Below are 144,179 nucleotides of genomic sequence, written 5' to 3'. Positions count from 1 at the left end.
GGAAGAGAAAGATGGTGGAGTGGAGTTTGAGAACGTGATTGAGGAGGAGCATTATGTACTTGATCATTGGTGTTTAGTGGGGCAATTCTGAAACACAAGGGCTATTAATTTTAGTGCTATGAAACACACTATGGCGGGTTTGTAAAAACCCGTGAAAGGTCTTTATGTGAAAGAACTGGGATCTAATCTTTATTTGTTCCAATTCTACCATGAGTTTGATATTAACTGGGGCATTGATGGCAGTCTTTGGACATTCAATAGACTTCCTCTTATATTGGGACACGTTCCATCGGGTGGAGATCTGAAGGCTGTGATGTTGAATAAATTGGATCTTTTGGTTCAACCTTTTGGCCTTTGATTAGGCTTTATGTTTGATTCTGTTCTCAATAGTATTTTGAATTATATAGGAAAGTTTGTGGAGATTGATTCAAAAAACAAGTCTGGGATATGGTGGAAGTATTTGCGTTTTTGGGTGACGATAAACATTGATGAACTTTTGAAAAGAAGAATGAGGATGAGGCAAACAAGCGGGGAGTGGTTTTGAGCAGACTTTAAATACAAATTTGTTCCTACCTTCTGTTTTGTATGTTGTGTTATTAGACATTCTGAGAATTTTTGTCACAAGGTGTTTGACACGCCACCTGAAGATATTGTCAAACCTTATGGGAGAGGGATGCAGGCTCAACTGATAAGGAGGAATTATTTGTTACACTCTCAATATTTATGGGGGGAAGAAGATTAATAATTCCATGGTGGTCCGACTATGTCAGGTGGCTATGGGGGTCGAGATTTTGCTGGTGACAGTTCAATAATTAAAGGTTAATTGCCATGTGTAGTTGATTGTGGAATCACCAAGAATCATGCAAGCACTAATAGTGATATTGATGTGAATAATAGTCATTGTATCCCTCATTCTTTGGGAACATTTAATTCTAAAAATGTATCTATTATGTCACACGACACAGTTGGCAATGAAGTGATAACTAAGGTTAGTTCTGAAGGCTTGGGTCATGTGGGGCTAATGGACACTAAGCTAGGTAGGCCCAACAAAAGTGATAGTGGGTTGGAAAATGGTATCATGGAGATTGATTTGGATGTGTCTTTTGTTAATGATGTGGCTTCAAGTGTTAATGGGCTCTCAAAAAATGGGCTCGAGATGGGTTCTGGTCTCTAGGCCCACCGGGGATTATGAGTGTCCTGAGTTAGAATTGCTATGGGCTTAGGAACCCGCGGGCCATCCAATACTTACAGGGTCTTGTGATCCAAAAGAAGTCTGACTTTATGTTCTTGTGTGAGACACTTTGTTGTAAGGATGTCGTTGAAAGAATTCACATTTCTTTGGGGTTCGATGGTGTTTTGGCAGTAGATTCATGTGGTTGTAGTGGAGGAGTAGCATTGCTTTGGCAAAATAAAGATGATGTTAATTTGTTATGTCTCTCATCTAATTTTGTGGATATTGAAGTTGTGGCTGATGTATCTAATCCTTGGTGTTTAACAAGTTTTTATATAGGAAAGTTTGTGGAGATTGATTCAAAAAACAAGTCTGGGATATGGTGGAAGTATTTGCGTTTTTGGGTGACGATAAACATTGATGAACTTTTGAAAAGAAGAATGAGGATGAGGCAAACAAGCGGGGAGTGGTTTTGAGCAGACTTTAAATACAAATTTGTTCCTACCTTCTGTTTTGTATGTTGTGTTATTAGACATTCTGAGAATTTTTGTCACAAGGTGTTTGACACGCCACCTGAAGATATTGTCAAACCTTATGGGAGAGGGATGCAGGCTCAACTGATAAGGAGGAATTATTTGTTACACTCTCAATATTTATGGGGGGAAGAAGATTAATAATTCCATGGTGGTCCGACTATGTCAGGTGGCTATGGGGGTCGAGATTTTGCTGGTGACAGTTCAATAATTAAAGGTTAATTGCCATGTGTAGTTGATTGTGGAATCACCAAGAATCATGCAAGCACTAAAAGTGATATTGATGTGAATAATAGTCATTGTATCCCTCATTCTTTGGGAACATTTAATTCTAAAAATGTATCTATTATGTCACACGACACAGTTGGCAATGAAGTGATAACTAAGGTTAGTTCTGAAGGCTTGGGTCATGTGGGGCTAATGGACACTAAGCTAGGTAGGCCCAACAAAAGTGATAGTGGGTTGGAAAATGGTATCATGGAGATTGATTTGGATGTGTCTTTTGTTAATGATGTGGCTTCAAGTGTTAATGGGCTCTCAAAAAATGGGCTCGAGATGGGTTCTGGTCTCTAGGCCCACCGGGGATTATGAGTGTCCTGAGTTAGAATTGCTATGGGCTTAGGAACCCGTGGGCCATCCAATACTTACAGGGTCTTGTGATCCAAAAGAAGTCTGACTTTATGTTCTTGTGTGAGACACTTTGTTGTAAGGATGTCGTTGAAAGAATTCGCATTTCTTTGGGGTTCGATGGTGTTTTGGCAGTAGATTCATGTGGTTGTAGTGGAGGAGTAGCATTGCTTTGGCAAAATAAAGATGATGTTAATTTGTTATGTCTCTCATCTAATTTTGTGGATATTGAAGTTGTGGCTGATGTATCTAATCCTTGGTGTTTAACAAGTTTTTATATAGGAAAGTTTGTGGAGATTGATTCAAAAAACAAGTCTGGGATATGGTGGAAGTATTTGCGTTTTTGGGTGACGATAAACATTAATGAACTTTTGAAAAGAAGAATGAGGATGAGGCAAACAAGCGGGGAGTGGTTTTGAGCAGACTTTAAATACAAATTTGTTCCTACCTTCTGTTTTGTATGTTGTGTTATTAGACATTCTGAGAATTTTTGTCACAAGGTGTTTGACACGCCACCTGAAGATATTGTCAAACCTTATGGGAGAGGGATGCAGGCTCAACTGATAAGGAGGAATTATTTGTTACACTCTTAATATTTATGGGGGGAAGAAGATTAATAATTCCATGGTGGTCCGACTATGTCAGGTGGCTATGGGGGTCGAGATTTTGCTGGTGACAGTTCAATAATTAAAGGTTAATTGCCATGTGTAGTTGATTGTGGAATCACCAAGAATCATGCAAGCACTAATAGTGATATTGATGTGAATAATAGTCATTGTATCCCTCATTCTTTGGGAACATTTAATTCTAAAAATGTATCTATTATGTCACACGACACAGTTGGCAATGAAGTGATAACTAAGGTTAGTTCTGAAGGCTTGGGTCATGTGGGGCTAATGGACACTAAGCTAGGTAGGCCCAACAAAAGTGATAGTGGGTTGGAAAATGGTATCATGGAGATTGATTTGGATGTGTCTTTTGTTAATGATGTGGCTTCAAGTGTTAATGGGCTCTCAAAAAATGGGCTCGAGATGGGTTCTGGTCTCTAGGCCCACCGGGGATTATGAGTGTCCTGAGTTAGAATTGCTATGGGCTTAGGAACCCGCGGGCCATCCAATACTTACAGGGTCTTGTGATCCAAAAGAAGTCTGACTTTATGTTCTTGTGTGAGACACTTTGTTGTAAGGATGTCGTTGAAAGAATTCGCATTTCTTTGGGGTTCGATGGTGTTTTGGCAGTAGATTCATGTGGTTGTAGTGGAGGAGTAGCATTGCTTTGGCAAAATAAAGATGATGTTAATTTGTTATGTCTCTCATCTAATTTTGTGGATATTGAAGTTGTGGCTGATGTATCTAATCCTTGGTGTTTAACAAGTTTTTATGGTGAGGCCAAACAGACTCTTCGTGCTAAGTCTTGGGATCAATTTGTGAGCTAGCTTTGATTAGTTCTCTTCCATGGTATTTGATTGGAGATCTCAATAATGTTCTTTTGTAGAATAATAAAAAAAGGTGGCCATCCTTATCCAAATTGGCTTATTAATGGTTTTCAAAATACCCTCCATGCTTGTGACTTATTTGATGTTGATCTTTTTGGCCATGAGTTTACATGGGAGAAGAGTCGTGGTACAACTAATTGGATTGAAGTTTGTTCAGGTTGTGCTCTTGTTAATAGTGCTTGGCTTCAATGGTTTCCTACTACCAAGCTCCTAAACCTTGAAGTTTCCTCTTCTGATCATTGCCCTCTATTATTTGATCCATTCTTCAAGCCTTTGGTGACCAAGAAGCGTCATTTTTTTTTCAAAAATTGTTGGCTTCGTGAACCTCTTTGTTATCAATTGGTTAAAGATTGATGGGAGAGCAATGGTCCAGTCAAAATTCAAGAAAAAATTCAAAAAAGTGACTCCTCTCTTCTCGAATGGGGTAAAGATAGTTCGGGTAATTTTGCTTCTCATATTAAGTATTGGCAGAATGAGGTTAAGAGATTTAAAAGGGGTCATGACCCAGATTCTATTCGCAAGTATAAGGAGGCTGAGATGGAATTGTTTGAGGTGATGACTCAAAAAAAAAGTGTTTTGGCGGCAATGCTCGAAACAATTATGGCTTCAAAAAGGTTATTTTCATGCAAAAGAATCCTCTAGGCTTCGCTCTAATAGTATTTAGAAGCCTTAACGTCCCAATAGGAGTTGGGCTGACTAGAATATGGGGTTGTCAGATGTTATGTTGAGCTATTTTAAGGATTTATTTGTTCCTTCTAATACATTGATCGAATCCCAAGTTCAATTACTGGTGCCCAGAATGAAGCTTTGCTTCGGCCTGTTACGGTTGAAGAGGTAAAATTCACTTTATTTCAAATGCATCCTGATAAGTCTCCAGGTCCTGATGGGATGACTCCGGGTTTTTAACAAAAGTGTTGGCATATTGTGGGAGCCGATGTAGTAAGGAAAGTTCGTTCTTTTTTCCTTTTTGGAACTCTTCCTTCTGGTTTGAATCACACTAACATTGTTCTTATTCCAAAGAAGAAGACTTGCTACTATGGGTGTTTTGAGGTCTATTGCTCAAAGTAATGTCCTTTATAAAGTATGTTTTAAAGTCTTGGCTAGCTGTTTGAAGGAAGTTCTTTCTCTTGTTATTTCTGAAAATCAAAGTGCCTTTTCCAGGCGCTTGATCTCAGATAATATTATGATTTTCTTAGAGGTTATGCATTACTTAAAAAGGAAGCATGTTGGTAAGGAAGGCTATATTGCTCTGAAACTTGATATGAGTAAAGCTTATGACTGAGTTGATTGGAAGTATTTACGAGCTATTTTAATTAACATGGGGTTCCATATTCAGATAGTGGAATTGATGTTGCATTTTATTTTTACGGTTAGTTTCATGATCATTCACGGGGGTCGTGAATTGGGCCCTTTTGTCCCTGGGCGTAGTATTCGTCAAGGTCATTCCCTCTCACCCTATTTATCTCATATATGTGGTGAAGGTTTTTCTCTCTTATTAAGAAATTTATTTTAAGGGGTGATCTGCATGGCTGCCGAGTTTATAATGGTACTTCTGTTATTGCTAATATACTTTTTGCAGATTATAATGTGATTCGGTTGTTGCAGACATATGAGTCTGCTTCGAGACAGTGTATTAATATTTCTAAATCTACCATTTTCTTTAGAATGAATACTTCTCAGTCCACTAAAGATTTAATGTGTGGGATTTTAGGCATGGTGGAAGCTCGTGCTAATAGTCTTTACCTTGGCCTTCCTTGCACAATGGGCTACAATAAAAATGTTATTCTTTGCTTTCTTAAGGATAAGATGCAGACAAGAATACAAAGCTAGGAAGGCAAATTTTTGTTTAAGGCATGTAAGGAGGTTTTATTGAAAACTGCTGCTCAGGCTCTTCCTACGTATGCTATGTCGGTATTTTGTTGCCAGTTGATACTTGTAAGAAATTGGAAGGTATGATGAGTAAATTTTGGTGGGGTTAAATTTTTACTCAAAATTGTGGGATAAGTTGGTTTAGTTGGCAACATTTGTGTAATATTCTAGAAATTAATATAGTATTTAATTGGACATGTTTTATTAAATATGTAATTATTTTGGTAATGGAGTAAGATTATGATCTTACTTAGGATAATTAGTAAGGATTTATTAAATGATTATATAAAGCGTAATATATTAATTACGGAGATTATCTTGGGATAAGTGGGTATCGAAGATACCATTTTTGAAATAAAAATATTTTCAGGCCCGACAACTGTGGAAATTTAATGATGTGGTCAGAAATGTCACAAAATTAATGGATGGATTATTTTGGAAAATATTCTAGACTAGTTTAGAATTTTAGAATGTCGGTTTGACGGATTAGCTAGAATGACTAAAATGCCCCTATAATTTTTTAATAGTTTAAAGCTTTAGGAAAAGGGTATTATGGTCTTTTAAGGGTTTAGTTTATTTGTCTTGTAGTGACTATTAGGCTGAAGGTTAATTGAATAAATTGATTAAATATTAGTTTATTTTCTTTTAAGGATATATACCAAAAACTTATGAAATAAGGCACCAAAAACCCTATTTTCTTCTTCCCTTCGTAGAAGCTTGAACCAGCGAGCATAAGGATAAATCTTTCACCATTCTTTCTTTTGTTGGAGCAGATAATTGAAGCTAAGCCCAACCTAGAAGCAACTAAGGTAAATTAAATGCTTTGTTCTAAGTTTTAAGATGATTTTAGGTTAAGGTTTTTGTGATTTTGGGGCTGTAGGTTTAAATTGAATTCTGAGCATGATTTCTATGTTTGATTCAAGGTTGTTTAAGTTTGAATTTGATGATTCTAGGGCTGTTAGGTTTGAATCTGAAAGAATTGAGTTTATGAACTCAAGGTTCACTCAAGCATGGTGAATTGTCTAATTGGATGAATTAATATGAATGAATGCTTTGAACATGTTGTATTTGTAATATTAAACTGTTCTAGAAAGTTTGAACAGGTTTGGAAGAGATTTGGTTGGGTTTTGGAGCAACAAACAAGAGTTTTCCCGTTTCTGCAGTAGGGAAAATTGGTTAACCGGTTTCACAGGCATAGTGAAACCAGTCAACCGGTTTTGGCAGCAGGGGAAACCCTAGTTTCAGGCTTCGAAACTGGTTTTGTTCGAGGTATTTCCTAAAGCTTAGAATAGGATATTTTAATGATGTTTGAGTTATTCCGAATCAGTAGAGAGTTAGATATGTCCGGTTATGAAGTTAGGGTTATTCCAAGGTTAGGAATAAGTTGTTTATTGAGCTTTGTTGTCGTGACACAGGACCCGGGACCATCAAGCTTTGTTTTTCAACTTAGGCCGACATGCACGCTTAATCTCTGGACTTAGGTAAGAAAAGTATTAAGCACTATATATGGTTAACGATATGATTGTTATGATCTCGATTATGATCGATATCCCGGTATGTGTTGGTTGTGACTCGATCTTAATTGAGATTAATATATAATATGAATTTGTTGTGACTCGATGGTAATCGAGGTAATGATATTATTGTCGTTTGTGAATTCTTTATGATTGAGGGAAGAACACGGTTATCACCGATGTTGTGAATGAATTAAGAAACGATCATTACCGTTATGAGTAATTACTCGTTGAAACTGCGGTTAGGTTTCTTACTTATCGTTCGCTTTATCGGGCAACGATAGTACATACGCAGCTCGTGGATAACGAGTGGTGAGGATTGGTAACGATCATTACCGTTATGAGTAATTATTCTTAAAACCGTAGATAGGTTTCTTACTTATCGTTAGCTGTATTGGGCAACGATATTGACATATGTAGCTCGTGGTTAATGAGTGGTAAGGGTACTTTATAAAGTACCAGGATTGTGTGATTATGATGTTGTGAAATGAATTAAGCATGTTATTATGTGATGAGTTGTAATCGGATACATCTTTGTTATAATGTTACTGAATGAATTTTATATTGCCTATGAAATTAGTCTCTTTTCTTGCAGAGTCTCAGTGACTCACAGGATGTAAGAATACGTGTTTACATGGGTGTAAGATTAGAGTGCTTACGAGGTTCTTAAAATAGGTGATTGTGTAACGAATGAATATTTGATTAGTGTAATGATAAAGATATTCATGGCAAGATGTTATGATATTTTTGTAGTGGGTAATATACAGGTTCGTATAGACGTTATACTATATATATATATGCATGCTGAATATATAATGAATCACGAGTATGTATGTACGTTATGATAAGAATATTTGCATTTTTATTGCTTTTGATTTAATAGCTTCTCTTGCTGAGTCATTCTGACTCACGGGTGCTTCATGATGCAGATAAAAAGGTTAAAAAGTTATGCTCAGCCATGATTCAGAGGTCTTCCAGTGGTGTACATATCAACTATGTAGTCTTGGCTTTTGAGAAGCAGGATCAATCCTATTCTATGTTTGGAAATGTAATCTACTTTTGTATTAACGGTATTGTAATTAATTGTAAATGAATTTTATTAGCAAAGGATCCCCATATTATAATAGAATTTTGAATAAAATTTTTAATTTAAATTTAACCAAAGGTTTTAATTAAACCACATTTTTCCTAAATTAATAAATTAGTGATAATAAGATTGTAAAAGCACACACGTGGCGTCCCAGAGAGTCAGGGTGTTACAATTTGAGTACTCATAAACACCATGGGGGACTTGGTTTTTGTAATTTGAGAGGTTTCAATTTGTCCATGTTAGGAAAGCAAGCTTGGCATCTTTTATCAAATGACTCTTCTCTTTTTGCTCGCTTATATAAAGCCCGCAATTATCCTGGGGGTTCTTTCCTTACTGCTACGTTAGGAAATAACCCAATTTTTATTTGGACGAACATTTTTGAAACTCAAGCATTAATATAATTTGGTGCTTGTAGGGCGGTTGGATCTGGTTTAGATATAAATTTTCTAAGAGATCCGTGGATTCATGATGCCTTTCATCCCTATGTTACTTCATCTCTAACTGGCCTTGATGATTAACCTGTAACGCCCTGTCCAACAGGGACGCCACGTGTGTGCAATTTAATAAAATTCTTATATAGATACTATATAATTATACCAAAAGTATGGTTAATTAAATTTTGATAATTAAAAATTAGACATATACACTATATGATAAAAGATAAGTGGTATTAACTATGGGGTCCCCCTGTTTTCCAAATATTCACAAACTGGTTTAATAGTGTTTTTACAACATAAACTTTGTACTCCCAAAATACTTTCAAAATAGAGCATCCTAATTACTGGGCCAATACACTGCGGCTGATATGTACATTGCTGCTACGACCTCGCACTCATGGCTGCTCAACTTTAGTCTTCCCTTTACCTGCACCATAAAGCACCTGTGAGTCACAGAGACTCGGCAAGAAAAGTAAAATAGACAATAACTAAAAATGATCATCAATTTAATCTCATATCATCATGCTTACACATTACATAATATCATAGACACACAATCCTGGTACTTTATAAAGTACCCCTTTACCACTCGTTAACCACGAGCTGTATATGTCACTATCGTTGCCCAATGAAGCAAACGATAAGTAAGAAACCTAACCGCGGTTTCAAGAGTAATTACTAGTAACGGTATTAACCGTTTCCAACCCTAGGTCATAACCTAGGCTTAACAAATATCTAATCGAAGTATTGATAATAATCAAGGCCACAACCATTCACCCATAAATAATTAGCCACATACGGTGCTTACCACTTTTCTAACCTTAGTTCAAAACTCAAGTGTACGGGCCGACTTGAGTGGAAAACAAGCTAGGCGATCCCGGTCCTATGTCACAACAACCAAAACTCAATAAAAACCTTAATCAAATTTCTAATAATCGACTCTAATTCTCACAATGGGACACACCCTAGTTTCCCCCGGTTCAAACTAGCTTAACCATCTCTAAAACACCCTGAATTCCACTTTAAAAGACCCCCCGAATCAAATTAGACTTGAGGAGAAAAACTCGAAATCCCCCCTTACTGGCAAAAATGGTCGGCCGTTTTTCTGGGTGCCTAAAAACGGCCTGCCGTTTTTTCCTGGCAGCCATGGTAATTTCTAGTTTTTCGCCTTAAAAACCAATCCAACCTCCACCAAACCTGCTCAAACCTTCCAAAACAATATAATATAGTAAACATGACATAACCCAACAACTAATTCATCATAATTTACCAATTTGCTCAAAAGCTGAAGGAAATTAAGATGAATCCCTTGGTTTTTGGCTAGCTCTAGGTCACGTGAGAGAGAGAGAGGAAGAAGAAGGTTAGTTTTCTTGCCTTGGAAGTTTGCTTCTTAAATAGGGTTTTTATTCATTTTATCTCATTTCATTTTCTTTTTTTTTTCTTTTAAATAATGGGCAGCCTAAAAAAAATCAAAGGCACAATGTGAATTTACCAAAAGACTAATCTACCCCCTTCCATATATTTTTTTAAAAAAAAAACCCTAGGAGCATTTTGGTAATTTCACTAATTCCATTAAACCGACATTCTAAAATTTCTAAACTAATCCAGAATATTCTCAAAATAATTCTTCCATTAACGTCGTGACATTTCTAACCACATCGCTAAATTTTCACAATTGCCGGGCCCGAAAATATTTTATTTCATTCAATAAATTCTCAATAGTTACCCTAAGTAAGATCATAATCTTACTTCATTACCAACATACTTACATATTTAATAAAATATTCCTATTTAAATATTATTTATTTTCCGAGATATTACAATTATCCCCCCTTATAGGAATTTCGTCCTCGAAATTTACTTGAAAAGCTCTGGCTACAACTCCCGCATCTGCGACTCTAACTCCCAAGTCGCCTCTTCAACTTTGTTGTTCCGCCACATCACTTTAACTAGCGGAATAGTCTTGTTCCGCAACACCTTTTCTTTCTTGTCTAAAATCTGCACTGGTTGTTCTTCATATGACAGGTCAGTTTGAAGCTCAATGTCTTCATAACTTAAGACATGAGTTGCATTTGCTACATATTTCCGAAGCATCGAGACATGGAACACGTTATGAACCCCAAACAAAGCAGGAGGTAGAGCCAACCGATAAGCTCCCTGACCTACTTTCTCAAGAATCTCAAACGGACCAATAAATCTGGGACTCAACTTTCCTTTCTTTCCAAACCTTCGAATTCCTTTCATTGGGGATACCCGAAGGAAAACAAAATCCCCAATCTAGAATTCAACATCTCTACGCTTTGGATCTGCGTAGCTCTTCTGTCTACTTTGTGAAGCAAACATACGAGCTCGAATCTTTTCAATAGCCTCACTCGTTCTCTGGACAGCCTCAGGTCCAAGATACCTATGTTCACCAGCTTCATCCCAGTGAATAGGTGATCGACATTTCCTTCCATAAAGCATCTCATACGGAGCCATGTCAATGGTACTCTGATAACTATTGTTATAAGAAAACTCAATCAGAGGTAGGTACTTTTTCCAAGAACCTTCAAAATCCATTACACATGCCCTCAACATATCCTCAAGAATCTGGATAGTCCTCTCAGATTGACCATCGCTTTGAGGATGAAAAGTTGTACTGAATTTTAATTTAGTACCCATTTCTTGTTGTAAGCTTTCCCAAAATTTGGATGTAAATTTTGGATCTCGATCTGAAACTATCGACTTTGGGGCACCGTGAAGCCGAACTATCTCCTTGATATATAAATCAGCATATTGATCCACTGTATACATTGTCCTCACCGAGAGAAAGTGAGTAGACTTCGTATATCGATTCACTATCACCCAAATAGAATCATAATACCCTACTGTTCTGGGCAATCCCACCACAAAATCCATGGTGATGTCTTCCCATTTCCATTCAGGAATCTTTAGAGGTTGAAGCAAACCTGCCAGCCTCTGGTGTTCTGCTTTAATTTGTTGACAGGTTAAGCATCTTGACACATATTCAACAATATCCCTTTTCATACCCGGCCACCAATATAAAACTTTCACATCATGATACATCTTGGTTGTTCGCGGGTGTAAGGAGTACGGTGTAGTATGAGATTCATCAAGAATCTCCTGTCTGATTTCTTTGTCAACCGGTACACAAATTCTGTTCTTGTATCGCAAAAACCCATCAGATAAACACGAAAAGTTTTTTGCCAATCTGGCCTCTAACTTCTCCTTATGCCCCTGTAGCTCAAGATCACTTTGTTGAGCTACTCTAATTCTTTCCAATAAATCAGATTGCAGGGTAATGTTGGCAAGTTTTCCAATTACAAATTCAATTCCCGCTCTAGTCATACCCTCAGCTAATTCTGCTGAAATTTTCTTTAGTTCACAAACTTGCCCTGGTCCTTTTCGACTTAGAGCATCCGCTACCACATTTGCTTTACCGAGGTGGTAGAGAATCTCGCAGTCATAATCTTTGACGAGTTCTAACCATCGTCGTTGTCTCATATTTAAATCCTTCTGAGTGAAAAAGTACTTGAGGCTTTTGTGATCAGTATAAATCTCACACTTCTCACCATATAGATAGTGATGCCAAACTTTTAATGCAAAGACTACTGCTGCCAATTCAATATCATGGGTAGGATACCGCTGTTCATACTCTTTCAATTTCCTAGATGCATAAGCAATTACTTTCCCTAACTGCATAAGAACACAACCTAACCCCTGTTTGGATGCATCACAGTATATCACAAACTTTTCATCACTTACCGGTAAGGTTAACACAGGAGCGGTAATCAACCTTTGTTTCAGTTCCTGGAAACTACTTTCACACTTATCAGTCCAAACGAACTTGCAGTTCTTTCAAATCAACTCTGTTAAGGGTGTAGAAATCTTTGCAAAGCCCTCAACAAACCTTCTATAATACCCTGCCAATCCCAGGAAACTTCTAACTTCAGTTGCTGACTTAGGTCGAGGCCAATCTCGTACTGCTTCAATCTTCACTGGATCCACTAAAATACCATCTTTACTTACCACGTGTCCCAAGAAACTCACCTGAGGCAACCAAAATTCACAATTCTTGAACTTTTCATACAACTTATGCTCCCTGAGACGTTGTAACACCATCTGAAGATGTCTTTCGTGAGTCTCTTCTGAGTCTGAATAGATTAGAATATCATCAATAAAGACAATAACAAAATCATCCAGAAAGTCTTTGAACACTCGGTTCATCAAGTCCATAAATGCTGCCGGGGCATTTGTTAATCCAAAGGACATTACCTGAAATTCATAGTGTCCATACCGAGTCCGAAAAGCTGTCTTGGGAATATCCTCTTCTCAAATCCTCAACTGGTGATAACCAGATCGAAGATCAATCTTAGAGAACACGGTCTTCCCCTGAAGCTGATCAAATAAATCATCTATCCTTGGCAAAGGGTACTTATTCTTCACAGTCAACTTGTTTAACTCTCGGTAATCAATGCACATTCGTAAAGTTCCATCCTTCTTTTTCACGAACAAAACTGGTGCTCCCCAAGGTGAAGTACTAGGTCTTGTAAATTTTAAATCAATCATCCCCTGTAATTGTACTTTTAATTCTTTCAGCTCTGCAGGCGCCATCCTGTAAGGAGCTCTTGATACAGGCTCTGCTCCTGGTATTAGATCAATCTCAAAATCAATTTCACGTTTTGGTGGTAACCCCGGTAACTCCTCTAGAAACACATCCGAAAATTCTCGAACCCTGGGACATGCTCCGGTCCCGCTAGTGGTTCCCTGGTAATATCCACAACATTTGCTAAGAAACCAATGCACCCCTCACACAACAAATCTCTTGCCTTAAGCGCTGAAATTAAGGGAATCCGGGATCCATGCATCTTACCCATAAATACAAAGGGGTCCTCGCCCTCAGGCTGAAAAGTTACCATTTTTCTTTTGCAATCAATAGTGGCGTTGTATTTTGCAAGCCAATCCATACCCAAAATAACATCAAAGTCCTCCAATTTTAGTTCTATCAGATCAACTGATAACTCCCTTCCTTCCACAAATACTGGAAGGGATCTCACCCACCTGCTGGAGACAACCAACTCCCTAGTAGGCAGCAAAGTCCCAAAACCTCTATAAAGTACATCACTAGGTCTATTCAATTTCTCAATTATTCTACTTGAAATATAAGAATGCGTTGCACCAGAATCAATTAGAACAGTCAATAAAGTACCAGCAACAGAAAGCTGACCTGTCACAATGGAAGGACCAGCATCAGCCTCAGCTTGAGTCAGGGCAAACACTCGAGCAGGACCGGGTGTATCATCCTTCTTTTTCTCTAGTCATAGCAGTTGTGGACAATTCCTCTTCATGTGACCCACCACCCCACAGTGGAAACAGGCCCTGGCTTGACACTCGCCTTGGTGGCGGCTTTTACACCTCGGACATTCAGGAAAAGTCTGCCAGTTTTCGTTCCCACCAGGACAGAAACCTTGGTTACCCTAGAACCTTTTATTTGGGCTTGCAATTGATGATTCACTATGTCTTTTCTTGCGGTCACCGTGATCAGTACCGTTACCAAAACCAGCACCTGATGTTTGCTTCCATGAATCTCTTCTGGCAATATTTTTCTTTCGTATCTGAGCTTCTGCACCCTCAGAAACTAGGGCCAATTCAACTATCTGAGCATAATTTTGAGCAACACCCGGTTGTTTAGAAGCAACAATCACATCTCGTGCGATATGTTCATCCAACCCTCGAATGAACTTCGCTTTCCTAGCAGCTTCAGTAGCCACCTCATCTGAAGCAAACTTCGCCAGTCAGTCAAAGTTAGTGGCATACTCTGTCACAGTCATGCTGCCCTGAGTCAATCGTATAAACTCTTCTGCCTTTACTGCCCGAATAGACTCATTATAATATTTCTCATAAAACAAGGCTCGGAAGGCTTCACAGGTCATGTTATTCAGGTCATGACCCTGAGAGACAATCTCCCACCAAATACGGGCATCATCTCGCAGCATATAAGTAGCACACCTGACCAAGTCATTATCCTCAACCCGCATAAAATCAAAAATGGATGTTATCATACTCATCCATTGCTCCGCCTTGAGTGGATCAGCACCACCCTCAAACACTGGCAGGTTCTGCTTCCGGAACTGCTCATACAACGGTTCCAAACGGTTCCCTACATCCGGTGGCACTACCAGAGGTGCCGGAGGATCAAGATTAGGGTTTAGAGCAGGCTGAGCTCGCTGCTCTCTCAATTCTCTGATTTGCTCACCCTGCTGCCGAATAGTCTCTTGCATTGCAGCATATAACTCTTCCCAGTTTGGTGGTGTTGGAGGGTTCTCGCCCTCACCAGGAGCCCCAAGCCCAGCTAGCTAGCGGTTACCCCTACCAGTCCGCCTCGGGTGCATATCTATACACCTGCGGTCACATTCTAGGTAATAACAATACTAATAAGTATTTCCATATGTTATAGTCCTGCCCACACCATTCTGATATCAACACAATTCGGATAATCAGGAAATCAGAAAATTAACAAACTATCTTTTAACTAAAAGCTTACTGAACCATGAGTCGATCAAGTCCTTGCAGCCAATGTACATATCAAGCCAGTCTTCAGGATCTAAAAACATTGGCGCTTTGATACCATGTTGTATCGCCCTGTCCAACAAGGACGCCACGTGTGTGCAATTTAATAAAATTCTTATATAGATACTATATAATTATACCAAAAGTGTGGTTTATTAAATTTTGATAATTAAAAATTAGACATATAAACTATATGATAAAAGATAAGTGGTATTAACCATGGCGTCCCCCTGTTTTCAAAATATTCACAAACTGGTTTAATAGTGTTTTTACAACATAAACTTTGTACTCTCAAAATACTTTCAAAATAGAGCATCCTAATTACTGGGCCGATACACTGCGGCTGATATGTACATTGCGGCTACGGCCTCGCACTCATGGCTGCTCAACTTTAGTCTTCCCTTTACCTGCACCATAAAGCACCTGTGAGTCACAAAGACTCAGCAAGAAAAGTGAAATAGACAATAACTGAAAATGATCATCAATTTAATCTCATATCATCATGCTTACACATTACATAATATCATAGACATACAATCTTGGTACTTTATAAAGTACCCCTTTACCACTCGTTAACCACGAGCTGTGTATGTCACTATCATTGCCTGATGAAGCAAAAGATAAGTAAGAAACCTAACCGCGGTTTTAAGAGTAATTACTCGTAACGGTATTAACCGTTTCCAACCCTAGGTCATAACCTAGGCTCAACAAATATCTAATCAAAGTCTTGATAATAATCAAGGCCACAACCATTCAGCCATAAATAATTAGCCACATACGGTGCTTACAACTTTTCTTACCTTAGTTCAAAACTCAAGCGTACGGTTGAGTGGAAAACAAGCTAGGCGATCCCGGTCCTATGTCACAACGACCAAAACTCAATAAAAACCTTAATCAAATTTCTGATAATCGACTCTAATTCTCACAATGGGACACACCCTACTTTCCCCCGGTTCAAACTAGCTTAGCCATCTCTAAAACACCCTGAATTCCACTCTGAAAGACACCCCAAATCAGATCGGACTTGAGGAGAAAAACCCAAAATCCCCCCCTTACTTGCAAAAACAGTCAGCCATTTTTCTGGGTGCCTGAAAAATGGCCTGCCGTTTTTTCCTGGCAGTCTGGTGATTTCTGGTTTTTCACCCCAAAAACCAATCCAACCTCCACCAAACCTGCTCAAACCTTCCAAAACAATATAATATAGTAAACATGACATAACCCAACAACTAATTCATCACAATTTACCAATTTGCTCAAAATCTGAAGGAAATTAAGATGAATTCCCTGGTTTTTGGCTAGCTCTAGGTCACGTGAGAGAGAGAGGAAGAAGAAGGTTGGTTTTCTTGCCTTGGAAGTTTTCTTCTTAAATAGGGTTTTTATTCATTTCATCTGATTTGATTTTCTTTTTTTTTTCTTTTAAATAATGGGCAGCCTAAAAAAAATCAAAGACACAATTTGAATTTACCAAAAGACTAATCTACCCCCTTCCATAATTTTTTTTTTAAAAAAAAAAAACCCTACGGGCATTTTGGTCATTTCACTAATTCCATTAAACCGACATTCTAAAATTTCTAAACTAATCCGGAATATTCTCAAAATAATTCTTCCATTAACGTCGTGACATTTCTAACCACATCGCTAAATTTCCACAATTACCGGGCCCAAAAATATTTTATTTCATTAAATAAATTCTCAATAGTTACCCTAAGTAAGATCATAATCTTACTTCATTACCAACATAATTACATATTTAATAAAATATGCCTATTTAAATATTATTTATTTTCCGGGATATTACATAACCTATCTCAAACCTTATGGTGGTGGGTTCTAGAGTTTAGGATGAATAGATTGTTAAAGACTTATTTAGTGTGAGAGATCAACAACTCATCCTTAACATCCATCTTAGTATGGTTTGGGATTGGTGTGGTTGCTTGTGATAGTTCTGGTAAACTGATTGAGGCTCGTTTGTTGTGTCATGCTGGGTTAGTGGAACCGGCATTTGTGGAGGTGTTCAAAGAATCGTTGAGTTTGATTGACTCGAAAGCTTAGGTGGTTATTCATCTTGGAAATGATTCATTGGCTTTGGTTCAGGCTATATTAAGCTCTTTAGATATGCCTTCCCTTTTGGTTAAGTCGTTCAAGATTGTAAGCGTACCATTTAGCCTCTTTGAATTTTGTCAAATTATCTTTTGTTAAGCGTTCTGTAAACAAAGTTGCTCATTGTGTTGCTTGTAGCTCTTGTTTGTATCCAGATCGCAGTTTCAGTATGTATGATATTCCAAATGATCTTTTATCTATTGTAATGGTTGAATCAATTTGATTAATAAAGTTAACATTCCTATTCAAAACAAAATATTAAACCATTAAATTTGATCTAATGACGAATAATAAAAAAAATTTTGAAATTCTGTACTTAATTTAGCTATACTTAATTAAAGAAATATAAAAAATAGAGGAATTACCCCATATACTATTTTTTTAACTTTTTAAATTTACGGGTTGGGTTTCTAAAGTGATTTCTCTGGGGATTTCTGTGTGGGTTGCTATACAATTTTTTGTTGCGATTTAGGTTGCAGCGCTAGTTGCAATAGGAGTTTCTATGTAGAATTCTGTAAAAATGCCAAAAAAATTATTTTGAAGTGTAAAAATGAAAAAGTCCCTAAAAAATATCTCTTTTTACACTATATAAAAAATATGTTCATATAAAACTATTTTAGTCAAACTCAACTTTTTCTTGCTAAAAAACTTTTTTTTTTAATTTTTTTAGGCGATGGAACACCCTTTGCCCATATAATGTAAAAATGAGAGTTTTTTCTAATTTGATAGATAAATTAAGTATAAAAACTCAATGTTTTTATTTCTATTTATGGGTAATACTCATTAAGAGTGAATCCATATTTCTATTCTATATAAATGGGACTATGTAACAGAATTCTTGATTTAATGGTATTTTTTATTTTCTATGTTAACTTTAACAGAATATACTATTACTTCAAAAAATATTCTTTATTAATTTTATAATATTATTATATATATTTAAAAATAAAAATTATGTAGATATTTTATATAAAAAAATTAAAATACTTAAAATATTATAAATATTTTTAACTACATTTTTTAACTTTGTTGGTTTAACTTTGAATTAAAATCAGATTGGGAAGGAATATTGCTTTCTCGAGCAGGGAAGGAATTGGTCATAAAAATTGTTGCCCAATCTCTTCCTAGTTATGCAATGAATGTTTTCTTGCTCCCTGTGGAAACTTGTAATGAGATGGAGCAATTGATGTGTAAGTTTTGGTGGCGGTCGTCTAAAAATAACAAAGGCATCCATTGGAAAAAGTGGGATAGATTGACAATGCATAAGTCTAAAGGTGATATGGGATTTTGAAATCTGAGAGACTTTAACTTGAGTTTGCTTTGTAAACAACAATGGAGACTTTTTAGTCATCCGGACTCTCTCGTCAGTAAGCTTAGGTACTACCACAATGGTACATTTTTAAATGCGGAGTTAGGTAGCAATCCAAGTTTTGTCTGGTGTAGCATTTATGAAACTCAAGGGACTGTTTGAAAAGGGGCAAGGTGTAGAGTTGGTGATGGTTCTTGAATTAATGTCTTATTGGATCTGTGGCTCCCAGATGATGATAATCCAAGGGTAACTTCTATTAATTCTCTTATTGATGAAAATGTTAAAGCGCTTATGGAAACTGATTCGGTGGCTTGGGATATTGACTTGGTGCATGATTTGTTTAATGAAAGGGAAGCTAATTTGATTCTTAGCATTTCCTTGTCTTCAAGTCGTTTATGTGATGCTTGGTATTGGAGTTGGGAAAGCTCAGGCTATTTTTCAGTCAAATCAGTTTATAAGTTCTTGCAAGTGAGCAAAGAATTTGGGGCACGGGATGATAATTCCATGTTTTGGAATACTCTTTGAAAGCTAAGTGTTCCCCCAAAAGTGAAAGACTTGTTATGGCGGGCTGCTACTAATTGTTTGCCTACAAAAAAAGCTCCGCTCTAGACATGTGTCGGTTGATGCCATATGCCCTGTGTGCAAAGAAACTGATGAAACAATCTACCATAGCTTAGTGGATTGCTCTTTTGCCAAGGCGTGTTGGCAACGGTTGGCTACTGGTGTTAATCTGACAGCAGTTGGTTCTTTTGCCAACTGGTTTGCTTCTGTACTACAGCAGGTAGATGAGGAAAAACGAAGGCTAGCTGCAATGACATGTTGGGCGATATGGAGGCGTCGTAATGAATTAATTTGGTTGAGAAAATCCCCACGGTTGAGAGCGATCATTTAGCTAAAGCCCTCCTCACAGATTGGACTCGGGCTCAAGATACAACTATGATTCCTACTGCTGCTTTCCTTACAGATGTAGATGGAGCTGAAACATGGATCAAACCAGCTGTTAACACCTTGAAGATTAATGTCGAAGTTGCCATTTTTTCAGAGATTAGAACTTATAGCTTCGCGGGGGTAATTAGAGACGAAATTGGTGCGTTGGTGGAGGCGTTTAGTTGCTGTCGTTCAGGAGTGCTGCAGCCCAAAATGGTGGAAGACTTGGGTGTGAAGGAGGCGCTGAGTTGGATTAAGGCAAAGGATTGGAAGGAAGTTGTCATTGAAAGTGATAGTCTTACAGTGGTGCAAGTGTTACGTAGTTCTCTTCCTATGGTTTCATACTTTGGAAGTGTTATTTCTGATTGTAAGATGATGATAAATGATTTGAGAGATGTTAATGTCAATTTTATTAGACGTTCTGCAAATAGTGTTGCTCACTTCTTAGCTCGAGCATCCTATTTAGTTGTTGGTCGTGTTATCAGGAGTAGTGATGTTACTCCAGATTTTAATCATGTAATCACTATGGATTGCAATTAATAAAGATGATGATTTTATTTCAAAAAAAAATTAAAATAAAAAAAAAAAAAACTATACTTGCATATTACACATAAATCAACCTAATATATACATATATCACATTTTTGAATAAATATTCCCAAACTCGATGTAAAATAACAAAAAAAATTGATTACACTTAACTTTTCTTTTAATTATTTTTAATTATGCACATATAGACATTTTAAATTCCTTAGGAATATAAACCCAAAAAATCTGCCTTTAAATTTTAAGACCTTAATGAACTCCATTAGTTCAAATTATTAAATTTGATATATAATATGTGTTTATTATTCTGGATAAGAAAATAGATATGGCGAAAACTTTGCGGGAACCTCAAATGACATTGTGTCATATGCCCATGCATCCGTCTATTGTTGTGTTCTTTTTATTAGTGTAAAATACATTATAAAAAAGAAGAAGAATTATTTTTTTTAAAGAATGTGACAGAAGTCATCCCTGAAGTCTTCAAAAAAGTTGTTGCAACTTGCAAACAGTAATTAGCGGCCAAAAATCACTCTTAATAATTTTTTGTTATAGTGATAGTAAGTATTTATTGTATTAAGCAAATTTAGTTAAAAACTTAAAAAGTCTCCTTCTTTCTTTTCCATGCATATACATATATTATAACTTAGTCGTTATATCAAAGGGTCAGGGATTTGGTCGGTTAATATTCGATCTTCCATATTTATATTCTAATTGCTCTTGAGTATTAAGTTACGAAGAAATTACATGACTAGTAAGTAGTAAGTATAATTTTGATTGAATTTAACAAACTACGAAAAAAAAAAAAAAGATTATTATGATTCTTATGTTTATACATACATATATACACACCGAAATCAACTAAAATCAAAGGAATATATAGTACACCAATATTTATATGGAATTATACAAAACTAATAAAATATTTATACATATTAGAAGAGAAAAATATAAATAAATACCAAATACATGTCCATAATCTTTTTTTTTTTTTAATTTCTTTAATCTTCACCCTTTTCTTGAATCCAAACATATTAATGGAAAATATTTGGAGAATGACCAAATGCAATAATACGAAGCCAACACATACATCACACTTATTTGTGTCGTATACATTCTTTACATTTCGTCACTATACTTTATATATTTTTCTAAGCTGTCTGTGTGTGTAGGGTTTATGTTTAACCAATATACATAATCATATACATATATATATTTATGATAGCATAATAATGACTAAAACTGCATATAGCGAGCTAAGAATACATAAAAACAGACATTAATTAACGAGAAAACCCGGTTTTTAGGGAACCAAACATGGCAACATAAAACCAACTACTCCACTATACTATTCATAAGCAACTACACTACATATTTTTGTATAATGCTTTAATCATAATTTGAGGATTTGAGAAACATTTTGACAGACAATAACAACTCAGGAAGCACTAAATAGCTATTGGCTAATTAGAAGCTCTCGACCACAAACACCAATAATATACATATAAGATCTTTAAAAGTACCTAATTAGTTTAATTATTATGTGATTATTTTTATGCTAATTTTGAGGAAGACGACCTTGATACTCGAACCAGCTCACCTCTAAGCTCTAACCAAGAGTTATTAATCTCGGAATTTGCATTAGTGTCAACAGATTATAACATATTGTTTCAGTACTTATTATTATTATTATAATTTTTTAAACTTTTTTTTTCTTTTCTTTTTAGTTTTGCCATAAACTTAGCAAGCATATATGGGTTCTCGTTATAGATGTTTTAAGTGGTGTACACCATTAGTTTGGAGATCACACTAATTTACTAATCCATTATTTATATATATATATATATATATAATAAGAAAACAATGACTGGAGAATGATTGATTGACTTTTATGGGAAAATATAATAATTAACATTGAAATTTCAATATAGTTGATATGTTCAAAATAATTTGATTATTATAAAGGAAAATATATGATTGTAAAAGAATGTGTAAATTATTTTTGGCTTTGTAAAATAATATGTAATTATATTCCAAACGTTTTTGGAATGTGATTATCTTTGTTGAAGTGGTTGGCCAAATATCAAATTCCTAAAGTGTCCTTACCGAACTTAACCATATTAACCAACTGTCTGTTATGACAGTTGGTGTTCGGGTCTTTCAACTCAGCTGCAACATTGGTATTTAAAAGGCCTCTCATTCATCTGCAGTAGCTAATCTTGGAGGGAAATAGAAACCGACAGAGAGAGTTTTCAGGAGCAATTGAGAGAGAAAGAGAGTTGCCTTGAGTGTTGTAATTGGGGTGACACGTTGTTTGTGTTCATCACCATTAGAGTAGACAATTGCAGAAGCAAAGCTTCCTTGTTGTGTAATTGATATCAGTTGTAATCTCTCAAACTCAATCAATAAAGACTCTCCAAAGCCATTATTGTGGTTGTTTCTGGCCGAGGATGTAGGCAAGGTAATTCACCATTATCTTGTTCGAACCTCGTTAAATTGTGTGTGTTCTTGATGCTTGTTAATACTTGTGATTTCTGGTTTTACATTGCTACATTACACTACTTGAGTTAACTTGGTTTCCATTGATCTTTTGTGTTCTGTTTCATATGTTCTTGCCGAGGTGTTGTTTCACAACAATTGGGATCAGAGCTCAGGCTTCTTGCTGCAAGAACAGAATCAAGAAAGTGATCTATGGCTTCCGCACGCTTTGAAGTAGACAAGTTCAATGGAGCCAATGATTTTGGGCTATGGAGAATCAAGATGAAAGCATTTCTGGTTTATCAAGGAGTGTATCGAGCCATTGATAAAGAAGAGTTGAAGGAATTGGGAGATGACAAGAAGAAGATTAAAGAAATTGAAACAAAGGCTCATAGTGTAATCTTGTTAAGTTCGGGAGATGAAGTATTGAGGGAAGAGTCAAATGAAGAAACTGCTCTGGGATTATGGGAGAAGCTAGCCTCAATTTATCTGAAGAAATCCCTTGCCAACAAGTTATACTTGAAGAAGAAGCTGTACACTCTCAAGATGGAAGATTCGAAAGAACTCAGAAAACACCTTGATGAGTTCAATCGAATCATCCTGGATCTGAGCAACATTGGAGTGAAAATAGACGATGAAGATCAGGGGATCTTGTTGCTCAGCTCATTACCAAAAACCTATGAACATTTCGCGGATACAATTCTATATGGCAAAGAAACCTTGACCATGACAGAGGTCAAGGCAGCACTCAACTCAAAGGAAATGCAGAAGAAAAATGATGAGAGAACTGATGGTATTGCAAACAGTTTATTTGTGAAATCCAGAAGTAATGCAAGAGATTTCAGGGGTGGATATAACAAGACAAATCATAAGAACAATCAGAATAAGGGGCACAATCAAGGGTACAAAACTAAAGCAAAGTCCAAGCAAGGAAAGCAGTGTTACTATTGCAAAAAGGAAGGACATATCAGAGATGAATGTAGAGCACTCAAGTCAAAATTGGAGAGAGAAAAGGGACAAGAAAGAGGTGTTGCAGGCATTGTTCTTGATGGCTATGAGTCTGCAGAAGCTTTGGTTGTGACAAGTCAAGAATCTGGTTGTGAATGGATTCTTGACTCTGGGTGCTCATTTCACATGACACCAAGGAGGGAATTGTTTAGTGACTTCAAAAAGATTGAGGGTGGATCAGTTCTGCTAGGAGACAATAAAGCTTGTAAGATTTCAGGAATGGGAAGTGTATTGATCAAAATGAATGATGGTCAGATCAAACTCATACAAGAAGTCAGGTATGTCCCTGAACTTAAGAGAAATTTACTTTCAATTAGTGAACTTGTATCTAAAGGCTGCACTGTAAAGATAGATGGCTCAATGAAAGTAATGAAGGGCACTAGGATAGTAATGCAGGGAGACATTAAGAATGGAATTTACTATCTGCAAGGAAAGACAGTTGTGGGAAAATCGAATCTAGTTGTCAAGAGCAGTGATAGAGACAACACAAAGCTATGGCACATGAGACTAGGTCATGTTAGTGAGAGAGGTCTCTATGAATTGGAGAAACAGGGTATTCTCAAAGGTAAACTTGGCAAAGAACTGGGATTATGTGAAGAATGTGTGCATGGTAAGTGCAGCAGAGTGAAATTCACTTCAGGACTACACACAACCAAGGGAAAGCTAGACTATGTGCACTCTGATCTCTGGGGTGCTTCAAGAACTAAGACCATTGGAGGTGCTACCTACTTCATGAGCATTATTGATGACTATTCTAGGAGAGTTTGGGTGTTTCTTCTCAAGTCTAAGGATGAAGCATTTCAAACTTTTGTTAACTGGAAGAAACTGATAGAAAATCAGTAAAGATTAAGAAACTAAGGACTGATAATGGATTAGAATTTTGCTGAGATCAGTTCACAAAGTTTTGTCAAGACAGTGGCATTGCAAGACACAAAACAGTTGTGAAGACACCACAACAAAATGGGATTGCAGAGAGAATGAACAGGACATTACTTGAGAGGGTAAGATGCATGCTAAAGGGTGCTGGTTTAGACAAAAAATTTTGGGGAGAGGCACTGCAAACTGCATGCTATCTCATAAATAGATGCCATTCAGCAGCACTAAGATTTAAAACTCCTCTAGAGTTTTGGAAAGGTGAAGTACCAAGATATGATCATCTCAAAGTCTTTGGCTGCACTGCTTTTGCTCACATTAAACAAGATAAATTAGAGCCTAGAGCAAATAAATGTGTGTTCTTGGGTTACCCTGATGGTGTCAAGGGTTATAAATTGTGGTGCCTAGAAGATGGATACAAGAAGTGTATCATTAGTAGAGATGTGGTGTTTAAGGAGCATGAAATGGCAATGAATTTACCAATACAGAGAACAATCGTGAAAAGCAAAGTGTTGAGCTTCAGACAGACCAGGAGAATGCAGAAATTACTGATCAGGTGGATACACCTGCAACACACAGAGAACCTAGTTCAGATGAAGAGTAAGGACAAGAACAAGTGTCCTCTGAGCTACAAGATTATCAACTTGTCCGAGACAGAGTTAGGAGAGATATAAGACCACCAGAAAGACTAGGCTATGCTGACTGCATTGCTTTTGCACTTGCAGCAGCTGAAGAAATTGAAAACAGTGAACCTACCACCTATGCTGAAGCTGTTACTGGAAAGAATAGAAAGAAATGGCTTGGTGCCATTAATGATGAAATGGGTTCACTTGAAAGAAATAAGACATGGATTCGAGTACCTAGACCTAGAGGACAAAGAAACATAGGTTGCAAATGGATTTTTAGACACAAAGAAGGGTTGCCTGGTGAAGAAGTGAGATACAAAGCAAGATTAGTTGCTAAGGGGTTCAATCAGAGAGAAGGTATTGACTACAATGATATCTTCTCTCCAGTGGTAAAACAAACTTCTATTAGAATCATGATGGCAAAGGTGGCTATGTTTGATCTTGAAATGGATCAAATGGATGTAAAGATAGCATTTTTACATGGAAATCTAGAAGAGAAAATCTACATGGAAGAACCTGAGGGATTTAAGAATAAGGAGGTTGATCAAGTGTGTTTACTTCAGAAATCTCTATATGGCCTGAAACAGGCACCAAGGCAATGGAACCTAAGATTCCATGAATTCATGATACAAATTGGATACTCAAGAAGTGAGTATGACCCTTGTGTTTACTACAACAAGACACCTATCTGGTTATTACTTTATGTGGATGACATCTTGATAATTGGAAAGGACAGAAAGGCTATAGACATGCTGAAAGAACAACTAAGCTCTGAATTCGAAATGAAGAACCTTGGTGAAGCTAAAAGGATACTCGGGATAGATATCAAGAGACAAAGACCTGGTACTGTTTTCTTGTCTCAGGAAGGTTACATTCAGAAAATAATTAACAAGTTTTGCATGAGTGAGGCCAAGACAGTCACTACTCCTCTTGCCTCACACTTCAAACTTACTCAAAATCAAGCACCAGACAATGAAGAAGACAGATTATACATGGACTCAGTACCTTATGCTTCCTGTGTTGGAAGCCTAATGTATTGTATGGTCTGTACTAGACCAGACTTGGCATATGCATTGAGCATGGTGAGCAGGTTTATCTCAGATCCAGGGAAGGTGCATTGGGATGCTGTGAAGTGGATTCTAAGATACCTCAAAGGAACAGCCAGAGTTGGTTTGGTATACAGACACAATGCAAGCTTTGAAACTGAAATTGCAGGGTATGTTGGCTCAGATTATGCTGGGAGTATCGACACCAGAAGGTCGATTACAGGATATGCATTTACAGTCTTTGGTGGATGCATAAGCTGGAAATCAAACTTGCAGAAGGTGGTAGCCCTATCTACCACGAAGGCAGAATATATGGCTGCTACTGAAGCCATTAAGGAAGCAATTTGGTTGAGAGGTTTCTCAGAAGAACTAGGATTCAAAGGAGAAGGCATCACAGTGCATTGTGATAACCAAAGTGCTATACACTTAATGAAGAATCCAATGTACCATGAAAGGTCCAAGCACATAGATATCAAACTTCATTTTATCAGAGAAGTCATTGCAAGGAAGGAGATACAGATCAAAAAGATTAGAACTAAGGAAAATCCTGCAGACATGTTAACCAAATATGTTCCCCAAACCAAGTTCAGACTTTGTCTGAACTTGCTAAGCATTCTCACTGCCTGAGATTGCTCAAGTCCAGAACAGCTACAATCGATCTCTATGCTACTGTGTATTTGATATATGTCCAAGGTGGATAATTGTTGCAGTGGTTGACCAAATATCAAATTCCTAAAGTGTCCTTACCGAACTTAACCATATTAACCAACTGTCTGTTATGACAGTTGGTGTTCGGGTCTTTCAACTCAGCTGCAACATTGGTATTTAAAGGGCCTCTCATTCATCTGCAGTAGCTAATCTTGGAGGAAAATAGAAACCGACAGAGAGAGTTTTCAGGAGCAATTGAGAGAGAAAGAGAGTTGCCTTGAGTGTTGTAATTGGGGTGACACGTTGTTTGTGTTCATCACCATTAGAGTAGACAATTGCAGAAGCAAAGCTTCCTTGTTGTGTAATTGATATCAGTTGTAATCTCTCAAACTCAATCAATAAAGACTCTCCAAAGCCATTATTGTGGTTGTTTCTGGCTGAGGATGTAGGCAAGGTAATTCACCATTATCTTGTTCGAACCTTAATAAATTGTGTGTGTTCTTGATGCTTGTTAATACTTGTGATTTATGGTTTCACATTGCTGCATTACACTACTTGAGTTAACTTGGTTTTCATTGATCTTTTGTGTTATGTTTCATGTTCTTGTCGAGGTGTTGTTTCACAACAATCCTCATAGTCCAAATTAACACCCTTAAACTTGTTAGACTTAGACGTTTCCTCACCCGGAACTCTAATCTTTTCCCCGTGGTAAATCCAAACCTTATAACTCTTGTCTATTCCGTTCCTAAATAAATGCTCATTTATCCTAGCAATGTCCATACGCTCTATGTTACAACATTTAAGACAAGGACAAAGAACCAATTTAGGATTTTTGGCATTCTTCTGACAAAAGTCCAAGAAACGGTCAACACCTTCACTAAACTCTGTTGATAATCTATTCGCACTCATCCAAATTCTATCCATTTTGAAACTTCTTAAAAAAACTTTATTCAGTTATTTGTTTAAATATGTGTAGTAATTAATCAGTTAAATTAATTACTACACACATATATATTTTATTGAATTTTATGCATTTTAGTGAAATTTATCCTAATTCTAGTGAAATTTCGGCAGCATAACAGTTGTAATTGGACATTCCCGAAAATTAAAACATGAAAAAAATAACTAATAAACACATAAAACAATACAATAATAATAAAATTAAATTAACAATATAAAATTGTCCACCCATCCGACTTCTTTACCACTGGTTGCTAACTTTCATAAACTAGATGGATGGGAGAAGGAAAAGGAAGGAAACTCGATCTCTGGCTTGAAAAAGCGTTCATCTGCACCGGCTTTCTTATTCAGTACATGTATTCGCAGAACCTACTTCACTACGGATGAATATTTAAGATATTCAAACTCTTCTACCATGCATATATATTCCACCAATCCGACCGCAGTACAATTAATCGCAGAACCTACTTCACTAAGGATGAATATCTAACATATCCAAACTCCACTAAACAAAGAATTATAAAGTTTTAAAGATTATATTTTTCTCCAATAAAGATAGCTAAAATTTCGTAATTTTCATTCAATACAAAGAACCCAAAACCTACAAATAAATACATACACAAAATTGTCAATTAATAATTAATTAAATGATTAAATAAAACTAATTAAACTTAAACATAATGCATAAAAAATAGTTAAATTTTTAACTAAATTTTTGTTTTACCTAATAATAATTTATAATTATAACTAAACTAATTGAATGAATAAGCTTTTTACCTATATCAAAAACTTTTATATTCAAAACACTTTTCTCCAAATCTTTTTTACATACACATTAAATCTTTTACAACAACACTTAATTTTATAACACCTTAATTTTAAAAACGCATCAAATTTTTACACATTAAATATATACAATAACAACTAACTATAAATTAAAATTTTAATTTTTTTTCCTAAATATTTTCACAAATAAATGTATAAGCTTTAAAAAAATAAATTTATATATAAATAAATATATAACTATATATACATAGATTATAAATAAATATTAAATTACACAGTGGAAAACCGGCGGTGGTGGTGGCGGTGGTGCTCTGAAGTCGTCGTGCAATGGTGGTGCGGTGGTGCTCAAGCAAGAGAGAGAGAGAGGGACGACGGAGGTGTCATCCCTTTGTGGCAGTAGTGCTTGACCAAGAGAGAGAGAGAGAGAGAGAGAGACGACGGAGGCGCGGTCCCTTCGTGGTGGTGATGCTCGTGCAAGAGAGAGAGAAGGAGGACGAAAGAGGCGTCGTCGTGGTGGGGGTGGTGATGGTGCTCGAGCAAGAGAGAGAGGGAGGAGAGAGGGGGCAGCGAGAGAGGGGCGGCAAGAGAGAGAGCTGAAATGTGGGTTTGCTGAAAATTATTAGGTTACTGAAATGAAAATTGGGAGAAATACTTAATGTTCAGTAAAAATATATATATAAGGGGTATACCTGACCGTTTTAAATCGTCGGGTATAGGGGGTATTTTTAACTTTATTTAATTTTTCTTTTTTAACCAAAACTGTCGCCTATTTTTGTTGCTATGGTTCCAAACTGTCGGGAATACTCATTTTTCCCAACGATTTTAAATTGTGGCTCAATTTTTTTAGCGACGGTCCTCGAAAAAAATCATTTTTAGGACCGTCGTGAATTGTCGTTTTTGTAGTAGTGAGTATAGAGATTTCAGATCGGTTTTTACACTTCTCCAAAATCACTGCTCCAACCCCACAGTAATCACCATCTCATCAGTAGATTTTCTAGCACTAACACAAGTCTAGAAACCTGATTTGGTGTAGTCTAAGAGTATTAAAATATCACCCTTATTGGCTAACATATAGTTTCTCTTCCATGATCTTAAGATTTATTTGATTGTCTTCCAATGTTAATTCCTTTCCTGAATTAATCTTATGCCTACTCATTACTCCCACTCAACAGCAAGTGTCTGGTCTAATGCATAGCAAAGCATACCTGAGACCTCTCACTGTTGATACTAAGGAATTATTTCCTTGGCTTTTATCTTTTCTGAAACAGTTGAAACTTTTCCTTAGATAAATAAATCTATGTCTAGAAGTCGAAAAGTTTCCTATAGATTTAGCCATTAAAAAAATACACCAGCATCTTACTAAAGTAAGTTGCTTGCACTAGAGTAAGTAAATAACCAAGTATACCATAAGTCATAGGTTTAGATAATTCCAAACCTATAATACTAGGAACAGAAAGTTTTGTTAAGTCCATTGAATAGACTTATTATCAAAATTTCCTTTCTTTGTCCTTGTAATAGAAAATTTTTTGCTATTCCATATGAATGGTTTTTAACCATAGTTCTCATGGTTTTGCTTCTTAGTTCCTTGTCCTGACTATCCATTACCTGTATAGACAAACAATGGATTTTTATCACAAGTGCCTTCCAAGTCATAACAGGGTGAGTTCCTTGAAACCCTCCCACTACGACAAGGTACCGTGACTTTCTATTTAGGAACCTAAATGGTATTGTCCTCATTGGTTGTATCAAGATTACAGAGGCAGTGGGACCATCTTATATAGAATAAGTTGATAGAACACTTTTGGAATCAAATAAAATTTATCTCCTCTACTTTGCTACTTTCAAATTTTAGTCATATTCTTACAAAAGTAGTATTTGTTGAAACAAACACTTTCTTATTTTAATGACCATAGGATGGTCCACCCCTAATTACTTTAAAATAACTATCAAACATGCAAACTTTGATTAACAGTTCTAGCTTTTCTTAAGTTCACATCAAGACATCCATGAATCTAGTAATAGTTTACACTAAGTACACAACCATTCCATCATTCTGAAATTTTCCTATCATTAGGGTATTCTCTTAGAAGGACTTAGGCAACTATTGAATTAGCTCTATCACTCTTGCTGTTGTCATCTACCATCTTTGGCGGAATAAAAATAGATATCACTTTGATAATTTTTCTAAATCAGCTTACAGTATTGTAAATGATATTAAAAAAAGATGTAAAGTATAGATTACACATGATAAAGAATAGGATGTTATTCAAAACATAAAATTTGTTTCTCGGTGGATTGATAAATTTGTAATTAGTGTGGAGTGGCTTGGAGCTTGAGTTTGTATTGTTTATTGATTTAATGAAGTTCTTCTTGTTGATAAAAAAAATGCTGAAGTTACACAACACACCACATGAGTTACATTTGACTAACTCAGTGAAGGTTTTACTACTTTGTAGCAAATTGATGCAAATGAATGACTTTTATTTATATTTATTCATTTTAGGTAAAAGAGATCATGAATATATAAAGTTTTAAAATTCATGTAAAAATGTGATGATCAATTATTCATGCTATAATAACCCAGCAATCACGTTAATTAGTATATTAAAGGATTGTACAATATTTGATGATACAGAAAAACTAAGAATTCAAAAATATATTCACTACCTATCTATACATAGAAAATCTTTAAAACTTGTACGTATGTTTTGAAACCATAAAAAAGAAAAGTAAAGAAAAGAAATTACAAGCACCGACCCATCAAAGATTATACCATGCACGTGTACACTTAATTATCTAATCAAGTAACTCTCATAACTAATATCCCTATATATTGTTATTATTTTTGTTTTCTTTAAATAAAGAATCAACAAAGGTGTAAAATAATAATGATAATAATAATAAATGAAAGGGAGAGAGGTTTCTGAATTGGCCAACCTCACGTGCCATGAAAAGCAGAAAGGTATTATATAGTAAGAAATAAAGAAACTCACGTGCAAGGGATCCAAGGGGAAGGCCAAGACCAGACTTTCTTTCTTTTCTTTTCTGTTCTTTTTTTTTTTTTTCTTTGTTTTGAAATCCAACCCTAAAAATCTGTTTCTACTGCCATATTGCAGTGTCCAAAAGCTAGGTAAAGTGGCCCCGGTTGTGTCTTGGGACTGACCAAATATTCCATTTTTTGTCATTAGAGCAGAACTAATTGTAAGGCTTGGTCAACGGTCAAAGATCCACAAAGCTGACGTGGCAGCTGGTTAGAAGAACAAACAGAGGGTTGGTCAGCGAGTGAGCCGCACGAGGGGATCCCCCCTCTCTCTGCTCAGACTCAGTCCCACATTGCTGTGTTTTTTTTTGAGTTATCTAACTTCATTTCACAAGTGGCCTATTTTTAATTTTTTATATATAGGTTAGATACACCTTATTTTAAAGGGCTAGACTCTAGACCACGTGCAAAGCTTTTCTTCCCAGAAAAATAAACTAGTAGAAATATTGGTTTTGGTTGTGGTGATTGATTGCCTTTGTTCAAGCTCCTTGTGAAGTCTCACATAGCTGGAGAGTTTATCTATTACCATATGATGATTTTTTAGAATAATAAATGAATGGTCTCGATTTATTTTCATTCAATCAAATGATCATGTAGTAGACCCCACAAAATTCCAGAGCTAGTTAGTTGGTTCTCCATACATATACAGATTACAGAGTAGAGTTTAAATTTCATGACTATATCTGTTTCGTTTTTTGTTTTTAATGGCACCAAAACAAATTATGGGTGTGGGACAAATATTTGTTTAAATATATGTGAATTAGGACAGGACCACTTTGCGCATACATTAGTCAAATGTAAGCTACCGTTAGAGCATTCCCCATGAAATAGCTAGGAGGTAAGAAAGAATAGCTAAAGCTTAAAACTTCTTTTCCAATAAATGAAATAAACTTAAAAAGGATTTTATCAAAATCTTTTTTTTTATTATTATTTTACCGAACACTTTTACATTACATCATATACATTAGCTTCTCTATATTTGTATTGACATCATTAAAATAATATATTTTTAATACATTAATAATATATAAATTAATAAAAAATATTATATAATAGAATTAATAAACTTAAATATAGTAATAAAACAAATAAAAAAATTAGCTCAGTCTCTCTTCATAACTACATGTAGAGATGTATTTGATTGAAGTTTGTGCAAATATATTATATCTAAGTTATAAAAAAACGGATGGAAGGGTTAAAATAATTTTTTAGCTAAAAATTTTAGCTATTATTTATTAGGTTAAACTATTTTGGATCATGTGTTTTGTAAAATTTACTAATTGGACTCTCTATTTTATTAAAAAAACAAAATGAACCTGTATTTTTTAAAATAGTACAAATAGGACCCTGAACTGATTTTTTTATCAAAATAAAATTTAATAATAATCCGATCTAAATGTGTTATAACAAAACTGTTAACATTGTCTGTATCTGTTCTTGTTAGGAGTTGTCTTCAAGTTGGTTATATTAAAAAATAGTTGTCAAAAATTAAACTTAAAATCCTATTTTTACCATTTTGGAAAATACAGGATCTATTTTGTCATTTAACAAAATAGAGAATCCAATTTACAACTTTTGTAAAACACAAAGTCTAAAATAGTATTTACTCTATCTATTATGAAGACAACGAATGCTCTTAGCTAAAATGATTGAAGATATAATATTAAAATGATGTAGAGAAAAATATAGAGTATTTAATGTATAGAGTAACGTAAATGTGTGAGGTAAAATAGAAAAAACAGTATTTTGATAAGATATTTTAAAAAATAAAGTAGAGTAGTTATTGAGAGTGCTCTTAAAGTAGCTGTTACGAATGAAGTTGTTCAATAAATAAATTTTTTAGGCAATAATGTTCATTGTGTTCTAATCACAATGAATAAAATAACATAATTGTAATTTAATTAATATAGTACTTTACATCTGCCCCGGGTTCATAACCTTTTTCAGGTTTTTGCATTTGTTGTAGGACTTTATTTTTATTTTATTTTATTTTGAAATGTTTTCTAAAGTAAATGATTTTACATTGTACAACAAAATAAATGGAGGAATATGACAACAAAGGTTGATTATGGAGAAATGGAAATGATATTCAATTGGATTCGTACTTGGTATCTATCAAGGTTTCTGAGCAGAAAACATGATGAAAGATTTCTCTACTTTGCTTGAATAGTTGGTAAGACCACATGATGAGCATAAGTCTTCGATCTCTTCCTCTGTTAAATAGCTGTACGGCTGGAGAGCCCTCTGCCACATGAACAAATATCTTAGAATCTAATATATCTTGATGATTCTTGGATGGAATATATGTAAAGTGAACAAAACACCCTTTTAAAGATTCTGTTATCCAGTGACTGCAAATACAGTTATAATGAGGAACCACTCATCAATAAACCCTCAAGGTCAGCAATTACTGCCAAGTCTTGTATTGGGTGGACTATGCCCATATGGTTAGCTAGATATGTTACAATTGAGTAATAAAGATTAGCAACAATTACAGCTTCACATACAAGTAGGCAGAGCCTAAATGAGACAACAATGGCATGGATAAATGAGTCAGCAGAAATCATGTCAATTAGAATTTTTAAATCAGTGGGAGGCGTTATTGTGGTTGAGTGGGGTTTTCAGTGATTTTTTTTTGTCACTTCCTCTTCTGCTATGTATTTTCTTTTCTTGGTTTCTGAGGTGATAAATTGATTTTCTCTCTCTCTGCTTTTTGCTCTCCACTCCATCCTCCCAAACATAGCCTTAAGGTGGAATGAAAAGAGCCAGACCAGTGACAGAGTAAATCAGATTTAGGGCAACAAATATATACCACATTATTTCAGAGACAAACATCATTAAAATTAGACACTATCCCTGAAAATATCATAAGTAACATAATTTAAATGTTGAAGTGTTTAATCAGTATAGGTGGTATATTACCTCCCGGAGACGCCTTACTATCAAGGGGGTAGACGAAGTGTATCTCAGAAATGTGGTTCCAACAAAGATCCCACCGCTCCGTAATATACGAGTAATTTCAGCAATCTGACATACATATGATTTTTTTAAAAAAACCATTAGTTGAAAAGAGGACGTTGTATACATATAATTGCATCTTTGGTACAAATAAGGCATTAAAAGAATGATAAGATGGGGGAAGTTAATTAGATGGAAATATGATATGAAAAAACATTTAAGTACAAAACAAGCGTGGAGAAAATTTTATCCAATCACCAAGAAAAATATATCAATGAAACTCAGTTGCCAATGATCACAGCACCTGAAAAAAATCTAAAATTACTTTGATCATAGAACAACATTGGGAACTTGAACCATTGTGGTTGATCTTTCTAGTGTATGGATAGAGGCAAGATGCACAATTTCCATGAAAGAAATCTTTGTTTGCTGCAGCAATTACTCAGTAATTTTACTATATCACTAGGACAACACATCAAAAATCACACGAGCATTACTATATCACTTGCCCAAACCCCAAATGCTAATTCAAACCGTTTAAAAAAGGTCACTGTTGAGTTTAGGTTGGAATTATAAACTTCAGATGATGCTCCATTGAGGGTATGGATTATGGATCCGACCCAACAAACCTATAAATTTAAAAAGTTCTTTGAAAGTCTAAGTGACAGATGCTAGACATGAAAAGTTTTACCATTTACAGATTTGACAAGGGACACATGAAAATAGACAGAGGACTGAAAATTTAGATGGTATGATGACAGTTTAGACCAGAAGAAGAATAGAATGTTACATAATATAGAACACAGTAAGACTCGTGGGTTTCATCTCAAATCCAATTGACAATGCATGGCATAACCCATGCTTTTATAAGTGATTTAATATCCTCACATATATTTCGATGTGGGAGACTCTTACAGGAAACAAAGGTATATTTATAAAACTATATTTAGTCTATACTGGAATTCTACATCCAAGTGCTAAGTAATGAGACTAGATTGCATTGGTTTTTGAAATGTCGGGAAGGAAAAGATAAACAGATACAACACTTTGCATGATCAGACAGAGTTTCGGCTGTCCAGAGTCCAGTTCATATTGTACCGAAAAGCCTAGAACAATAGGCCCTGGTTGGCTTGAAAAATAAAATAAACAGCAAGGTGATCATGCTTACAGCATTGGTTGGAGAAGGCCAGCAATGCAAAGCGGCACCAGCATGGACGGCATCAACTGAACCTGATGCGAAGGGGAGCCTGGAAACATCTGCTCTCACAAGGGCAAGATTACTGCACATTGTTAAAAATGCATAAATCAGGATAAACCTCTTTCACGTTTCATGTTTGACACTCCAGAATTACTCCAATTTAGGAACCCAGACCAGTTTCATGTTTGTTAAACCGTTTTTAATTCTAATAACCTAAGAGAGGCACTAAAACTTACCTGTTTAAAAGCTTCCCGTCTCTCTTAATGAACTCATAACTCTGACGCAACATGTTTTCAGAAAAATCAAGTGCAACTACAGAAGAGTATGTTCCCGATTCTGCAAACTTTCTAGTAAATAAACCGCTCCCACAGCTAACATCTACAAGAAGACCACCTTCAGCAGATTGAAAGTATTCCTGGGCCATTTTAAACTGTAGGGAAGTAAAAGCACCTTGTTAACAGAAGGAGGAAAAAACACATTAATAGATATAGCAGGCCAACAGCTATACAATATGCATTCAGTCAGAAACAGAAGGACAGAAACATGGTTACTGAAAGTACCAATATACATCACTTATTGATACAATGTAAATCAAAAAAGAACACTATATGGGAGTTAACACAACCCCTATAAGGAACATCTTGAAGTAATTTATATTAAGATTGGGGCAAGGCATTAAAATTAAACCACAAAAAAGTTCCCAAAGAAAGCATATCACCTCTTCATCAGGACCAGGAAAACCGCTTTGGCTGAAGTTCTGACGCCACCCTCTTTCATATAAAAATGAAACCAGCGGACTCCTAATGAATTGAGCAACAGAAGGAAAACAAATGAGCAGCGCTAGCTTAAATAAATATCTCCAACAATTCCTTTGAGGCTTGACTAGTATCATACAATTCATGACACAAACAATGAGTTGATTGTTCTTTTTCTACAAGAAGAAAGCTACAAAAATCATTCATGGCTAATTGCAGGCAATATCTCATCAAAATAGGAACCACATGACTAATGTTGCGTAAATGGGATTATGGGACCCTTACTAAACTAAAAGAAAATTCTACTTGACAAGCGAGTTTGCATATGTGTTTACAGTAGAAATCAACAAACAATAGCCCAAAATTTAACAAATGGTAACAAATGATATCTTGATGCGAAGCAAGTTTGCATATGTTTTTACAGTAGAAATCAACAAACAATTTCCCAAAATTTAACAAATGGTAATGAATGATATCTTGATGCGAAAGAGTAACAAAATGAATGAATAGAGTAATACCGAAATAACTCAGTCCCAGTTGGTTTCACCTCAGTATAGTCTCTCAATGCAGCAGTTACAGTCAAGTCCAAATATATGTCTTTGCTCGAATACGTCTTCTCACATTTCTTGCACTTAAACCCAGACCTATAAATTGCCCCCCTGAAAAAGAAAATTAAAAAATTCCCCATTTTTCAGAACCCACATAATCCAATACCCCAAAAATTCACAAAAAATAAATAAATAATAAGAAAAGGGGGGGAAATATAAGCAAAAGAAAATATATATATAAGAATTCGATTCAAAACATACAAATTAATACCCGGAGGACCTTTTCTTATCAGAGGCTCATAGCACACAGGGCAAGCGAAAACCTCAGGGGATTCGGAATTTCCACTTTTATCGACGTTTGACACCTGAAAATACAAAAAGGGTTACTTGTATTGCGTTCAATCTCCCCAAAATTACAGTGAAAGAAAAGTACGTAAAGGCAATACCGGTTTAACAGTAACGGCGGAGGTAGCACGAATGGTGGTGGTCCTGGTGGAGGAGGAGTAGCGGAGACGAGAAGCCAAAAGGGGAATTCGATTAAGTTGAGAGTGTTTTGGGGATATAAAGGGTTTGTGGAGAGTGGATTGAACAGAAGAAGAAATCATCGCCATGTAAATTGGAGTTGAGAATGGAGGAGTAGAAGTGTGTGTGATACTATGGGGGTTCATGGCTCATCGTGTGGTGGCTGAGTATGAGGCGACGTGTTTAACGACCGTACCTGAATTTGGCGCGGGGCTTATATATTTTATTGGATTCATATTTATTATTATTTTTGAGTATTGATAATCAATTAATAAGTTTAAAAATCTTGGATTCTAAACGATGATCTCTCCTTTTTTTTTCTCATCCCTCACCACAATAATTTTCTTCTGTTGTAAATAATTTTCATAAATTATGAAAGTGGTTGTAAATATTTCTACTAATTACAATCTCCTCATTCCATTAAAGATATTGTTAATGTAACATGTCACGTTAATCCGACCTAATTCAAAAATTTATATAAAATTTGAAGAAATTACTCTATATACTATTTTTTTAATTTACGGTTTGAGTTTCTAAAGTAATTTCTCTGTTAGTTTCTATGTGGATTGCTATACGATTTTTTGTTGCGATTTAAGTTGCAGCGCTAGTTGCAATAGGAATTTCTATGTAGAATTCCGTTAAAATACAAAAAAAAAAAAAAAAAAAAAAAAACTGTTTTGAAGTGTAAAAATAAAAAAAGCCACTAAAATCTATATATTTATATAAAGGAAAACATAAAATGAAGAAAGATGCCACTTATCTGGGCCTCCCTCTCTTTCGGTCTGGCAGTAGTTTTCATGAAATGCAATTCCTGGTGAAGAAAGTTCTTGCTAGAATTGATCGTTGGAAGGCTCGTCTGCTGTCTAAGGCGGGGAGGGCCTTTAATCCAGTCAGTTGGAGCTTCGTTGCCTATATACGTTGCTGCTTCTGAGGTAATCCCATGGGGGTAAGCAGCAAAGATTGACAAATATCTTAGACATTTCTGGTGGGGTGTGCATGATAAAAGAAAACCGATCCATACCATTGCTTGGAGCTCTCTCTGTAAGTCTAAACACAATGGGGGATTAGGCTTTCGTCAAATCAAAGACATTAATAGTGCTTTCATTCTCAAATGGGGCTGGAAGCTCATCAATGATTCCTTCAGTATCTGGAGTGCTACCATGAAGGCAAAATATTTGAAGGGAGCAAGTTTTTTCGACGTTGAATGTAAAACATCTGATTTGAGACTTTGGAAAGCAATGCTAAAGTCCAGATTGCTGCTGAATGAAGGCATCTGTAGAAGGATAGGGGATGGAAGATCTACGTCCATCTAGTTTGACTACGGGTGACCATAAATCCCGCCCTCTATTGGACACTACACAAGGGGCAAACCTGGTACACTACTTTATTAATGAGAATCTCACTTGGAATGAAACTTGGATCAAACAATGGTTTGGCGCAAATGTTGCTAAACATATCATTAATATTGGTCTTCCTGCACATCACCAGAAGGACTCATGGTTTTGGCTAGGTGAGGAGAGTGGAGTTTTTACGATCAAATCGGCTTATCACTTAGTTAAGAAGAATACTGTCATCAACCACCCAATTTGGCAATGGAAAGTTCTATGGAATACTCCTATCCATGCGCGCCTTAAGCTTTTAGGATGGCAGATTTTGAGTAATGCACTCCTTACCAGGGAGAAGTTAGCATTGGCCTTCCCCATCTTTTCAAACCACTGTCCTATTTGTGATGAGTGTGTGGAATCATCGTTACATCTGTTCTGGAAATGTTCTTTTGCCAAGGCATTATGGTTTGGAAGCCTTTGGGGAATCAGAACAGATTCCATTTAGTGGGATGGTTGGTTCAGTTGGATCTAGTGGGTTCGCTGTAACAACAATAGACCCCCACATCTCAATTTTGACAGCTTTTTGCTGGGGGCCCTGTGTATCTTTGATGTTATTTGGAGAACGCACAATAACGTTGTTCATGGTTCCACCTTTTACAAGTTTTGGAGGCAATCAAATTAGTGTGCCACCAATTTCAGGACCATTCCTCTTGTCAAATTCCTCCCATTGATGAAGATTTGGTTCGTTTATCCCCTCCGCCTGATTGGTTTGCCTACTGCACTGATGTTAACATCTGTTCAGATTAGTCGTTTCAGGGCGGCAGTGTATAGGGATTGCAAGGACCACATTCATGCAATCTTCTCTACATGATTTGGTGCTACTAATCCTGCACATTCTGAAGCACAGATGATGGTGTGTGCTGCTGACTTCGCAACGAAAAACAAGTTTAGGAGAGTTATCTTCTTTTGAGACAATGAGGTTGTGGTTACTAGCTTTAATAATCTACACAGTGAATTATGCCTCACTATGTTGGAAGGTGCTTTGTTGCGTTTCAAAAGTGATGTTCTCTCTCTCAAAAGCTCCAAGCTAATGAAAATTAATTGAAAGCAAAATTTTATGGCACACAATTCTGCTAAGTGGGCTCGCATGCCTCCTCGATATCACAGGGTGATCCGTCACCAGAGGCGACGACGATGGAGTCTGAATTAGGGTTTTGGGTGGGAGCCCAAGCAGTTCTGAAAACGGTTCAGGTTTGAATCTCCCTATCCTTCAATATGGTTTCCCTGAAAGTCTCTTCGTCCCAGTTGGTGACATCCCCGCACATTCTGGAATCTGAAAAGATAGTAGTTCTGTTCAGCTATCTGGTTCGATTGAAGTATTTTGTCACCCAAAACTAAAAATGTAATTGGCCTAAAACGACATGACGTGAATCGTGACCTTGATGAAATACCAAAATCCATCTAGGTAAAAATTAAAAATTATTAAAATTTACACAAGCACTTAAAACTGTATTTCTTTTTTAAGTATATTTTTTAAAAGTAATTTGCGATATAAGTACTTAAGTTTAAATATTAGTTACAAATAAATATTTAAGTTTTAATTTTTAGCGGTAATAATATGTAAGTTATATTTTTGAAATTGTAAGTACCTAATCGTTAAGTATTAAGTCATCATTCACGTGTCATTTTCTTATTGGTATATTTAAACACATAAGTTTTAAAGTAACAAAAAAGTATATAAAATAATTGGTTAGTTTATTGTTGTTGACCGAGGTTTTCGGCAACCAATAAAATAATAAGAGTTTAGAGAGCTGTAAGAAATTAAGAGAGAGATTTTTACGTGGTTGGGGCGTTAATGAGCCTTAGTCCACGAGTCTGTATATTTATGAGTGTATTTAATACAGAGAATGTTCTTGGTGAGTATTTACTCTTCTTGCACTTATGCAACCCAAAATTTTCGACCCCCATTAATGAGCTTTGAGGGGGTATTTATAGTGTTTTTGTGGGGTGATCCCTAAAATTATAGTACATGTATTTCTGTAACTATCAATAAAGATGTGTATTCCTTATGAATATACCATGGGTAATGCATGGTCAAATCCCTAGGTGCTGTAGGGATTTTATGTGGGCTGTCCTTATTTTCTTTTGACTGATGTGATTCTTCACAGAGTAGCCGTCATTAGACTTTATTGGTCATCGTCTTGTAGGTGCAGATCGGGGGTCGTGTTGTCAGACTTTATTGCGTGTGGCAGTTCCAACACGCCTCCTCCCATGCGGCATTAAAATGCGAGATGACTGCTCAGAGGAAGCCTGACACCTCCCGGAGATGCTTTGATGCCATCCTGGTCTCCGGGAGTATATAGAACCTTACATGCCTTCTCCGGGAGGCATATCCAAGATAATGCCTTTCTTTACAAAGACTTAGCTATTAATTTAAGTGTTAAAACCTTTGTGTCCACGTATCCTTGTCTGGTTGGTCCACGTACATTGGGCAAAATCAGGGGCAACATTTACCCCCAAGCCTTGTTTAATTGTGAAATGAACAAGGCTTGCTTAGATGCCTCCAGTTGGCTCCTCGGTTTCCAGGCATGTGCTTCGGGCGCGTGAAGGTGCATTTAATGATCACCATTACTGCAGCGATTCACTTATTGCAGGCGTCGATTCGTTTCCTATCCATTAATTGATACGGCGCATTAATGGGTGTCAGACGGATACTCAAGCGTTTCCACCGCCTCGATGACAAACCAATTCAGCCGTTGGATCCTGGGAATTCGAATCGTGTGCCTTCCCAACCGCACGATTGGTAGATGATCGCGCCAGCTCCACATGCACTTTGGCCTATAAAAGCCACCATTCTCACTTCATTTGGTTACTTTCAGACTTTCACCAAATTCTTCCAAGTTTTCTAGAGAGAAAGAAACCCTCGAACCAGAAAACCCTCAAACACCATAGATTTCTTATTGACCTTCCTTCGCCATTGTCAGTCAACTTTTTACCGTCGATCAACAACAACGCCCAGTTCTCAAGCTTTATGTAAGTTCTTCGCATCTCGTACTTTATTGTTTGTGCTCATTGCATGCTTCACTGTTCATCTGCTTTTTCTGGGTTTGATGTTTGAATTTTCTGGGAATTTCCGTCTTGAGTTTCTATGTAATACGTTAGATTCCTGTTTTTCTGGTGTTCGAGTTACTTTTATTCTACGTATTTTTTTTTCAAGGACCCATCTTTTCTTTACGTAATGACCTTCAAGGGTTCAGAGAGGACTTTGTCTTTCTCGATTTTTACCCTTTTTTCCTTTTCTTTGCTTATTTGTAATGTCGCCATCTGTGGGATTCTTGCACCCGACTTTTGTCAAGGAAAACCTTCTAAGGCTTTCTTGTTGACAACCGTCCGGAGGGGGCCTCTTTCCAGCGATTAGGGGACCCCCGTTCCCTTTTATGACTTAGGGTTTGGTTTGGGGCCTGACTGCTGGAATTTTAATCTTTTTCAGAACCAAAATGTCTGCATCCGGTTCCAAATCTTCACAGAAAGGAGGGAAACGTCTGGCCACCCTGGAGGAGGTGATGAAGGGTCCAGTGGCCCAGGAAGGGTATAAGCCCCGTGCTAAGGGGTGGGAAGCGGCCGAGCTTCACTCTACCCTCACTTGCCCCCACCAGTTGGAGCACATTGTGGTGGTGGCAGGCATTAAGCCCGTGACTTCTGGGACTTACCACTGACCGCCCCGGGACGCGGAGAGGCCTAATCACAATTACGGAGGCTTTGGAGCTTGGAGCCAAACACACTTGATGACCAGGGCCATGCTTCCCCTTCAGGACTACTTTATTAATTTTCTTGTATTTGACGGCCTTGCGCCATACCAACTCATTCCTCAAGCTTACCGCCTGCTTTCAGGCTTATTTATTTTTTACTCTGCCCGGGGCTGGGGCTCTCCCAGTCCGGCAAAGATTTTGTATTTTTATGAACTTGTTTCCGTCCCTAAAAAGGGAGACAAACTTAAGGACGACTTTTACGGTTTCCGGGCCCATCCTTTGAATGAGGGCTCGGTCCCTTTCAACCAGCAAAAACACGTCAAGGAGTACCGTCACCGCTTCTTCTTCTCCTCCGGGTTCCAGGCTGTGGAACATCCGAAGCTTCTCACGAAGTGGGTTAGGATCCCTCCTTACGCGCGGACTGAACCTACTCAGCTTTTCCTTCAACGGGCCAAGACCTTCGCCACATATGACAAGAAGGCTCTTGACGTCGGGGAGTTGGTCACGACGGAGAACTGCCGGAAGGCCAAGCTGATCCAGGGGCATCAGTCGGTGGATGACTCCAACCTTTCCAAGGTCATCTGCCCGAACGTAAGGGTTCCGGTCGCGGAGAAGGTACTCTGGGAGGACATCATCGCCACGGCGGAAGATAAGTACCAGAAGTACCTCTTCCAGAAGGCCCAGGAGCAGGCTTATAATAAGGCCCAGGCGGCCGCCGGAAGGCCCCTTCGTATCGGGAGCCCGGTGGAGAGAAGGACCCCCAGACCAAGGCCTACGGTCCAGGTGCCGAATACGGGGGCTCCCGATGCCAGCACTTCTAGTTTTGGTAAGTCCCCTTTAATGATACATTACGTCCCTTCTGTCCGTGAGTACGCTAGCCTTAGGCCTATAGGGTTCGATGAACGTCTCCATAGGTTTAGGATTCCCTCCACTCGGTGGGGGGATCATGCAAAGGAGTATTACTTCTCCCACTTAGGCGATTACTTAGGCCGGTCCCGGATGGGTTCTGGACCTCCGGTGCCCGTTCCCTTAGATTCTTCAGCCTATCTGTCTTCTAGCTGGTTCCGTCCCTCGGACAGCTATCTTGGGGATGATGCAGCCAGTGTTAAGATTCAGGACTTTGCTAGGGCCGAATTAGAGAGTCAGGGTAGGGCTAGCTTGATTGCTTTTTAAGTGTACGCTGCTTTCACAGATATTCTAACACTTGACTCTTTTCTCTTGTTGCAGCAGCCGATCCCATGGATGCGATCTTGGCCACCCTTGCTGGAGCCCACAGTCCTGAAGTTTCCCATCCTCCTACTTCTTCCCAGTTGGTCACCCCCGGGAAAGCTTCTTCCAGCGCCCCTCCGAACACTATTGACTTAGTGGACGAGGAGGAGGTACTTCTTGAGGAAGCTGAAGAAGGTGAAGAAGAGCAAGGGGTACTTCCTGAGGAAGTTGAAGAAGGTGAAGAAGAGCAAGAGGTTGCTCTTGTGCGCAAGCGTAAAGGCAAGATGGTAGTTGAGGAGTCTTCTAAACGCCCGCGGAGGGTGGACACTCCGATCCCGAGTCATGACTCCAGGATCCCCTCCGAGGCGGAGGAGTATACAGTGCCCCATGGCATTGTGTTGACTCCGATCCCCAGAGATGAGGAGAGGCAGAACCTTCGAATAGCCAAACATAATTACGCCCTTGATGAGTACACCCGGGGGCACGCTGAGGTGGAGGCCTTGAGGAGGATCTTACGGGAGGAGTTGCAAAACTCTCTTAACGAGGAGAACTTTCGGAATCTGTGGGATTTCAATATGGACCCTCTGACGGATTGGTTCAATCATTTCCTCGGGTCCACCTTGGCCCCTTTTGCCTCCGAGATGACCAACGAGTACGTCTCCCATCTGACTCGATTCCCGCCTAAACGGTACGCTGCTTGTGCATCCTTGAACTCCGTCTACCAAGTTCAGGACATCAGCAATGCCCTGGCTGCAGTAAGTACTTTGTGATTTATTTCTTTCCTCAATATTTTACTTGAGGCTTTCATTCTCACTCTTACTTCCTTTTCCAGATTACTGCAGAGACCAGCCACCTTTCCAAGACCATAGTTAATCATGGCTTCGTCTTGTCTGAATTTGGGGCCATAGACGAGGTCGTGAAGATCCTGCAGGACTTGTCTACTGAAAGGCGGGCGATCCGGGAGGAGGCTGAGCGAAAGGAGGCTCTTGCTAGGGCGAAGCTCGAGGAGGAGGCTAAACAGAGGGAAGCCCAGGCGGAAGCGATGCTCTGAGAGGAGGTCCTTCAGAGGGATAGGCTGGAGGCGAGGCACCGGGAGGCGCTGAGGGCGGAAGGCGAGGCTACTGCCAAGGCTAAGCGCGAGCTTCGGAAGGCCAGGGAGGCCCTAGACGAGATGGTCGCCAAGGTGAGGTCCTTAGAAGAATTGCACCAGGCGGACTTGGAGTCCAGGGCTAACTTAGCCGTGGAGATGAAGGAGCTCAAGGACTTTAAAGATCAAGCCTTAAAGAAGGCTAAGAGAGATGAGCTCCTCTCCCCTATTTCCTGCAAGCGTTGTATCAAGCGCTTTGATGATGGCGTCTACATGGCCTGGTCGGTAAATGGCCAGAGCATCAAGCTTGACTTCTACCCCAAACCTGAGGAGATGATTGCCAAATTTCGGGAGAAGAAGAAGAAACTTGACGCCATGCTTGAGGCGCGTATTGGTCCTCGCCTTCCTCCTCGCATTGATTAGGCCGTTTGAATCCAGCTCACTTCACCAAGCTTTTTCTTATCTTTTTTTTTTATTTACAGCTATTTTTCTTTCATTTAAGACAATCTTTATCTTAATAGCTGCCTTATTTTCTAAGGGGAGACAACGATTAAGGCCTGTCTCCGGGCCCTTTGTATGTATATATATATATATATATTTTTAGACTTGTCCTTGGGGCCAGGATTTTTATATACATGATCTTTTTTCCATCGATGCATATTCTTTCTTTCGGACCTGCCCTTTGGGTCAGGATATTTATACATATGATCTTTTTTGATGCATAATTTTTCTTTTTGGACCTGCCCTTTGGGTCAGGATATTTTACTTTCGGCTTGTTTTTCATCTGTCTGTGTGGTATGCTTTAGTACTCTCTTGAATGGCATGAAAACTTTATTTTTAAGGCACTAAGTTTTATTTAAAATTCAGAGGTTGCATACACTTAAACGATACAAATCCTTTAAACAAAGCCTAAGTTATACATTTGGACTATTGGTAATATTTTCGGAGGTGATCGGCGTTCCAGGCCCTTGGCACAATGGTTCCATCCATCCTTTTTAGCTTATAAGTTCCGGAGCTGATTTCGTCCTCGATTTCATATGGCCCTTCCCAATTTGGCCCAAGTACCCCCACTCCGGGTTCTTGGGATGCTAGGAAGACTCTTCATAAGACCATATCCCCAATAGTGAATTTTCTGTTTTTAACTTTGGAGTTAAAATATTTGGTCACCTTCTTTTGATAAGCTGCCATTCGCATTTGCGACTCGTCCCGGAGTTCTTCAACTTGATCCAGCGCTTTCTGTAATAAAGCTTGGTTTGTAGCTGGATCGTAAGTCGTTCTCCTGTGAGACGGGAATAACGTTTCTACCGAGACCACTGCTTCACAACCGTACTCCATTGAGAAAGGCGAGTGGCCGGTCGTGGTTCTGGGGGTCGTCCGGTAGGCCCATAACACTCTTGGAAACTCTTCGGGCCAATTGTTTTTGCAGGCCAGCACCTTTTTCTTCAGGGTGACCTTTAAAATTTTGTTGACTGCTTCTGCTTGTCCGTTTGTTTGCGGTCTTGCCACCGCGGAGAAGCTTTTTACGACTCCATGTTGGTTGCAGAAGTCAGTGAATTCTTTGTAATCAAATTGCTTTCCATTTTCAGAGACTATTTTGTGAGGCAAGCCATATCGACACACTATGTTTTTAATAACAAAGTCTAGTGCTTTTTTAGCAGTTATAGTCTTCATTGGCTCAGCCTCTGTCCATTTGGTGAAGTAGTCTACTGCTACTATTGCATACTTTACTCCTCTCTTTCCTGTTGGCAGGGACCCAATAAGATCTATCCCCCAGACCGCGAAGGGCCAGGGGCTAGTCATCAGGGTAATCTCATTGGGAGGAGCTCTCGGTATGTTCGCGAACCTTTGGCACGAATCACATTTTTGGACGTAGTCTATGCAATCTTTTTTCATTTTTGGCCAGAAGTATCCTTGTCTCAATATTTTCATTGAGGGACTCGGTCCTCCTGTATGATCCCCACAGAACCCTTCATGGACCTCTAGCATAATTTGGCTAGCTTCAGGATCCGATACACACCTTAAATAAGGCATGCTGAGTCCTCTTCGGTAGAGAATTTTATCCATCATTACATAACGGTGAGCCTGATACTGAATCTTTCTGGACAGTGCCCTTTCTTGGGGCAACTCACCTTTCGTTATGTACTTTATGATGGGGACCATCCAGTTGGGTTCTTGCCCAACCGTTGCTATGGCCTCTTTTATTTTGATGCTTGGATCTGCCAAGCGTTCCACGGGTACTACCCCTAGTCCTTCAATCTCACTGTCCGAAGCTAACTTAGCCAGGCAGTCCGCGTGAGCGTTCTTTTCCCTGGGGATTCTTTCTACTTTATAATCCGTGAATTCGTGGAGCAGTTCCCGGACTATCGTTACATATGCGGCCATTCTTTCGCCGCGCGTCTGATACTCTCCTGCTATCTGGTTCACGACCAGTTGGGAGTCGCTGTAGACCTCTACTCTTTTGGCCCCCACAGCCTTTGCTAATCTCAGCCCTGCTATCAAGGCTTCATACTCAGCTTCATTGTTTGAAGCTGAGAAGTCAAACCGTAGGGCTGCCTGGAGTCGAAGTCCACTCGGGGATATCATTGCAACCCCAGCTCCGAATCCATTTTCGTTGGAGGCTCCGTCCACAAAGACTTTCCATGTTGGGATCAACGGTACCGGTGCGTTCGCGGTTGCCTCGGCTTCATTACATTTGGTGATGAAATCTGCCAATGCTTGTCCCTTTATGGAGATACAGGGTATGTAGTGTAAGTCGAATTGACTTAACTCCATTGCCCATTTGAGGAGCCTTCCGGACGCTTCTGGCTTTTGCAGGACTTGCCGGAGTGGGTGATTGGTCAACACCTTGATTGGGTGCGCTTGGAAATAAGGCCTCAACTTTCTTGATGCCATTAGGAGGCAAAAAACTAGTTTTTCGATGACGGGGTACCGCGTCTCTGCCCCTATCATGCGCTTGCTGACGTAGTACACGAGATGTTGAGTTTTCTGTTCTTCCCAGACTAAGGTCGCGCTGACCACGTCCTCAGAGACGGCCAAGTACAGGAACAGGTCCTCTCCGAGAACGGGTTTTGACAGGATTGTAGGCTTGGCCATGTGCTCTTTCAATCTTTTGAATGCCTCCTCGCACTCGTCCGACCATTCAAACTTTTGGCACTTCTTCAAAATGTTGAAGAAAGGAATGCACTTGTCTGTAGACCGGGAGATAAAACGGCTCAGGGCAGCAACCTTTCCGGTTAGGCTCTGCACGTCTTTGTGTTTCTTGGGGGATGGCATGCTCAGGAGAGCTTGAATTTTCTCTGGGTTTGCCTCAATCCCTCTCTGGTTGACGATGAAGCCCAGGAACTTTCCTGATTTGACCCCAAAGGTGCATTTCTTTGGGTTGAGCTTCATTCCGTATCTTCGGACTACTTCGAAACATTCTTTTAAGTCGTCCGTGTGGCTATTGCACGCTTTAAACTTGACTAACATGTCGTCTATGTACACCTCAATATTTTGCCCCAGGAGGCCTTTGAACATCCGGTTGACCATTCTTTGATAGGTTGCACCAGCGTTCTTCAATCCGAAAGGCATGACTAGGTAGCAGTATACCCCCTTATCGGTCCTGAAGCTAGTGCACTCTTGATCTGCCGTGTGCATCTTTATTTGGTTGTAACCGGCGTAGGCATCCATGAAGGACAGTAGCTTGAATCCGGAGGTGCCGTCTACCATCTGGTCGATCCTGGGCAGAGGGAAACAGTCCTTTGGACAAGCCTTGTTTAGATTAGTGAAGTCTATACAAACTCGTCAGGTTCCGTTAGGCTTCGGCACCAGGACCGGATTGGCTAGCCATTCCGGGTAGTAAACGTCATGGATCATGCCGTTTGTTAAGAGCTTATCCACTTCCTTCTCTAAGGCATCGGCTTTCACTGAGTCGAGGGGACGTCGCTTTTGTTGGACCAGCGGCATGTCCGGGTTGACATTGAGGACATGGGTGATGACGTGGGGACTTATGCCAGTCATGTCCTCTTGGCACCACGCAAAAACGGCAATGGCGCCCTTCAATGTCTTTATTATTTTTTTCCTTCTCCTCCGGGTCTAGGCTCTTTCCTAGCCGAAGTACTTTGGTGGAGTTGAGGTCACACACTGATATCTCCTCGACGTCCTCCATTGGTTCTACGATTTTTTCGGACCCCACGCGGGGATCCAACTCGTCTTCTTCAGCCATTTCTGCCTCAATAGTTTCCCGGACCATCAGCACGGGTAGGTGGGTGGCAACGTTGTAGCATTGCCTCGCCTCCCCCTGATTTCCTCTTACCGTCCCTATCCCAGCTTCTTGGGTTGGGAACTTCAGGCACAAGTGCCGTATTGATGTGACTGCGCCAAAGTCTACCAAGGCCGATCGGCCGAGGATTGCGTTGTACGCTGTCGGGCAGTCCACCACCACGAAAGTACAGTACTTGAAAGTGCTCTGGGGTGTGTCCGGGCACAAGGTGACCAGAAGTCTCACCTTCCCCATCGGGATAAGTGTTGTTCCGTTAAACCCCGTGAGTTGAGAACCACTCGGTAAGAGGTCTCGGTCCATCAGGCCTATTGCAGTAAAGGCCTCTTTAAAAAGCAAATTCACGGAACTCCCATTGTCGATCAGGACTCTGGCCACCACTTTATTGGCAATGGGGGTCTCTATGACCAACGGGTCATGGTGGGGAAAACGCACCGTCTTAGCGTCTTCTTCCGTGAATGTGATGGGTTGATCCATCAGTCGGGGCCTTTGCGCTAGGAGTTGAGTAACTTCCCAAACCTCATTGTATTTCATGGCCCCTGCGTACCGCTTCAGTTCCTTGCGGGTAGTTCCTCCGATAGGGATCCTCCCGAGATCATGGCCACTCTCCCGTCAGGTCTGGGTGGCAGACCAGGGATATGCTGGGCATCTCCGGGGCGAACAACCGGAGCCAATACTCCTGTCGTACCCCCTGGTGTTCCCTGTGGCAAGGCTCCAGCCGCCTGACCTGGGTTGAGGTGAGGCAACCGATTCTTGATCCACTCGTAGAGGTGTCCCAATCGGATTAAGTTTTCGATCTCGTCTTTGAGATTTTTGCATTCATTGGTGTTGTGCCCAATGTCGTTATGGTACTCGCATCTCTTGTTGGGGTCCCTCTGGGAACTATCCTTGTACAGAGGAGGTGGTCTCCGGTAGTGTGTATTTTGCCTAGTAGCAAAGTACACACGTTCTTGGGAGTCTGTTAACTCCGTGTACTGGGTGAATTGGGGAGTGTATCCCCTTTTCTGTCGCTTTTCCTCCGTCCGGGTGCTGCCTTTGGAGGACCTTTTATTCCTCAAGCCCTGGGAAGGACTGGCTAGGCTGACGGGTGGAGCGGAGTGCGAGGGGGCTTGTCCATTTACCCCCGAGGGATTTCCAAAATGGGACGATGCGGGGGCCAAGGCCTGGCCCTGGCTATATCATGGAGTAGCAGTGAACTGTATGTCGCTCATCGGTGGAGCTGTTGCTGGCACAGTGCCCGAGGGCTGAGCTCCGGGCATATATCCCGCTATCCAGGTGGGATAATATCCTCCATAGGCCACTATTTGGGCCTCTTCAAGATTGATGTATTTTTGGACTCTCTTCTGGAAATCCTGAAGGTTTGCAGCTCCTTCCTGTTGTAGTTTGTTCCAGAATGGAGTCCCGGTGCGGATGCCTGCCTGGAGAAGGGCGAGCTGTTGTTCGTCATCAACTTTCTTGGTTTTGGAGGCTTCCTCCCGGAACCTCTTTATATAATTCTTTAGGGTCTCCGTAGGCAGTTGCTTGATGTTAGTCAAGGTGCTGACCTCCAGATTGAACTTTCTTGCGGCGACAAACTGTCTCCGGAAGTTGGTCTGTAACTTGTTCCAGCAGCCTACGGATCCTGGCTCTAATTTCTTGAACCACTCCTCCGCGGACCCGCTTAGAGTAAGTGGAAAGCACAGACATTTAGCGTCATTGCTGACTCTTATGACCGTCATGACCCGGTTGAACCGTGACAGATGGTCGCTTGGATCAGAGTTCCCGGTATAAGCTGCCATTTCGGGCATCTTAAAGTTCTTGGGGAGCTCTACTTTCAGGATGTGTTTGGCACACGGCTCTCGGTCCTCACAGTCTGAGTCGGAGTCGTCGCCCTTATGTCTCCGGGAGACTTGGGCGATATCTTTTCGGAGTATGGCGAGTTCTGTCATGATTCCTTCGTTTAATGTTCCCGTGGAGACCGCGGGTCCGTATTTCTTTCGTTCAAGGTGATCCCGGAGGTCACCTTGATTCCCATTGATTTGATTCCTCAAATCAACGGGAGGACATTTCTGTCCTCTTCTTCCTCTCCCCCCGGGCTCCTGGTGCATAGAAACGCTTTTTCGGTCATCTCTATCCTGAGGGCCAAGACTCCCTTTTTGGAGTTTGCCCCTCTGCGGACCTTTCCCTTTCGAGAAATCTGAGCGGACCTTTCGCGGATCCTGCACCTTTTTCTTTTTCCCGGGGGTAGAAGTAGGGTTTTTCTTTTGGTTCCCCTCAGCGGGATACCTTATAGGGCTTGGTTCCCTAGATTTTTGCCTTTGGGTACTTGGCGAGGATTCCTCTGGTTCCTTTCCAAGTCCGGCTGACATGGCTTTAGGATGCACGTGGATTCCAGATGCCTCCATGGCTTTTTGCATGGCCAGCATTACCTCTTGCATCTTTTGATTTTGTGCTTTTTGGGCTGCGATCTCAGCTTCATGATCGACGGCCTTTTGTCTTAAGAGCACCAATTCCGAGTAGCTACCTTCATCGTAGGCGTACTCATCAAGGTTTCCCTCGTAATCATCATCAGGAATTCCTTCTTCTTCCTCGGAACCCTCAGTTGCCCTTGAGGCCACGTCCTCCTCATTTGGGTCTTGAGCATCTTCAAAAGGGCGAGGTTGACGAGTGCTTCGAGTCTCCACCATTGTTGTAATGTATTGTGTGTTTACAGAAGCTTTCTTCAGCTCTCAATGAAAGCACAAAAATGTTGACCGAGGTTTTCGACAACCAATAAAATAATAAGAATTTAGAGAGCTGTAAGAAATTAAGAGAGAGATTTTTACGTGGTTGGGGCGTTAATGAGCCTTAGTCCACGAGTCTGTATATTTATGAGTGCATTTAATACAGAGAATGTTCTTGGTGAGTATTTACTCTTCTTGCACTTATGCAACCCAGAATTCTCGACCCCCATTAATGAGCTTTGAGGGGGTATTTATAGTGTTTTTGTGGGGTGATCCCCAGAATTATAGTACATGTATTTCTGTAACTATCAATAAAGATGTGTATTCCCAATGAATATACCGTGGGTAATACATGGTCAAATCCCTAGGTGTTGTAGGGATTTTATGTGGGTTGTCCTTATTCTCTTTGGACTGATGTGATTCTTCACAGAGTAGTCGTCATTAGACTTTATTGGTCATCGTCTTGTAGGTGCAGATCGGGGGTCGTGTTGTCAGACTTTATTGCGTGTGGCAGTTCCAACACGCCTCCTCCCATGAGGCATTAAATGCGAGATGACTGCTCAGAGGAAGCCTGACACCTCCCGGAGATGCTTTGATGCCATCTTGGTCTCCGGGAGCATATAGAACCTTGCATGCCTTCTCCGGGAGGCATATCCAAGATAATGCCTTTCTTTACAAAGACTTAGCTATTAATTTAAGTGCTAAAACCTTTGTGTCCACGTGACCTTGTCTGGTTGGTCCACGTACATTGGGCAAAATCAGGGGCAACAATTGTATTATAAGACAACTTATTAATTTCAAAAATAAACTTTAAAGTTACCCAAATATATTTTATCTAATAAGATAGCATAATATAACTCAAAAAGAACTAATTAATTATTAAGATGTTTACAAATAAGTTTTAGATGTAACTAAATTGTATCTCAAATTATATAAGTTAAAAATAAATTTTTTCACGTAAAAGTAATTAATTAGTTTCTTATCAGCGTCATAAGTAACTAAAATGTTACTTTTAAAAATCCAAGAAAATAATAAAAAAAAAATAGGATTAATTTCGTTTCAAGCATATAATTTTGAAATTAAAATATTTTTAATAATGCAGAAATATATTATTATAATTGAAATTTATTAAAATATTTTTATAAATAATTTATATTTTAAGTATATTATTGAAAAAAATTCCAAGTTCTTTTCAAGGGAATAACTTCATATATTATTTTTTAACTTTTTTTTTAAATTTACGATTTGAGTTTCTAAAGTAGTTGCAGCACTAGTTGCAATAAGAGTTTCTATACGATTTTTTATAGCAATTTAAGTTGCAGCACTAGCTGCAATAAGAATTTTTATGTAAAATTTCGTAAAAATGTAAAAAAAAAAAATATTATTTTAAAGTGTGAAAATGAAAAACCTTTTTCTTTTTATGCAAATATAGTCGTTTTCATTAGTTTCTGTCCTGTTCTCCTCATCAATTTGCCTTAAAATTCATATATATAAAAAATTAAATCCACCGATTTTTTTTTTTTTTTTTTTCTGAAATGAGTCCACCGAAATTCATATATTTACTATGTATACCTAAAATTCATTTGCCTTTTGCTGCAAAAAAAATAAATAAATAAATAAAATCATTTGCCTTTAATTGGTTTTGAAATAAAGTATGACAAGTACATTAAAAGTATGAAAATCTAACCAATAAAACAAAAAAGATAGCAAGAATATGAAATCCAATCCAATCTCATTAAAATTGGAAATCCCATCAATTTGTTTGGATAGAATTGAATTGAATAAGTTTAATAGAATTTGTAAAAATATATATATTTAATGCAAACTAGACAGCATAAACTGATCTTCAATTCCTAGGAATACAACATCCAAATTCAAAGAAACACTATCAAATATACCTTACATTAGTTCTGTCCTGAATATGAGAAGTAAAATTAAGATTATGAAAACAACACTAATGGGATTCATATATTTTCTTCTGATGATTTTAAAAAGTAATAAGAAAGAATGCTTAAAATGGGGTACCAATTTCACTCCTGGTTTCTGTAGGGCTGTACAAAGCAGATCTATTTCTTGGTCTATTTTCCTCCAACTGCTTCACAACTTCCTCCATGGTGGGTCTAACCGAAGGCACCGGGGCACAGCAACCCATAGCAAGTTTCAAAGCCTGGATCAATCCCTCCTCCATGGGACTTCGAATTCCTTTCACAACTTCTTCGTCGAACACCTCCATTGTTGTCTCCTCAAGAACTGCCACTTTAACCATTGAAGGCAAGTCCACAAACTCACTTCTTCCATTCTTCCCAGGCTTCTTTCCTATCAAGATCTCTAACAACATAATTCCAAATGCGTAAACATCTGTCCTTGAGCTACACTTCTTCATCCTCTGAAGCTCGGGTGCTTTGTAACCGTCGGTCTTGGCAAGTGCCACTATTTCGTCGGCCACAGAGGGAACCATGATCTTGTCTAGGCCGAATTCAGTCAGCCTGGCGACGAAGAAGTCATCAATGTGAACGTTTTTGGATCTCACATTTCCATGAGTGATGGGATCTTCAAGACCCGTGTGGAGATATGCTAGCCCTCTAGCTATGCCTAATGCAATTTTGTGGCGCCTAGCCCAGTTCAGCACAGGTTTTCCAACTCTAGTTTCTGCACAAAACCGGAAAAGTATATAATGAATAAGTTCAAATGAAGTTGTACCAAGTGCCCATGACAAAACAGCAAATGTGTAAAGCACTTCATTTTGCAATTTCTTTACTGTGAATGAGGAAAAGGTAAAATGAGTAACTTACAATAGCAATCTAAGGGAGTAAATCATTTGCCTTTTCCACAGATCACAATGCTTTACTTAGAAAGATTACAAAACACAGTATCAAAAGGCCTCTGCCAACTATTTTATCCCCTGGTTTTATGCCTAAGGTGAAGAATTGTAGAAATGCCCACAAGTCTTCAACATTACTAAACAAATAAAAAACAAAAACTTTTTGACTTTGGAGCAATGAGCCATGCAATTTCTGTCTTCTATCGGTTTGCCTAGAATAATCTTTACACATATTTATAGCTTAGTAACTAATCAATCTCTTAGGCTTAACAGTGATTACTCTACAGATTTCAGAAGCAACAGGAGCATTAGTAATCCAAAAATGAGACAGCATAAACAATGCATACACATGAAACTAAAAAAATATCCATAATTTCGTAGCTACTAATGTTTAAAAAGGTGAATCAATATGCATACCATGTAAAAGATCATAAAGGCTTCTGTGAGGGAGATGATCATATATCAGAAGCTTCTCCCCTCTCTTTCCTTGATAGAAAGCCCTGAGTGGAATCAAATTCTCATGGCGAATCCTCCCTAGTTGCTTTATCACTGGAATACATGAGCTTCTATCCTTACAGCTACCTTCTCTCAATAACCTTAAAGCTATAGTGCCTCCATCAGCAAGCTTTGCCTTGTACACAGTTCCATAATTTGTCTTCTCCATAACTTGTCCTGTTGCATTCAAAACATCATCTAATGTCAAATGTTCACCCCCTTGAAACAATATTAGCTTCCCCTCACCGCCACCGCCACCTCCACCTCCACCAATACCATCATTTCCATCTTCAATATCATCTTCCCCTTCCTCCAATTCATCCTCACTATCTGCTTTACTGGTTCTCTTCTTATGCTGCACATACCCAATAAGCACTGAAGCCAAAACAACAGTACCAGTCATGAAACCAATCACCAGACCAGCGATTGCACCTGAGCTCAGTCTAGTGTTTTCACTGCAACTTCTTAAGGGTAACCCACAAAGGGCAGGATTGTTTCCCTCAAATACCTCTACACCAAATGATTTATCAAAAACTGGCAGTACCCCACTGAAGTTATTATGTGCAAGGTTCAGCTTTTCAAGGTTCAGCTGAGCTAAACCTTGGGGAATTGGACCTGAAAACATGTTGTTCCCAAGATCAAGCTGTTTGAGTATAGGAAACCTGGTTATGATGAATTCAGGGAAATTCCCACTGAACTTGTTGTCACCCAAATCAAGAAACTGCAAATTCTTGCAGGTAGAGTTTGGTAATGCAGGTTCAGGAAGAGACCCAGATAGTGAGTTACCATGAAGCCTAAGAGAAACTAGTTTATCACACAAGTTCCATATAGAAGGAGCCAAAACCCCATTTAACAAGTTATTGCCCAAATCAATATCAGAGATAGAAGAACTGTAGCCGAGCTCAAGAGGAATGGTACCCTTTAATGAATTAATATTAAGGTAGAGACTTTGTAGCATAGCAAACTCACCAAGCTCTCTGGGGAGTGAACCAGATAAATTAGCAGCAGGAAGCTGAAGAGAGAGAAGGTGAAGAGAAGGGTCTCTGAAAAGGGTAAGGTTAGTCCAATGGGGTGAAGAAACGTCGTCGCATAGAAGAGGAGAGCCAGTGGAAAAGACCCATTTGAGACCCCTCCATTGGCAAACTGGTACAGAAGAATTCCATGAATTTAAGAGTAAGTTCTCAGCGTTACCCTGTAATAAAGTTTTGATCTTTTCCAAGAGAAGAACAGCATCTGCAGAGAAAGAAGATGGCGGTATTATTGATACAGCTGAAGACTCATTAAGTGTTTTAGCTGAGCTAGTAACGAAGGAGACGAAGAAGAAAACATGGAGAAAGAAAAGCTTCATAGACTCCATGAAAGAAAGCAGAGTCAATACAGAAGAGAAAAGAAAGGTGAGAGAGAGAGTGCAGAGTGGTGGGGAGTTCAAAGGCGTTCTCTTTTTTGGGAAAGCTGACAGAGTTTCTTTTGACTAAGAGAGTAATAATCAGTAATCTCAGAGTCCAGATTAATTAAACGGTCGTGATTTGCTTACACACTCATGCAGTACTAAAGATATGCTTTTCAAAATGATGATCCAACGGTGGAGATACATTTAGGAGTGAAAATGGTAATGCAGACCCTACAGAATAAGAAATAAATGCAGTCTCATTCTTATATACTGGTAAAAAGAAGGAAGAAAAAGTGAAAGATGAAACCATTTCATTTCATTCCCTTTTTTTTTTTTTTTAATATATATATATAATATATTTAGCTTTGTTTGCTATGCACGCTCACCTTTATAATTCTTTCTTTTATTATATAGTCTTTGATTTTTGTTATTTTTTAGGCTTTGATTAGCATATGAAGAAGCCAATTGTAGTTCCTTCAAATCAATGGAGCTACTCTAATCCTTCATCTCTACCCTACACGTGTACATGATACTATTTTCTATGATTATTAACACTTATTTTGTGGCACTAATACTAAAATATTTCAATTGTTATTTTTTTTCTTTTCCAAGAATAATACATAATGTTAATTTTTTGTTTTTTACAATTAGATATAAATCATTCTTTTTTTTTTTTTGTCGACGATGTGACAACATATAACACAAGAAAATATTTAAAATATAAATTAAGTCCCTTATAAATTATATAAAGAAAGTATTAAATATAGAGATAATTGTATATAACATTATTTTTTATAAAAAATTTATTTTTATTTATTTAATATATTTTTATAATTTTTTATAGAAACAACACGAAAATAGTAAAAAAAACTATATACATTAAAACAATAATAAAAATAATATACAATTAACAAAAAATTAATAATAAATTAACAAGAGTGTAATATAAAAAGACTGTATTTTTTTAAATAAAATTATAAAAATATTTAAAATTCCGTAAAATTATATTTTTATAACTTTTTTTATTATTTTTTGTGTATTTATGAAATAATTCCTTAAATATATGTGGGCCATCATCCTTTTAGGAGTTAAAATTAACCGCTTGTATTTCATTGTAACAAAAAATCAATATTATGTATTATTAATTTTTGGGTGATTCTACAATGCACTTCCTTAAAAGAGATGTACTGATGCACCCTTAACTTGTTTCGGCATCTAGAAGAATTTTTTAGTCTAATTTTTTTTCATATTCATATACGTTATAGCTATTTAAGATATCCTACAAAATTTTAAAAAATTTGGAATAATTTACAATATAGAAAACAATGTTCAAACAGTCTATTTTACACGCATATAAAATAAAATAGTCACGCGTGCAACACACTGTTTGAACATAGTTTTCGGCGTGTTAAACTTTTCTGAATTTCTTAAAATTTTGCAGGATGTCTTAAATAACTATAACGTACACGAAGAAAAAATTTGATTAAAAAATTATTTCGGATGCTAAAACAGATAGGAGTGCATCAATATATCTATTTTAAGGGGTGCATTATAGAATTTTCCTTAATTTTTTACTGTAAAAAAAAGATTTAAGTATTATTGCTCAAATATCCTTAAAGAATATTTTTATATTTGTTTATTAATTAATATAAATTAAAAAAAATGTAAATAAATAAATAGTTTAAGAGTGTTTTTAAATCGTTACACGTCTTTATATAAATATAGATATATAAATAAATATTAAAACTTTTCAAAAAAAAAAATATTACAATATTTTTTAAAAATCGGTATGCTATATATGCAAAATTTGGATAAATGATAGTTTATTACTTTATTTTAAGCTTTTATTTGGGCCACCTTTCTTTTCACTGGAATTTACCTTCATCCTTCATCTCTACCCTACACGTGTCATGATACTAATCCACTATCATGATTGAATTGTTTATGAACGGTAGGAATAGGATTTTGTGGGTCTAATATGGTGATGATGATATTATATATAGGTGATCGTAAATAATACATTATACTAAAGTGGGCCAAGTGTGCAAGAAAAGATGAGCCACTGTGTTTCACTTGAAACTCCATAGTCCAAATTGAGTAGGTAAGACATTAGAATTTTAGAGATATATATGTATCGAAGTCGCTAAACAACATGAAAGTAACGTTTTCTTCTTTTATTTTTCAAAATGGGAATGAGAAAGTATTAGTTATAATCAATATTGTTGTGTATGTATAAAAAAATCATAATAAAAAGGGTGTTCATGAAGTGATTTACACCTATGTGTATGTTGTGGGGTCTTACCCTAGTGAGATCGTTTTCACTAAGATTTAGTCATTATTTCTACATTTTTTAGTTGTTCAAATTTATATGCTATCAAATATTGCATGGAAAACTCCCCATTTATGCAACTTACTTATTATAAATAGTGTTATTTGCGTTTTCGAAAGAGAGACACATGTAATTCTAAGATCTAAATCAATTTATGTAAGCCCAATAGAGATAATGGGCTAAACTCAGTGAAGGAGTAGGTCTACAGTTTCGGTTAGAAATCAACCTAATTACCACAGGAGTCGGACTACTAGGGTCCGGAAGGATATCTCACCTCGAAGAAGGAAGACCTGGCAAGGTGCATTTAGATGCCCTCATGGGGTACTTCCAAAAGGAAAAATGAAGAGGCATCCTCAAGCCGAGGCTGATGTAGCAGACCTCTGACATCGAATCCCACAATATCAGGATCTTGTCTCCTGTGTCAAACCATGAGAGTGTGTGTGTCGCCAAAGGAGACATGCCCTTTGTCCAACAGCTACTACACTGATGCTATTGTGCACGAAGGCAGCGCACGCATGCCACCTGTCCACATCAAGCAGTCCCCCCATGTACGGATGACTGCTGCCTCACGGGCTGGGCCTCACCGAATCGGCTCAATGTCAATATATTACTTGTATTCACCCCATCAGTGGGACATGTTCACATGCAAACCCTAGTGAGTTCGGGTACAATCATACCAGACTTTATCCTATAAATATAACATTAACTCTTCATGCAAAGGGTTGAAATTCAATTACTTACATAGTAAGGCCAAAAGTTAGGGTTCATAAACCAAGTAAGAACACTTGTGCATTACTTGAAGGCTTTTCTAGCTAAATAATATTGACTCGTAAACTAGAGTTTGTCAACACTCGAACCATGTAAAAAATCACTATCTCTAATTCTTTATTTTATCTATTTTCTTAAGCTTTCATTATGTTTAAATCAGTTTTTAAAAATCACGGTAAACACTTTGGTGCCTTCTGTTAACTTAGAATTTCCTTAAGGCTAATTAGGATTCTTACCCCCCAAACTTTGACATGTACCAAATCATGTTCTCTAAACTTTTAAGGTCGTTAAAAATGCCCCCTAAACTATTTAGATTATTGAATTTAAGGACTTTTGTCTAATTTTAGTAAAAAAATTTAACATGAATGAAAGATCAGGGGCATGATTTAGTATATGTCAAAGTTAAAGAGGCATGATTTGGTAGATATCAAAGTCTGGGGAGCATGATTTAGTACATAAACAATTACTATGAAATAGTAAAAATTGAATAAAATTAAATAAAAGTCTTTAAATCTAATAATCTCAATAGTTCAGAAGAAATTTTTAACGGCCAGAAAAGTTCAGGGGGTAAAAATCCAAATAATTCTTTTGTTAATATAAATGAGACTTTTTGTGAATTAGAATAACAATTTTAATAAAACATTTAGATACTAATGAATAATAATAAGTGTTGACCTCAAAAAGTGGCCAACCGACAGTAGAATCGTATGAATCTGATATTTGCCACGTGTTACACAATTAGAATTAAAAAATAAAGAACGCAAAGATTTTTATACATGTTCGGTCCCCTTAGTTAGCGGGTAATGACCTACTCCCCTTTTAGTTGTATTGATATCTAGAGATAATATTATTCAAATCACTATAGGTGGGATCTGTTATAGTTTGTGGCATGAGAGAGAGAGAGAGAGAGAGAGAGAGAGAGAGAGAGAGAGAGAGAGAGAGAGAGATGCATGAGTGAGGAGAGAGAGTGGTAAAACAATTGTATTTTTCAACCCTAATTTTTCTTTAAAAAATATCGTATATTTTTCTCTCTTAAATGTCTTTTTCACTTCTCTTCACTTTTTTTGTTATTATAATATATATCATATATATAATGTTATAAACAAACTCTTTATTTAATCCTTTTAAATAAAAGATAATATTTAATTTAATTCAAATTTAAAATTTAAGTTCAAATATAAATATCATATAATTGATTAATAGAAATGAATTATATCATTTTATTTTAATATTATCTTTTAATTAAATACACTATTCAATAAAATATTTAATCCAACAATTAAAATATAATTAGTTAATTTTTTTATGATTTATTTTAAAAATAAAATAATAAAATAAAATTATCATGAGCCTTTATATGTCACTTTACACGTGTGGGCTAGGTCCTACACGTGTGGGTCATATTATAAAGTCTAAAATTGATTTCTTAATTTTTCCACAAATAAGATTTATTATTTATTTTTTCAATAAATAATAAATGATTAATTTTCATTAATCTCTTATTTTAATAGGATTAAAATAAATATTATTTACACTAAAATAATATATTTTTCTCTTTAATATTATTTAAGAATAATATTATATTTAAGTAATTAATATGATTTTATCAAATAAAATTAAATAGTTAAATACTATTTAATTACACAATTCATGATTTTTACAATTATTCAAAATAATAATTTTTACAAATTACTATTTTTCCCTTGAGAGTTATTTCTCATAGAAATTAATTCTCACTCAAATTTTCTCATCAAATTAAAATTCTCCTATACAGTGTTGTATAAAGGTGACTTAGGGACCATAGACCTATATTTTGAAGCTTTAATACACTTGACTATTATTAATCTCATCTATATAATAATCTGGTTTATTACTTTCATTATTACTCCACTATAAATATGAAATTGCACTCTTTGACAATATAGAATTATATTTATAGAATGCTTACTAGTAGTCCATTGATATAATCAATATAAGTAGTTCACCATCTAATTATTAGTTCATAATTAGAATTGTTCAAAATTACCGTTTTACCGTTATAATTATCTCTTAATTCCTTATGCACCATCAATTCAACGTGAACAGTTAATTTATAATTTAATTATAGATTTGGATCTAAGTGTTAGCACTCCCAAAATTATTAACACTATAAGGGAACTAATATTCGATCCTTTCAGAAAGCTTGGATTCTATTATTGTATAATATGTTCCCATCTACTCAAATTATTAAGCTCCTAAAATAGAAGTTATAAGAATCATCTTATTTGAGAAACTTTAACAAGTGAAATAAAGAACTCAATAAACACAAATAGGAGTTCATGTATACTCAGGATTCAGACTAGTCTATTGATGACCATCGTTGTGATATGAATAACTCTTTCATGATAAACGACATGTTGATGAAACATATTATTACATCTCAGTCCAGTCATGTATAATCAAATTATACACAATATCTTTACTACATGTCTATCCACATATGTGATCCAAATCAAAATCACACACACTAGAGTATAGTGTATAGCAAACCATACTTTAATACACTACTTGCTAGTTTTATTCATATTTTATAATTTTAATTCTCTTGTACATCCTTACATGATTATACCTTCTCCATATGAATAAGGAATTTTACTAGGACCTTGGGACCCGGACTCCATATTTTAAAAAATTTGAAAACAAAAAAAATCACTTTTAAAATTTTTGTAAACATTTTTTATTTCTTAATCAATATTTTGGACTCTAACTCCAACCTAGACCTTGGGACCCGGACTCCAACCTCGGCCTCAGTTCAGGACTCGAACCACAGCTCCAGACCCAGACGTGGACCCGACTTAAATAAAATCATAAAATAAAAATGAAAATAAAAGTTATAGAACACAATTTTATTTTCTGTTTTTAAAATTAAAAAATAAAAGTGGTTATAGAACACATTTTTGTTATTAAAAATAAATTTTATTTTTATTTTTATGATTAAAAAATTAAAAAATAAAAATATTACCGAACACCACCCACACCCACCTAATTACTAGACTATGAAATTAAACTCTAGTAACAATGTGAGAGGTACATTTCTCTTTTTCTATGCACTCAACGGATAAATTTGTAGAACATGAATGGATTTGAAAGAATTTAAATAGTTTTTAATTTTATCATGAATTAAAAGTGAGTATTTTTTTTTAATAATAATCCCAAAACAACCTAAATATTCTTCTAATATAACTTATTTCTATTGAAATAGCCTAAGACAATTTTATCATATTTAATCTTTTTAATGGCAAATAGAAATTTACAACTTTATATCTAATTTATTTTCAACTTACTACTTACAAGTTACAAATTGGTTAAAAGAATATTACTGCTAACCAATAATAAAACAATTTATTTCTAGTATATTATTTTAATCTAACCCAAAGCCCGCAATTTAATAATATGTTTTAGTTAAATAAACTGTAGTAGTTCATAGACACACATAACTCATTATTTAGAAAGAGAAGACTATTAATATCCTTAACTTTTTAATGATTTTTATTAATTTATTATAAAATCAGATTATAAAAAAAAAAAAAATGCTACCGTCAACCTCCTGTTACAACTTCTTAGTCATTCTTCACGCCTGAAAACACATGACGGAAAGTTTATTTCTAAATTTTTTTCACGGGGGTGTTCGTCATGCTTACAACACCATCCCTGTAAATTTTTGAAAAGTTTCGAATAGTTTACAGTGCCAAAACTACGTTTGAAATTTTTTGAACGCAGGTGGTAAATTGGAATATCAATAACTCTGTTTTCGGTACGGTAAACTATTCGGAATTTTTCAAAAATTTACAGAGATGATACTGTAACTATAACGAATACCGCTATAAAAAATAATATTTTGGCATGTGATTTCGGACGTAGAAATTGACTAAGAGATTGTAATAGGAGATTGTAATTAACACTTCTCAAAATTAATTTACATAAAATAAAAATAAAAATAAATTAAGGGGCTACTGGGTCCCAAACGCTTTCTCACTATGTCTCAGTTGTTTTTTTTTTTTTATAGGAAAACTACTTCACTAACTGAGTTAATGCATGTACAATTATACATTAAGGAAATAATACAAAGTTAAGGAAAGAAATAGTACATTGAGGTAGGAGAGAAGTGGTTGTTATTTCATGAAACAAAATACTTGATTTTAACATCTAAATCGAAAAGTATCTAACCTACATTTAGCACTAAACTGTTGAAACTCATGCTAAGTCCTAAAAATCATTCAGTTTTTTTTTTTTCACTGTTTACTTTATTTGACTTTTCATTGTGTCGACTCACTTATTGAAAAATCTTTGACCTTGATGACTTTGTCACCTTCTTCTGCCTCTTTTTTTTTTAAAAGAAAATTACACTTTCTTATTAATTTGTTCATTATTGTCATTAACTTTTGCATTTCAATTGCTTTTGCCTTTTTTCTCCCATTGCTCATTTCTCAAAGAGATTTGATACTTTATCACCTAAGGAGAGCTACAAGTTCATTTTCAAGTTCTAGGGCAACATTGGAAACCTTACTAAGAAAGCTGAAGTACAACTCTGAAATTTGATTTTGTGAAAAATCTTGTTCAGCATGGTGGAGACATATTGAGTGGTTTTCTCAGTTTTGCCATCTAATGATGTTTGATGAAACTATATAGAAATCATTACTCTGCTGTATATATTATCACTCTTATATTATTATTATCATCATTTAGTTTATATTTCAAAATAAGGTGTTGCTACAAATCCCCACTTGTTATTTAAATTTAAATTGGAGAATAAAGCATGTTCATTCTGAGTCAAACATAATTTAATCATGTTTAAGTTTGTACTTTGGAAATTGACAAAGCTACATAAGACAGCACAGCAATGTAGTTTGATTTTGGGCCTTTTTCTTTTTATTATTATTAGTCCAATTGACAAACTAATTGAGATTCTCAAAAGGGTCATCAGCCCAATATAGTATAGTATTTGTATAATATATTATCTTTGAAATAGGAGCTTTTCAGCCTTTAACTGAATAGACCAGCAAAGAAAACAACAAACGATGATCATGTCACAATATCTCTAAATAAAAGAGAAATTATCAACTCACAAATGACCGACCAAGAGAAGCTGAGCTCAGATAAACAAGAGGGCTGATATTTTCCATTCCAAACTTGGATTATATATATATTTTTGTTCTTTGTTAACTTAAAACATGATAATTCATACCTCGAATTCTACAATTTGGCAAGGAAGACTACAAGGATCTTCAAATGCACTTGGTAGTTGGGTGATGAGTTTGACCATATTTAATGCTTGGCCATTTTATTCATATAGTTAACTAGGGAACGGTAACGCATTTTACCATTTTTATAACAATTGAGAATTATATATATTAAATTAACTTTATAATTTATAATAAATATATTTTAGGATTTAAATTCATAATTAATTTTATAGCTGTGATATGATTAAAATTATTATAAAAATAAATTGGTTAGTATTTTTTTTAACTGATTAAAAAAAAAATGTAAATATTCTTGATACTAAGTTATGATCTTTCTTTTATACTTTCTGTCATGATTGATAGAAAACTGAACTAACATATGAGATCTTAACGTTTTATATATCTATTCTATATAAAGTGTGTCTATATAACTAAATTCTTGGTTTATGAGAAATTCATGGTGACTTTTTATTTATATTTAATAAAATAATAAAATATTATTTATATGTAATAAAATAATAAAATAAAAATAAAACAAATCTCATTTAAACTGATATTTGATATTTGAACTGATATTATTTATATATATACAATATTATATAATGTGATATTATTTAAACTATAAATTTTCGCACTCCCTTCAATTTCAAAAGATTAATAAAGATTAGAAGCTATAAATTCAGTGTTATTAATAAAGATGAATTTTTTTGTGGAGATAATGTTTCTACCAATGTCGAAAGTGAAGTCAACTAATATTGTTCTATGGCTGTTTACAAGCTTTCTTTCTTGACATTCAGATTGGCATGGCAATTGAACTATTCAAACATATGAAGTCTTGTGGTATGTTCCCCAATGATGCAACTTATAATATAATGATCGATGTGAATAAACTTTTTGTTGCATAAAAATATTGATTGTCTCGACTCTTGATACATAATATATTTTTTATTAAAAATAAAAACCTAAAAACAAAGAAAGAGGATCAATGTGTGAAAATTTAGATGGATTGCGGCTACTTCTATCATGCCTAAAAAGTTGTTAAAGTATGAATATGAAGTGGAATAAGATCATATGAAATTCATTTTGGGTTCCTTTAATTGAGATAGTTGTTTTTCGTCTACACTCAACTCAATACCAAAAAGTGTTGCTTCCTTTAATGAAAAATGATTTCATCTTCAGATCCGCTTGTGCTCTTGTTTCCATGATGATTCGTGATGGGTTTTAATGGCTTTAGAATATAGATAGATATAAAATGTGCCTATATAACAGAATTTTTAGTTTATGAAAAATTATTGGTGCCCAATAATTTAAAAGCCTAAATTTTCTCTATTACTATCCTATTTTATATTCTTGTATGTATATCTCTTATTTTTTTCTAATTTTTTTTTATTAAAGTTAATTATTTAAGTAAATAAAATTCCATAATAAAAATCTAATTCCTAAATTTTCTCTATTACTATCTTATTTTGAATTTAATTAAAACCAACAAAATATAGGTACGTAATCTTGTACGTATATCTTTCATTTTAATTTTCTAATTTTTTTATTAAAGTTAATTATTTTAAATAAATAAAAATCCATAATAAAAATCTAATTCCCAAATTTTCTCCATTACTATCCTATTTTGAATTTAATTAAAACCAACAAAATATATATACCTAATCTTGTACGTATATCTCTCATTTTTTCTAATTTTTTTTATTAAACTTAATTATTTTAAATAAATAAAAATTCATAATAAAAATCTAATTTCTAAATTTTCTCTATTACTATACTATTTTGAATTTAATTAACAACAATAAAATATATGTACGTATATTTTTCATTTTTTTAATATAAATTTTCTATATACATATATATTTATACAAAAAAAAAATAGAGATAAAAAATAGTAGTGAAGAGATCCAAAAAAATTTCACATAAACTTCAAACACACTCTAAAAAAAAGTATCATTTATAATTCTATGTGTAACTAATTTATTTGTTTATTTGGATGATTTTAGTCTATATATCTCAAATTATACTTTTAATTTTTTATAATTCGGTTATAGCAAGTAAGAATATTTGGGTTGATGTAATCATAACAGTAAATATATAACTTTAGTTGAGCATGAATTGTCCATTTGATTTTGTTTTAAGTTTAGATTTTACAATTGTATTTGAATATATGTGGATCTTGAGTTTATCGGGTTAATTTGTTGAAAATATATGTTTACTGATTTGCTCAAAACAAATATACATAAACACATATATTTTGTTGAGTCTATCATGGAGTGCTATGAGATTGATGAGAGGCTTCAAGAGAAGAATGAGATTACGATGGCTGCAGTTCAAGTTTCAAAAAAAAAAAAGTCAGAAGTGGCAACTTGCATTGTGAAGAAAGCTGGAAGCCCAACTGAGAAGAAAGTTGACCCAAATATAAATATAAGGTTATGATGTTATAGATGATATTAAGATAAATTTGGAGAGCATTGCTTTGTTATAATATTATTTGTAAGCTATCATATTTCTTGTTTTTTATATTCTTTCTTTCATATGTCCAGTGATATGCTTGCTACTCCTATTTTTTATAATTTTATTATTACCGGCTTGAGTGAAGTATCCATAGTAAGTGTGTAGCATTATTATTTTTTAAATATATTTCAAGCTAATCTACATTCTCCTCTTCTCTTTCTGCAAATTTTAAATTTGACTTTTCACTATTGATTTTCAAATAACCTCACACACTAATTAAAATTAGTTTTTAAACCATTTTAAATTATATGATTATTTATTGAATCTTTCTCAATTAAATTATAGAGCACCTAATATAAAACTAAGTATACGTGCCCTGCACGTAACTTTCTTCTAGTTTATATATATAATGCAATGTACATAAACTAAATAAGTTTATATATAAATATATAGATAATTTTACCTTGTGCTATCTTATAATAATAAAAAAATATGAATATATATTTAGATTTATATTTATTTAATTAGTAATACTCTTTTAAATACATATAATCTTGATGAATAATTTATAAGCAATTTTTCTTTCATTCATGTTTTTTTACAATAGTTTTATAAAACAATTGAATTTATATTTATGCAATAATATGTATTTTGACCAATTACCATTTTAGGCTATATATATTTTATAATTATTTTTTCTTATGAGAATCTATTTTGATCAATATATTTAATATGAATATATTTATTTTTTTATACTACATACTGAAATTTTTAATTTTTTTTAATTTTTTTACTATGGGGTGGAATTTTTTTTAAAAAATATTGTGTATTGTGTTAAGTTTTTACTGTTGTTCCATAGTTATTTTTTAGTTGTTCCACTATTGTTTTAATTGTCTGTTTTGTTGTTTTACGGTTATTTTATAAAAATATAATATTTTTTGTAAAAAAATTTCGTGTGACTGTAAACTTTTACCCAAAATTCAGTATTTTTGTAAAAGCCTCTTAAAAATTTCATCAAACACCTAAATTGCATATAAATAGTTGAAAACACATAAGAAAAACTCATTATAATTCTATTACTTTACGATTCAACACTATTTTTTATTTTTATTTTTTAAAAAGCGCACTATGTACCAAAAATATAAAATAATAAATTTACGTATATAAAATGATAATATAGATAAAAAAAATAAGAATAGAGATTAATACATATATACTAGTAAACAATCCGCGTTACGCAATAGATGTTATAAAATAAATTATGTATTTTATTTAATGATAACTAAGTAATAAAATTGTATCAAATTTTAATATTATTAATTTTTCATATAAATTTCTTTGAAAAATATGAGAAGTTAGATGTAAAATTAGGCCAACCCGACCCAACGATTTAGAATCTGAGCCATAACTGTCTATCACCATCTTATACTTTAGCTTTATATATAAATATAGGTAGATAAATAGACTATTTTTAGCTAATTAAAAATTTAAAAAAATAAAAAAATTAAAGTGATAACAAATATTATTATTTAGAGAGATTATAAAATGTCATGTTACCGTCTCATATCTCTCTTTTATATAAATATATATCTTTGAGTTTAAGGTAGTATTTAAGTATCAAATGTACACATCTAAAATTAATTATATATATATATATCATCCACCATATTTAAGTACAATATTTTTTTTAAAAGAAAAGTAGGAATTTGTTTTATTTTTTTTAATTATTTTGTTTATAGATATATATTAATTTAGTATTAATGATGTTATACCCGAAATTTGGCTACACTTCAGAAAGTGACAAGTATCTTGCAGTGGAATATGAACAACCTGATATAATAAAGTTATACCATTAAAAGTAAGATAAAATAACTCGTTAACAAAGGTTTAATAAAAAATATTCATAACTTGCTGACTATATAGTCTTAAACGAGATAATGATATAAGGTTATTAAAACTTGTATTGACAAGACACGCGGCTGCCTCAGAGTACATAGTAAAAAAAAGATATTCATCTATTATGAAGTAGAATTAATACAATCACATATTGCAACCTCGGGTTATGTATAGTGAGACAGTCATCTCGCTATTTTAACTAATAAAACTTAACGAGACGAACCATCTGCTAACACTTAATGTTTTCTGTTAGAAATAATTGGGGTCACAATTGTATATATAAAATGTGTGTTGGGTCATCAAATAAATAAGTCAAATTTATGTGGTCTATTTTGGAATAAAGTTTATGACTTAAGGGCATGATTGTTATGATTTTAATATGTGGATACCAATTAGACAATTTCTAATTTGATGAGGGGCCAAATTAGAAATAGTAAAAAAGGATTAATTTAAGCAGGTATTGGTCCTCATTTTTTGCATCGCTTCATATCGTATTCTTGAATCCCCATCATCAAGAAAACTCAAGTTCGAGAGAAAAGGTTTTGATGCAAAAAATTGGAAGATCATACCAATCTAAGGTTATTACAAAATTGATTCTATGGACTCTGGTACGCTTCCGCTATTCTTTAATCTTATTGTTTGATTCTCTTGAATTAATTAGGGCTAAATTAAGTTTTACAGTATTCTTAACATGTGGTATCAAGAGCATCCCTAAATTAATTCTTGAGGATTTATAGTAATTTGATCTTCCATTAAATTATTATTTTTGCATTTGGAATATTTAGTTAATCATGCTAATGTCCCACCGCTGGAAATTTGTTCTGAGTTTCAATCGCTGGTTAATATATATTGCGATTGAAGTTATTTTTTTATGTATATGACGCGATGATATATGAAGTGAAAGTTTTGCAAAGCATTTATATAATGCTTTACGATTGAATATATATTCTGCCGCATATATCTATTGCTTTACGATTGCAATCGTCAGCCGCATATATCTATTGCTTTACGATTGCAATCGTCAGCCGCATATATGTGCGAAAGAAACTCTCACATATTGAAAGTTTTGGTTTTGTTTGGTGATATCGATATATGAGAATATATATATATATATATATATTGGTTTATCAATTTGGATTATAGCATTTTAATTGCACTCACTGTGGGATACCAATTTGCGATACAGATATATAGTTTACTGTTTGCAATATAAATATGCTTTCATGACTGTTTTGTTTTATATATAAATATATTATAAAATAAAACAAAAGTTTGCTGCGATTTGCATATAACAGTAAACGAAATACAACTTTTCTTTTATATATATATAAGAAATCGGTGTTCACATAAGTTTATTAATATATATGTGCAAAATTGTTAAGTATTATAATTTAAATTACTTATACATGTATGCATAAGTTTATTAATTTTGTAATAATTCAGTAACAATTAATTTAAATTTTGGTATGGAATTTATTAAAGATATCTAATATTTTAATTAAATTAATTGAAACAAAATATCACCAAAGTAATCTCTTTTGTGTAGATTAATTTAATAAAAATATTATGATAATTGTGTGTATGTGATTCATAAATTTATTAACTAACCCAAAGGTGAGTTAATATTTAGTTGAATTGCATGCATGTTTGTGGTGATAAATGTGTGACAATTATAAGGTATTTTGTGTGAATAATATGTTAGTCCAAAGATTGCATATTATTTGACATAATTTATTGTCAATGTTTGATCACTACAACAAGAGTACCGCTTACAATTAATATTACTATCTAAAGACTTAATATTAATGTTGTGTTTGGTATCTTGAGATGGGATTAACCATTATTTGAATTTATTGTTTTATTTGGATTCTTATATGAGCATGTTATTTATGTAATTGTATTGTTCTTTTCAGCTGTTGCTAGTGTATCTGCTAACCTTAATTCGGTACCGGTCCTTAATGGTAATAACTTTAAGGACTGGAAGAAGAACATTTTTATTGTTCTTGGCTGCATGGATCTTGACCTTGCATTAAGGATGGATCGTCCTGCTTCTCTTACGGATACCAGTACCTCTGAGCAAAGGAGGATTTATGAGAAGTGGGACCATTCAAACCGCACGAGTCTTATGATCATTAAGCGCGGCATACCTGAGGCTTTTAGGGGTGAGGTGTCCGAGGAGGTCACCGATGCCACAACTTTTCTTGCTGAAATTGAGAAGCGCTTTGCGAAAAGTGATAAGGCGGAAACAAGTACTCTTTTAAAGAAACTTATTTCCATGAAGTTTAAAGGCAAGGAAAACATAAGGGAGTACATTATGGAAATGTCTCACCTTGCTTCAAAGTTGAAGGCACTAAAGCTTGAGCTTTCAGATGACTTGCTTGTGCATTTAGTGCTTATCTCTCTTCCTCCACAATTCAGTCAATTTAAGGTCAGTTACAACTGCCAAAGGGAGAAGTGGACTCTTAATGAGCTCATTTCATTTTGTGTTCAAGAGGAAGAAAGATCGAAGCAAGAAAAGACTGAAAGTGCTCATTTGGCAAGCACCTCTAAGGATAAGGGCAAGAAAAGAAAGAATGAGGCTGCTAAGGATAAAGGTCCTGCACATAAGAAACAAACTCAAGCCAATAATGATGATGCTTGTTTCTTTTGTAACATGAAAGGGCACATGAAGAAGGAATGTGCTAAGTACATTGCATGGCGAGCAAAGAAAGGTACATTTCTTACTTTGGTCTGTTCTGAGGTAAATTTAGCTTCAGTACCAAGAAACACTTGGTGGTTAGATTCCGGTGCTACTACTAACATCAGTGTTTCTATGCAGGGTTGCCTGAGTTACCGAAAGCCAAATGATGCTGAAAGAAGCATTTATGTGGGAGATGGCAAGTTGGTAAATGTGGAAGCAATAGGGCATTTTAGGTTGTTGTTAAGTACTGGTTACTATTTGGACTTAATAGATACTTTTGTTGTACCGTCTTTTAGACGGAATTTGGTTTCTGTTTCTTGTTTGGACAAATTAGGTTATTGTTGTTCATTTGGAAACAATTGCTTTAGTTTATCTATTAATTCAAATATTATTGGAACTGGCTCACTTATGGTTTATGACAACTTATATTTGCTTGACACTGTTGCTTCTTATAATGAAACCTTGAATGTGGAATCACGTGGTACTAAGCGTAAAATGGATAATGAAAAATCAAGTTCGTTATGGCACAAACGGTTAGGTCACATCTCTAGAAATAGAGTTGAGCGACTTGTGTCTGATGGAATTTTAGATTCAATTGATTTTTCAGACTTTGATGTTTGCATTGAATGCATCAAAGGCAAACAGACCAAAACAAAGAAATTGGGTGCGAAAAGAGCTATAGATGTCTTAGAGTTGATACATACAGATATTTGTGGGCCATTTCCTACACCTTCTTGGAATGGTCAACGATATTTTGTATCATTCATAGATGATTACTCAAGATATGCGTACCTATTTCTACTTCATGAAAAGTCTCAAGTGTTGGACGTGTTCAAATCTTTTAAGGCTGAAGTTGAGAATCAACTTAGCAAAAGAATAAAGCAAGTCAGGTCTGACCGTGGTGGTGAGTACTATGGCAGATATGACGGATCAGGTGAACAACGTCCAGGACCTTTTGCCAGATATCTAGAGGAGTGTGGAATTGTCCCACAGTACACTATGCCGGGATCTCCTAGCATGAATGGTGTTGCTGAAAGACGAAACCGTACTCTTAAAGATATGGGAAGGAGTATGATCAGTCATTCAACCTTACCAGAATCACTCTGGGGAGAGGCACTTAAGACAACAGCCTACATTTTGAATAGGGTACCAACTAAAGTGTTGGAAATTATTTTACCAGGATCTTAGATCTACTCACAAGTATGTTTATTAACATCCTAAATATGAACTTTCTAAAACGATGAAATAAACACATATAAAGTTTAGGAAACCTTACATTGGGTGCAGCGGAATATAATGACTCCTTCCGTTCAGATATCTAGCCCTTGATTCCTTTACGTAGCGAGCATTATCAATATCTGAACCTGGATCTCTTTCTCTGAATCTTTGATGCTGAAACTCCTTTGCTGATGATCTTTCTTCACGATCTTCCTCACTATGATTGAGGTATCACTTGATGTGTGTGGGCACTACTCATACACTAAGGATTTCGAAATTATCAAGGAAGAAGAGAGAGAGTGGTCAGCTAAAGATAGGGAGAGAGAAGGCTCAGTTTTTCTGAATAGAAAAAGTCAGAAGAAAAGTGTAATTTTCCTGAAGCCTTCACTATCTATTTATAGCATTCCTACTAGGGTTAGATTTGAATTATATGGCATTAAAATAATGAAAAAATCAGTTTAAATTTCCTACAAAAGTGGCTGGCCCTAAACTTAGTGGATTGGGCCTTGCTTTTTGCAATTTTGCAATTTTAACACCTTTTGTATCTGATTTTCTCAAAAATGCCAATTTCCTAATTCAACCATTTAAATGCCAATTCTAACTATTTAATAACTATAAATAATTATTAAATAATATTGTCATTTATCATATTTATTAATTGAACCATACAAAGTATCATAATTAACAAATATGCCCCTATAAACTCTTTCTTTACAATTTCGCCCTTACTTAGTGAAAAATTCACAAATAGACATAGTCTAATTTGAGAATTATAATTGATTAATCAAAACCAATTACATGAGTCTTACAAGCAATATTATCTCAACTAGTGGGGGGACCATGGGTCTATATAACCGAGCTTCCAATAAGTAGATCAAGAATTTAACACTAAAATTCACTAACTTATTAATTCTTCGTTGAATCCACGCATAGAACTTAGAATTGCACTCTCAGTATATAGAATGCTCTATATGTTCCACCATATAGACACATCATTAGTTATCCATTGTTATAATCCTAATTTGATCAATGATCCTCTATATGAATGATCTACACCGTAAAGGGATTAAATTACCGTTACACCCTACACTGTATTTATTCCTTAAAACACTTGACCCCGTATAAATGATATTTCGGCTTATGTGAAATGAGTACTCCACCATTTATGTTCGTTTGGTCAAGCTCGAAGGAGATCATCCTTTGCTTACTATTCGCCGGATAGAAGCTATAGATTCCATGTTTATGATAGCGCTCCCACTCAATTGCACTACCGTGTTCCCAAAATGTACGTATCACCCTGACCTAAAAGTAGGCTTAACTAACAAATCAAAGAACACGAATAGCCTTTCAAGATTGAGCCTAATCATATCTGGATTAAGATCATTTGATCTAGGATCAACTAGGCGATATTGACTTGAATAGATATTACGGTAAGTTTAATAAATCTAAGTCAAAGTTCAATATCGGTCCCTTCCGATGCATACTCCATGCATCCAACTGAGCTTTACTTTAACCAATGCTACGGAAAGAACATAGCACTTCTCCAAATGCAAGTAAACTCTTGTTGTAGATTATCATATCGGTAAAACCCCGTGTCGATAAATCTAGGAAACTTTATTCACATAGTCATGTTTACTTTCCAATGTGTTGACGGCACAATAAACGGGATCAAGTATGTGAAAAGGGTTTCGTATGAATTTATACATTATGTACATATAATCATGAAATAAATCATGTGAACCATGCAACATTAAATGTTATTTACGATCTATATTAATAAACAAATACTGATTATATTGAAATGAGTTTTATTTAGGGCATAAAACCCAACAAACTCCCACTTGCACTAATATAAAACAAAAAGTGCGTTTCAAATAATCTCAACACCTTGATATGCAAATCAAGTGTAGTAGTAGTAAACTCCTCGTAATAGGATCTGAAAGGTTGAATTAACCACAACCTTTTCTCCACTATTACTCTTCCTTAATCACAAAATCATTGATAATGTGAAATTCCTCTCTATATGTTTACTCTCTTGGGATACTGGATTCTATATCTTTGGCAACTACTTTTGGTTAATCAGGAAATTAACACTAGTAGTTTAAGGCAATTTGGAATGGTGCCAAAGATGTATAGAACTTTCCTTAGACTGAATAAGTACCTTTCCTGCAGCTTTAACATTCAGTCTCTCTGTAGACCTAGAGACTTCAGATAGGTTTTTACACTTCTCCAAAATCACTATTCCACCCCCCAGAGTAACCACCATCTTATCAGAAATATTTACTAGCACATAGGCAAATTTCGAAATCTGATATGGTGTAGTCTAAGAGTTTTAAACACACCCTTATAGACTAACATATAGTTCCTCTTCTTTATCTGAGGATTTACTTGATTGTCTTCCAATGTTCTTCTCCTGGATTAATGCGATACCTACTCATTACTCCCACTCAACACAGTGTCCGGTCTAAGGCATACAAAAGCATATCTAAGACCTCTCACTTGTTGATGTAAGAAATTCTTTCATGGCTTTATCTTTTACGGAATAGTTAAGACTTTTCCTTAGATAAATAAAATCTATACCTAAGAAGTTGTGAAGCTTCTATAGATTGCCATTAGAAAGAAAATGCTTCAGCATCTTACTAAAGTAAGTTGCTTGCATTAGAGTAAGTAATTACCAGGTATACCACAAGCCATAGGTTTAGATAATCTCAAACCTATAATACTAGGAACAGGAAGTTTTGTTAAGTCCATAGAATAGACTTATTAACGAAAATTTCCTTTTATGTCCTTGTAATAGAAAACTTTAGGTTATTCCATGTGAATGGATTAAACCATAGTTCTATTGGCTTTCTTCTTAGTTTCTTATCTTGACAATCCATTACTTGTTTAAACTCACAATGGATTTTAATCACTTGTGTCTCCCAAGTCATAAGAAGGTGAGTTCCTAGAAACTCTCCCACTACGACAAGGTACTGTGAATTATGTCGAAGAAAACTAAATGGTATTGATCTCTTCGGTTGTGACAAGACAACAGAGGCAGTGGGATCATCATATGTTATATAAGATGATAGAACACTTTTGGAATCAAGAATAAATATCTCCTTTATTTGCTACTTGTTTTTCAGACTTAGTCATTTTCTTAGAAAAGTAGTATTTGTTTGAACAAACACTTTCTTATCTATTGACAATGGGATGGTCCACCCCTAATCACTTAGAAAAGCTAACAAACCATGGTTAACAGTTCTAGCCTTTCTTAAGATTTTGATTAGGTCATCCATGAATCTAGTAATGATTTACATTAAGTATACAACCATTACATCATTCTGAAATTGTATTACCATAGAAGGACTTAGGCAACGACTAGTAACTAATCATCAATATGCAAATCGAAATTTCTGGGGAGGTAAGTTTGGATATAATTCAAAAATCAATTTAATGATCTTTGAACTGCATATCTACTAACTATTTCTCCACCCCTATCAGTTCGCAAGATCTTTAACCACTTACCTTAATGGTTTTAACCATTGCTAGAAATTAATGAAATTTTTCAAACATTTCAAATTTCTTTGCTAAAAGGTATAATCTAGAGTTATCGTCTTAAGAATACAACGAAAAACTCATATCCACCCCTGAATGTACATCCATCAGAGAATGAGATGAACTACTTTCAGTGGATATAGGCATATTATCTCTTTGCAGAGATTGATCATGTCAAATTCACTATGAACAAGATACAAATGCCATAGATTAAAAAAAAATGTGGTAGTGTCTTTTGATGACATAGGTTTAGTTACATCAAAGAGTTCTTAGAATAGTGCAAGTGGATCCTGGTCACAGAATACCTAACTCATATTCCATACAGTTTGAATCCATTAATAAAAGATGGATATTAAACACTTGAGAAAGTGTAACTGTATTGTATCTGGAATTAGAAATATAAGAAAATTTCTGTTTGGATTCTAAAATTAAAGTCAAAGACTTAAATTCAACCAAATATAATGAGTAATTCTTTCTTGGACCACCACTACTAATACAAACTCTAAGTCAGATTTGCCCATACAAGTAGGAGATTTCTAGGATTGAGGATTTATATCAATTGGGAATAGAATTTCGGGATTATAATCATATACATCATTTAATTTCTTAAGAGAAAATATAGAATGACATGAAATGATTTATAGACCATTCATCCAATGATATGTTTTGAAGCTAATTCAAAATGAATAAGCTAAGAGGAATTAGGATAATTTCGTTTATAAATAAGAATCCAACGATGCTTCGATTAGCGAAAGTCAAAGTAATCTTATTTATACAATCTTCTTGTTTCATATCGTAAAAATACTAGTCTAAGGTGTCATCAATTGATGAACAAATTTAGATGTCGCATATACAATATTTATCTTTTGAGATCTTACACTATTATGTATGTCTAATGGTGAAAATACACTAGGGATTTATCTCATTAGATAAACAAACATGTTGGACCAACAATGAAGATTCGAAATTAAACTACAACTTAATAACAGAAAATAACATGGTTCAATATAAATTCATACACAATTCAGAAATTATAAACATATAGCAAGTAGGAATGACTAGTGAAAATACTAAAACATACAATCCTAAATAATTTCCAAGGTTTTCAATAAGCGATACGGTGTCCGGTAGGCGAGAGTCAAAGCATCATTTATTGAATAGAGTTGTCGACTCATCTAAAATAGAAACCATTCTAGCAACCTTTTATTCGATCAAAATAAGAATCCAACGTTGTCCCGGTAGGCGAGAGTCAAGGTTATTCTCATTTTATGAGCTTCCACCATTGTTTCATGTTTCATAAGTTTATCTCTAAGTAGTCACCGTAGGGGAGAGTCTAATAGAGACGAAAACTTACAAAACACTTATCAAATGAAATCTTACGGTGTTAAATGCGTTCAACGAATAACCATCCATAGGGGACGAAGTCTAGCGTCTCGAGGTTATATTGAAAAAATTTAACTTTTGTAAGACCAACAATGGAGATCGAATATCTTATAATAAAGCTCATTATTTGAAAAGAGTTGTATTTTCTTTTATTCTCTTTATTTATTCTATTTATTTTAAATATATATTTATTTAATTAAAATCTTCAATTTAGAATGAAAAATTCTAAATATAAATTTTAATTTAATATTTATAAATTTTACTTAGATGGATATGAAAATAACATGAATTATTTCCATCTTAGTAATAATTTCCAATAAATATTTAGAAAAAATATTTAAGTTGTTACAAAATTAATTTAAATTAATTTACAACTCAAATTTAATTTTCTATAAATATATATTGCATTTCGAAAAATTAAAGTATATAAGAATACAATTTTCGAAAAATGCATATTAAAATAAAAAATAAATCTGGAAAAATTATTCTAATTTAATGTTGGCCCAAAATTAATTAATAAAATTAATTTACAACAAAAAATATAATTTTCCTATTTAATTAAATATATAAGAAAAATTACAAATATTTAAGTATGATGATGAAAATCAACTTAAATATTAATTTTCTATTTAATTAAATACACTAGAAAAATACTTCAAGCAAAAATATCACCTATCTAGATTTTCCTTTGACTAATTAATTCTATTTCTAATAATATACTTTAATTCAATTTATTTTAAATTAATCAATAAATGAAAAAATCATTGATTTAAGTTGATCCAAGAATTAATTAAAATAAATAATTAATTTACAACTTAATCTATTTTTCAAGATAAAATTCGAAATTCTAGCATTTAAGAAATGCAATTTCGAAAAATTGATTAATAAAATAAAGAAAAAATATATTTTGAAAATTATTTAAATTTAGTTGAAAAATTAAATTTCAACTAAAAATAATTTTCTTTATAATTAAATGTCATGAAAAAGAAATATTTAAGTATGATGATTAAATCAACTTAGATATTTTATTTTCAAATTAATTAAATGTATTAAATTCAAGAAATAAATAATTAAGTGTAGAGAAGGCTTAATTATTAATCTCTAGTTTAATACTAGGAAAAATATACTTAAAATAAATTGTACCAAAATTAATTATATAAATAATTAATTTCACAATTTATAATATTTTCCTATTTAATATTAGAAATAATAAGTAGTCTAGAAATAACTATCTAGAAAATATCTTATTTGACTAAGTATCTTTTCCACAAAATTTGAAAAAATATCTAATTTAAGTTGTATTAGAAAAAATCTAGAACTTAAATATTTTCAAATTTAAATTTAATTAAATATTAAAAATTAAGTTGTAACCACTTAATTTGAAAATATTCCATTTTAAGTTAATATTCGAAAAAATATTAACTTAAAAAATATCTAAAGAATCTTAATAACCAATGCCTAAAATTCCTCAACTTAATTTTGAAATTTGAAATTCAAAAGATATTCATATTTAAGTTGGTTAGTTGTAGATAACTAAATATCAACTTAAATAGGAATATTTAATGAAAAATTTAAATTAAGCTCCAGAAAGAATCTAGATGGTTATAATTCTATATTTAATTAAATACAAGAAAATACATATAGTTTAGCTTAGAATAAAAAAAATTCTTTAAACTATATTTTTCTTAAATTAATTTCAAAATAAATGAAATTAATTATGTTGCTAATCAATTTTTATTAGGTTAAACTAGTGTAATTAACCTAGTACAGTTATTCAAATCAGGCAAATGGGCCTTCACAATTGGGGTGGTTTGTGTGAGGGAAGTCTTGGGTTCAGTATGTCGTACCCACTTCTATGGCTCCCAACTCTCACACAAGGCCCAAAAGAGAGGAATTTAACCTTAATAAGAACAACTGTTATTCATTGAGTAAGCCCAATAACTAAATGGGCCTAAATAAATTCTATCAAGAACTATGATAATTTATTTTAGCAACAACAACCTATATGTATCTATAATCAAATTAAACACATAGGCTCACACAGGCACACTTTGGATGGGTCCTATCATGTTGCTAGGTCATACACAGATGAAAGAAGATTGTAAAATTTACCTGTTACAAATTATTAACTTGACCAAGGGAGCCATCAGATCATTAGATCTGGCAAAAAGTAACCATGGCTATTTACAATCAAGTAATAATAGGTTTTGAAAACTTACAAACAAGCTAAAACACATACTCCTGCAACAGGGTTAGCTGGATAGTTGGAAGTAGGATTTATTTAATTTTAAATAAATAATTTCGAATAAATAAATAATTAAATTAAAAAAAAATATTCGAAAAATAATTTAAAAAAAATTAATTTCGGAATTTAAAATTAAATTTCGAAAATAAAAAAAAATTAAAATTAAACCTACTTTTTATCTTATATCTATTTAAAATTACATGATTATAAATATCTATTTTAAATTTAAATAAGGTCAAAATATCTTAAAAAGATTTAAAAAAAAAATCTTAAAAGATAAGATATTTTTAAATATCTTAAAAGATAAGATATTTTAAAATATCTTAAAAGATTTTATAAATATCTTAAATATCTTAAAAGATATTATAAATATCTTAAAAGATATTACAAATATCTAAAAAATCTGACCTTAAATTTAAAAAAAAATATAATCAAATTTAAAAATAAGATAGATTTTTAAGCAAAAAGATAAATACTAATTCTATTCGAATTCAAATTACACTAATATCTTGAATTAATTTAAAAAAAAATTAAATTAATTCAAAATGATAATTAGAATTGAATTAGGAATAGTAATAGTATATATACAAAACCATACAAAAAATTGGAAGTTAATTCCATGAAAAAGTATGAAAAATTGAAGAAAAAGGAAAAAATCCGAAACTGTACGGACAGTTCTGCGATCGTAGGAAACTATCAGCACAGCCCCGATTTTGTCAAATCTTCAAAAAAATCATAACTAATTCAAATAAAATCCAAATTGAGTTCTGTAAAAGGCTAACTTGCTTAATTTTTTCCATACTATCCAATAAAAATAATTCCAGAAACGAAATCACAATTATTGTTCACGAAAATTTCACAAACATCAATCAATCATCAAATAACACTCAATACAACATGATACCATCCAAAGAACATACAAACAATCGTTTTAAAGTCCAAATTTCTTGCAAATAAATCAATTACCATGGCTCTGAGGCCAGTTGTTGGAAATTATTTTACCAGGAACTTAGATCTACTCACAAGTATGTTTATTAACATCCTAAATATGAACTTTCTAAAACGATGAAATAAACACATATAAAGTTTAGGAAACCTTACATTGGGTGCAGCGGAATATAATGACTCCTTCCGTTCAGATATCTAGCCCTTGATTCCTTTCTGTAGCAGAGCATTATCAATATCTGAACCTGGATCTCTTTCTCTGAATCTTTGATGCTGAAACTCCTTTGCTGATGATCTTTCTTCACGATCTTCCTCACTATGATTGAGGTATCACTTGATGTGTGTGGGCACTACTCATACACTAAGGATTTCGAAATTATCAAGGAAGAAGAGAGAGAGTGGTCAGCTAAAGATAGGGAGAGAGAAGGCTCAGTTTTTCTGAATAGAAAAAGTCAGAAGAAAAGTGTAATTTTCCTGAAGCCTTCACTATCTATTTATAGCATTCCTACTAGGGTTAGATTTGAATTATATGGCATTAAAATAATGAAAAAATCAGTTTAAATTTCCTACAAAAGTGGCTGGCCCTAAACTTAGTGGATTGGGCCTTGCTTTTTGCAATTTTGCAATTTTAACACCTTTTGTATCTGATTTTCTCAAAAATGCCAATTTCCTAATTCAACCATTTAAATGACAATTCTAACTATTTAATAACTATAAATAATTATTAAATAATATTGTCATTTATCATATTTATTAATTGAACCATACAAAGTATCATAATTAACAAATATGCCCCTATAAACTCTTTCTTTACAATTTCGCCCTTACTTAGTGAAAAATTCACAAATAGACATAGTCTAATTTGAGAATTATAATTGATTAATCAAAACCAATTACATGAGTCTTACAAGCAATATTATCTCAACTAGTGGGGGGACCATGGGTCTATATAACCGAGCTTCCAATAAGTAGATCAAGAATTTAACACTAAAATTCACTAACTTATTAATTCTTCGTTGAATCCACGCATAGAACTTAGAATTGCACTCTCAGTATATAGAATGCTCTATATGTTCCACCATATAGACACATCATTAGTTATCCATTGTTATAATCCTAATTTGATCAATGATCCTCTATATGAATGATCTACACTGTAAAGGGATTAAATTACCGTTACACCCTACAATGTATTTATTCCTTAAAACACTTGACCCCGTATAAATGATATTTCAGCTTATGTGAAATGAGTACTCCACCATTTATGTTCGTTTGGTCAAGCTCGAAGGAGATCATCCTTTGCTTACTATTCGCCAGATAGAAGCTATAGATTCCATGTTTATGATAGCGCTCCCACTCAATTGCACTACCGTGTTCCCAAAATGTACGTATCACCCTGACCTAAAAGTAGGCTTAACTAACAAATCAAAGAACACGAATAGCCTTTCAAGATTGAGCCTAATCATATCTGGATTAAGATCATTTGATCTAGGATCAACTAGGCGATATTGACTTGAATAGATATTACGGTAAGTTTAATAAATCTAAGTCAAAGTTCAATATCGGTCCCTTCCGATGCATACTCCATGCATCCAACCTGAGCTTTACTTTAACCAATGCTCTGGAAAGAACATAGCACTTCTCCAAATGCAAGTAAACTCTTGTTGTAGATTATCATATCAGTAAAACCCTGTGTCTGATAAATCTAGGAAACTTTATTCACATAGTCATGTTTACTTTCCAATGTGTTGACGGCACAATAAACAGGATCAAGTATGTGAAAAGGGTTTCAGATGAATTTATACATTATGTACATATAATCATGAAATAAATCATGTGAACCATGCAACATTAAATGTTATTTCTGATCTATATTAATAAACAAATCTGATTATATTGAAATGAGTTTTATTTAGGGCATAAAACCCAACATAAAGCAGCTGCAAAAACACCTTATGAGCTTTGGAAAGGGCGAAAGCCTAGTCTTAAGCACTTTCATGTTTGGGGATGTCCAGCTGAGGCTAGGCCTTATAGGCCAAATGAAAAGAAGCTAGAACCTAAAACTATGAGCAACTACTTTATTGGATATTCTGAACGATCTAGGGGTTTCAAGTTTTATGATCCCAAAGTAAAGAATATATTTGAAACGGGAACTGCAAAGTTCTTCGAGGATATTGAGTTTGGGGGGAGAAATACGGTTAAAGACTTTGCTTTTGAGGAGGATTTAGAATCAACCACTCCTCTTGAGGATGAGTTGATTCCTATTCCAATAGTTGCTTTTGACAATATCCAGGATTCCATTCCTAATATTGATCAAGTTTTAGATCAAGAGCAACCAAACATAGTCAATCAAACCCCAGAGGTACAAACTCAACAACCTCAAGAACAAGTGCCTTTGCGACGATCCACTAGAGAAAGAAGAAATGCTATTAATCCAGATGAATACATAGTGTATCTTCAAGAACATGAGGATGGCATTGGAATGATGGAAGATGATCCAATCAACTTTCATCAGGCCATGAAAAGTTCTAACTCTCAAAAGTGGAATGATGCCATGAATGAAGAGAATAAGTCTATGCAAGACAATAAAATTTGGGAAGTTGTCCCATTACCAGAAGGTGTAAAACCCATTGGTTGTAAATGGATATTTAAAATTGGAATGATGCCATTGGTTGTAAATGGATAGTTAATGGACGAGATTGCACATGCCTATGGTTATGATGACAAAGTTATGAGCTCAATAAGGTTAACACATTTATATGTATACATATGTGACCCAGTGGGAGATTGTTAGAAATAATTGGGGTCACAATTGTATATATAAAATGTGTGTTGGGTCATCAAATAAATAAGTCAAATTTATGTGGTCTATTTTGGAATAAAGTTTATGACTTAAGAGCATGATTGTTATGATTTTAATATGTGGATACCAATTAGACAATTTCTAATTTGATGAGGGGCCAAATTAGAAATAGTCAAAAAGGATTAATTTAAACAGGTATTGGTCCCCATTTTTTGCATCGCTTCATATCGTATTCTTGAATCCCCATCATCAAGAAAACTCAAGTTCCAGAGAAAAGGTTTTGATGCAAAAAATTGGAAGATCATACCAATCTAAGGTTATTACAAAATTGATTCTATGGACTCTGGTACGCTTCCGCTATTCTTTAATCTTATTGTTTGATTCTCTTGAATTAATTAGGGCTAAATTAAGTTTTACAGTATTCTTAACATTTTCTCCACATCAAGATGAACAAGAAAGATAACTCAGGTTAAGCGAGATACAATTGTCTAAATCAGCATTAACCATCGAAAAGGATAAGAACAAAAAATACTTAAGCCATTATCAAATAATTATCCTACATACAATTAAATGAAATGTGGGAATTGTCCACGTTTCATGGACAAGTACATTTTAAACTGATTCCAAATAAATAACTGCCAACCTATATTCCTATAAATAGGGATAGATTCCACAGAAAAAGAGAGAGAGAATTTGAGAGAAAAAAGATTATCAATTATATATTGTATCCTGTATTCAAAAAATATCATAATAAGATAGACTTGTGGAGTATGCAGATTTAACTGCAAAACTACGTAAAAATATCTAGAGTTATTTAATCGTTTATTATTATTTCTGTGATATATTTATTGCGTAAATGCTCACTATTTTTAGTTAACAAAAATCTACGTTAACAGTTTGGTGCTTTCATTGAGAGTCTTAGTGATAAAACTCAGAAAAATCTCTGCTTACAAATAGAAATCTATCCATGGCTGATAACAATCAAAACGATGGAAATCGCCTTGAGGAAACTGCACATGGCCCTGGGAAAGAGCCAATGGGTTCTCAAAGACCCATATTACTGGAACGTCACGTTCAAGGAGAAATTATGGTGGCAATAATCAAAATTCAAAAAGAAGGAACGAAAAAGCTAATAATATCATAGGGTATATACCTAGAAGTGAGGATGTATATGATCCAACTAGATATGTACCATTAGTAGAATTGGAAAATAGACAACTCCGGCAATGCTTAGCCGAATTTAACCGACGAAACATTGAGTTGGAAAGAGAGGCTGCAACGGCTAGGGCGAATCAAGGAACTAATACTCAAAATTAACCTGATCCTGGAGTAAGAAGACCACGGGGCAGACCTCAAGGTTCAAGAACCAGGAGACAGGAAGCAAATTAAGGAAATCCCCAAAACACTCAGGAGCAATAACTTGGGGGTACTATGGATGTTCTAGTGGATGCACAATAAAATAATCAAGAGCAACATCGAGATGTTCCTCAAAGATTCCAAGAATTTATGAATCAAGGGAATGAACGTAATGATGTACTAGAAGCTTCTCGTAGGAATGAGGACATGAGGCAGCCCCGACCTAGGGAACAGGAAATTCCTCGTGATAATGAGAGAAACCCTAGGACTCAACCTAGGACAAGTGGGGTACCACCGAGACACCTTCAGTGTCCTTCTCGATCAAAGAGGGAAGGTGTATACATGTACCTAAATAGAGGACGTGTATCTAACCTTTTCCGAAGGAGAAGGCCAGTACAAAATGAAGCAAGTTCTAGCTCGGGACACTCGAGGTCTTGAGGACACAATAAATTAGGTAGGCAAATGCGAGAAGGAAGTAGACCTCAGCGTTATGCCGATCAAGAAAGCATGAGCAATATGCAAAGCTACCATCTGAGAGTTACTCAGAGACGAGGTCTGTGAGCAATTATGAGCGAAGACAACTTGATCTCTGTAAACATTTGAATCGAAGACAACCCGATCTTTGCGAGCGACTGAATCAAAATGCACCTAACTTACACCATCAACTAAATGTAAATCAATAGCAAGTGGATCCCATCCAGTTGCGAACCATTGAGTTGGAGGATAAGCTTAGAAAATATCAGGATGGGGAACATGGGAAATTACCTGGTTATGACTTGGATGAGGACACCGAGCCATTTCATCCTGATATTATGAATTCTGAATTCCCTCAGGGATTCAAAAATCCACACGTCTCGCAGTATGATGGGACCACGAATCCAGTCGCTCACTCGAATAACTTTAATACCATAATGTGAGCCAACAACGTCTCGAATAATTTGTGATGCATTTTATTCCTGACTTCTTTAACTAGGGCAGCAAGTAGCTAGTTCAATAAGTTAACTCACCATTCAATAACGTCTTGGGAACAGTTGTCCAAGGACTTTAAGAAATAGTTTCAAGCTGCCAGAGATAGACGACCTGAAGCATCATCCCTAACTAACATAAAGCAGCAACTAGGTGAGTCACTAAAGGCTTACCTGAGTCGTTTCAGCACAGCCGCTACAAAAGTTAGAAATTTGAATGACAGTATTCAGCTTACTGCCTTTCAAGCAGGGATCACAATTGATATTTCAACAGCTGGGGGTGAATTGTGGGATGACTTATAGGATCGCCTAGTAAGGAACATTAATGAATTCAACGAAAGAGTGCGAGTGTTTGTGCGCAAAGAAGAAGTAAGGAACGAGATGAAGTTGTTGAAGACTAGCTAGGGAAACAAATCCAGCACAAGTACTACCACAACAAGTACCGTCTCCATTAAAGTAGATAATCCAAGTGTCTCAAACACCAAAAGAAAATATGACTCGAGAGAATCAACTAAAAATAAGAAGAAACAGAAAAAGCACGACAAATATGTTCTGATTTACATAATGTACACCGAGTTGAATGAAACTCGTGAAAACATCTTTCTCGCAAATGAAAACATTTCGCAACCCTGAACCAATGAGACATGCGAGATATAAACGAGATTCAACAAAAAAATTTTGATTTCATAAGACATAGGACATACTACCAAAGAGTGTCGGCAACTGAAAGATGAGATAGAGAGTCTAATCTCGCGTAGATATTTCAGACAGTATGTGAAGCGTCAAGGGAACGAACCAAACCAGCCCAATCACCCCAATAACCCAGATAGCCAAAGCTTGCAACCTCCCCCTGTTGAGGGCAATGATATATTGGTTATCTCGAGAGGGCCACACCTCGCTGGAGATAGTAATAATGCGCAAAAGAGATATGTCAATGAAATAAAAAGCGGACAATCGGTGTTTGCTCAAGAACCACTAAAAAAAAGCAAAAATAGAAGAACCTCTGATTATATTCTCAAAGGAAGATACAAAGCATGTGAGGTATCCGCCTGTCGATCCTCTCGTCATCACAGTTTAGCTCGCTAACAAGAGGATAAAAAGAGTATTGGTTAATAATGGGAGCTCAGTAAATATCCTTTACATGAATACACTAAAGAAAATGGGGTTACAAGATGCAAAGTTAAAACCTTGCATGGTAAGCTTATGTGGATTCACAGGTGATAGTGTCGCCAGCCAAGGCATTATTGAACTTCCATTAACTGTAGGAGAGCCACTGTTATCTACGACACTAATGCAGGAATTTTTAGTTGTCCATCTTCTATCAGTTTATATTATATTGATGGGTCGTCCTGCATTGATTGGGCTAGGGGTAGTCAGTTCAATCAAACACATATCTCTAAAATTCCAAACACAAGCATGAGTATGTCTGGTATGAGGCGGACAATTGTTGGCTCGCGAATGTTATCGTATAGAACTTTAAAATAGAAGAGCCAATCATCAATTAATGGTGGTCATAACCGAAGAAGGCGAGAAGAAAGAAGAGGATCTAGTGTTGGAATTTATTTTACCAAGATCTTAGATCTACTCACAAGTATGTTGTTTAACACCCTAAATATGAACTTTCTAAAACGATAAAATAAACACATATAAAGTTAAGAAAACCTTACATTGATGCAGCGGAATTAATGTCTCCTTCCACTCAGATCTTTAACCCTTGTATCCTTTCTGTCGCAGAGTATTATCAAGATCTGAGCCCAAATGTCCTTCTCTTTGTGTGTGATCCTTCACAGTCTTCCAATCTATGATTGAGTTACCACTTGCTGTGTGTGGGCACTTACTCTATCACTAGGTTTCGAAATTTTAGAAGAGGAAAAGAGAGAGAGAGAGGTTCGGCCAAGGTATAGAAAAAGGGAAGGCTCAGTTTTTCTGAAGAGAGAACTTTCTGTCAGAAGAATAATGAAAACTTATTATTTTGACTGAGCCATCACTTTCTATTTATAGGCAACTACTAGGTTTAGGTTAGGAATTATTTGGCATTAAAATAATGAAAATATCAATTTGAAATTCCACATAAAGTGGCCGGCCATGGTGTGTGTAATGGGCCCCACTTGGTTTTGCAGTTTTCACAAATTTTATTTCTATTTTCTCAAAAACGCCAATTTTCCAATTCTAACCATTTAAATGCCAAAACTAATTATTTAATAACTAAAATAGATTATTAAATAATATTGTCATTTAATTTAATTATTAACTAGACATATAAAGTCCATTAATAAATAAATAAACCTAGAATCTCTTTTCTTTACAATTTCGCCCCTACTTAGTGAAAATTCACAAATTAGACATAGTTTAACTTTAGAATTATAATTGATTAATCACAAATCAATTATTGAGTCTTACAAGCAGTTTGTTCTCAACTAGAATGGGGACCATGGATCTATATGCTGAGCTTCCAATAAGTGAACCGAATTTACTAAGTAAATTCCTACTTATTAATTCTTCGTTGAATCCATTCTTTAGAACATAGAATTGCACTCTCAGACTTATATAGAGCATGTTATATGTTCCACGATATAGATATGCTATCTCATTTAACCATTGTTATAATCTTATTGTGATCAAAGATCCTCTATATAGATGATTTACATCGAGATGGGATAATTTTACCGTTCTCACCCCTCAATGTATTTTGCCCCTTAAAACACTTAGCTACCTGTAAATGGTGTTTAGTGATCTAAGAATTAGCCACTTAAACAAGAGCTCATCCATTTACTTCTATTTGCTAAGCTCGAAGGGAATCATCACTTGACTTCTATACACCAGTAGAAGTTATAGATTCCATATTTATGTTCAGCACTCCCACTCAATCATACTATCATGTTCCCAAAATATACGTATCACCCTGACCTAAAAGTAGGCTTAACTAATAAATCAAAGAACATGAATAGGACTCCTGAGTTGAGCCTAAGCATATCAGGATTTAGATTCTTTTAATCTTAAGATCAACTACTGATATTGACTTGGAAAGATATAACGGTAAGTTTGTAATATCTTAACTAAGTTGCAATATCTGTCCAGTCCAATGTATACTCCATACATTCGAAACTAGTATACTTTACTAATGTCCTGGAAAGAACATAACACTTACTCCAAGTGTAAGTACACATCATCGTTGATTATCACATTAGTGTAAATCCAAAACACTGATGAAACAGGGACTTAGTCTTTTGATTCATATGATCACAATCACATTCCAGTGTGTTGACGATACTGTAATTGTGAATGAACATATGATCTAGATTTAACTGATTTTGTGTGTAAATGTAAGAAACATATTAAACAATTAGCATGTAAAATTCATGCAAACATTAATCACTTCAAATTTCTTATATTGATTACTAATCAGATTGTAAAGAGTTTTATTTAGGGCATAAAACCCAACATCTAGACCCTAGAATCCAAGACGAGAATAACCAGCTAAAACCAACTGAAGAGCTGGAAGAGGTTGTTTTAGATCCAAACAATCCCACTAAATGTGTATTTATTGGGAAGAATTTGGATGAAAATCTAAAATAGTAGTTAATTAACTTTCTGAAGGCAACCCATGATCAATTCACCTGAAGCCATTCAGATATGATAGGGATTGACCCTAAGGTTATTTGTCATCATTTAAATGTCGACCCTAATTACCCAACAAAAAGACAAAAACAGAGACCCTTAGACTCCGAGAGACAAGGGGTACTTAAAGAAGAGGTTGACAAATTATTGACAAATGACTTTATACGTGAGGCCTTTTATCCCTTGTGGATTTCAAATTCTATTCTTCTCCCGAAACTAAACAGCACCTAGAGAACTTGTATTGATTTTTCAAATTAGAATAAGGCATGTCCAAAAGATTGTTTTCCACTACCAAGGATTGACCAGTTAGTGAATGCAACCACAGGACACGAGCTTATGTCATTTATAGGCGTGTACTATGGATATAACCAGATCAAAATGCATGTCCCTGATCAAGAAAACACAAGCTTTGTAATAAATTTTAGACTATTGTTATAAAGTTATGCCATTTGGTTTAAAAAATGCTGGGGCGACGTATCAACGACTGGTGAATGGGATGTTCGAAAAACAGATTGGACGAAATATGGAAGTCTTTGTCAATGATATGTTGGTAAAGTCGATAAAGAGTGAAGATCATACGAGGGACCTTGAAGAGTGCTTTGGGATACTTTAAAAATACAATATGAAGCTTAACCCGAAGAATTGCTCTTTTGGAGTCTCCTCTATAAAATTTCTTGGTTTCATAGTTAATGCGAGAGGAATTGAAGCCAATTTAGAAAAGATCAAGGCCCTAATCGAGATGCCTTTACCAACGAAGCCAAAAGAAGTCCAGGCCTTGATAGGAAGAATGGCAGCATCAAACAGATTCATTTCAAAGTCAACAGATAAATGTCTTCCATTCTTTAATGTTTTGCAAGGCAATAAGAAGTTTGAATGGACGGAAGAATGCAAGGAAGCTTTTAAAGGCATAAAAAAACATCTTGTGACACCTTCAGTTTTGGCCAAACCAATAACTGGAGAAACTTTGACTAGTAGCAGTGTTAGGAGGCATCTCCGAAAGAACACCAATATGGGGATCAATCTCCATAGGATGGTCATCCCCTTGTCCGGCATAGGCAGAAGGTGTGGGATCTTTGAGCTGCTCTGGACGATTGGAGTCGACTTGGGTAGCTTAGGCAGAGAAAATCAAGTGTCTCGATCGCCTAGGGCGGTCCTGACTTACTTCCTCAAACACCGTAGCTAGAACCCAGCCGTCAACACTTGTAGCTTGAGCATGATGGGAAGGCGCAAGAGAGGCCGCCAATGCCCTTGACTAGGCTAGGCGCACAGATTGCCTAGTAGGGGTGAAGGACGGAGCTGGGGTAATTGTGATAGATGCAACTCCACAACCAGTTGAGGCACCCAGTTTCTATAAGGGAGGAGGAGCACCAAAGGGCATGGTGCTCCAAGGACCAAAGCTAGCATTGTTTTTCCTTGAGAAAGGCTCTTTAGAGAAGGGCCAGCTAAAGATCGCCCTTGATGTTCTTCTTCAAAAAACTGGAAGTTTTAGCTAGAAAGCCTCTAGACGAAGACTTTGGGTGAGAAGCTTCCCTAGGGGATCTGCGGAAGCGACTTGCCTCTCATCCGTGGGGCAACCTCCTGATGACCCACTTGAAGAGCGGGCCATCCTAGGGCCAGTAAAAACATCACCCCCGACATTGACAGTTTGATCTTCTTCTGCCATGGCATCATCACCAAGTTCTTCTGGAAGAGCCTAGTTAAGCCCATTATCACCATCAACTTCTACCTCACCCTCTAGAGCTGCCTCTATTTTCGCTAAAGGAAGCGGTATGGCGTACAACTTCTTAGGCTTTAACCCAACATTCTCTGAGACCAACCCGCATTTAACCAAGTTGGGAAAAGTTAGAAGATAGTGGCAGAGCTTGCTTTCATAGTCGGCTTTGAATAGCTTTAGTATATCGGAAGTATACTCTTCTTGTGTGAGGGAAGGATGGTTGCCGCCTCTGCAAACAGGGAGAGAAAAAATGGTCATAATGAAGGATTTCCTTATTAATTAATTACGTAAGTAGAGGTAACGAAGTCACTTACCAAGCATTTAGAAGACTTCAGTCACGCCCGCTTGACTGGGCACAAGGAAGAAGTCTTGCTTCCAAGATTTTCCCATGTTAGAAATTAAATCGACGACCGTTAGGTCAGTCAAAACTTTCTTGTGTAGGTAATAGAAACCCCAAAACGCGGGATTGTGAAAAAAGCTATACACATAGTGTACCTCCTTAGTAGTAGGAGCCTTACCAGTTACTTTCTTGAAGGCGATGAAGAAGCAAGTCAGAATATTCCAGCCGTTTGACATGAGCTACATGGGAGCTATGCCGAAGTAATTCAAAACCTCCAAGTAAAAAGGGTGAAGTGTCCAAGCAACACCTACCTTGAGAATGTATTTGCTAAAGGCCACCATGCCTTGAGGTGGTAAATGAGCGCAATCACCAGACAAAGGTTCAAAACCCTGCATTACCGCATACTAGTGTACCATCCTCTTGACTTTAAATCGAGTCACAATACTCACCACGTCAACCATCCTGAAGGAAATCGACCAGTCATGGGTTGGAAGTGGCGCATTGGGCTTAGTTAAGCGACGTGGTTTATCCCTATCTACAAAATCATAAAAAGAGTTAGAACAAGAAGTGAGACACTTCATGTTCTTCATTCGACGAGCTGGAGCCTTGCGACCCAATCTAAGCCCAACCAAGGCATCATCACTTAGATGACCCTAGGCAACGATAGATGGAGAGCGATAGTAGGAGGAACAACCACCTTCGCCTGACTGGCAGACAGCTGGCTTCATAGCCAAAGGCATGGGAGCTAAGCAAGGGGGAGACAACTCAAGCAGAAAAATGTGCTCCAAGTGAGCAAGTTTCTCTGCTATGTCACCATATAACTGTCTGAAGAGGGAATGGCGGGCTTCCGTATTAGCACTCCCTCGACCCTCCAAGAACTCAATCTCCTCCTTTAGCCTAAATAGCCACTCTTGAAACACATAAATTTCTTCTAAACATTTCAAATGCTCATACATTAGTTGGTGATACCATGCCCAAGGGTCGACAATGTCCCCATCCGAATCAGATGAGAGCTTAATGGGGGAAACCCCCTCTGGAACGAAGGATGTCTATGGTTTTCTATAAAAAAAGAGACGGAGAAAGAGGACAAGGTAGAAATATTGTTTGAGAAAAGTGAATGTGGGCACCAACTCCCACTGACTGAGTGCAGTGACACAATACCAGCTATAACTCAATCACAAGGTGGTCTCCTTAGACACATGCCTAGTCACGCGATAAAAAAATAAAAAGGAGGGCATACGAATGGATAAGATTAATGGGAGGCCAAAGACTAATAAGCCTTTAACGAGAGTTATTATAAACCAGAGTTGTGTTCACAAGTATGGTAGGTGTATAAATATACAAGAAAAGTATTGTGAATGGAGAAAGAAGATACCTGACAAGATTGACTTGAGTAAGAAAGGACTCGCGATGTTAGAACCTGAAGAAAGAACAAATGTCAAAGGGCTTGGAATGTAGGAAGAGATTAGAAGAAATAGAAAGCAAAGAAGGATAGCAACAAATGAGAAGTAAGAATAAGAAAGGGACAGGTTAAGGTGGAAGATTGGAAGTCTATTTATAAGGTGAAGAAGTGAATCCTAGCCATTGGATCATTGTGAGATCAATGGATGGGGTTAGTCACATGCACACATGAGAAGCAACATGTGACTCACCTACCTCATTGAATGGTCTTATCAATATTTAAGTACGTCATGTCAGATGCTCTACCAAACGAGGTGCACCACAAAGAGCCCAAAGGACGACTCAACTACAGTAAAAAAGCTGCTTAAAAGTGCTCTTCTAGACTAGGGGACAAGTGTTAATCATGGGAATCCCAATAAATGAATGATCTATTAGACAACATGTATGAGAGAGAAATAATGTAAGATTCCCAAAACAAAGAAAAAGGACAAAGGGTGGACCCCACCCTTTTTGTCCTTGTCCCCCTCGTCACTTCTCTCTGTCATATCTCCTCGCGCACCCAACTCCCTGTGCACCCAGACTCCGTGCGCCTGGCTTCCACGCACCCAGTACTCTCGTGTAATATCTCGATAAGCCTAATGATAAATAATTAGGGTTTATATTTATATTATGAGTTAATCAGGTAATAAGTGGGATTGTGATCCTACTAATCTATTTCAGCATAAAATTTAAATTTGCTATAAGTGAGTAAATAAGCGTAATTTATAAATTACGAAGATTTATATAGCATGTGTGAATGTAATGTGAGCTATATGTGGAATAAAAATATTTTTAGATTCGACGACCTTGAAGACTCGATAAATGGATAAATAAGCGTAATTTGTTAATTACGGAAATTTATTTAAAATGCATGGATATAATATGAGTTATTTGTGAAATAAAAATATTTTCAAGTTCAGTGATCTTAGAGACCCGATTGGAGGCCAAGAATATCACAACAATTTTAGTTAGAAATATTGATTGGATTATTGGGATAAGTTGATTTTAAAAATACCGAGGTATTTTGGAGTACTCGAAGTTGACCAAATATCCTAAAAATATAAATTTCTTAATGGCTAAAAAATGATAAGATAACTATCAATAATAAATTTTTTATTAATATTATTATTATAAAACATATTTGATACGTTTATATAGATATGTTATATGTTTTAAAAACATAAACAGAAGGAACGAACGAAACTCTTTTCTCTCAGTTCAATGAAATTTTCATCTCCTTTTATCTATTTCCTTTAATTTTGAACTCAAAATCTAGCGATCTGAGCTTTGGTAGGAGCGAGATAACAAATCTTTGAAGATGGAAAGCTTAAGGTATTGTTTAATTTCATTTTAAGCTTAGAACGATTAGTTTTATATAAGGGTTACGTGAATTATGAAAATTCTGACTTTATAGAATTGTTCTTTCGTAGCTATGGGACTAGTTTCGATGTTTACTTGTTGAATTTGAGGTGATTTTGAGTTAGAAATCGAGTTTGAAACTTTTTAAAGCTTAGTCCGAACATTAATGACATTTTTTATTTAAGGGCTCGATTTTAATTTTTGTTATGTAAGGATGGCAATATTTATGGTATATATGTAACCTGTGAAGTTTGGAGTAATTTTGATAAGTTTTGGTAGTGTTTCGGTGAGTGTAAAATTTGGGATTTTTGAGTTTCACCGTTTTTAGAAATTCCTAGGAGATCAGAAATCATATTTTTGTCATAACTTTTCACTCGGTGTCCATTTCAGATGTTCTATATACCGTTTCGAAGCTTGACCTCATCCAAGGAACAATTGGAAGAGAGAGTTTTTGTACTACTGAGAATGCTTGAGACACCACACTATTTGAGGTACTAGTCTATCTAGTATGAAAGCGACCTGACATTCTCAAACTAATGGATCTGATGAAATTCAAAACTGCAGGGAACTCACTATAAATAGGGCCTTTGTGGTAATTATAAAGGCGACTTTTTTTTAGAAAAAAAGATCAATGAGATAGTATTTTTTTTATGAGAGTTTAAGAGTCTAAGATCTTTTGTTGATTATTCTTCCATTAAAATCTCTAAATATTACATTTAGATTTTAATATTTTGTTGACGAGTTCTCATCGTCAATAACCACTTATGTATATGACTAAAATTAAATCCATTTTAGAAGTTTGTTCTTATTCTTGTATCTCCGATATAATAATTAAATATGTATTTTATAATTTATACTATAATTAAAATGTATAATTTTTCGTTGATTGTTCTTCCATTAAAATCTTTAAATATTATATTTGGTTTTTTAATATTTCGCTGATAAGTTCTCACCGTTAATAATCACTTATGTATATAACTAAAATTAAATCGATTTTAGAAGTTTGTTCTTATTTTTGTATCTCCGATATAATAATTAAATATATATTTTGCAATTTGCACTACAATTAAAATGTAAAAATTAATATATATATATATATTTGACAATTATTTATGAAATAGAAATTAAACATATAAAGGTATAAATGAAATGAAGCAAAAAGAATTAGACACATGTATTATATGTGCTAGCCTCACTTAATAATTATATAATATATATACATCTTCTTATAAACTATGATTAATATTTTTTATAAAAAAAAAATTAATATATATAATAAATATTATAATTATATATAATCTTAATTAATTAATTACATAATCAATAATTAAACATTTTATATATTATATTTAAATTCGTTTTCAACTCTTAATAATTATAAATTAAAATTTTAAATATAACAATTTATTAAATCGACACCAATTTATCATAATTAACACATAACCCTATATCTCTCTTGTTTTCTCAATTTAGCCAAACTTATCGAAAAGTTCTCAAATATGACACAAATAATTTTTGAATTTTAATTGATTAAAAAAATTAATTAATTAAGAGACATTAAGGTGATAGTATCCCAAGTATTGAGGGAACTATGGGCATATAAAATCAAGCTCCTAATAAGTTGATTTGAAATTTACCACGTAAATTTCTCAACTTATTAATTTCTTGTGACTCCACTCTTGGTTATATAAAATGCTCTATATCTCTAATATATATACATGATAAATTATTCATTGTTTCAATCACAATAATCCATGTTCCTATATAGATGTCTACATTGAACAAAAACTAAAATTACTATTTTATCTCTCAATATATTTTATCCTTTAAATACTTAGCTTATTGTAAATAATATTTTAGAAAATTAATATAATTACCAAAATAAACGCTCTATCATTTATCGTATTTAGCAAAGCTAAAAGGAAATTATTATTTCACTTTTAGATAAAATATAGAAGCTATAGATGTCCATATCTATGATTAACACTCCCATTTAATTGAACTACCGAGTTCTCGTGATGTAAGTATGAGCTAGACCGATGGGTAAACTGGTAACAAACAAGTCAAATAACTAAAGTAATACAATTAGCTTAAAGCTTACCCATCTCAAGATTGAGATCATTTGATCTATGATCAACTAAGTGATATCGACTTAGAATAGGTACAACAATAGGTTTATAACATTTTATTGTTAATATCGGTCCAGTTCGATGTACCCTATACATCCGATACACATTTACTTTACTAATGTCATGGAAAAGATATTTCACTTGCCTTAGTGTAAGTAAATCACATTGGCAATTATCACATCAATGTAAATTCAATGCACTGATATATCTCGGGACTAAATAAGTTTGAAGCATATGATCACAATTATTTTCTACTGTGATGACATTACTATAATTGTGAATAAATATATGATTAAAATTTAATAGAACTTATATATTAAACTTATAATCATGTAAGCAAACATGTGAACAAAACATAATGACAATGTCAAAATATGATTTCTGAACTTTATTGATAATAAATAAGATTACATTGAAATATAATTTTATTTAGGGAATAAAACTCAACATGGGGGCGAGTGTTAACTCGAGAGACTAGCAAAGTTAGCTTCCAAAGTCGAGTGGGCCACTCAGCATGCACCTCACGAGTGGACCACTCGTCATGCACCTCACGAGTGGATCACTTGGCATGCCACATTGAGAAGCCAATCAACATGCACAAGAGTACTGAGCATGCTCATGCCACTCAGCTCAACATGCTCATCCCACATGGCATGCATAAGAGTACTCATCATGCTCATGCCACTAGACATGCACAAGAGTACTCAGCATGCTCATGCCACTCGGCATGCACAAGAGTACTCAACATGCTCATGCCACTCGGCATGCACAAGAGTACTCGACATGCTCATGCCACTCGTTATGCATAAGAGTACTAGGTATCCTCATGCCACTCGACATGCACAAGAGTACTCAACATGCTTAAGCCACTCAACATGCACAAGAGTACTAACATGCTTATGCCACTCAACATGCACAAAAGTACTCAACGTCTTCATGTCACTCAACATGCTCATGACACTTGGCATGTACCCGAAGCTACAAGAATTTTCCCAAGTGTTAAAATGGGAGCTATTTGACAAGGAATCAACGAGACGAAGCACGCTCGTGGTTGGGTTATGTAAGAGTATGGTCATGCCATCTGGAAGGTCTAGACATAAGGGGGAGGATGAGCAATAGAAGTGCTTCGCATGCATGCCATGACACTCTGACAAAGGGTACATTGCATGCATCACAAGTGCATCTTGGGACCAATTGACGACAACAATACATGGCGCAAGACCACCTCCTGCAATAGTCATCTGCAAGAATACAACGTTCTTCTTATCATTTGAACACTTAAGAAGACTAAGTCATGGTTGAAGATCATGAATTTGAACCTACAAATCTAACTAATCTGTTTAAAGTCACAGTATGCGGATTGTCCCCTTCCTTCAATCGAGTAGTAATCAAAGTTTTACGATCAGATACCTATGGACTCCCTTCAAGAACCCTTTGAATATCAACCTCATGATAAAACTTGTTAATTCCATTTTTGGCATATTTAATTGACAAAAATATTTTATTATTTAATGTATATTTCGGCTGGCATATATTGATATGGTTTCCATATTTGTGTAAATCAAACTTGAAAGGAAAGTTGTCTAGCTTTCCTATTTTTGGAAAAAAGGTAAAAATGGTAAGTTTGGTTACCCATTTCGTTTTTATCTAACCAGCTGTGTAATCTGATCTTGTGTTTAGTTTCCCATTTTCTTAGATCAGGTTTCTTGAAGAGAAAACCGGAGCTAGACTTTCCTTTTCTATAAAAGGAAAGTTGTAGTTACTGCCCACGATTCTGTATGTACAGAAACGGAAATTCCTGGACTGATTGAAGAATTATTTTAGGGAAGTTTCTAGTGGGTTGAGGTCTTGCTCAGACCGAATGTAAGCTGTCTATGAGATGTATATTCATTATAAATACATCCTATAGCTGCTAGGTTTTGCATCTCTTTCACACACTTAGAATTGCTTTCATATCTTAAGGAAAGAGTATCTTTGTTTAGTACCTCTCTTGGTACCTCTCTTGTATCTTTGAATTCCATTCATATCTTTAGAAAAGAGAGTCTTTGATTTGTAGAGAAGAGTTGTTCTACTCTTACTCTGTTTATTTGTTGTTTGTATTGTCTTGAGTCTGTATTCAAGTCTACAACGAAGAAGAACATCAGTGCACCTTCGGGAGAAGGGTATTTACAAGCTTTCGGGAGATTGCTTTTGAAGTCTTGCATCGGGAGGATACAAGCACACAACCTTCGGGAGATGGTTGTATAGGCTTTCGGGAGATAGCCTTTAAGCCTTGAATCGGGAGGATTCAAGCACTCTTCAAGGTGATCGAAGGGAGTTCGAGCACTTGGAGTTTTATCAAGATTCGGTTAGTAGGTGGAATACATCAAGCTTGCGGCATACAATAAGAGGGAGTCTATTTATGCATAAGTCAATTACTTTGTATTTTTGATACCGATCTAATGAATCTTATCTCTGGGCGTGGCCCCGTGGACTAGTAACAATCTGAAAGGATTGTTGAAACCACGTACAAAAATCTTGTGTGTTTTTACTTTTATGCCTTGTTTGTTTTTCCGGGTTTCTCCGAAGTTACGAGTTGCATTACTGTAACTACGTAAAATCGTTTTCGACCAGCTTTATTATTCCGCATTTAATTAATCATTTAATTAAATAATCAAAGCTGGGAATATTAAAATACGGAATTTCAATTGGTATCGGAAAGCAAGTCACTAAATTCTTAGTGAGATCTTGAGGTTATTCCGTTTAACTTGTTTTGTGTGAGATGTCTTTGTTTGCAGAAGGAAGTTCCATCTCTAGACCTCCTCTATTGAATGAGTCGAATTATCCTTATTGGAAGGTCAGGATGAGAGCTTTCATCAAATCGCAAGATGAGAAAGCATGGAGAGCTATTCTTACAGGTTGGTCTCAACCTACTGAAAATGATGAAAAAGGTAATACTCAGGTAAAATGCGAACTCGGTTGGACCACCGAAGATGAAAAAGCATGCAGTTATAATAATAAGGCTTTACATGCTATTTTTAATGGTGTTGGTGAAGGTTTTATTAAATTAATCTCATCTTGTGAATGCAAAAGAAGCATGGGAAATCCTTCAAATTCAATTTGAAGGTACTGCTGATGTAAAGAGATCACGATTTACCATGCTTCAAACTAGATTTGATGAATTGAGAATGTCAGATACTGAAACTTTAAATGAATTCTATGAAAGATTATCTGACATCTCTAATGAGTTTTTTGCCTTGGGAGAAAAACTAGATGAATCTGTCTTGGTTCGAAAAATTGTTCGAGTTCTTCCCGACGGAGTTTGATACTAAATTGCTTGCAATGGAAGAGGCGAAAGATTTTGGCAAAATGAAGGTTGAGGAACTCATGGGATCTTTAAGAACCTTTGAGTTGAATCAACAAATCAAGAAAAAGAGTAAGCAAAATCTCTCGAATGAGAAAAGCAAAGGTGTTGCCTTTAATGCTTCTGAAAATATTGTTTCTGATGATGAAAATGATGATGAAATGGTTCTATTGGCAAAAAATTTCCAAAAATTCTTGAAATCTGGTGGAAATAAAAAGTTCTTTTCAAAGAACCCAAAAGGTAACATTTCTGGTAACATTCCCTCTAAACCTTTTCCATCTGACTATAAAAAAGGTATTAAATGCAGAGAATGTGAAGGTTTTGGTCACACTCAATCTGAATGTGCTAATACCTTAAAGAAAAATAAAAAGGGATTGAATGTTACTTGGAGTGATGATTACGAGAGTAGTGAGGATGAAAAAGAAAAAGTTGTCCTAACAAGTGTTTTGTCAAGAAATTTGCAGGAAAAAGGAAAAAGCATTTGCTTGAACAATATCCTGATCAATGACAACAAGGAAGAATCCAGATCCGAATCAGATGAGTCAGAAATTGATGAGGATTCCATGATTGAATCCTACAAGGTAATGTTTGGTAAGTGGTTGGAAACTAGTCTTTGAAAATCGCTCCCTGGTTAAAGATAATAAAATTTTGTGTAACAACATTAATGAGTTGGAAGATAAACTCAAATGTTGTGAATGTGAATTGTCTTTAAAAGAGTCAAAAATTATTTCTTTAACCAAGGAAATTGATAACATTAAAAAGAATGTTAAAATGTTAAATCCAGGTTCCACCATCTTTGAAAAAATTCAAAAATCCGGCCAAACCAATCATCTTTGTTTGGGTTATGTTCCAAATCAATACGTGTCTAATATCACTAATAGTTTTGTTTACGGAAGAACCGTGTCTACCTCGCAGGTCTCGTCTCGACAAGACAAAGCACTCTGTTGTTACGAGAAAGAAGCGGCACGGTAAGTTTGACAACTTCAAAGGGAAAGGAAGACGTTTCATTCCTATTTGCCATTTTTGTGGAGTAAAAGGTCACATTCGACCTAAATGCATAACCATGCATAACATGTTTAAATCTAATTACATTGGAAATAAACATGTTTTACAAAAACAAAAATGGGTTGTCAAAAACAAATGCTTGGTAGGTTCTACTTGTTTTAAAACTGTTGCTTCTAACATGTGGTATTTTGATAGTGGTTGTTCTAAACACATGACAGGTGAAAAAGAATTTCTTGTGAACATAAGACCAATGCCTTGTGGAGAAGTTACATTTGGTAACGGTCTTCTTGGTAAAGTCATAGGAATGGGAACTCTCAAGTTCGAAGGGCTTCCTAAACTAAAGAATGTCATGTTGGTTGAAGGACTAAAAGCTAATCTACTTAGCATTAGTCAGATCTGTGATCAGGGTTATTATGTGAGCTTTGATAGCAATCATTGCTATGTATATAATATTCTTGATGAAATTGTGTTACAAGGGCTGCGATCTAGTGATAATTGTTATACTCTCACTACGCAAGCCACTTGTCATTACGTCATTGAAAATGTTCTTGACCTATGGCATGAAAAACTTGGTCACATTCACTTTAAAAATGCGAAAAAATTATCTCGTTTCGGGGATTGTTCGAGGATTACCTAAATTAGGTAAAGAGTCATTGGGAAAATGTGGTCCATGCCGATTAGGTAAGCAATCGAAAATTTCTCACAAGAGTGTCCCGGATGTGAATACTTCCGCAGTTCTCGAACTCTTGCACATGGACTTAATGGGTCCAATCCGGGTAGAAAGCTTAAATGGTAAAAGATATATTTTTGTTTGTGTTGATGATTTTTCTCGATTCTCATGGGTGGATTTTTTGAGAGAAAAATCGATACTTTTGAAGCTTTCCAAACTCGTGTTTGAAATTACGAGTTGAAAAAGATTGTAACATTGGCAAAATTGTTAGGATTAGGAGTGATCATGGTAAGGAATTTGAAAATACCGTATATGATGAATTTTGTAAAGCTAACGGTATTTCTCATGAATTTTCTGCTCCTAAAACTCCTCCACAAAATGGAGTGGTTGAAAGAAAGAATCGTACTCTAGCAGAAATGGCTAGAGTAATGTTGAATAGCAAGAAGCTCACAAAGCGCCTTTGGGCCGAAGCCATTAACAACGCTTGCTATACCATCAACGAGTATTCTTGCGCCCAGGTACTCACAAAACACCATATGAAATCTGGAAAGGTAAGAAACCAAATGTAAGTCACTTTCATGTGTTCGGATGTAAGTGTTATATTTTACGAGATCGTGATTACATTGGTAAATTTGATTCCAAAAGTGATGAAGGTGTTTTCTTAGGATATTCCACAAATAGTAGGGCATATCGTGTGTATAACATGAGAACCCAAACCGTTATGGAATACGCTAATGTTGTTGTTGATGATCTAAAAGATTTTTACGAGTTTTCCACGGAAGAACAGATTGAAGATTTGCTTGAAAAACCTGCTGTCGAGGAAAAGGAACCCGACGAAGCTTCGAAGCGATCGTCGAGGTTATCCGTGCGAGAATCTGTTGCTACGGAAAATCCAACAACAAAAGAATCCGAGTATCCTTTAAATTCAATCAGCGATCCAATACGAGAGGGAACCATCCTCCGGGGTTAAAAAGAATCATCCTTCAGATCTCATCCTTGGAAACTTGGATGAGAGCATGGTTACAAGAAGAAAATATGCCAATATAATTCAATTTTTATGTTTTATTTCTTCTTTAGAACCTAAATCTGTAAAAGAAGCTTTAATGGATGAAGATTGGTTTTTAGCTATGCGGGATGAGCTTCATCGGTTTGTTCGAAACAAAGTCCGGAAAATGATTCCAAGACCACCGTTTGTGAACATCATTGGAACCAAGTGGATCTTCAAAAATAAGAGTGATGAGTTTGGCACTATCATTCGAAACAAGGCAAGGTTGGTTGCCCAAGGATACACTCAAGTTGAGGGTATTGACTTTGATGAAACATTTGCTCCAGTAGCTAGACTGGAATCGATCAGGTTACTTCTTTCCATAGCTTGCATTCTTGGTATTAAATTGTATCAAATGGATGTCAAATCTGCTTTTTTGAATGGGCTGTTAAAAGAAGATGTGTATGTGGAACAACCTAAAGGGATTGAGGATCCACATTTTCCTGATCATGTTTATAAGTTAGACAAGGCATTGTATGGTCTAAAACAAGCACCACGTGCTTGGTATGAGCGTCTAGCCGAATTCTTGCTTTCTCATGATTACAAGAGAGGAAATGTTGATAAAACACTTTTCATCAAAAACATTAATTTCGATGTGATTGTTGCTCAAATATATGTTGATGATATTGTGTTTGGCTCTACTTCTAACTGCGAAGTGCAGGTTTTTGTTTCCCAAATGCAAAAGGAGTTCGAAATGAGTATGGTAGGTGAACTCACTTATTTTCTCGGTCTTCAAGTGAAGCAATCAGATGAGGGAACTTTTGTCACTCAAAGCAAGTATGCAAAGAATTTGGTGAAAAAATTTGGCCTTGAAAAAGCCAAACATACCAACACTCCCATGAGCACAACTTTGAAATTAAGCAAAGATGAACAAGGAGTAAAGGTAGATCAAACTTTGTATCGAAGTATGATAGGAAGTTTGCTTTATCTTCTTGCTAGTCGTCACCGACATTTGCTATAGTGTTGGTGTTTGTGCACGATATCAGGCTAATCCCATGGAATCCCATCTTTCTGCTGTGAAAAGAATCATTCGCTATGTAAATAGCACTATTGATTTTGGGATTTGGTTTTCAAAAGACACTAATTCTAACCTTGTTTGCTTTAGTGATGCTGATTGGGCAGGTAATGCTGATGATAGATAAAAGTACTAGTGGTGGATGTTTCTATCTTGGAAACAATTTGGTTTCATGGCATAGCAAGAAGCAAAACTCAATCTCTCTGTCCACAGCAGAGGCTGAGTACATTGCTGCGGGTAGTTGTTGTACCCAATTGTTATGGATGAAACAAATGATGGCAGATTATGGGTTTGATTTGAAAACTTTAACCATTTTTTGTGATAACACTAGTGCTATAAACATTTCTAAGAATCCTGTTCAACACTCTCGCACTAAGCACATAGACATTCGTCATCACTTTATTAGAGAGCTTGTGGAAAATAAAATTCTTGTCTTAGAATATGTTGAAACTAGCAAACAAATTGCAGATATTTTTACTAAAGCTCTTGACTCGGTCCGATTTATTTCTCTAAGGAAATCCTTAGGGGTTTGTACTGTTTAATGCTTTTATTTTTCCATAATCCTTGATATTTGAGTTGTCTTAGAGTTCATAATGTCTTGTCTTTGTCCTAGAAGAAAATTTCAACCTTATAAGAATTTCAGTCTCTATTTTATTGCTAATGTTGTAATATTATGATGTCATACAGGTTTGTCAGGAAAATTGTCCACTCCTCACAGGAATATTCAGGTTCATCAAACAGTGTTATGTAAGCTACCATTTTCGAATTTTGTTGTTCAAAAAAAAAAAAAAACTGTGTATTCAAGCTCCATTGGATGAATAGAGCTACCTATCTCAATGTGTGAAAGCCATCTCTGAGTAAGTTGGAACTATGTAATTGGGAGTTATGTAGAAGATACGCTACCATTGAAAAGGGCTACCATTGAGGTAGTGTGACAGCGTCTCCTATGGGTACAATTTATCAGAAAAAGTCTTTTTGACAAATTGGGCAATGTTCCCTGCTTACACTTTCACACACTAATGCTTGACACAGTTTGTGGTAAAATTTGTTTATTCTCGAAAATGGTGTTATAAAGCTATTACATACTGTTTGATGTGCTTTAATATTCTTGGTGATGGAGTCAATTTTTCCTGTGAACCGGTATGACCTCATTCTATTACTTCATTAGTTTGATAAAATAATTTCTGATTATTCTTATGAGTTTGATTTTTTCATCAGGGACAAAGACAAATGGACATTGTGCATTCTAGTTGCAAAAATATCAAGGTTATTTTATTTTTCTGTCTTTTAATCAAAAAAATAAAAAAAAAAATAAAAAAAAAAAGGTTCGTGATCGAGTTGTCAAGTGAGCTTTGTTAAAAATTTTTGTTATTTTTTTGTTATGTTTCATTATATTCTTAGACACAATTTTTGCTCTTAAGTGGTGATTAGTGCTTTTGTGTCTTGGTGTGTTCTCTTGTTCCTTATTTGCAATTTTTTTTCTTTGGGGGGCATTTTCTGAAAAAATAAAAGAAAAAGGGGGGCATATTTTTTTCGAATTCTTTTTCGAATCCTTGTATATATTTTTTCTTTTATTTTTTACTTTATGGAAACATGTTTTAATTGTATTTATTTTAGAATGTTTCCTTTATTTGTGGAGATTTGGTCTTTTTGGTGTGTATAGGAAACTTGTAATTAAATAATTAATTATTTGTTGGTTTCCTTTTTGGTGGCAATTTCGGTTTTGGTAAGGGCCTTTAAATTCTTAGATTTTGTGGGGATTGTTGGTTTCCTTTTTTCATTTAAGGAAACATTGACCAAACTTTGAAAATTGTTTTTTGGTTTCCTTTTTTCCTCTCCACACGTGGGTCAAAGGTAAGGAAGTTCCTTCCTTTTCAGTTTTTTTTTAAATTTTGGGCATTTAAAATTGGAAGTTATATATTCTCAACTCCCCATTATCCCACGATCACATCTCTCTCTTCTCTTTTTATTGTTTTCTCTCAAAAGTCTAACATTGTTCAAAGTAAGAGGGTTTGTGTCCTAGGGTTTCAAAGAAAAAATGGCCAAAACTAAGAATGCCCAACCATCCAAGAAGCCCATTCGTGGCTCTGCTTCTGCTTCACCGGTGTCTCCGCCTGCGCCGCCTGCTCCAAAGAACCGGAGCTTCGGTTCGTCCTCCGCTCCGACGAAGTACGCCAAGAAATCGAAGACCCAAGCTCGAAAATCAGTGGCAAAATTTTCATCTCCTCTTGTTGGTGCCTCGCCTATTGCTTCTCCAACACCTGGGTTGGGTGATCATGATGAATCCCATTCATCCGATCACACATTGTCGAAGTCCTCCTCTTCGAATGGTGCTCCTAATGTCGACCAAGCTTTGGTGACCTTGCCCACGGTGAGTTCTCGAACAAGGTCCAAGGTTTCCACTCCTTCAAAGCCTCAAGTGGTTAAACCTAAAATTGCATCCAAAGGGAAAAAGGTGGTTTCTTCATCTTCAAAGGCCAAAAATCTCAAGGAGAATCCCCCTTCGGTCTCTTCCTCGGATTCTGAACCAGAAGAAAGTGAGGAGGATCATGATTCAGAGGGCTTGTCCGATTCAAGTGAAGAATTTGTGCCCAAAGATCTTCCTGTTGTTGATGATTCTGGATCCGAGAGTGAAGAACCGTAAACCGAGCCCGTCACTACTGAGAACCGCTCCGGTGCCTCCTGTTGTTCCAAAGAAGGACAAAGGAAAAAGGCCCATTGTCTCTAATCTGTTCTTCCACGAAAGAAAGAGGCCCTCTGGTATTTCTCTTGATAACTTCAAGCCTCACTCTCATTATTTTTGTTATAATGATCATGCTAGAGATATGAAATTCTATGAGAATAGGAATTTTACTGTGGAGAAAAATTTTAATGTTATTGCTCATAAACCTTTTGGAGTGTATAACATGTTGAAAGAAAGACAATGGGTAGATACCTTGATCGGTTTTGATGGGTATGTGGATAGAATTGTGAAGGAATTTTATGCTAACATCAACCGATGAGTTTCTCGATGAGGACTCTTTCATGTTTGGCAAAGTTTTTGTCGAGAGGACACCGGTATTCCTTCACCGTGAAGGATGTTGCCGAGGCTCTCAATTTGCCTATGGGAATTGAGCCAGGCGATGTGGAGTTTGATCGTCAAAAGGTGTTCGGTTATCTCTCTGGTGATAATGAAATTGAACTCTCCGACACCATGCATATGTCTCAACTCACCTATCAACATGCTGCTCTCATGATGTTTGCCCTATCCAATTGGTTTCCTTGCTCCAATCCGGTAAATGTTTCAAATGAACTTGCTTTCTTTTTGTATAAAGTTTCAATTGGTGCTAAAATTGATTTGGCTGACATGATTTGGGAGCAAATTGTCTCTCTTCGAAAGGGTAAGAAACCTAGGCTCAATCTCATTTTTCCTCACTTAATCTATAAAATTTTATCTGATCAAGAGGAATTGATTCTTGAGAATGAATCAATTGAGATGCCCTTGTTGGAACCACTTTCAAAATTCCCGAGAAGCCTCCTCAAGGAAAAGTTGCTCAAAGAAAGGCTCGGTACGCTTCCCCTGGTCTTACAAATGATCCCCGTCGTCGGATCTGCTTCCACTTCGCTCCCGCAAATGGCGAGAATTCAACTTGCGTTTGGGAAGAATGGAGACAAGTCAGGCCTTGCTTCTTAGGAAGATGGACAGCATCATGAAATACTTCCGACCCAATGATGATGAATAAGTGGTTCAATCTTTTATCTTTTGCTTTTTATTAATGTTTATTTGAATCTATGACTTTGTTCTTGTTTGTTTTTGTTATCTTTGGCTCCTTGATAGACAAAAAGGGGGAGTAGTCATATTTTTTTTGGATTCATTGAACTCTTTGTTACAACTCTGGACCCTTGGTTTTAGGGGGAGTTGCTTGTTTGTGGTTTAACACTTTTCCGTTTAAAAAGTTGTTTGTGGTTTAACACTTTTCCGTTTAAAAAGTTGTTTGTGGTTTAACACTTTTCCTTTTAAAAAGTTGTGTTCTTCGGTTTGCAAGCTTTTCCGTCCAAAAAGAGTTATATGTTTTATGTGTTAGAGAGCTTTCATGCAGGGGGAGTATTTTCTATACTCTTGTATCTTTAAAAAGCTATTTGCTTTGGTTTCTAACACTTGATGCAGGTTTTCTCATAATAAAATGTTTTGTCAATCAAAGTGCCAAAGGGGGAGATTGTTAATTCCATTTTTGGCATATTTAATTGACAAAAATATTTTATTATTTAATGTATATTTCGGCTGGCATATATTGATATGGTTTCCATATTTGTGTAAATCAAACTTGAAAGGAAAGTTGTCTAGCTTTCCTATTTTTGGAAAAAAGGTAAAAATGGTAAGTTTGGTTACCCATTTCGTTTTTATCTAACCAGCTGTGTAATCTGATCTTGTGTTTAGTTTCCCATTTTCTTAGATCAGGTTTCTTGAAGAGAAAACCGGAGCTAGACTTTCCTTTTCTATAAAAGGAAAGTTGTAGTTACTGCCCACGATTCTGTATGTACGAAACGGAAATTCTGAATTTGATTGAAGAATTATTTTAGGGAAGTTTCTAGTGGGTTGAGGTCTTGCTCAGACCGAATGTAAGCTGTCTATGAGATGTATATTCATTATAAATACATCCTATAGCTGCTAGGTTTTGCATCTCTTTCACACACTTAGAATTGCTTTCATATCTTAAGGAAAGAGTGTCTTTGTTTAGTACCTCTCTTGGTACCTCTCTTGTATCTTTGAATTCCATTCATATCTTTAGAAAAGAGAGTCTTTGATTTGTAGAGAAGAGTTGTTCTACTCTTACTCTGTTTATTTGTTGTTTGTATTGTCTTGAGTCTGTATTCAAGTCTACAACGAAGAAGAACATCAGTGCACCTTCGGGAGAAGGGTATTTACAAGCTTTCGGGAGATTGCTTTTGAAGTCTTGCATCGGGAGGATACAAGCACACAACCTTCGGGAGATGGTTGTATAGGCTTTCGGGAGATAGCCTTTAAGCCTTGAATCGGGAGGATTCAAGCACTCTTCAAGGTGATCGAAGGGAGTTCGAGCACTTGGAGTTTTATCAAGATTCGGTTAGTAGGTGGAATACATCAAGCTTGCGGCATACAATAAGAGGGAGTCTATTTATGCATAAGTCAATTACTTTGTATTTTTGATACCGATCTAATGAATCTTATCTCTGGGCGTGGCCCCGTGGACTAGTAACAATCTGAAAGGATTGTTGAAACCACGTACAAAAATCTTGTGTGTTTTTACTTTTATGCACTGTTTGTTTTTAAGGTTTCTGCGAAGTTACAGAGTTGCATTACGTAACTACGAAAGCATTTTCGATACAGCTTTTATTATTCCGCATTTAATTAATCATTTAATTAAATAATCAAACTGGGAATATTAAAATACGGAATTTCAAAACTGAATAGATTCAGATTATTACTCAATTTCTTTGCGCACATACCCATACCTGGCTAATGACCATATCACTATCATCATATTCTAAAAAACATTAAAATTGGATACCCTCCTTGTTAATAATTTTCCTACTAAACTAAGGATGGAAATTGGGGAAGTAGTGAGTGGGGAATGCACCCCCAACCTTGTTCCCGCTCCCCATTTATGCTCCCATCTTTGTCCCGCCTCACTTAATCCCCAACATGTTTAGGGTAGGGAAATAATACCCATTGAGTATGGGGCTCTCTTGGGTACCCATAAAGATTAAAAAAATAATAACAATTAAATAGTGTAATATAATTCAAAATGAAAATAATGGATTTTATGAATTTGAAATAAATATTCTATTTAATTTATACTTCATATTATATAAATCGTAAAGACAAATAAGCTAAAAACATAATCAATTGCATGTATTCATACTAAGTTTCTAATTAATAACAAATTAAAAATAATATTGTACCTAAAAAGTCATAAATTCAATCAATCAGAGAAGGCCTAAATCAGAGCTCTTCTCCCTTCGGAATCCCTTAATTTCTCCACTCTCATCCTCATCATCTTCGCTAAGTAATCATCTTCTTTTTGCGTTCAAATCTCATTATTCTGAAATGCATGATCGATTTTAATTTAGTGCATATTGATTATTTCGTGATTAACCTAATGTTATTATAATGTTTTCCCTTTTGTGAAAGGCAATTCTTTCCAAACTTCTTGGGCTTTATTTGAATTTGTATAATTGCTTCTTGCCATTCTGGATGAGTAATCGCCACGCTTTTGCACTGTTTCGTTTGGAATTTTTATGGGTGGAATTCTGTGTTTCTGCCAATTTAATTACACGGTTTTTAAAGATATTTATTTTAGTTTTCTGAATTTAGTATTTGATATTGTCTTGAGTGTTATTTGGGAATCTTTAATGTTCGATAAAAAAAATACATTTGTTCTTATTATTATTTGCTTTAGGAAGCTTTTTGGAGTACAAATGGAGTCACTGGATGAATCCCTAAGTAAATTGTCAGCAATGCGGCGAGTGATGGTTATGAAAAGATATTTACAAAAGGATAAAGTTCCTTCAAAAATTGAGGAGGTACTAAATTGTATGCATTTCTAGAAATTTTGTATTACTTGCAACTTGTAAGAGTTTCTAATTAAATTTCATTATCAGTGTCTCTTTTTGGGATCTCTTGAAGCTGCAAGAAACAAGAGTGAGCTGAAAGAGTTAAAAATTACTCATATTTTAACTGTGGCTCATTGTTTGGTGCCAATATATCCAGATGAGTTTGTTTACAAGATCATAAGTGGTATGAATTTCGTTTTTTTGACCTTCAATACTGTTCCTCAACATAAGTTATGGAAGATTTAAATTCAAAATTTTCTGATATTTTTTTAAATTAATGTAGTTGCTGATAAAGAAGATACAGATATTAAGCAGTTCTTTGATGAGTGTTTCAATTTTATTGACGAAGCAAAAAGAACAGGTGGTAGTGTGTTGGTTCATTGCGTGGTAGGAAAATCCAGAAGGTGATTCCCTTTCTATTAAAAGCCAATAATCCACTGCTTATTGGTTCATATGAAGGGTTAATCTGTTGTTAATAGTCCTTCATTGTTTATTACTTTTCATTTAAAATTGTGTTTCAATTGAATAATAATTTCATTTATATATACAACTCTTTTGTTCTTGCTGTATAACTTTTGTTGTCTAGAATTTATGTAACATGAAAAAGGAGTATATCACAGTGACTACATTCTGAACTTTCCTGTACATTGCAGCGCAACTATTGTCGTTGCATATCTAATGAGACAACATGGAATGAGCCTTTCTGAAGCCCTGAAGCTTGTGAGGAGTAAAAGGCCAATAGTTGCTCCGAATTCTGGTTTTCTTTCACAACTTAAGGAATTCGAAAAATCTCCTATTTGTAAGCATTTCTTTCCTTCTAACTTTGGTTTCAGCTCATATAAACCAATGTGATATCATGCAAATGGTGTTGTTCTTTTGGAAATTGAAACAGGTTTAGTTCTTAATCAGGATGTAGATTGTGATATGATATACATCTTAAAGAATATAAAATGAACCTTTGGCTGCCAATTTATGTTCAGTTCTATACCAGTCCACTGCATGATCTATATTTCTTGATGGTTGGGTCACCCTAGTAATTTATAAATATTCTTTGGAATTACAATAATGAGTGGTATAGATATTGAAGGAAAGGAGTATATCCAAGAAATTAATGTATAGTATTAGGGTTAGTACTAGTGCCTAGTGGTTACAGTTTGTATCCCACAGTGGACCATATTTAAAAAAAGTTGAAAGATATAGGGCTTTATGCAAAATAACACACTTTGAGTCTATTAATATGCTATAGATTACCTCTACAATTAGAGCCTATCCAAGTGCTATTTGTTGAGAAAAATGATAAAACTTCAAGCGCAGTGTAACACCCTACAAGCTAAGACACATTATGATGTTTTCTTAAGTACTGTGCTAGCCATTGTTAATCAAAGAGGTTTTGATTTGTGCTAACAACCATCTTACCATAAAGTCTGGTATGTGTATTTGTAACTCTAAAAAAATTTTAAGTAAAAAAAATAAAGATAATGAAAATTGGCATAAAAATAACATTTTACAAGAATAAATTAGTAACTTTTAAAAATTTTGACCATGAAAGTATTAATATTACAAAATACAAATTACAATGCTTGAATAGGTTTACCACTTCCAACTAAAATCAGATAATGTCTTCAATGTCTAAAAATATAAAAATTCGAAAAAAATTGGGAAAGAGAACACCTAGAGAACGAGCAACCATGAAAATAACGGCGATATTGATCCTCAAAAACATAAAAACTAAAAAAAAAAAACAAAAATCATAATAAATAACAAAATAAAATGACAAAAAAGAAAAGAAAAAAAAAACCTATATAGGGTTGGTAAACCAAGGCCACGAGGATACCCTCGACATGCTAGGGCACCCTCTCTATGTAGTGTTTCAATCTTTGGCCATTCATTTTGAATTTCCTCCCATAGGTTGGGTCTTCAACCTTAACAACACCATGTGGGAAGACAGTTTTCACATTATATGGCCCAGTCCATCGGGATCTCAGCTTCCCAGGGTGGAGATGAAGGCGAGTATCATAAAGATGCACTCGCTGATTTGGCTCAAATTCTTTCCTTAGGATCTGCTTTTCATCAGCTGCTTTCAATTTAGCCTTGTAGATCTTAAAGTTGTCATAAGCATCATTCCTTAACTCCTCAATTTTTGACAATTGAAGCTTACAATAAGGCCTGCCACATTGAGATCAAAATTTAAGCTTTTTACAACCCAGTATGCTTTATGTTCCAGTTCAACATGCAAATGGGAGGCCTTGCCATAGACTATTCTATAAGGAGACATGCTTAGTTGAGTTTTATAAGCAGTGCGGTATGCCCAGAGAGCATTTAGAAGTCTGGAAGACCAATCTTTGTGGTTAGGGTTAACAGTCTTTTCTACGATTTGCTTAATTTCGCGATTAGCTAACTCAACTTGGCCATTTATTTGTGGGTGATAAGGCAATGCAACCTTTTTAAGTACACCGTACTTTTGCATCAAATGCTCAAAAGAGTGGTTGCAGGAATGTATGCCGTGATCACTGATAATAGCTTGTGGTGTGCCAAAACGAGACAACACATTTTCTTTTAAGAATTTCACAATAGTTGTGTTATCTACATTTCGGCAGGGCACGACCTCAACCCACTTGGAGACATAGTCTATGACAAGGAGAATGTAAATGTAGCCAAAAGAAGGTGGAAATGGTCCCATTAAATCAATTTCCCAACAGTCGAAAATTTCTATTATGAGCATTGGGTTCAATGACATCATGTGTCGCTGGGACAGTGTACCTAATTCTTGGCACCTTCCACAAGACTGGCACAAATTATTAGTGTCTTTGAACAAAGTGGGTCCGTATAGACCACACTGTAAGATTTGGGTAGCAGTCTTTTAAAAGAAAAATGACCACCACATGCTTTGTTGTGGCAAAAGTTCAAGACACTAAAAATTTCACCATTTGAAAAGATATGGATCATCCTAGTCAAAGTTACAAACTTCGACTAAAAATGTACGTTTATCTTGTGCATTCCAAGAAGCTGGAAGCTCACTAGTCACTAAGTAATTTACAATATGAGTGTAGCATGGTAACTTAGTGACGGGATAGAGATGTTCATCAGGGAAGTCATCTCAGATGGCAGAGCCATTAACGAAATTAGAAAACTCAAGACGAGAAAAGTGGTTTGCTACCACGATTTCAACTCTTTTATTGTCCTTAATGGTCAAATCAAATTCCTGTAACAAAAAGATCCACCTAATCAAGTGTGCCTTAGCATCCTTTTTGGAAAGGAGATATTTAAGGGTAGAGTGGTCGGTAAAACCGCGATAGGGGAACCAATCAAATAGGAACGAAACTTGTCGAGTGCAAATACTACAGAAAACAACTATTTCTCAGTAGTAGAATAGTTCATTTGAGCATTATTAAGAATTCTACTTGCCTAGTACACGATGAAGGGCTTCCCTTCCCTTGTTGACCAAGGATGACCCCTACAGCGTAATTGCTAGCATCACACATGATCTCGAACGACAACTTCGAATCCGGTGGCTGAATGATAGGGGCAAAAGTGAGTTTGGTGATGAGTGTTAGGAAAGATTCCTCTCACTTGGGTGTCCAGTTGAACAACATATCTTTTACTAGGAAGTTCGACAAGGGATGAGTTATTGTCGAGAAAATCTGGAGGAACCTCTTATAGAATCCAACATTCCCAAGAAAGGATTGAACATCCTTAACAATATTAGGGGAGGGTAGCTTTGATATGAGTTCAATCTTGGATTGATCAACCTCAATTCCTCTTTGTGAAATAACATGCCCCAAGACTATGCCAGATGGCACTATGAAATGACACTTCTCCTAGTTGAGTACTAAGTCGTTCTATTTGCATCGTTTGAGCACAATTTCTAGATTAGGAAAGTTTGATTGGAATGAATCACCGAAGACTATCAAATCATCCATATATACCTCCATACAATTATCGATCATATCACTAAAAATAATCATCATGCATCGTTGAAAAGTGGTTGGAGCATTACACAGACCAAATGGCATACACCGTAGGGCATAAGTACCAAAATGACAAGTGAATGTGGTCTTTTTCTAATCTTCTAAAGCAATCTTAATTTGTCAGTACCCTGATTAACAATTGAGAAAGCTATAGAAATGATGACTCGCCACACGTTTCAAGATTTGTTCGATGAATGGAAGTGGGAAATGGTCTTTACGGGTGGTGGCATTTAATTTTTAATAATCAATGCACATGCACCAACCTATTATGATCTTAGTAGGGATGATTTCTCCCTTATCATTTGGTACCATTGTTACTCATGATTTCTTTAAGACAACCTTAGTTGGGCTAACCCACTTGCTGTTGGCAATAGGATAAAGTATCCCAAAATCCAAAACTGTCCTATTGCCGACAGCAAGTGGGTATTAAGGTTATCCTAAAGAAATCGAGAGTAACAGTGGTAACAAATGATAAGGGAGAAATCATCCTTACTAAGGTCATAACAAGTTGGAGCATGTGCATTGATTATAGAAAATTAAATGCCGCCACCCGTAAAGACCATTTCCTACTTCCATTCATCGAACAAATCTTGGAACGTGTGGCGGGTCATCCTTTCTATAGCTTTCTCAATTGTTAATCAGGGTACTGCCAAATCGAGATTACTTTAAAAAATTAGGAAAAGACAACAATCACTTGTTCTTTTGGTATTTATCCCTTCCAGTGTATGCCATTTGGTATGTGTAATGCTTGAACTACTATTCAGCGATGCATGATGAGTATCTTTAGTGATATGATCGATAATTGTATAGAGGTATATATGGATGGTTTGGTAGTTTTCAGTGATTCATTTGAATAAAGCCTTCTCAATTTAGAATCTGTGCTCAAACGATGTAAAGAGAAAGGCTTAATACTCAACTAGGAAAAGTGTCATTTCATGGTGCCATCTGGTAGTCTTGGGGCATGTTGTTTCACAAAGAGGAATTGAAGTTGATCAATTCAAGATTGAACTCATATCAAAGTCGCCTTTCTCCAATGCTGTAAAGGATGTTCGATCTTTTCTTGGGCATGATGGAATCTAGATTCTATAGGAGGTTCATCCAGATTTTCTCGATGACAACTCGTCATTTGTCGAACCTCTTAGCAAAATATGTGGTGTTCAACTGGACACCTTAGTGTGAAGATCTTTCAAAACACTTGTCACCAAACTCACTTCTGCCCCTGTCATTCTGCCACCGGATTGGAACTTGCCGTTCGAGATCATGTGTGATGCTAGCAATTACGTTATAAGCGCCGTCCTTGGTCAACAAAGGGAAGGGAAGCCCTTCGTCGTGCACGATGCAAGTAGAACTCTTAATAATGCTCAAATGAGCTATTTTACTACTGAGAAAGAGTTGCTTGCCATAGTATTAACACTCGACAAGTTTCGTTCCTATTTGATTGATTCCCTTATCACGGTCTTCACTGACCATTCTCCCCTTAAGTACCTCCTTTCCAAAAAGGATGTTAAGGCACACTTAATTAGGTGGATCCTTTTGTTACAAGAATTTGACTTGACCATTAAGGACAAGAAATGAGTTGAAAACGTGGTAGCGGACCACTTATTTCGTCTTGAGTTTTCTGATTCTGTTGATTGGCCCTGCCATTCGAGATGACTTCCCTAATGAACATTTCTATGTCGTTACTAAGTTACCATGGTTTGCTCATATTGTTAATTACTTAGTGACTGGTGAGCTTCCCGCTTCTTGGAATGCACAAAATAAACGTAAATTTTTAGTCAAGGTTCGTAACTTTGACTAGGATGATCCATATCTTTTCAAGTATTGCCCTGACCAAATGAGATGTTGCATTCCAGATGATGAAATTTTTAGTGGCTTGAACTTTTTCTATAACGAAGCATGTGGTGGTAATTTTTTTTTTTTTTTTTTTTTTTTTTTTATGAAATAGACTGCTGAAAAAATCTTACGGTGTGCTCTATACTGGCCCACTTTATTCAAAGACTAACAATTTCTGTCGATCTTGTGAAAGGTGCCAAAAATTAGGTGCACTGTCCTAACGACACATGATGCCATTGAACCCAATGCTTATAATAATATTCGACTGTGGGGGAATGATTTTACGAGATCATTTTTGCCTTCTTCTGGCTACCTTTACATTCTCCTCGCTATAGACTATGTCTCTAAGTGGGTTGAGGTCGTTCGTTGTCGACATGCAGATAACACAATTGTTGTGAAATTCTTAAAAGAATGTGTTGTCTCATTTTGGCACATCACGGGTTATTATTAGTGATCAAGGATCACATTTTTGCAACTACTCTTTTGAGCATTTGATGCAAAAGTACGGTGTACTTCATAAAGTTGCATTGCCTTATCATCCACAAACAAATGGCCAGACTGAGTTAGCTAATCGTGAAATTAAGCAAGTCCTAGAAAAGACAGTAAACCCTGACTGCAAAGATTGGTCTTCGAGACTTCTTGATGTTCTTTGGGCATACCGCACTGCTTACAAAACTCGGCTAGGCATGTCTTCTTATAGAATAGTCTATAGCAAGGCTTGCCATCTGTTTGTTGAATTGGATCATAAAGCATACTGGGTTATAAAAAACCTAAATTTTGATCTCAATGCGGCAGGCCTTAATTGTAAGCCTTACTTGTCAGAAATTAAGGAATTAAGGAATGGTGCTTATGACAACTTTAGGTTCTACAAGGCTAAATTGAAAGCGGCTCATGATAAGCAAATTCTAAGGAAGGAATTTGAGCCAAATCAGTGAGTGTATCTTTATCACACTCACTTGCATCTCCACCTTGGGAAGCTGAGATCCTAGTGGATTGGGCCATATGTTGTGAAAATTGTCTTCCCCACGGTGTTGTTGAGGTCAAAGACCCAACTGATAAGAAGAAATTCAAAGTGAATGGCCAAATACTGAAACACTACATAGAGAGGTTGCCCCAGCCTATTGAGTATATCATCGTGACTCAAGTGTACCAACCCTGAGTAATGTTTTTCTAATTTTGTATATAGGTTTGTTCTCTTTTTTCTTTTTATTTTTGTCATTTTATTTTGTTATTTGTTATCATTTTGTTAGATTTTATGTTTAGAGGATCAATATCGATGCCACCATGGTTGCTCGCTCTCCAGGTGTTCTCTTTTCCAATTATTTTTGAATTTCTATATTTTTAGAAATTGAGGACACTGTCTAACTTTAGCTGCGGGTGGTAAACATATTCAAGCATTAAAATTTGCATTTTGTCATATTAATACTTTTATAGTCAATTTTTTTTTAAATTGCTCATTTATGCTTGTAAAATCTTATTTTTAAGTCAATTTTTGCTATTTTTTTTTCTTACTTAGAATATTTTTAGAGTTATAAATGCACATGCCAGAATTTATGGTAAAATGATTCTTAGCACATATTTGTTTATAAAATATTTCAAGTTTAAATGTTCATATTAACGAGATTTGAGAAAATAACTTTTGAATTTGTATTGATGCTTAGAAATCGTTATAATTATTTTGGACATGGTACTAGGGTTTGATTGAATGGTGCTTTAAGTGATAAATTTTTTATAGAAATTTTTTATTAAGCAGCGTTTATGTAATTATTTTGTTTTTGAAAAAAAATACAAGAGCAACATTTTTTATCAATTTATCTAATATGTTGCATCTTGTTAAAAAAACACAAGAACAACAATTCTATCAATTTATCTAATATGTTGCCTCTTGTTAACAAAAAAAAAAAAAAAAAAGTTTGTGTTATTTAATTTTTCATTTGTTTTGGCTCTTAAAATAAATGTAAAAGATTGTTTGTTTTTGTTAAAAAATCCCGAGAAGCTGGTTTGTGGTACTATCTATGGTGGTTTGTCCAAATAATTCATAATTTATCTTTGTTTCAATATTTCTCTATATGTTTGTCCTAAAACTAATCTATCCATTTGAGTGTCCACTTTCAAATTTTTAACTCCATGAGTGAATACCTTAGCCATGAATAAATATTTTCAAAAACCTACGAGGCTAATGGAGTTGAGACTTCCACTTGGTGCATTTTTTGATGCATTTGTGTTATGGTTTGCGGTAAGAAGGTTCAGGTTTGGTGCACACACTCACAACTCTAGATTTATTCAAGATAAGTTTGTATAGTTCGTATTGGTTTGTTACTAACATTTTGCTTGAATGTTTGTATTAATTTTTAAATTTTTGACCTGAAAATATCATGTTGACATTATTTTTCTTTTTCGCTTGAATTGATAGAGATTAGCAATACGTTAGTTAGTTGGGAGTTGTGATAATGGCTCAAATTGATACATTATACACTTATTTATGCTCATATAATTAATATAAATTAAATATTCCTTATTTTTAATATTAAATTTGTTCAAGTGAAAATATTTAATTTATTTTACTTTTTGTGTTATTTTTCAAATTGAGGCGAAGTGGTAAAAAAAAATAGAAAAAGCCAAATTATTTATTTTTCATTTTTCTTCATTTGTTTCTTTGTCTCTTTCTTCCTTTTTTTTTTCTACTGGCGGGCCCCACCATTAGCTGATGCTTGTCAGCTTTGTCTCCCAGTCGCCATGCTAGTCGTCAGCTGCTGTCCCCTAACCACCAATCGCCTTTCATGAGGCATGTAGACGTTCCAATATTGGCATGATTTCACAGTATCTCAACTCAAATGAATTCACTCAAGGAGTCATCTAAATTTTAAGTTGAAAAAGAAAAGACAAATGACAAGAAAAGATGATCATCTTTCCTTTTATACTTAAAATTTCCAAATTCCACTATTCAATAGTGAATGGGAACTCGAACTCTTACTCTCAATGGAAATGCTTGAAGAACAAAAATAATTGTCTAGGATTGTAAAAATTGATGCCCATTTGGTAATTTCGAGAAAAACAGGCTTAATTCACGTCATTAAGTCAACCTCACACAAGTGTAAAGTTGACTTGGGGGACAAATGTTTACACTAAAAGTAGCTCTGATGACGTGCACATCAATATTTGACACGTGACAAGAAAGATAACATCTCAGAGTTGAGTAGTCTTGAGTCATAGGAAGTCGGCCTGGGAGGGGTCCCTAGCCATGTACCTAAGTTGACTTCGAGAACTCCAGAATGGAAGTTCAGACTTCGATAACTCATTTCCAACTCACTATCCCTCAATATTCTGTACTAGGAAGACATGGAGCAATTAAATACAGGCTTCGAGAGCTGAAATTACATAAAACTTCACCTTGAAAGTTAACTTAGGCACCTAGGATTTTACCTAGCGCCCAAGTTGACATCCTTGACTAGGGTTTCAGTTTCTAGGACCATCTTAGTGCAAATGAGTCAAACTTTGCAATGAGACATCAACTAGACATACCACAAACATATTTGACGCATCAAAATTAGATTCGGGGCTCGTTTGGCACAACTTTTGAAAAAGCGAAAGCTGCTTTTCAAAAAAGCTGTGACAAAAAGGTGTTTGGTAAGCAGTTAAAAAATAGCTTATTAAAGAAATTATGGAAAAGCTACAGCTAAAAGCTAAAGCTACTACAATCCAACTTTTAAAAAAAATCTATTTTAATTAAAAGACTACAATAAATTATTTTTACTAAAATTTTATTTAATTATTTATTATATATTATAAAAAAATAATATCAACCCGAGTTTTTTATAAACTACAATTTTTTCTTTTACAAGTGATAAAAATATAATTTAAAAGTATTAAAAATTATTTTTATCAAATGTATATAAATTTACACTATGGAAAAAAAATAATTAAAAATATGTAGAAAATAAAAAATTTTATGTAACATATTTTTTATATATATATTTGTGATTATAATGAACTAGATTAAAATATTATCATTATTATAATAGAATTTTAACAACTCGCAGTACTTTAAAATTTATAGTTTACCAAATATTCAACTCGATTTTTTTTACAGTTTTGCTACAGTTGCTTTTCCCCACAGCATAACTACAGCTGTTTTTTTCTACAGCACAGCTGTGCCAAACTGGCCCTTAGAGCAAGTTCATTTTCAAGCACCTGGGACCCCGAGCACCTGCCTTCCAAGTATCAGATTGACAATTCGATTTTTGCATTTTCTCCTTCATCAAACGGGGAAATAGGTACTTTCGAGGAATAAACAACACTTCCTACGTGTCAGAGGCAAGGCATAGTGCCTAGGTTGACATTTTGTCAACTTGGACCAATTTTGATGAATTTTTCGAGAGCTCTTATGAGCATCTTCTCCATTTTCAAAAAAGATTAAGATTTAAATATTTTTAGGGACCAAATAGAACCTTCGACGGGTCATAACTGGGGCCCAGCACGCAGGTTGACATATTGTTAACTTGTGCTATATCTAATGAAGTTCTCGAAAAAATGTTCTAGGAATTTTTTCTATCATCAGGAATAATGAAGATTCAAGAAAACTCAGGGAGAAAACTAGAAACCCGAGCCCTTCGAAATAGGGCCCAACACCTAGGTTGACTTGGTGCTGGGCCTAACGCCCAGGTTAATAATCAACCTACTGCGCTGCTGTCGATTGCTCAAATGCCAAAGTTGATTCGACCAATGAATCTAGAATGGAATAAAAATAGGGTAGGAGATCATGCCCTCAAGTCAAGAACCTTAGAATTATCAATACAAGATCTCAAGAGCTTAGGAATGAGTACCCAGCGCCTAGGTTGACAAATGACCTGTTCTGATTCTCTTTCGACCCTCTGTCTAGTTTTTCACAATAACTAAGATCTATGAAATTAGAGAATTTAAATTCACAATTTTATATTTCTCATTTCTAACATGGGAAATTCACTCAAAAATGAAGAATTTCGAGTGTTTTATTTCCGCAACACTAACATCTCCGGGAACTGGTGACCAACTTCGCTAAAACATAGAAAAAAATTTAGTGATGTCAAAATATCACTTAGGCATCTTAAAGTACATCCCTTGGACGTTTTATACTTATCCAACAACCAGGTTGACTTCATATGTCAACTCAGGCGCTGGATGTCAACTTGGGCGCTGGATGTTAACTTGGGCGTTGGGTTATGAACTGCCTTCACTAAAACAGTCATAACTCACTCAATATTGATTTGATTGACGCGATTCAATTTGCATTTCGAAGCTATTTCAATTCTCTATCAAGTCATGTCTCACACTTTAATTGCATATCTGAAGCTATCGACCTCAAATTTCACCCCAATGGAGTTACAAAAAATAAGCTATGGGTTACCCATAGCGGGACATGTTGGGTTTTGAAAAATGACCATCGCCACTAAGAGCTAATTTTTACCGTTACATCATCAATGGTCAAAAATATCTTTTTTGTATTTTTTCCTTATTTTTGTAGGCCTCCTTCACCTACAAAAAGAACGCTCCCTTAGCTCATTTTTCACATTCAAAAAATTACCCACAAGGTCAAAGAATCTCTCTGTAGTTTCTTTCTAGAAATCAGTGTTTAAACATTTAGTTTTTTTTTTTTTTTTTGTAATACCATCTTGTGAGAAATAAAAAATTGAAGTTGACGTAACTTCATTACTATCACGACATGGGAGTGAACTACTATAAATTTTGTATGTCTCTCTAAATTATATACTTACATTTATTATTCATCTTGCCAATCTAGCGAGCTAGTGTTGACCACTTTTTAGCATCAACAATTTCAATTAATTTTCAACAAGAATTCAACTAGGTTTTAAGGGGATTTGGAACCAAGATTAAGGTAAAGTCGCTAGCCTTTTTCTTTCCTTCAAATTTTGGATGTTAAGCATGATTTTTATGTGAAATGTAGGTTTTAGTTTCTGTGGTTTATGTTTGAGCTTAGAACTATTTTTCTTCATGCTTTTATGGTTAGAAATAGTTTGTATTGATGCTAGTTATTTAGTTTTCGTAGTTATTATAGCCAAGTTTGAGTTTTCAAAACTCAAAGTTTGGTCTCTAATGGTAGATTTTGATTCTTGATGTTTTTGATGCTTTTGAGTTGTGGATTATGTTTAGAATACCCTATATTGTATTTTTTGGATAATTTGGTAGGTTTTGTGCAAGTTTGGGGGTAGGATTTAAGTGTGAAAATTTGAGTTTTGACACTGGTGCAAAACAAGTTCCCGTTTGGTAGAAACCGACAACTGTGTATTCTTCGAGTGCCCAAAATTCTGAGCACTCGTTTGGTGATTCAGTCGCCCATTTAGGGTGATTTTCAGGAACCTCAATTTTTTTTTTTTTATTTTCTCGATATTTAAGGTATTGTCACCATATTTATCGATAATGAAATTTTAAATTATGAATTAAGTCTCCAAAAGTGTTTTAACGAGACACTTACCAGATTTACATTAATGTGACTTAAGGCCTCAGATCGTCGAGCAATTATTTCACTCAGGTTGATTAACACACCTGATTACGGAATTGAGGTAAGATTAATGTCAAGATGTACATGTTTAGTATGCATGTATTATGTTTTGCAAATTAGATAATATATCATGAAAAGCGGTATTGTGTGGTATTGGTGTATAAAGAGTTGCACTTGGATATTGACAATATATATATTAAGAAATATAGAATAACATATATTAACACTACCAACAGTAGTACGAATAAAATACTAATTGCAGTTTGGTATTATGGTTTATTATACTTATGGTATGGATTGACGACCAGAGTGTTGAGTAAAGGTTGGTAATATAGTCAATCGTACTATAGTTAAGAACGTTAGAGACTCAGTTATACGCGTTGAACGTGGGTAATAGATTAATGATAATTAGGTGTATGAGCGCCTAATTACATGTTAGACATATGCTGTATGTTTTATACTTTTATTACTGAGTTTATTGGCTCACAATTATATTTCATGTGCAGGTAAAGACAAAGCAAAAGCTGAGAAACAGTGAGGGGCAGGCTTAATGAATTGTACATATCCAGACGATTAAACCTGGAGGGTTTTGATCTTTGGGATAACACAAGCTTAATTTTGTTATCGCTAGGTGACACTTTTGATACTATGTATTTTGTAAATGTTTGAAAATTAGATTTCAGGATCCTATATTTGTAAATATTTTGTAATTGTGATATAAGTTGAGTAAAGTTTTAATAATTGTGAAATTTTTATTAAATACATTTTTTATTTTAAAAATTCTTTCATTAGCAAAGGTTAGCAGAGTAATTAAGAAAACACTGCAGTGTGCCCAAGTTAGCAGGGCGTTACAATTTGGTATCAGAGTTGTCAGGTTGTTATTTGAAGACTTGCTAGTAATGTATAATCATCACCAGAGACAAGCTTGACTCGCTGTTCAGTAAGTTTTTATGTGCTTTAGTAGTTCAAATCAAATAAACATGATTAAAAAAAAATATGATAGGAAGCATATTAGTAGTACAATAGATGCATAAGTGTTATGTTTGAGTTTACATGCGGTAATTAGTACACAATTATGATCATTGCTTGACCAATCTAACTTATGAATTCGCATGCTCGTCTTATAGGATGGACACTCAACAAAATAATAGAAGTTAGGCTGATATGGTAGAGGTTAGAGGTGGTCATGCTCGTGGTTGAGGTAAAAGTTGTTGGCAAGGTCGTGGCGACAGTAATGCAAATTTGCCATAGGCTTGCCAGATTGGGAGCATGGGTTTGGAAATGCAAGCCAGTCTATAGAGACAAGGTGAGAAGATACAAAGACTTAGTCAACAAGGTCCTCCTCTTGCACTTCCTCCTCATGCACCATTAGCTCTTGTTCCACTGTTGCCAGTTGAGCAACCTGCAGCTGGTAACTGAATGAAATCGTTGTATGAAAGGTTTCGGAGGCAGGGACCTCCAATTTTTCTGGGAGACCCAAATGTGATGAAGGCTATGTAGTGGCTGACTACCATGAATAGAATCCTAAATTTTATCGGAGTCACCAGTAATGAGTGGGTGACTTGTGCGACATTCCAGTTCCAGGAAGATGTCCTAGTATGATGGGAGATGGTATTTCTCACTCGTGACATAGCGACAATATCTTAGGATGAGTTCCAAGACTAATTAACACCAATTATTATAATGAGGTGGTACGTAGTACCAACTACCAAGAGATTAGAGTTTACTCAGTTTGTTCAAGAATTATCCATGTCAGTAACTGAGTACACCACTAAGTTTGATAGGCTTGCCATGTTGGCCTCTAGGATCATATCAAATGATTTTAATAAGAAAGAGAAGTACTTGGCATGACTATTTGCCAATATCAGACATGACCTACTGATTACAACTGATGACACCACCATATGTTGGAAAAGGCTCTCTGAGCTAAGGGTGCAATGGAATTCCTACATGAGCTGAGAGTGACTCAAGGTGTTAGTGGAGTTACTAATCCCCTACTTCCAATTTTGGTAGGGGCAGTGGTGATTCCTTTTTTGAACATAAAATAAAGGCTCCAGTGGAATCTAGTAGTGGCTTGAGCCAAAATAAGAGGTTTTGAGGGAACCAGTATCAGGGTGGTCGTCAAGGTGGCCCTAAAGACAGTTACACTAATCCGGAATGTTCAGTTTGTAAGAAACATCCTCTGGGGGAATTGAAAGGCAAGACATGTTTTCAGTGTGGTTTGATGGGATATAAGAGGGTCTGTCCCCAATTAAAGAAAGAAGAGCCTAAGAAGGAAGCAAAACCCACTCCAACTCGGGTATTTTCCATTGCAAATGCCGATGCTAAGGCTAGCCCGTCTGTGGTGACATGTCGACTCCTTGTTAACATCTCTTATTATTTTGTATCATTTTCTTTTGGAGCTACTTATTCTTATGTTGCTGCAAGAGTAATCGATAAATTGGATAAACCTTGTGACAGTTATGAATTAGGGTTTGGAACCTTACTGCCTAATGGATAATTAGTTATCTCCAAAAGGTAGATCAGGTGTATGCTCGTTAGAGTGGATGGTCAAGAGTTTAGTGCTGACCTAGTTGAGCTAGTCATAGTGGATTTCGACATTATTCTCGAGATGGATTTCCTGTCTAAGTATGCGGCTAGTATTAATTGTAAAAGGAAAATGGTAACCTTTCAGCCCAAATCCCAATTATTTCATTATTGAAAGCTAGAGGCCTATTACAAGATATATGCATAAGATTTGTAGCAGTTATGATATACATTAGCAGACTTGGATAGTTGGGCCACCACAATGCAAAATAGACTTTGTTATTGATTTAGCACTAGAAGCGGTTTCTAAGGCACTCTATAGAATGGATCCAGTTGAACTTAAGAAACTGAAGCTACAACTTCATGGGATGTCTTATCTTGGGTTTACCCCACCCAGTGTGTCTCCATGGGGAACTCCAGGGCTGTTTGTGTAAAAGATTGATGGATCGCTTCGTTTGTGTACTGATTATCAAGAACTGAATAAGTTGACGATCAAGAATAAGTATCCTCTGCCTAGAATCAACGATCTTTTTGACAAGCTTTTGGGGAAGGCAGTTTTCTCCAAGATTGACCTTCGCTCGGGTTATCATCGATTGAGGATCAGGGAGGAAGACATTCCGAAGACTGCTTTTCAACCATTGTGAATTCTTGGTTTTGTTTTTCAGGCTAGCCAATGATCTTGCAACTTTCATGGATCTCATGAATAAGGTGTTTAAGGAATTCCTTGATAAATGTGTTATAGTGCTTATCGATGATATTCTTGTATACTCTCTGTTAAGCGAAAATTTCACATTTAGAACATTAAAAATAAATATAAAATACAATTTTACATATGCCAAATTTATAGCATAAGAGTTTATTAATTTAAGTTCGATCCATCCAAGATTATAAGAATAATATCTTAATTACAATCTTTTTGTTTAAAGAAAATACCTTTTGATTTCAATTACGGTGATATTAAATATTTTGAAATAATTTTGGGCAAACTGGGGTGAATTTAGACTTGTAGCTGAACTCACTAATTTTGGCTAACTGAGCTGCTTACATACCTTCTTTGTGAAGGATCAAGCCACTTGTAGTTCGAAATATGGTATTTTTTGAATTTGAATATAAGAATTCTGGTACATGACTGCTTTCAGAAATTCTTTGCTTTTTGAAAATTTAGAAAAATTCCTAGGTAGATGATCTTTTAAGGAATATTGAGATTTGTGTTTTATACTATTTTGCAGTATTGACGACTGCACTTAGTTTTAGCTACTAAGTTGTCTACATATCATTTTTTAGGAATCAAATCGAACGTATTTCAAACTGTTTTTTGTGACGCTTTGTTAATTAAGAGGTAAATAACTTCTTTAGAATGCCATTTAATTTATTATGGCTTTGAATTTTAGTGCACTTTTGAATCACTAAAGCAATTTCAAGCCTCCAAAACTTTCCATCCAAGAACCACTAAAGCTAGAGTTGAAACCCTTGCCAAGTCATCTAAATACACTTATTTGGGGGAGAACGAAATGCTGCCAGCTATTATATCAGCATGGTTGGAGGCTGAAGCTGAAAGTTCATTGCTAGAAATGTTAAAAAAGCATAGGAGAGCAATTGGGTGGACTATGGCTGACATAAACGGCATTAGCCCAACAATTTGCATGCACAAGATACTCTTGGAAGCTGACTTTAGTAACTCCATTGAGCAGCAATGAATGTTGAATCTTGTTATGAAGGAAGTGGTGCGAAAAGAAGTAATAAAATGGCTAGATTATGGTATTGTGTACCCAATTTCAAATAGTTCATGGGTTAGCCCTATTTAATGTGTGCCTAAGAAAGGCGAAGTCATGGTGGTGGCTAATGAGAACAATGAATTGATTCCTACTAGAACCGTGACTGGTTGGAGGGTGTGCATGGATTATCAAAAGCTGAATAATGCTACTCAGAAGGATCATTTCCCGCTGCTATTTATTAACCAAATGCTGGATCGTTTGGCGGGAAAAGAATTTTATTGCTTTCTTGATGGTTATTTGGGTTAGAAGTAGATTTCTATAGCATCGGACATCTATATGGTTCAGCCATCAAAAGGCACTAGAGTTACTTTTCTCTGTCAAACCAGATTACAAATAGCTCAAGGTGTTTGGGTGTCTTTGCTACCCTAATCTAAGACCTTACAACAAAAATAAAATTTTGTACAAGTCAACAGCATGTGCCTTTCTTGGTTATACTTTGTCTCATAAAGGCTACAAGTGTTTATCAAAAGAAAAGAGACTGTATATCTCAAGAGATGTAGTGTTTGACGAGTTTAAGTTTCTTTATGCTACTACTATTAAATTATCTCAACACACCAGTCCCATGTCTTTATCTTTGAGTCCTGGCATTCGACTTGTGTTACCTAATGCCCATCTCCCCATCCCTACTCCCAATATCACTCTTTCTCCATCTCCATCTCCATCTACGTCCCCTCAAACCAGCATTACCAATCTTGTACATGCTCTTGCTCAGATTGTCAATGTCAAACCTAAACTACCAGCTGTTGTACGACACCACTGCTATTGTTCTAGAACAAAATGATCCTACTATTATTAATAACACTACTATTGATTTTCCTGTTACCACTAACAATGCTCCTGCAGCTTCTTAAGTTGCTCTTGCTACTTCAACACATCCTATGACCACTCGATTAAAAGCAGGTATTTGAAAGCCTAAAGCTTATTTAGTGTTTTGGGAACCAAAAACTATCAAATAGGCTTTGCAAAAACCTCACTGGTTCAATGTCATGTCTACTGAAAACAAGGCTCTTATCAGAAACAAAACCTGGGATCTTGTTATTTTACCACCTAACAGAATTCATATTGGATGCAAGTGGGTTTACAGAATCAAGTATAATGCAGATGGCAGTGTCAGTAGACTAAAGGAAAGATTAGTTGCAAAGGTTTTCACCAACAAGTTGGCTTTGATTTCTCTGAAACTTTTAGTCCAGTTGTCAAACACATCACCATCAGGGTTGTCTTAACTATTGCTGTTACAAAAGGGTGGGCAATCAGCTAGACATCAATAATGCATTTCTCAATGGTGATCTTCAAGAGGAAATCTATATGGTTCATCCACCTAGGTTCGTTAACCCTCAATTTCCTGACAGAGTTTTTAAACTCAACAAGGCCATTTATGGTCTTAAATAGGCTCCTAGAGCCTGGTTTGCAAAACTCTCTACTATTCTTCTTGAATATGGATTTCAATTCTCCAAATTAGATCCATCATTATTCATTAAAGCCAACTCTACCAGATGTATCTATGTGCTTGTCTATGTTGATGACATACTCATCATGGGGAGTGATGACTGTTTAGTTGATTCTCTTGTCACTGAACTCAACACTAGATTTGCTCTTAAAGATCTTGGATTAGTGTACTACTTTCTAGGGATCCAGGTTACTAGAACTGCAGCAGGAATCCATCTCACACAAACAAAATATCTCCAAGATCTCTTAACCAAAGCTGGTATGAAAAATGTCAACACTCAATCCACACCAATGAACAGTGGTTTAAAGTTGTCTAATTATGGTAGTGAACCTGCTCTAGATACAACTCTTTACAGGTCCATTGTAGGGGCACTCCAATATGCCACCATCACAAGACCTGAACTTTTCTATTGTGTTAATAAAGTGTGCCAATACATGCAAACTCCTCTACTTTCTCATTGGACTGCAGTTAAGAGAATATTAAGGTACATTGCAGGTACTCTAGACTATGGTCTCCACATTAAACTAGCTCACGACTTTGCCTTGGATGTGTTCTGTGATGCTGAGTGAGCATCAGACTTAGATGATCGAAAATCAACTACATGCTACTGTGTGTACTTTGGAGGTAATCTCATTGCTTGGAAATCCCAAAAATAGGTTACCATATCTCGATCATCAATAGAGGTTGAGTTTCGAAGCCTTGCCAGTGCTGTTAACTGAAGTTGTATGGATTCAATCACTATTGCAAGAACTTCAAATTCGAAATCCTGCATCTCCATCTGTGTGGTGTGACAGCCAAAGCACAGTTTTGTTGGCTACCAACCTTGTTTTGCATGCTCGAACAAAGAATATTGAAATTGATCTATACTTTGTTCGAGACAAAGTTCTCCAACAGAAAATTCAGGTTAAACATGTCCCTGCATCTGCCCAACTTGCTGATTTCTTCACCAAGCTTATCAGCAGCACCAAGTTCAATGATTTCAGGTCCAAACTCAGTGTTATTTCTCTTGCCACATTGAGTTTGAAGGGGTTGTGAAGGGAGTTTAGTTAGTTAATTCTGTTAGTACTGTTGAGCTGTGTTTGTCTAGACAGTTAGGTTATTAGTTAGGAATTAGTTACTGGTTAGTTGTTATTCGCTGTGTATATATAACCTCTTGTAAATTTACTCTTTCTCTCTTCAAAACTTTCTTCTCTCTTTCTTTTGAAACTCACAAACGCTGTATCTTGTCTCTTCTTAGTTCTTCTTCTTCTTCTTCTTCTTCTTCTTCTTCTTTTTTTCTGCAATTTGGAGGAATGGATTAGGTGGGTTGGGGGGAATTTTTATGTCTTCTTTATTTTGGGGAAATTATATACTTGGATTTTCGTATCAGCTATTTTAAAATCTAGATTTACTTGGTGATGGCATTGGAGGATCAGCTTTGCTTTTGGTGAGTGTAATTAAAAAAAAAAAAACATGCTTAATTATCATTCAGCATAGAGAACAAGATACCTGTAAAAATTTAAGGAGAGTAATTCCTCTTACAGTTTGTAATTGAACATGTTATGTACACTGTTACAAACAGTGCATCAAATCATAATAGACTCACATCAAATATGATACCTCTGGTAATACAACTCATCACCATAGTGCATGTACAAATAACGTTTCTTTATTTGATAAAATAAAAGCATAAGCTTAATTACACTAACCTTACTTATATAATTCTCACATAAATTACCATTTATCTATAATCTGACCCACTCAAATTTATTGAATCAAAGGGTTAAAGCCAATTATTCTTATAGAATAGCAATTATTTAACAAGGATCCCTATGAGTGAGTTGAGAATTTACCTAATGTTTTCCCCCAACAAAATATCAGACAACTAATATTACTGGATTAGGGTAGGTCAGCATAATCTGCTGGTCCATATGGCTGAAAATATTCAGCCAAAACTCCTTTCTTTCTTTTAGTTTCACATCTCATATCCTTCAACAATTGGTCATTGTACCATATATTTACAGTACCAATACAAGATCTCCTAACATACTTTCCATTGTATAATTTCATATTATTTTCCCACATTGTCACTTCTTTCTCCATCTCTCCTATGCTAGGTAGTTCAAACTTCTCTCCAAGGTAATGTGCTAGCCATTGACATCTAATCTGAGAGGTTAGTAAATTGGAGAAGCCTTCTGCATATCCTATTATTGCTAGCTGTGGTATTCTTGGATGAATTACCTGCCTGGAAATGTTAGACAAAGATGTTAAGAATTTATGGAAGCCTACTTTTGCAAAAGGCTAATTAAAAATTTTGTCCCCTGAACTTTGACATGTACCAAATCATATCCCAAATCATATCCCTTGAACTTTTAAGGTCGTTAAAAACGTCTCCTGAACTATTGAGATTGTTGGATTTAAGGACTTTTGTCTAATTTTAGTAAAAAAATTTAACATGGATGAAAGTTTAGGGGCATAATTTAGTACATTTCAAAGTTCGAAAGGCATGATTTGATATATATCAAAGTCTGGGGAGCTTGGTTTAGTACATAAACAATCACCGAAATAGTAAAATTGACTGAAATTAGACAAAAGTCTTTAAATCTAACAATCTCAATAGTTTAGGGGTATTTTTAATGACCTTAAAAATTCAGGGGCATGATTAGGTACATGTCAAAGTTCAAGGAGAAAAAATCATAATTAGCCATAAATATTACCAAAATAAGGCTACTGTGCAAAATGACTGAAAAAGTATTTTGCTAAACATGATCTTTAGTAATGACCTATAGAGAGGAACCATTGAAGAAGGTGATCCAGTAATGTGGTTTTGGAAGATTGGAGAGCTAAACATGTTTTTTAGCTTTAGATCACCTCTGTAACCTGTAGCTAGAATCACAATATCCGTTTTCAATGGCTGAGATTCTCCTTCAATGATCAAACCTTCTTTACAGAAGCTAATGCTTTGAGATTTCTTAATGACAATGCTTCCTTGTTCCACTTTTTTGAAGAAGTTTTCGGGTAGCATAGATACTCTACATGAGGAAATGTCTTGAAAAAAGCTGTTTTGAGGTACCATACCATACTTTTTCAATGGAAGTTTCCATCTAAGATAGCTCTCAGCAAATTTTGAGATTCCCCATCTCTGAAAAATAAAAAAGAATGAAAAAAACAGAAACATCAGAATAGAATTGTTAGTAGTTGATTGTTTTTATTTTGTTGGGATGCTTTAGTTCAATTGGCAGTGATTATTAAGTTACCAAGGGTGAAAGTAAAGTGGCCAGTATGCTTAGAAGGAATGTTTCTCCAGGCTTGTGAACCAAAAGCTCCGAAAATCGATTAAAGTAGAGGAGACCAAAATGCAGACCCCATAAACTGGCACTAGGGAGAAGCCAGTGGGAAGTCCTATGAATCATAATGCAGGGATATTCAACTCCTGTTTATACAAAATAAAAATAAAAAAGGAAAATTTAGGACATAGATTAGCCAACCATTATGAGATTTGAAAGTTTAAACTATGAGAATTATCAAATGAAAAAGGCTTAGGTAGAAGTAGAACAGAATTCTTAACACACTTCAAATGTGTAATGTAGTATTCAAACACAATCAGACCTGTCCTTGAAGCATCAGTAATTTTAAATTCTCAATCAATTAAATTTATTAAGAGTGTGTTGTAACACTTTTTTGTTTTTTTTAATTAAATTAGAGAAAATATTTTCAAAAATTATGTTATAAAATTGTTTTCACTTTTAAATTTAAAAAATTAGAACTAAAATTTGAAAAAAAAAAAATCGCTTTCAAGTTTTTTTTTAAATGGATTGTTTATAGTCTATTTGTATTGTCTTTCATCAATATTTTGGACCCCAACCCCAACCTTGGACCCGACACTGGACTTGGACTCAGATTCCAAACTTGACTCCGGACCAGGACTCGACCCCGAACCCAAACTCGAGCCCCGCCCAACCCGTCAGACTCAAACCTACTTTTCTAACACCAGTTTCTTATTCCTCACTTAAATAAAAACAAAAAACAAAATAAAATTTACAAAATAGACTTTTGTCTTTTGTTTTTAAAATTAAAAACAAAAATAATTATAGAACATATTTTGGTTTTTCAAAAACAAAAATTTTACTTTCACATTTGTGATTTAAAAATTACACAATAAAAGTGTTATCAAACGTTGTTTTGAAAAAAATTAAAGGTGTTAATGGAATAAAAATGATGAAGATAATCATCATAATTACCATTTGTCTTTGCACATTCTGCTGCTATGTCCACTGCAGATTTTTGAGAACCAACAATAGTAACTCTTTTTTTTCTGATCATTTCAATACCCTTGTCACTATCCATAGCAGAGTAATCCATGGAATGCATCACTTTACCACTGAACACCTCAGGTCCTTGATTTGGAGGGAACTCTGGGATGTTTGGTACTCCACTGAATCTCCCAATACAAAGGATTACAAACTTAAATTGATAGACCTGACCAATAAGAGAAAAAAAAATAATAAGACAGACAGTTTAAAAGCAAGTTTTGGAGATGACTTTGTATTTTAATGAGAACACTTTTCACATGTTAATTTCATATGTACCTCAGTTGAGCAAGTTTTGGTGTCCTGTACCACAACATGCCATTTCCCTTTGGACTGAAATGGCTTGCCTGTTCCACCCCACAAATCCCAACTCTCCATCTCTTCATAGGATTCTCCATTGACATAATCCAAACTAAGGACTTTTGAGTTGAACTTTATGTAAGGAAAAAGATTAAAGTGTTTAGCATAAGATTGAATATACTCCAACACTTGATTGTGCCTAGGAAAAACGTCTTCTACTGAAGAAGGCCAAGGAAAATCTGAGAACTGGTAAGATTCTTTAGCATTTTGGAGCCTGGTGGACTCTATAGTGTGATTCCAAAGCCCTCCAACACTTTCTTCTGCTTCAAACACAATCGGATTAAAGCTCTTTTCTAAAACATATTTGCAGGCAGCAAGGCCACTTGTTCCTGCTCCTATAATGGCTATATTTCTTTCCATTTTTTGTAATGAAAACATATGCTTTGGTGAAGAGACAATAATTGCCTTATAATATATATTGAGGAACTATTATGGCCCCGACCAACACACCCGGTCCCCCTAATAGTGTATAGATAAAATTGGATCACATCCAATCCAATGGATTTGGACCCATCCAACCCAATCCAATTATTTATTGGATATTAGATTTTTCCATCTGATCCAATCCAATTGAATTGAGTCATCCGATCCGATGGATGTATTGGATTGGATCGGTTCCATCCATTGGATGCTTTAACTGGTTTTTTATTAGATTGGATTGGATCCAATCAATGGATCCTATGGATGAATCTAATCCATTTTAACCACTATTTAGGCTAATTTCATTAAAAAAAAATATATATGAAAAAACATAATTTAAAACCTAATAATCTAACATAGATACTAAAATAATATATAAAATATTAAATAAAATAATTAAATATATAAAATTATAAATATTAAATATGATTGGATGGACATTGGATGGTATTGGATTGGATTGGATCGGTTATCTATTGGATCGAATGTCTCATCCAACATCCGATCCGATCCAATTGGATTTTTAAAATTTGCATCCGATCCGATCCAAGTATGATTGGATATCCGATTCTATTGGATCGGTTGGAATTGGATCAGTCAGTTGGAATTGGATTGGATGACTTTCTGCACACCCCTAGATAACAATTGCTATATTGATAAAAGAGTTTTTAGCGGCTAAATATTTTCAACTGCTATTTTACTTACATTTAACTTTTTAAGCTCAAATTTTAGTAGTATAATTTTCAAACTATTGAACTAATAGAAAATAAGATGTTATTCAATTAAGTGACACACATATAAGAGTATATACATAAACAATCTATATTGACAGTTAACTGTGAAAATTGAATAACATCATAATTTTGCTATACCTTTAAAGTTAAGTACAAATAAAATAATAGTTAACAAGGTGAAAGACGTACAAATTTCTATTGATAAAAATAATTGTAATTTTGTGGCCCCTCTCCTCTCCAAAAAAAAAACAAATATACAGCAGCTGTTATCTATAGACTGTTGTTTTGTGGTGGATGACTATTAGAGAACTACGCATATGTATAATGTATTATGTAGTGTGCAACACCATCACGAGGAGGTGGTCCCTTCCAAGTAATTACTAATTAGTAGTTTTCATGAAATTAAAACCGAAACTTTATTATTATAATATCTGGTGGTGTTGACCATTACCAATTCTCAATTTTAAAGTGATTTAAATATAAATGTTGCTTATTCTCAACAAAGAAAAAAATATAAATATGTTGTTCCTGCACGAAATTAAGTGTATGTTTAGCATCATAATTAAAAAAATTGTTTTTTATTCATATTTCTAAAAATAATTTTTTGAAAACAATACCAAATATGCTCTAAGGGTCTCCATTTTACTCTTATTATTAGATAAATACTAAGAGCATTTCTAATGTTACTCTTATTTTTTTTTAGCTAAAATAACTAAAAATTTAAAATAAAAAATTATTTTTATTATTATTGTTGCTCCAAGCTCTCTACTACTTAGAATTTAATTATTTTAATAATAATTTATAATTTGAATTTGTTAAATATAAATTAATTTTAAAAATATTTAAAAAAATAATAGTATTTTTAATTAAAATAATATTTAAAAAAAAATAGTAAAAAAAGTAAGGAGCTTCCCTAGGTTTAGAAAACTCTAGCTCTATTCTTTATTATAGAGAACTATTTTTTATATAGTTGAGACTCATTTTTTAAGTCTAACTCCTTATTTTAATTAAGAAGTATTTAAAGAGTATAATTGGAGATGTTCTAAAAGTGTCTAACACTAATACTAAAAGGTACCAGAAAAGTAATGTGCTATTAATATAACTAAATATCAATGTCATATAATTTTTTTTTTTTTGAGATAATGTCATATAATTTAATTTAATTATTTTTATAAATTATTTATAAATCTCTATCATGTTAAGTATTACTTGTGCTTTAGAAAGTGTGACCTTATGCGTGTCCAGTCCGAATTCCAAACTTGACTTTAGAATATTCTTCTCAATAACCTGATTTTTACAACTTGTCATATATCATGGCATGAACAAAAACTTGCAGCTAAGGAATGGACAAGTAAAGAAAACCTTGATTTATTTATTTTATTTGGGAAATTTGAATTTCTATGCTTACATTAGGAAATAATTTTTTGGGATTTTTTCATTAGTGTACAACAAAAACAATTATATTATAAAAAATGTGCAAAAAAACACAATTTTAAAAATGTACACATTTGAAAACATATTTACAAAAATTCATACATATTTTTAATTAAATTATAATTAAAATATTAATGATTCAACTTTCTATATTTAGATTTGGATAATAAATATATTTATGTCTTGATATGGTATTAATGAAAAGGCCACAACTAATTAACAAAATTTGTATATTAATAATTTAAAAATTCTATTTATAAACAATATTATTTGTTGTTCTCATACAACTCACGGCAACATCATTTATAACATAAATGCAATATTTTTAAAATTTAAAACATATATAATCATAATTTTATTGATTAACTTTGTCCAATATTATTATTAACATGTTTTTAAAAATCAATATTTCCACTAGTCTAGTTTGAACTAAAAATAGCAAAATGATCCATATTTATAACCAATTTAATAACAAATCATTATAGGGTATATTTTAAAATCAACATATGATCAAGATATTTATGTTTAAATAAAATCAATATATGATATATTTTTAAAGATTAACACATTATCATGATTTTTAGGTATAATTAATACATTATAGAGAAGGAGGTAATTTAAAAATTTGGAATCAAATTACTCAAAATTGTTATATATATAGCACGTTGCTGTATACACACACCATTTTTTTTTATCAAAATATCTTAATGTCATTACAATGGCATTGAGATAAAGAAAAAGAAAATTTCAACTATATGAATGTCATTTGTGAAAGAAGTTTATTTTTTTCGGCATCAATCACCATTCTTTGCAGCACAACGCGCGGAGCAACAAATCTCAAATCACAACGCGCGGAGATAAATAACCATTTGTTTAATTTTGTTAGTATTTCTAATTATTATTTTAGTAATTAAATATATGATATATATATATATGTACAAGACATATATAAATTAGTTAATAAATTTATTAAACTGTAGAATACAAAATTGTTGCAATTTTAAATGGATAAATAAAAAAATATTTTATTTCAATACTAACACAATAATTTATTTAAAATGTTTATAATTTATTTTTTTGTTGAATAATAATGTTGTTATTGTTTATTATATATTACTAATGTTTTATGTTTATTACAACAGTGGTTTACAAAAATTTAAATTATTTTAAAATCATAAAATAAACAATAGAAGTGGAATTATAATAAATTAATAATAAACAATTTTTTTTAGAAACATAATTAATTATTATAAAATAAATGTTTATTATTCATTTTATTTTGATTAATTATAATTTAATTATTTTTTATTGAAATATAGTACCAAAATAATTATGTATATAAATTTTAAAAGTGTGTTTATTTAATTTTAGTTTTAAAAAACAGTTAAATCAGTATTATATATTAGTGTGTTTCAAGTTAAACATGATAGTTATAGTACTTTATGTTTATTATGACAATGATTTAAAAATTCTTAATAATAAAAAATCTTTATAAAAATACAAAATAAACAAATTTGTGAAAATTGTAAACGTAAATATTAAACAGTTTTTAAATTTATAAAAAAAAAATATTAAGAAATCTATGTTCTTTACTCATTTTATTATAAATAATTAAATTTTAATTAATTTTATAGTGTGTTTATAAATAATTTTAAAAAATATATTATTGTGATTCATGTGTGATATCATAATAATAATAATGCTTCATGTTTAATTTAACAATAATTTTGAAGTTTTTAATAATTAAAAATGTTTATAAAAACACAATAAAAACAACCTTGTGAAATTATATAAATAAATATTAAACATTTCTAACATTTATAATCCGATGTATCACCCACGCAATTCAACCCAGATATCAAAGCAAATTCGGCAATACTAAATCTAACCATTTTACTTCCTATAGAGAACCACATCTCTTTACTATTGGGTTGCTTAACCTCCCTCATAAACATTTGATGCAAAAGTTGAGATTGAAATTCAAATTCTTGAATATCAATCATGTGTCCAATACAAGACTTCCTAAACAACTTTTTCTGCTCTTCTGTAAGAGTATCTTTTATGATTTGAATAACTCTATAATCCGATGTATAAGAGAGTCTTGCTTTTGTCCTTGACTCCGGTTTGAAATAAAAATCCCAATCCTAATATAAATAAACACATGAAAATAAACACGATGAATAAATTTATATGAAAAGTACTTAAAATACACACATGAAAAAAAAATAAAACCAAAAAATAAACAAAACAATAACATAGATGAGAAGATGATTTATAAAAAAATATACAGATGTAATATTTTAAATATAAGACATAAAAAAATAATTAACGATTAAAAATAATAAACAGTTTTAAATTAATAATAAAAAGCGAAAAAAATACATTAAAAAATAAACAAAAATAACCCATCAAGTTTAACAAAAACATATATAAATTAAAAAAAAAAAAAAAATACTAAAACCAAATCAAAAATATTAAAAAAAATATTACAACACAATACACAACAAAACATAATAAAAAAACCACAAAACAACACAAAAGAAAAAAAACAACTAACAAAGATAAAAATACCAAAGAAATGACATTTATAGATGGAGCATGAATAATTCTTCCACCAAAAAAATACATTAAAAAAATAAACAAAAACAACCCATCAAGATTAACAAAAACATATCTAAATTTTTAAAAAAAAAACACTAAAAACAAATAAACAATATTAAAAAAATATTACAATGCGATACACAACAAAACATAATAAGAAACACCACAAAAAAAAAAACAAAAGAAAAAAAACAACTAAAAAAGATAAAAATACCAAAAAAAAGGACCTTTATAGATGGAGCATGAATAATTCTTCCACCAAAAAAATACATTAAAAAAAATAAACAAAAACAACCCATCAAATTTAACAAAAACATATATAAATTTTAAAAAAACACTAAAAACATATAAACATATTAAAAAAATATTACAATACCATACACAACAAAACATAATAAGAAACACCACAAAAAAAAAAAAGAAAAAAAAAACAACTAACAAAGATAAAAATACCAAAAAAAAAGGACCTTTATAAATGGAGCATGAATAAGTCTTCCACCAGAATCTGAATCGGATACTTCATCTACATGCGTGTGTGTGCAGATTTTTTTAGCGGGTCTTTTACGATCCGGTTGCTTCCCACTAATTTTTTTCTTGATCCCAACTTTCTTCACACTAACAAGGGATGAGATCTTCTCATCATCACTATCAAAATCACCAGACTCAATAGACATATTATCAGTAGAATGAGTTTGCACCATTGAAAAATTATCTAACAAGAATGCAATCTATAAAATAAAAAAGAATGAATGAATGAAAAGTAAAATATAGAACATATATATATATATCACTAATTCAAAATATATGTTAATTAACATTAAAATATATTAAATTGGCTTAATATGATCATATGTATAATTAATATCAATTTTTAATATTTTTCCAATAAAATCTGATAATATACGTATAGCTAATCTTTTTAATAATCATATAACATAATTAGAATTTGATAATTATGATTAGATTATGATAATATACGTATAGCTATAAGTTTTTTAATAATCATATAACATAATCAGATTATTAAAATAATATCATAATTAGTTTTCATTTCCCATGCAATTATGATTATATATGATTTCAATTTTAAAAATATAACAGTTATGATATCCACGTGAGTTGTATGATAACAAATTTATAATTAGAATCTTTTATGTTTTTTAATTATTAATATATATATTTTGCTAATTAGTTGTGGCCTTTTCATTAATATCATATCAATTGGTCATAAATATTTATTATACAAATCTATATATAGAAAGTTAAATCATTAATATATTTATTATAATTTAATTAAAAATATGTATGAATTTTTGTAAATATGTTTTGAAATGTGTATATTTTTAAAATTGTGTTTTTTTGCACATTTTTTGTAATTATTTAAAAAAATGTATACATTTATGTAAAATGCCCTAATTTTTTCTCTAAACTTAAAATAGGGAATATTGGTAAAATGGGATAATATTTTTTTAATTCCCACAATACCTCCCCATTTGAAACCATCAGCCCTCTCTCTCTTTCGCCTCTCTTTCTCTCTTTCTCTCTCGCTCGGTGCCGCACCCACACACCCACGGCAGACCACCCACGGCAGACCACCCACGCCGTCGACGCTCAACCCCGACCAACCAGAACCGGCGACCCCGAACCCCACGAAAATGCCCCTCTCTCTTCCTCTCTCTCACCGTGAGTGACCGCCCACTTGACCGCCCCCACCCCCAAACGCACCACCACGGCTCACCACCACCACCCACCCACTGTACCGCCCCCTCTCACTCTCTTCGTCTCTCTCTCGGACTGAACAGAAAAAAAAAATGTGGTCCGACCATCGGACCACATGCCTTTTTTTTTTTTGTTTCAATTTGAGGAAAACGAAGAGAGAGAGGCACATGGTCCGACCATCGGACCATATGTTTTTTTTTTTTTTTCGGTCCGAGAGAGAGAGAGAGAGAGAGAGAGAGAGAGAGAGAGAGAGAGAGAGAGAGAGAGAGAGAGAGAGAGAGAGAGAGAGAGAGAGAGAGAGAGAGAGAGAGAGAGAGGGGGGGGTATTTTTGGAGTTTTGAAAAAAGAGTCATATTTTTCATAGTGTAAAATATATTGGTTCAAAATTTTTTTTTTGAACATTTTTAAGTATAGAAAATCAAATTTCCCTTTTATTTTTCTTTTTGACAAGAATAAATATCAAGAAGATCTTATTAACTTTTAGTGATAGTTGAACACACAAGATTAGATTGAATAATTAGATACGTTAATTCATCCAATTTAGTGTTTTGGCATGCTGAAAGTTTGGATAACTAAATCAAGTAATCTCATCTACACTAAAACAAATAAAAAATAAATAAAAGAAAACAAATAATTAAAAAAAAACTAACCATCTTCTGCACAACTTCAATACTAGATGTAATAGAAACTATATATGCAAGCAAGTTCTAGAAAATCAGAATAAAAAAAACTATACTGTTATTTTTCTCAAAAATGTGAATGGAAACTTCAAAAACTAAATAAAAAATAAAAAGAAGATGAAGAAGAAGAACTTAACAAAAAAAAAAAAACTTATAAAATAGAGAAAAATAAAGAGAATTTTAGGAAGAAGCGAGTGAAAAAGGTTATTTTTTATTTGTTATTTATTCAAGAGGAGTATATATATATCTACTCTATATAAAATATAGTTATGTAACAGAATTCTTGGTTTGTAGATATTTTATAAAAAAAATATATTAATTTTATTATATAGAATTAAAAATAAAAATTACATCTATATATAATTATATCTATATATAAAATATATATATTTAAACTTTAATTTCTTTTTTTTTTTTTTTTTTTGAGAAATTTAAACTTTAATTTCACAACAAACCTCTTATTTTAAAAATGATTAATATATCTATAGTAGGTACATTAGTTTTGTTCTTATGGTAGAGAAGTTTTCACAGCCCTAGATATTTGATCAGATAGTAATAAATGAATAAGTGTACATTAATAATTGACATTAGGCTATATTAGATTATTTCTTTCTTTTTTAATAATATTTCTGAAATAAATATTCTTTTAGATCAATTAAATATTATATTCTCACTTCTATCTTCTTTTTTTTTTTTTTTTTTTGAATAAAAACGTTTACATATTAGACAAAATAAAGTTAGACCTAACGGTCACTACATAGAAGTTGTTCAGGGATGGATTGAATAGGAATACATCCAAACCTCCGGTGGGTAAACGCCCACTTAGCCACATCATGGGCGCTAAAATTACAATTTCTACTAGTATGAGAAAAAATACAACTAATAAAAGAGGAAGATGACCTAATACAAAATGAGACATAGTTCTCAAGCTCCCACCTGAACTCAATCCTGTTCAGAGCGTTGATGACTATCCTCGAATCACTCTCCACCATAATAAACTTAAAGACATGTTCTTCACTACATCCATCGCAAGGCAACACGCCGCCGCCTGATTGCATAAAGCATCCGCCAAATCCACTCTAGCAATATAAACCCAGTTTACCTTGCTCAGATAATCCCTTGCAACTACTGCGATACACATTGAGTCAATCCCCACTTTTACGTCACAGTTCAGCTTGACCCAGTCTTGCGGGGGAGGACTCCAGGCAACCGCCAAGCAAGGAGGAGAGCAAGGGAACACCGAAGCATGGTGAACTGCATAAGAAGAGCGAATACTGTCAATGCACTGAAAAATATCAAACAATGTATTATTATGTACCTTTTCGTTTCTGATAAATGGTGTCAACCGTTAAAGAGGCATAAAGGAACACCTCATCAGAATTGAGGCCTTTATTTTTGAGATCCCATATCCGGATACCAGAACCACAAATAGGATAGATGCCCCAGGGAGAGGATCTCCAGAGATGAATAGCCACATCACAAGATAAGAACAGATGCTCAATTGATTCTGTCTGTAATCCACACAGAGGGCACACATCCTCCTCAATAGGAAATTTCTTACAGATCTCAGCCCGAACAGGAAGAGCCTTTGCTAAAATGCACCACCATAGGGTCTTTAGCCTTTCAGAAATTCTGCTATTCCACAATTTGTTCCACATAGACGGGGCTACTTCACAGTGAGGCGCTCTATCAAGAGCTTGGACGAGATAGGCCGATTTGCAAGAGAACCGCCCATTACTTTCCAGAGTCCAAATCCATTTATCCTTACCCTGGCCAGAAGGGTTACCCCCTTTCAAGATAGCTGAAATAGTGTCTTTGTCAAAAAGGTTGTTTAGCTTGGGGACATTCCAGGTTCCATTTTCCAACAAAAGCTCAGCTACTTTATTCACCTCACCCATGGGGTTACCATTAGGACGAGGGATGAACTCCTTCTTATGAGTAATCCAAGGATGACCCCAAACGTTAGTGTCTTTACCATCTTTCACCATCTTACAAGCTCCTTTCTTCAAGATGGCTTTGGATTTCACCACGTTTTTTCAGAACCATGAGTCTGAATTTTTGGAAGTACAATTAAGGAATGTCTTTCCTTTTAGATATTTCGGTTCCAAGATCTTACAACAAAGGGATTGGCTACCAATCAACAGGTTCCATCCCCATCTTCCCAAAAAGGCAAGATTCATTTCTCTGGTCTTGCAGAAACCCAGACCCCCCTGAGACTTAGGGAGGCAGAGTTTGTCCCAAGCTTTAAAATACAACCCATGGTTACCTTTCTCAGACCCCCACCTGAAGTCACGAACCATACCATCAATCTTCCCAACAAGCCGGTTAGAGAGCTTGGTCGTTTGCATGGCATACATCGGCAGGGATAACCCCACAGACTTGATGAGAGTAGCATGTCCAGCTTTAGACAACGTCTTAGCCTTCCATCCCTAGAGCTTTGACGACAGGTTTTCAATAATGAAATTGAAATCGGTGTCCTTTTGTCTGGAGCAAAAAAGAGGCAAACCTAAATATTTGATGTTACCTTCAGGGGACCCAATTCCCAGCTCCGACTTTATACCACTTCTCATACCAATGGGAGTATTGCTACTAAAGAAGATTGAGGTTTTTTGTTTATTGACTTGTTGGCCTGACCAAGCACAAAACTTCTCAATGCATTGCCAATAACCCTTCACTTCTTCCAAGTTCGCCTTTCCAACTAGGATTAAATCATTCGCAAAGAAAATATGAGTAATTATGGGACCACCTCTACTGAGCTTTCTGCCCTTAATATCTCCCTTACCCCGGGCGTCATTCAAAAGTCTGGACAGAATTTCCGCCGCCCAAATGAACAAATAAGGAGACAGAGGATCACCCTGACGAAGACCATAGGATGGAGAAATCTTTCCAACTTGCCCCCCATTAAGGCATAAGCTAAGAGAAGTAGTAGTAATACACTGGGAAACCTAACCACGGAATCTTTGTGGAGCCCCAAACCCATCAAGCACTTGATCTATAAAATTCCAGCTCAACTTGTCATAGGCTTTCATAAGATCAATCTTCAAGGCGAAACAACCTTCTTTGCCTTTCTTCCGGTTGAACGGATGAATGATTACATTATTGTCCTGAATATTCCTTCACGGAACAAAAGCCACCTGGGTAGGGCAAATAAGGGATGGCAACAAAGGTTTAATTCTAT

The 144,179-nt window shown here is 34.9% G+C and overlaps 5 protein-coding genes across 10 annotated transcripts; 2 read left to right on the top strand and 3 right to left on the bottom strand.

Annotated features, from left to right (window-relative positions):
• The first annotated feature begins 19,651 nt into the window (after positions 1–19,651).
• On the top strand, positions 19,652–20,182 carry LOC115695334 (uncharacterized). The gene has a single exon (XM_030622407.1). It carries the CDS (start codon positions 19,652–19,654, stop codon positions 20,180–20,182), a length of 531 nt encoding a protein of 176 aa, XP_030478267.1.
• A 13,387-nt stretch (positions 20,183–33,569) lies between these two features.
• On the bottom strand, positions 33,570–37,903 carry LOC115694755 (uncharacterized methyltransferase At2g41040, chloroplastic). Its single transcript, XM_030621846.2, has 8 exons — positions 37,556–37,903; positions 37,371–37,474; positions 37,080–37,220; positions 36,525–36,606; positions 36,043–36,236; positions 35,777–35,888; positions 34,573–34,677; positions 33,570–33,894 (listed from the first exon to the last, which is right to left on the bottom strand). Exons 1-8 carry the CDS (start codon positions 37,775–37,777, stop codon positions 33,766–33,768), a joined length of 1,089 nt encoding a protein of 362 aa, XP_030477706.1. The 5' UTR covers positions 37,778–37,903; the 3' UTR covers positions 33,570–33,765.
• Positions 37,219–123,776, top strand: LOC115695707 (dual specificity protein phosphatase 1). 6 transcript variants are annotated; one of them, XM_061117066.1, is made up of 8 exons: positions 110,086–110,172; positions 110,298–110,443; positions 110,566–110,689; positions 110,768–110,903; positions 111,003–111,123; positions 111,373–111,518; positions 123,015–123,077; positions 123,523–123,776. In XM_061117066.1, exons 2-7 carry the CDS (start codon positions 110,361–110,363, stop codon positions 123,053–123,055), a joined length of 651 nt encoding a protein of 216 aa, XP_060973049.1. In that variant the 5' UTR covers positions 110,086–110,172; positions 110,298–110,360; the 3' UTR covers positions 123,056–123,077; positions 123,523–123,776. The 6 variants fall into 6 exon arrangements, with proteins under 6 accessions (XP_060973051.1, XP_060973050.1, XP_060973049.1 ...); XM_061117068.1 differs by lacking the exons at positions 110,298–110,443; positions 123,015–123,077 and adding an exon at positions 37,219–37,235; XM_030622775.2 differs by lacking the exon at positions 123,015–123,077.
• On the bottom strand, positions 53,759–56,910 carry LOC115725526 (putative kinase-like protein TMKL1). Its single transcript, XM_030655080.2, has 2 exons — positions 55,200–56,910; positions 53,759–54,610 (listed from the first exon to the last, which is right to left on the bottom strand). Exons 1-2 carry the CDS (start codon positions 56,632–56,634, stop codon positions 53,973–53,975), a joined length of 2,073 nt encoding a protein of 690 aa, XP_030510940.1. The 5' UTR covers positions 56,635–56,910; the 3' UTR covers positions 53,759–53,972.
• Positions 123,777–130,394: 6,618 nt separating the features above from the next.
• On the bottom strand, positions 130,395–133,851 carry LOC115695796 (probable flavin-containing monooxygenase 1). The gene is made up of 5 exons (XM_030622881.2): positions 133,333–133,851; positions 132,985–133,222; positions 132,001–132,176; positions 131,527–131,885; positions 130,395–130,988 (listed from the first exon to the last, which is right to left on the bottom strand). Exons 1-5 carry the CDS (start codon positions 133,789–133,791, stop codon positions 130,643–130,645), a joined length of 1,578 nt encoding a protein of 525 aa, XP_030478741.1. The 5' UTR covers positions 133,792–133,851; the 3' UTR covers positions 130,395–130,642.
• Between the last annotated feature and the right edge of the window lie 10,328 nt (positions 133,852–144,179).

The sequence above is a fragment of the Cannabis sativa genome, chromosome 6 (assembly GCF_029168945.1).
Source record: "Cannabis sativa cultivar Pink pepper isolate KNU-18-1 chromosome 6, ASM2916894v1, whole genome shotgun sequence".
NCBI classification, from domain to species: Eukaryota; Viridiplantae; Streptophyta; class Magnoliopsida; order Rosales; family Cannabaceae; genus Cannabis; species Cannabis sativa.
The sequence above is the reverse complement of the archived record's forward strand: the minus strand, read 5'-3'. Positions and strand labels throughout refer to the sequence as shown.

What these genes read in the sequence shown, in the direction of transcription:
- LOC115695334 (XM_030622407.1), top strand. Translation starts at nt 19,652, where the DNA reads ATGATTCCTACTGCTGCTTTCCTTACAGATGTAGATGGAGCTGAAACA.
- LOC115694755 (XM_030621846.2), bottom strand. Translation starts at nt 37,777, where the DNA reads ATGAACCCCCATAGTATCACACACACTTCTACTCCTCCATTCTCAACT. An exon ending in CCGCCGTTACTGTTAAACCG is followed by an intron (nt 37,475 to 37,555) that starts GTATTGCCTTTA and finishes TTGTATTTTCAG; the next exon opens with GTGTCAAACGTCGATAAAAG. An exon ending in ACTGGGACTGAGTTATTTCG is followed by an intron (nt 36,607 to 37,079) that starts GTATTACTCTAT and finishes TCAATTCATTAG; the next exon opens with GAGTCCGCTGGTTTCATTTT.
- LOC115725526 (XM_030655080.2), bottom strand. Translation starts at nt 56,634, where the DNA reads ATGGAGTCTATGAAGCTTTTCTTTCTCCATGTTTTCTTCTTCGTCTCC. An exon ending in CCTTTATGATCTTTTACATG is followed by an intron (nt 54,611 to 55,199) that starts GTATGCATATTG and finishes GGTTTTGTGCAG; the next exon opens with AAACTAGAGTTGGAAAACCT.
- LOC115695707 (XM_061117065.1), top strand. Translation starts at nt 110,361, where the DNA reads ATGAGTAATCGCCACGCTTTTGCACTGTTTCGTTTGGAATTTTTATGG. An exon ending in TCTGCCAATTTAATTACACG is followed by an intron (nt 110,444 to 110,565) that starts GTTTTTAAAGAT and finishes TATTTGCTTTAG; the next exon opens with GAAGCTTTTTGGAGTACAAA. An exon ending in GTGGTAGGAAAATCCAGAAG is followed by an intron (nt 111,124 to 111,372) that starts GTGATTCCCTTT and finishes TGTACATTGCAG; the next exon opens with CGCAACTATTGTCGTTGCAT.
- LOC115695796 (XM_030622881.2), bottom strand. Translation starts at nt 133,791, where the DNA reads ATGTTTTCATTACAAAAAATGGAAAGAAATATAGCCATTATAGGAGCA. An exon ending in AGAATGTGCAAAGACAAATG is followed by an intron (nt 132,177 to 132,984) that starts GTAATTATGATG and finishes TTGTATAAACAG; the next exon opens with GAGTTGAATATCCCTGCATT. An exon ending in TCAATGGTTCCTCTCTATAG is followed by an intron (nt 130,989 to 131,526) that starts GTCATTACTAAA and finishes TAACATTTCCAG; the next exon opens with GCAGGTAATTCATCCAAGAA.